General features: G+C 40.2%; 1 protein-coding gene across 3 annotated transcripts; it reads left to right on the top strand.

Moving 5' to 3' along the window:
• The first annotated feature begins 42,630 nt into the window (after window positions 1-42,630).
• Window positions 42,631-119,574, top strand: CHD9 (chromodomain helicase DNA binding protein 9). Of its 3 annotated transcripts, XM_089540649.1 has the most exons (41): window positions 42,631-42,670; window positions 53,737-53,839; window positions 55,614-55,706; window positions 62,492-64,087; window positions 76,728-77,065; window positions 85,469-85,580; window positions 85,699-85,845; window positions 86,308-86,376; window positions 86,473-86,528; window positions 87,309-87,426; window positions 87,730-87,816; window positions 88,692-88,829; window positions 90,575-90,696; window positions 91,538-91,781; window positions 92,197-92,373; window positions 93,018-93,161; window positions 94,732-94,987; window positions 95,895-96,105; window positions 98,073-98,268; window positions 99,514-99,681; window positions 100,273-100,452; window positions 100,715-100,825; window positions 101,240-101,436; window positions 102,128-102,327; window positions 103,172-103,331; window positions 105,169-105,258; window positions 105,493-105,596; window positions 105,691-105,808; window positions 106,446-106,503; window positions 107,062-107,104; window positions 107,236-107,455; window positions 107,751-107,953; window positions 108,211-109,119; window positions 110,913-111,076; window positions 111,374-111,646; window positions 112,343-112,511; window positions 112,953-113,092; window positions 113,309-113,530; window positions 113,886-114,014; window positions 115,629-115,733; window positions 116,125-119,574. In XM_089540649.1, the coding sequence occupies exons 4-41, from the start codon at window positions 62,654-62,656 to the stop codon at window positions 116,983-116,985; spliced, it is 8,673 nt and encodes a 2,890-aa protein (XP_089396775.1). In that variant the 5' UTR covers window positions 42,631-42,670; window positions 53,737-53,839; window positions 55,614-55,706; window positions 62,492-62,653; the 3' UTR covers window positions 116,986-119,574. The 3 variants fall into 3 exon arrangements, with proteins under 3 accessions (XP_089396775.1, XP_089396776.1, XP_089396777.1); XM_089540650.1 differs by lacking the exons at window positions 42,631-42,670; window positions 53,737-53,839; window positions 55,614-55,706; window positions 62,492-64,087 and adding an exon at window positions 73,928-74,271; XM_089540651.1 differs by lacking the exons at window positions 42,631-42,670; window positions 53,737-53,839; window positions 55,614-55,706; window positions 62,492-64,087 and adding an exon at window positions 73,928-74,271 and having other exon boundaries at window positions 111,374-111,598.
• Window positions 119,575-121,896: the final 2,322 nt, after the last annotated feature.

The raw sequence follows: 121,896 nt of genomic DNA on the forward strand, positions 1-121,896 counted from the left end.
CTCCCAATGTGCATTGGAACAACCAATCAGCACCAGCTTGCCAGGGCTCTGATATAGATCTAAAAATTCACTATGAGGGCTCTGTAGTGCGTTTGCTATGGAGCTAAGTCTCATTTAGTGCCCAAAGAGACAGGCCAAAATAAAGCTGCTTCGGGTCACTTTGGAGGCATGCTGTTTAAATAATGCATGTGTCCTAAGAGGCTGGAAACTGCGCCAAAGCCATGCTCCAGTCCTAAGGACTGGAGTGCAGCTCTGATGCAGCTTCTGGCCTCTTAAGATGCATGTGTTATTTAAACAGCATACCTCCAAAGTGACCCGAAGCAGCTTTATTTTGGCCTGTCTGCTCAGGCCCAAAGTTAAGTAACATAGATCATGGCCAGGAGGTAACAGAGCTATTTAAGACAGTGGATCCTGTTCTTCAAATATCTTCTCCACCTTGCCTAGGTCCATTAAAACTGAAAAATCAAAACCTGCAACAGAGTTACTGTCCCACTGCCTTTGAACTACGCTTCCAGTTCCCAATATCTTTTGCTAACTTATTATTATTATTATTATTATTATTATTATTCTTTATTTATAAAGCGCTGTAAATGTACACAGCGCTGTACATACAAACTTGCCCAATAACAGGCTATGATAGGAGCTGCAGTTCATCAACTTCTTGAGGACTAAAGCCTCTGGATCCCTGATATGCCATGAAGAGATCGATGAAACGAAGAACTTGGCAAGGTCCCCATATGGACAGAGATTCTATGTGTTTTAGTCCAAGAAAAATAATGTTTCCAAGCTCTGGCAGGAAAATAATGTTTCTGAGCTCTGATATACCATTTGGCTGTAGTCAGGAGAAATACCCTCATGCTACACAGAGTTGTCCCCTCTTCAGATGTCACTTTTTATATATGGTTTTCCTGTCACATCCTTACATCTGAGTAGACATGTGCAGGATCACGGCATTAAACATGTTTGCCCTGTGATCACACAAAATTTGTTACAAAACACATGGAAAAGACTCTTGGGAATAATCAGATATTAAGAATAATAGTTTAGCCCCTCAAAACATACAATAACATCCAAAATACACACAACAGCAATGCCTTAATGAGTCAAATACACAAAATACATGATGGAAGCTTTTGAAGCCAAACTGGCTTCTTCATCAGGCAAAGGTGTTAAAAATCCTACAGAAGAAAGAAAAATATGAAATGTTAGAATCACAGGCCTTCATTTTGTCAATATGTTGTTGCTGTTATTCTCAGTTAAGATGGTATGGAGGGATATCCATGCAGGCAGAGGTCATTTCTTTTGGCTCTGGGGAAAGAAAAGAATCCTAAAGTCCAGGAAACAAAATGTAAACTCCATTAGAAACACAAAAAGATGCTTCCTTTGATATCTAAATAAATGTGGTGTTCACCTTTCCAAGATGGCAAAATTAATTTACGAGACAGGGAATTTATGAGAGAAGGAAGAAGCCATTCCACAAGCCTTGATTAAATAATTGTGTTCATTTATTAATTTATTTAATGAGCTTCATTAGGCTTTTCTGTCTGGTTGTGATGTGACTTTTTCCTTTCCCCACCCCACATTCATCCCAATTAACTCAAGCGTTCAGATTCATTTCATACGATTAGTCAAAGGGAAGATCAAAGGGAAGATTCACAGCACCTGCGTTTACATAAAACTAGACAGTTGTTGAAATGGATCCATTTAACAGCAGGGATACCAATTCACTTGTGTCAATATTATAACAGGGCTAGCCTGTGTGCCATGTCCAAGAGGATTGTTTTCAAAAGAAATTGGTTTTCTGGATAGCCGTAGTCTGGTCACCATATGTTAACACTTTCTGGTCTTGCAGTATATACCATGGGGGAGAAACTGGAAAACATTTCAACACATGGTCTTCTAGCTCAGTGCTGCTCAAATAGGTGCTACTTGGACCAGTGTCAGTCCCTGAGCCATTACTTGCCAGTGCCTGGCTGATTTCCAGGAAAGAAAAGAAGCAATTTTGCCAATGGGCAAAGATATAGGAGTTTACTGCATTAAAAGAAAAGCAACTTACTCCTTCCGTTTTACAGTTGCTTATAGGATACAACTGGGAATTATCACACAGAAAATGCCACCAATGCCGCTATCCTGCCTAAATCCCAGTACCCAGCCATGCTCAGCTGTCTGATTTGCAAAGTCGGGAGCTTCCCGTTTTTGTAAAGTGGTGAGCTAAGAGTGGCTAGGAGCCGGGATTTAGGTGGGATGCAGTTGGGTGGTGGCATCGGCTGCATAATAATAATAATAGTAATAGTAATAATAATAGATTTATTTGTATCCCACCCAATCACAAGGAATCCGTGCAGGTAACAATGATTACAAATACATTAAAAATACAATAAAATTCAAAATAATCCCTTCCCAACCCCCCATCCCAGTGCTAAAACAAACAATATCAATAAACAATATAAAAAACATTAAAATGGAGTTAGCTAAAAATTGGGTGGGGGGAATGGGCAGACAGAGACAAGGACAGTTAGCAGTTGCATTCATATATTCTTGTTCAGGGAGGGAAAACTAAGTTGAGAAGGCCTGCCAGAAGAGATCCTTCTTAAGGGCCTTCTTGAAGGCTGTAAGAGTGGAAATGTGGCAGATCTCCTCCGGCAGGTCATTCCATAGCCTTGGAGCAGCGATGGAGAAGGCCCTCTGGGTAACTGAAGTTACCTGGATTTTTTTAGGCCGAAATAAATTCTTCCTGGAGGATCTTAATGTGTAGGATGGAGAGTACGGAAGAAGGCATTCCCTTAAGTATTTCAGACCCAGGCCATGTAGGGCTTTAAAGGTAATCACCAACACCTTGTACCTTTTCTGTGGGATAATTCCCGGCACCCATAAGTGATTGTAAAACAATTAGCTTACAGATTGTAAACCGCTTAGGGAGTGCTGAGTTCACTGATAAGTGGTATAGAAATGTACATGTTATCGCTATAGCTATGTTTAGGTGGGAGTCAAAGAGCTGTACAAAAATGGACCTTTCCCACACACCACAATATGCTGATTTGACCCATCCTTTGAATTTAACCCAAGAAGAAACTCAAGAAAAGTCTATCAATTTAAAATAAAACACAAGTTGAATCTGAGAAGTTGTGTGTAGTTGGATAGACTGTTGGTTTATTTTGTTCTGTATAGCTTGCTTTGATATTTTGTTCTGTATAGCTTGCCAAGATTATAGGTAAAGTCTTTTCTAGTCCAAACTTGAAATGCCAGAGATTCAGCCTGGGAATTTTTGAAATGCAAAATATATACTTCATACCACTTAGCTGCACTCCTTCTGCTAATGGCTAACTGTATTTGTCAGCTAAATGCTCTGCTTTCACGTATAGCAGATACACATCTGAAATCTGTTACAATGAAGTCAGATTAGATCTGATCTTTGTGCGAGTTCCTTAAATCAAATAAGCCTCTTTGGCCGAACACAGACACTGACAGACGTCCATATGCATATTTGAGATAAATGTTATGATTGCTTTGGGGACTGCATATTATTCACATATCCAAGCTGTACACCCCTTTTATTCCTTATCTCTTAAAATGAATTATTACCCTTGTGTTCAAATAGGGAGCCACCTGTTGTCAATAGAATAAGTCAAGTGAGTGCTGAAAAATTAAGCTGCTTTTTTCTTTCAAAACATGCTCATCCTTCTCCAATTCACCAAGTTACAGAAGATCCATGCACACACACAAACATACAGTATGCCTCTGGACAGCCTCTGTTCTAGATGGAAGTAGATGGAAGAGGGTTATTGCTTTGTCACATCCATGCTTTGAGCAGTTTATTGCTGGCATCCTGTTAGTGACATATGCAAGCATTATTACAAACTTGCACACATCAAATCCTAGCATTAAAAGGCATGAAGGATCTAATTATCATCTTTAAGTCCAACTGAGAAGAGGAAAATTTCTAGAAAAAGCATTCATGGCCATAGGGTGCATCTGCACTATAGAAATAATGCAGTTTGAAACTACTATGTTTTGTAGCGCCATCCTATGGAATCCTGGGATTGGTAGTTTTACAAAGCCTTTAGCTTTCTGTGCCAAACATTGTTGGTGCCTCACAAAACTACAAATTTCAGGGTTCTGTAGGATGGAGCCATGGCAGATACAGTGGTGTCAAACTGCATTATTTCTGCAATGCACATGCACCCAAAGTCAGCCTAGTATTACGTCTGGTAACTTGCTATCTAAATCTGTGTTCTTGGTTCATTGATAAAATTACATGTGGCCCTTGGTCACTATGGGGTATACAGAAGCTAGCATTGATTTATTTATTTATTATGCATTCATTGAACTTTTTTTATCCCACATACGACGCCCAAGGCAGCTCATGTACAGCTAAAATCTCTATTATGCAAAAAGTTGTGGGGGGGGGGGGGGGGTTCCTTACAAAACACTTAAACAATTATATTCACAGAATCATAGAATCGTAGAATCCTAGAGTTGGAAAAGACTCCAAGGGCCATCCAGTCCAACCCCTGCCATGCAAGAACTCTCAATCAAAGCATCCCCGACAGAAGGCCTCCCAGCCTCTGCTTACAGACCTCCAAGGAAGGAGACTCGACTACACTCCGAGGAAGGACTGTCTTCCACTGTCAAACAGCCCTTACTGTCAGGAAGTTCCTCCTAATGTTGAGGTGGAATCTCTTTTCCTGGAGCTTAAATCCTTTTCTCTGGAGCAGCAGAAAACAAGCTTGCTCCCTCCTCAATATGACATCCCTTCAAATATTAAAATCATGTTGACCATGTTGTTGTTGTTGTTGTTGTTGTTGTTGTTGTTATCCCACTTTTCTCCATAACTGGGATACAAAGCAGCTTACAAATTAAAACAAACAAACAATACAGTTAAAAACTTGTTACTTGGAAAAATGTCTGAAGCTGCAAGACGCAGAAACGCATAAGGTAGGGAGGATGGGAAGAAGACAAGGGGTAGTTATATTGCAACTAGCTTCAGGAAGGAAAAGCCATCAACCTGGATATTCCAGGGGTATTCTGGAAGTCCAGGAACAGTGCCTTCTTGCCTCTGGGTGCAAGAATGCAGCTTGCCTTCCCTGACTGCCAGCTGTCCTCCCCCAGCCACTAAATAGCTATGGGAGAAGCCATCCCTCTGAAGATGGGCAGGTTGAGAACTCTGGGAGAAAAGACATGTATATGTACCTGGGACTCATCCACACAACAGAATTATAACACTATTAATTCACTTAAACTGATGTGGTTCCGTCCTACAGAATCCAGTTATGGAAGGGTTATTTACAGCTCTTAACCAGAGAGTTCATGTCATGTCTGTGTTGTGTACCTTCAAGTCATTTCCAATTTATGGCAACCCTAAGATGATCCTATCACAGAGTTTTCTTGACACATTTCTTCAGAGGGGGTTTGCCATTGCTTTCCTCTGAGGCCAAAAGAGTGTGACTTGCCCAAGGTCACCCAGTGGATTTTCATAGCTGAGCAAGGATTCAAACCCTGATCTCCATAGTCATAGTCCAGCACTCAAATGCTGGGCAAACTATACCATGCTGGGCAAACTACAAACAGCAGGTTTCCATAGGATGCAATGGAATCATAATGCTATAGTTCTGTAGTGTGAATGGGTCCCTGATGGAGCTTTGCTTTCTACCAGTGGGATGCTGGGTTTTCACCATTATATGTGTGTCAGCAGTGGTTGCTTGTGTTTCCATGCCAGAGAGGCAGTGAATCCACTTTGGGGTTTATTTTGAACTTGTCCAAGGTGCTGAACCTTTGTCAGGGATTGTAATAGTTGTATGCCTTCACATTGTTTCTGATTTATGGTAACTCTAAGGTAAACCTACCATGGGGTTTTCTTGACCAGATTTGTGCAAAGAGGGTTTGCCATTGCCTTCCCCTGAGGTTGAGAGCATGTGACTCGTCCAAAGTCACAGTTTACTAAAACCCAGAGCTGATTCACTATGGCCCACTGACATCGGAGTCACCAGCTGAATGTTTATGGGGATTACATTATATTTCTAGAGGAGGGAAAGTAGACATATTCCTCAATTAAACTGCTTTTTTTGAAAAAAGAAACCCCGACAGCCATGATATACTCTTTTTTCTTCCCTTCACCACAATTGTCATGAAGCCTAATAAATCATTATACTGACTGTTATACAGCCACTTGTGTTCCCAAAGCTCGCTGATCTGAAGCACGGCTAAATTAAGCATTCATCTCTGCTCTTTAGAGCACCCAATAAAGGGCATTCTCAAAAAGGAGGGGCAAAGAGGGCAGAAATAGGCAGATGATAAATCATTGTGGAATATGACTGTCCCGTTCTACCATTCAAAAGCTCATCAGGTGCTGTTTTTGAAGCTTGGTGTGACTTTAACCACCACCCACCCTCTGCCAACAAGACTGAAGATCAGTCTTGCTGCTGGTCTCTAGCAGGCTCTAACTAGGCTCCTTTTGTGGCATTAAGCTAGTGTGTCTATGGTTTACAACAACAGAACACTTCTTTCTTTCAAGGTCTGCCTGAAGGAAGAGGCCCCTCCCTCCTCAACTGTCATCTCGGCCTCAGAGGGAGCCAGCAGGCAGACCAGCAACATCACGGACTGCCTGAAGGAAGAGGGCCCTCCCTCCTCAACTGTCATCTCGGCCTCAGAGGGAGCCATCAGGCAGACCAGCAACATCACGGACTGCCTGAAGGAAGAGGGCCCTCCCTCCTCAACTGTCATCTCGGCCTCAGAGGGAGCCATCAGGCAGACCAGCAACATCACGGACTGCCTGAAGGAAGAGGGCCCTCCCTCCTCAACTGTCATCTCGGCCTCAGAGGGAGCCATCAGGCAGACCAGCAACATCACGGACTGCCTGAAGGAAGAGGCCCCTCCCTCCTCAACTGTCATCTCGGCCTCAGAGGGAGCCATCAGGCAGACCAGCAACATCACGGACTGCCTGAAGGAAGAGGGCCCTCCCTCCTCAACTGTCATCTCGGCCTCAGAGGGAGCCATCAGGCAGACCAGCAACATCACGGACTGCCTGAAGGAAGAGGCCCCTCCCTCCTCAACTGTCATCTCGGCCTCAGAGGGAGCCATCAGGCAGACCAGCAACATCACGGACTGCCTGAAGGAAGAGGGCCCTCCCTCCTCAACTGTCATCTCGGCCTCAGAGGGAGCCATCAGGCAGACCAGCAACATCACGGACTGCCTGAAGGAAGAGGCCCCTCCCTCCTCAACTGTCATCTCGGCCTCAGAGGGAGCCATCAGGCAGACCAGCAACATCACGGACTGCCTGAAGGAAGAGGGCCCTCCCTCCTCAACTGTCATCTCGGCCTCAGAGGGAGCCATCAGGCAGACCAGCAACATCTTTGACTGCCTGAAGGAAGAGGCCCCTCCCTCCTCAACTGTCATCTCGGCCTCAGAGGGAGCCATCAGGCAGACCCAGCAACATCAGGGACTGCCTGAAGGAAGAGGCCCCTCCCTCCTCAACTGTCATCTCGGCCTCAGAGGGAGCGATCAGGCAGACCCAGCAACATCAGGGACTGCCTGAAGGAAGAGGCCCCTCCCTCCTCAACTGTCATCTCGGCCTCAGAGGGAGCGATCAGGCAGACCCAGCAACATCAGGGACTGCCTGAAGGAAGAGGCCCCTCCCTCCTCAACTGTCATCTTGGCCTCAGAGGGAGCGATCAGGCAGACCCAGCAACATCTTGGACTGCCTGAAGGATGAGACTTCTCCCTCCTTTAACTGTATTTTTATTGTATTAACGATTTTACTGTACACCGCTATGATCATCGTGGAATAGCGGTCTATAAATAAAACATATTATTATTATTATTATTATTATTATTATTATTATTTCTAGTGTTGTATTGTAGCCAAGGGTCCGTAGGGGAATTTTATTATGTTGTTATTAGCTCAAATATTGCAAGAGGGGGCTGGCTACAAGAGCCCACCAAGATCGCCCTCCCGATATTTATACGGAGTAGACCAGGGCCTCCCAATAACTGAAGCTGAGACGGATTGCAATAACTAAATGTCTACTTTATTGAAAAAAAAGGGGGAACACACACAATGCACACACTCACACACACATTCAAGGCTCAGGAAGGTAGGTTGGAATTATGGAAAAGATGTTTAGGCTGTGCTAAGGGTATACTCACCAAGATGTAGTCTTCCTCCGGGAAGCGAATGGGATGTGGGACAGTGAGACAAGTCTGCTCCGCAACCTGGGTTTGAGCAGAAATGTCGGCTACCAGAACAGAGGTCTGACTGACGTGGAGTAAGTAGACCTTTGGGATGGCGCGCTGAGCAGCCAAAGTTGGGACCTTTTAAGGGCGAAATCTCGCCTGAGGGCAGAGAGTTTTGGTGATTGAAACAAAGGCGTTTAATTGCTTTCTTTCACCTGGATGTCTGGATCTGATAATATCAATGACTTAAGTTGTTCGGACAACAGACTTGAGGAGGGGGTGATAGCTTCAGGAAAGGCAAACATTTTACTCCTTCTGACTCAAGATAATCCCTTCATGCGACTTCCCAGACCTTCTAAGATGTAAATGGGGCTTTTCCCCTCAGGGGAGGGGCACATGTCCTCTCGCTTTGCCAGTAATGGCGGACAGGCTTGGAGTCTGGCCAGGGGTCATCCAAGGGTTATCATTGATTCCAAAATTTATATGAAGCAGCATGGGTAACAGTATAAAGAGGCATCCAGTACTTCCTCATAGCAAGTAGCAATAGCAAGTACATTTCTATACCGCTTATCAGTGAATTAGCACTCTCTAAGTGATTTACAATGTGTAAGCCAATTGCCCACAACAAACTGGGTACTCGTTTTATCGATCTACGAAAGGATGGAAGGTTAAGTGGACCTTGGAGCCCTCCCTGGGATCGAACTCACAACCTTGTGGCTGCAATACTGACATTTAGCCACGGCACCACCAAGGCTCCTGCAATAGAATCACAGAATTGGAAGAGACCCCAAGGGCACCCAGTCTAACCTCTGCCATGCAATCCAAGCAATCCCAACAGATGGCCATCCAAGCTGTGTTTGAAACCCTCCAAAGAAGGAGTCTCCACCACTTCTATTCCACTGTCAAACAGCTCTTACTGTCAGGAACCTCCCACTAATGCTGAGATGGAATCTCTTTTCCTGTAGCTTGCACCCATTGTTCCAGGTCTTACTCTCTGGAGCAGAAGAAAACAAGCTTGCTCCATCCTCAGTATGACACCTCTTTAAATATTTAAACATGGCTATCATATCATCCCTTAACCTTCAGTTCTCCAGGCTAAACATACCCAGTTCCCTAAGCTGCCCCTCATAGGGTATGGTTTCCAGACCCTTCACCATTTTGGTTGCCCTCCTCTGGACATGCTCTGCCCAAAATCTTGCCCAATAAACTTGCTCAAAATCATAGGGTTGTTTTTTTTTTGGGGGGGGGGGGCTGTGTGGCCATGTTCTGGAAGAATTTATTCCTGCCGTTTCACCTGCTTCTGTGGCTGGCATCTTCAGATCTTCATCTCATCTCAAGCGAAACGTCAGGAATGAATTCTTCCAGAACACAGCCACATAGTCTGAATAACCCACAAAAAGCTCTGGATGCCGGTCATGAAAACTGTCAACTTCACATGGCCCAAAATCATCCAACAGATCTTCATAGCTGAGTGTGAATTCAAACCCTGGTCTCCCAGAGTCCTTGTCCAACACTGAGACCATTACACCACTGTGGCTCATTCTCATGCTCTCTCTCTTTATGTTTTTTTAATGTGTGTGTATTGTTGTTGTGTGCCTTCAAGTAACTTCCATCTTATGGAGACCCTAAGGCGAACCTATCACAGGGTTTTCTGGGGCTGAGAGTGTGTGACTTGCCCAAAGTCACACAATGGGATTCCATGGCCAAGCGGGGAATTAAACCCTGATCTCCAGAGTTGTAGTCCAATGCTGAAACCACTTTGTGTGTGTATGTGTGTATATATACCCCTTTGTATTAAGGCTGGGTATTCTGTCATTGTTCAAGGAATTTGCAGATGCACTGAATTCCGAAGTCAAGCAGGATTTTACATGGTTGTTTAAAACCTACAGAGGTTTTAAGCAGAGAAGACTGCTTAAACAGTTGACACTTATTGTCTCTGGAGGTGGTCTCTAAGGAAGGAGGGTGAAACTAATGAGTTTATAGCAAGTCATGTGGGGCAGAGGGAGATGTGCTAATGATTATTTGGCCTCTCTGCAACAGTTTAGCATCTTGAGCCTCACTAGATTAGATAAATGAGATCATTAGAGATGGTGCAAAATTTTTACTAATGACCAAAGCAGAAGCTGGATGAGCTCTTCATTTGCTGCCTTAGCTTCAAACATCGTTGAGCATGCACCATTTCAAGCTTACGTACATATATGCATGCAACCTCCAGTCATTAAAGGCTCATGGTTTCCAATAGGACTGAGTCAAACAATGAGTTAAAACTGGCTTGACTGATGGAACCCCGATCCCTTCTTGTCTGTGTAGCAAATCACACATTCTCCCAGCCAGCCTGGCCATGGCTGGAGCATTCTGGGAGCTATAGCTTTAAAAAAGTAACTTTTTGAAGGTGTGGTTTCTGTATAGTAGACATACAGTACAACAGGGAGAAAGCAACTCTCTACATGATGGGCTGCATTTCTGCTTTCAAGTGGACTTTTGTGTAAGGGAACATTTTAAAGAATTTCTTTTGTATGGCTAAATTTGTTAAAGTCATCAAATTCTGTCTGATCTTGGGAACTAAGAAGGGTCATACCTGGTTAGTACATGGATGGGATGAAGTCAATGAATACCAGATGCTGTAGACTCTGTTTCAGAGGAAGGAACTGGCAAAACCACCTCTGAGTATTCCTTGCCTAAGAAACCCTGTGAAATTCATGGGATCACCATAAGCAGACAAGAGACTTGAAGGCACGTATATATACATTCACACACATACAAACTGATATAGAAACTTTCAATAAAATCCTTGCATATCAATAAAAGGATACACAATCATTCTGAAATCTTCCTGGCTTGCAATGTGAAGGAGGCTAAGTCCAGACTGCCACTTTACAACTTTATGCCTCTTTCTGATCAATTGACCAAAGTACTTAAAATTTTTGTGTTGCTTCTCTCATCATGTGTGTTTTTACTCTTCCCAAAGTTACACATTTTCATGCTATTCTCACCCCCCCCCCCCCCCCATTAACCTCATTTGGACGGGTGAAAGCCAAGTTTTCCTGGACTATTAAGACTTCAATAAAACCATCCATTCATAGTTAACCAAAATTGTACTCACACTTAGACCTGAATATTAATTGTCTGATAATGAGAAGATAAAGCTGCTTTTCTCTGCAGGTGCACCAATCAATTTTAGTAAAAGTAGGGACCATCTGGGAAAGAGGGGGGAAAGAGTGATATTTCCCCCCCTCTTATTGCAGGTGAAATTAAAAAGTGATTTATATTTTCAAATAAAGTGCTTTTCATTGATCCCTTTCTGAAAATGTATGGTTTCATTTGCACTCGTTTAAATTACAGCAGTTTTCGGTTTATATAAAAATGATTTTCCTGTACATTTTTTTTTTTTTTTGGTCCTCCAGTTGATTATGGGCTCTGAACGCGTGCTTTTTTTTTAAGCTCATCAAAAAGTCTTTACATTTAATAAACTTTAAAAGACATGATCGGCAGAATGATTCTGCAGATAAGTAAGAGGTCCAGACAGTTCTTTGAAAGAAAGCATAGTGTTTTACTTTATTATGACTTTTGTTCATGACCAGGGTGGGAATCACCTGAGGCTCTCCGTGTTGCGTTGTGTTGAACTGTAGCTCCCATTAGGCCTAGGAAACATAACCAAAGGAAAGGAATTCTGGAGGTTTCAGTTCAGCAACAAGTGGAGAACCATCAGATTCACACACCAGTTGAAGACAATAAATGAATTACTTGCATTGGAAGAAATGCATTATTGTTGTTACTGCCCTGAAATTGATTTTGAATGAGAGACCTCCAAGAGACCTGGACACAAACATCCATGCTTAAGCCTTGCGAACTGAGGACAGTGGTTTCCTTTATTGGGTTAAAGCATCTGTAATGTGCTCTTCCTCTTTTCCTCCTGCTTTCCATTTTATTATCATCTTTTCCAATGAGATGTTATCTCAAGATATGTCTGGAGTACAACCCTCTCAGTTTAATCTTCTAATGAGAATTCAGGCCTGATTTCCTCTACCATCATGTGCAAACTGATGGGAAAATGTAGTTTATCTTCTGGACTTCCGGATCCTTAAAGAGGACAAGCTGTCCACACAACCAGCACATGGAGAAACATTAACAATAAGTAGGATGTTTCTGATTTCCCCATAGCTTTCATGTTGCCACTTTGAGCCAATCTGCCTAACTTACATCACTGGGTTTTTCTCTGGATAAAAATGCATGCGGGGGGAAATATAGGACAGCTTTATATCCAGAAGACTGGGGAATGAAATCATTCTTTAAAACTATAGTTGAAAAAGTGCAATTGCCATCATGCATTCCAATGGACTTTTGGAAAGTCCCCTGAGGCTACAATCCTATAGGCTATATTTACTTAGGAGTAAGTCGCGCTGAACTTGCTGGTGCTAGCTTCTGAGTAGACAGGAGCACAATTGCCTTGTTAATACACATGAAACATTGCTCTGGAGGAAAGAATCTCAAACCAAACAAAAACAAACAGATACACAGAACGGAAGAGGAGAGAAAACTATCTTCAAATCAGGAATACTTCTCTGCGATATTGATCCCATTGTAGGGTAACAGCGGGGGAATCTGAAATCCATTAAGGAGGAAAGGGAATGTGTGTTTCGACATGATAGAGAGAGATTTGAGAGAGGCTGATTTACAGTGTGTGTGTGTGTGTGTGTGTGTGTGTGTGTGTGTGCGCGCTCTAATTCAAAGGAGATCCCTTCAAGGAAGGCCCCCTTTACAAAACAGAAAACAAAAAATCCACACAATTGTACTCACACAGGCTGAAGTTAATCTGTGATGAGTAACTCGACAATCTCTTCTGGGATGGGAAAGGGCAAGACTCTGTTCCCTTCTCTTTGTCGGTCAGGATGGCAGTAATTAAGTACAAAATAATTAAAATTTTGGTTGTTAAAAACAGGGCAACTGAGGGCCACTTTTTTATTCCAGTCCCCCCCCCCCAGGATACACCCTCTCAGAGCAAACCCGTTTTCTTCTACAGTGCTTCTCAAAATGACAGCAGGAAGTGACACATCACTTCCGGACGCCATTTTGAGAGGTACTGTAAAGGAAAGCAAAAGTATTTGAGGATAGTGTGAGGTTCTGAAGTGCTTTTGGGGATGAGGCAGGGGTATTTTCATTAGGACAGTGTCTTCTTTGACTGAGGAGCCTATCACTTGGCTTATTAATTCGGCTTATCTCTCCCGGTTTAAATTTCAATTTGGGTGGCATGCTAGTGTTATCAGAAGGGTTTTGCTGCCAAATTTGCCACCCGAATACAGCCCAGGTGCATCCCCGCTTCCAGGAGCATTCCATTGGCCATTAAGCCAGAAAACTCCTGGATCTGAAAAGAGCCACGAGGAGCGCTCCTGGAAGCGGGGATGCAGCCAGACTGTATTCAGATGGCAAATACAGCAGCAAAAACCTTCTAAAAACATCAGGATGCTGCCCAAATTAAGCTTTAAGACAGATAGAGGTAAATCAATTTAGTAAGCTAAGCTATAAACTCCCTGGTCTATCCATCTGGCATGTGGTCTTTCTCTCTTCCTACTGCCTTCTACTTTTCCAGCAACTCCTGTTTTCTCGTGGTGTGGCTAAAATACAACAGCTTCAATTTAGTCATCGTAGCTTCTAGCCAGAGTTTAGGTGTGATTTGTTCTAGAACCCATTTCTTTGTCTTTTTAGCCGTTCGCGGTATGCACAGAACTCTTCTCCAGCATCACATCTAAAACGAGTTGAATTTCTTTTTATCTAGTTTCTTCACTGCCCAGTTTTCACACCAATACATAGTGATGGGAAATATAATGGCCTGGGTGATCTGAACTTTCGTGTTCAGTTATATATGTTTGCATTAGGGACATTAGAAACATACGGCCTTGTTTATAGCCAGCAATCCTCTGTTTGAAAGTGCCCTCTTTAAAAGGGGGAAAGCGGAGGGAGGAGAGAGAAACTGGGACACTTTGAAAGCAGCTGAAAAAGTGGGACAGCAGAGTATTAATCGGGACTGTCACTTACAAACTGAGACAGTTGGAAGGTATGATGTTCCCTATTTGAAGGAACATCTAATCAAAGTCCTGTCTGAAATCATAATATAAGAAGCGAAAGCAGGGACTGTTCCTCCTGGCACTAAGAACAGAAATTATGTTTGGGGTCCTCTGCATTAAAACATCCCATTCCACCCATTGAGTTGCAGCCCCTTCCTCAACACTAAACTTCTTTCCTCTCCTTTCCACCTCACCACTTTCTGCTTCTATTTATTAGGCTGAAAACTGTGAAAGATTCTTCTCTTCTGGCCAAAAGATACCTCTACCTTTGAAGGTTAGTGACTTTGAGAGAGATTTCTAACTGTGCTTTAAAATACTTATGAATAAGTCATTGGCACATATATTTTTTTCATCCTCTGTGGCATAAATCTATTTCATATGGGGAATTTTTAGCTTCTTAATGATATAGTCTAGCCATACCATATTATTGCACATTTAGAAGTAATTAGTTTTCCAACTACAGGAGAAGAAAGTAATGCATTTAAATTAAAATTGATTTCTCTCTCTCTCTCTGTCTTTCTTTCTTAAAAAAAAAAACCTTATCCAAAGTCTTTAATGGTGGGAAGGGAATAGAGCATTCTTTCAAAAGCTGAAAAGATAAAAAGTTATCTTTTTCTTTTAAAAAAATTGGGAGAAATAGGTTTTTCGTGCTAGGTTTTCATGTTAGCTATCTTTTTTTTGTTCCTGATTGAAAAGCAGATGCAAATAGATTCATAATCCGTTTGTCTGAATTTAATGACATTTCGATTAAGTAGCCAGTGTACCCATCAGCTCTGACTTTAACTAAATCCAATAGTTCATATATATATATATATATATATATATATATATGAAATTATTGACCAAAATCTTGTTGGGATCTTATGCATGCATAATTTCCCCTAAGAAAGCTGCTTAATCTTTTTATGTGCTATGGAACAGCCATATTTGTTTCAAGTATACAGAAGCAGAGTTGTGAACATGCCGTCATTTGGGCATGGTTGCACACACTGTGCTTGGTTGCACATATTGTGCTTGGTTGTATTAATTAGATGGCATTGTGCAACTGCTACGTAACCTTGCAATTTGTACCCTAGTACGTATGGACATCGCCATCTTTCCGCGGCACCATCTATATGGGGAGTGTGTGCATGACATAAGTGCATCGCCACATCCACACCTCCAGATGCCACGCTTATGTCATGGATGTGCAACAAGCACAGTCATGGCGTGCGGAGCGCGGCACAAAAAGAACTTGCTTTTTGCAGGTACTATTTACTCTGGAGGGACGCCACACGGTTTGGCTACTGCGGTGTCCCTCCAGAGTTAAAACGGGAGCCTCTAGTCCACTGTTTTTGGGCGGTCTGTCTAGCCCCTAAGTCGTCTTCTTCTGGAGCATCGTCATAACTCTCCAAACCTGGAATTCCATCCTAAATTTCTTGCGACTCCATTTCCTTTAGAACCATTGGCCCCAATCTTTCCGCTCCCTTCCATTCCGCTCCGTTCCGTTCCGTTCTGTGCCAATCAATATGTCTTATTTTCAGGGTATGGCTTATATTGCGCAAATGCTTAGAAATCCTGCTATGGCTTATTTTATGGGTATGTCTTATTTTGGGAGAAACAGGGTACAAGTGAAGTGATGACAGGACAACACCTTGCCATACTTACTACATCTGTGGGAAGAAAGGGTCAGGGGACACTCCAAGAGGAGGTGATGTGTAGCAGCTGCTCCCTGCCATTCATTCCACAAGGATTTCCCCGGGAAAGTGTATGGACAGCCTGTGTGATCAGTTAGAGCTCTGGATCTCAGCCTATGAGCTTCCTGAGCCACTTTTACCCTGTATAAGTTTCCCTTTCTTTTTAAACCATTGTCAACACTTCTTTGATGTGCTGTTGCATTAGTAAGACATTATCCGGGCTCAGCTACTGAAACTGTTGCATTGTTAATGAAATTGGTTTTTATTTAAGCTCCTTTAATTCACTGCAGCGCCTCATTTTCACATTTCTGCTTGAAAAGGTGAAAAGAGATGGGCAGGGCAGGAGCTGTGTTTTTAAAAGCTGAAAAGCTTTATTTCAATAATTGCAGGCAAATTTGGATCTAGTTTTTTTTTAATGGTAGTACTGATACACCATATAGTTATTCAATCAGATCCATTAATGAAGAATTAATGAAGAACATTCTCATGAACTGGAAAGCTGCACCCACTCAGTGGGGGAGAGCCAGAGCTTTGAGTATTTTTTGGATTGCAACCCCTAGTATTTCACATTGGTTATGCTGGCTATAAAATTATGGCGGTTGTTGTCCAAAAAGAATACTTTCCTCCAAGCTAACTCACATCTAGGAAAAATATTCAGAGGTAACTGTGTTGCAGCAAAATACAACAAAATCCACAAAACAGTGATATCTTTATGGAGTCGACCAAAATGCCCAAAATACATCATTCAAGCTTTTGAAGCTTCACTGTCTCCTTCATCAGGCAAAGATGTTAAAAATCAGACGGTAGAAGAAAAATAATGATGTTAAACTTTAATTTTGTCTTACTTTTTGTCTCAGATATTACTTCTATTGTCAGTTAAGATGGACTCTAGAGTAATATCAATGTAGGGAGAGGCTACTCCTCTTCTTGGTCATTTGGGGACCAGGGCAGTAAAACACAGGCGATAAAATTTCAAATCCTTTGGCAATAGTAAAGTCTCTTGAGATCCAGATCCAGATAAACTGTCCTGTATGAGGTTAGTTACCTCTTTCTTAGGAAGGGAATTTTGAATTTCTCAGGAAATCTCTGTACTGTTACATTTGGAAGAACTTTTAGGTGCTGTATACGTCTAGGAAATCCATCTGTCTGCCTGAGATTCAGCTGATGACAGTCAGTGTATACGGTAATGGAGTAGACAGAAGAATCAGTGGCCCGGTACCTTTTAAGCCATTTTAACTTGCAAAATTGTTTAATATGTTTTTCCTCTGCTGAAATTATTTTCATTTCATTTGTTCTAAACTATTTGTCACACTGAGATGTCAAAGAGTGGGAAAACACTACTAAAATAATAAATGAAATGATTGGCAACAGGGTGTCATCCTCCACCATGCTGAGGTCAAAAAAAGTGAAATTCATTAATTAATTAATAATAACCTAACAGGGGGAGCACTAGGCAGGCAACCTAACACACAACACACTCCTTCCTGGCACTTTCCAACCATTGTTGACAGAGACTTTGTTTCGTTTAATGTTAAGACCACCATGGGATAAGTCAACGCATCCTAATGGGTTCACTTCTGTCACAGAGAAACAGTGCAAACATTCAGATTACAGAAGAGCCTTGCCGATGTTTTATATTTCAAATATATGAAGGGCTTGGCAAGAGCACATGAAACAGCCCTGCTTTCTAGCTAATAGGCACCATGGACCCTTTCATACTGCTCAGTTATAACACTACAATTCCCCTTTGACGGTCACGGTTCCATTCCAGTAGCATCCCTTCAAGGGGGTGTGTGGACCACACTGGGTGACACCCCAAAAGAGGGAAGTGATACCTGGTCAGTCACTGGGGAGAAGCTGCTCCCGGGCCCCCTCCAGGGCTACGCAGCTTCTCCCCAGCCCTTTCTGGGGCTGTGGGGCTTCTCCTCCACATTCATGCTCCCGCACCCTCTCCAGGGCAGAATAGCTGCTCCCTGGGGCCATGCAGGCACATGTCCGGCCATGCCCACATGCTCCCATGCACCTCAGAAATCCGCCATAAGTCTCGACCCGCCAGATGTCTTGACCCTCCCATAAGTGACCATACTGGGTGACACCAACCCATTGGGTGACACTGTTCTATCCTGTGGAATCCTGGGACTTGCATAGGGACTTTAGGGAGGAGGGTTTAGAATTCCCAAACGGAGAGCTCTAGTGCCTCCCCAAATTCCAGATCCCAAGATTCCATAGGATGCAGCCATGACAATTGAAACACAATCATAGTGTTGTAATTGTGTAATGTGAAAGGGCCCCATGTGGTCAAGTCAAAGTTCCTTGAGCAGCTTGGCTCTGTTAATCAGGATTCTCTTTATATCCATGAGACATCTTTGGAAATCCTTACGTTTTGTATAGTTCATGCCTGGAGGTTTTGAATGTTTTACAGTGGGATCTTGCACATGTTTAATTAGAACTGTGTCCCACTGTGTCCACCAGGATGTATTCCCAAGAAAGACTTTGAATTATAACTGTAATTGTATCTGACTTCAGGAAATGATACTTGTTGTGTGCCTCTGAGGGAAAGGGTATTAGCTAATAGAACAAGGAAAAGAAAGAGAGAAAAGAAGAACACATCTGCCAACTGTCCTGATTTGACAGGGATGGTCCCAATGACTTCTCTGTCACCTTTTTAGCTGCTTTTAAATTGTCCCAGTTTCTATTTCTTACTCCTCCCTTTCCTCTCTGAATTCATCTTACTTCAGTTGCAGCAAACTGAGTTCAAAGTGCAAAAGTAGTTTGCACTCAGTTAACTCAGCAAAAGAGAAGGGAGTGGAAGTGGTAAAACCTTACTCTTCCCAGTAGGCCTAGACAAAAGTAAACTGCTGCAGCCTCTACTAGCTTGTCTGTTCTTCCTTACTAATACTTTTTACCATCTTGACCACATACTTAGGTTGTTTTGCCACATGCGTCCCAGTGGCATGATGTGTGAAATGTTGGGAGGCATGGAATAAAAACCTAAGGTTGGATTTCCACCCTATAAATCTCTTAAAGAATTAATTTTAAGGGATCTAGAAGATGTACATCTGAGAGTGCACCAGCCTTTCAAGAGGCAAGAAGGATGATGGTGGAGTGCTTTCATGCTTTAGCAGAACAAGACACAGAGAGCTGGCTGAGAAGTTTTAATTCCTTTTATTTCGCTGCCATCTAGTGTCTCTGTTCAAAAATGCCAGGAGCTCTGTTCTTGAGCAGAAGGCGCATTGTATTGCTTCAGTGAGTTAGAACATTGCCAATGGAGTTGCATGTTTTTAATAGCTGTGTTGCGTTCGACAGATATTCCATGGTTGGAGGCGAAGGGGGTGGGGGTGTTCAGATGGTTCGCCGCCTGCCCATGACAACCTGTTTACTTGGCAGGTTCGCTAATTATGTTTTAAAATGAAACACATTATTGAGATGTGCCATACTGACTCTGTGACACCATCCATGCATTATTAGATTGATTGATTTTATTCACTCATTGCTTGCCCCCCAGACACATTAAGTCAAACAGGCATTCTTGTTTGGCATTAAATTCCTCTTCCAGATGGAGAGCCTACTTCGGTTTGGTAAATGTGGATTCCCAGCTCCATGTTGGTGGGGAGGCAGAAGCAATATCTAATAAAGAGGTTTCCAGATCTCCAAGAACTGTACGTATGTCAGTACTCATTAGCTGGGACTCCAACTGCACTGTAGAAATAATACAGTTTGACACCGCTTTAACTGCCATGGCACCATTCTATAGAATCCTGGGATCTGTAGTTTGTTATGGCACCAGTGGGAAGATGTGGTGGCTCAGTGGTTAAGATACCAGTTCTGACAATCGGAAGATTAGAAGGTTGGCAGTTCGAGGCCCAAGGGCTGCATGATGGGGTGAGATCCCATCACTAATCCCAGCTTCTGTGAACCTAGCAGTTCGAAAACATGCAAATGCAAGTAAATAAATAGGTACCACTTTGATGGGAAGGTAACAGCATTTGGTGCAGTTATGCTGGTCAAACAACCACTGGATTTGTCTTGGGACAATGCTGGCTCTTTGGCTTAGTAATGAAAATGAGCACCACCCACCCTACAGTCGGTTATGACTAGATATTAATGTCTTTACCAGAGCACTCTGACCAAAAAGGCTATCTCATAAAACTACAAATCCCAGAATTCCATAGCACTAAGCCATGGCAGTTAACGTGGTGTCAAAATGCATTAATCCTGCAGGACAGATGAAACCTAGAATCCTGTTGGAGACATATACTGGCACTTTTATGCTGGCAGTTGGATTTCTCAGGATATAGCACAAGGGCCATATAATAATTATGGTTGTACTATTGTGTAATATGGTGCATAGTGATGGCATCCACTATCCTTGCAATGGTGGCACATATGTGATGATTTATGTATATACTTATTTATTTAATTTCACTTTTATCCTGAATAGGAACCTTAGGCAGCTAACAGAATGAACCAAAATATAAAAATAAAAATGTTTTTTAAAATGATTAAGCTAATATATTTAAAACACAAATATTTTTAAACAATATAAAAGCATTTAAAAGCATGACAAGACCAGTAAACCTATTGCACATCTCCCCATTACTTTCTGCATAGCCATTGTGGTTGTTGTTGCATGCCTTCAAGTCATTTCTGACTTATGGTAACCTAAGGTGAACTTATCATAGGGTTTTCTTGGCAAGGTTCTTCAGAAGGGGTTTGCTGAGTGGGTTTACCTGGCCAAGCTGGGATTTGAACCATGGTCTCCCAGTGCCCTAGTCCAATGCTCAAACCACTATACCACCATTTGGAAAAAAATCTTATGTAAAAATATCTATAATTGAAGTCAGGATAAAATAAATCAAAATTGTAACAACAGATGTTTAAACAAAGTGCAGTTTGCACACAAATGCTGTGTTTCCCCCATGAGAAGAAAGATGCACAGTTAGTTGGGTCTGTTGCTCTGAGCCATATACTTACACTTTCCTCCTGTTTCATTGCTCCACATAGGAGCAACACCCTTGTTTTGGCCTCCTGTTCAGCCACCTTCCATCTGATACCAACCAGGACTTGCTCATTCCATTGATGGACACATCCTTGTCACTGCCAACTTTGTGCACCAGGGATTTTCTGAGTCCTTGCTGTGGTAACCTTTTATTAGGCCAGTCAAAAGGGCACAATAAAAGTGTGCATGAGATCTATAGAACTCTCCATCAGGGAAGCTGTTACCTACCAAACTCAGCCAGAGAAGTAAAACAAGGTGGGATGGAACTTCATCTTGAAGTCAAGCCATCTGCATGTTGTCTTGAGATGCAATTAGGATTGCCAAGTGAAATAAGGAACAGGACTCCTGTCTCTTTAGTGTGGTTGTGTGGCGAAAGGAATTATAACTGGTGTTGTTTTCATGACAAATATTGCCTGCTGAAATTTCCTCTTCACAGCGTAGTGGTTTGAGTATTGAATTACAACTCTGGAGACCAGGGTTCGATTCCCAGCTTGGCTATGAAACCCACTGAGTGACATTGGGCAAGTCACACTCTCTCAGCCTCAGGGGAAGGCAATGGCAAACCACCTCTGAACAAATCATAGCAAGAAAACTCCATGGTAAGTTTGTCTTAGGGTCACCATATGTCAAAAAGGACTTGAAGACACACAATAACAACAGCATACACAACCATTAAAGTGAGAGGAGCCCTGTCCCTTATTTCACCTGGCAACCCTAGATGTAATAGAAAGAAGGCATCTACAAACCTTCAAATATGGCTCATTGAGTAATGAATGATATTAGGTTGGACCCTGAATAGCCCTTAGGCTTGCCACGATGGAGTAGGGAAAGCAAACCAGTTCTCCAATTTGAGAAAGTAGTCATCACCACTCCTGAAGCTTCCTCCCCCGTGTTTAAGACTAAGATTCCATCTTGTATGTGTTGTCATGCCAGGGGTTAATGCTTTCCTATAGACTCTGCATGATTCACCACTCAGTGTTTTGCTAAATCTATGGTGGGTGGATGCAAAATAAAAGCTACAATCGCAAGCATGTTGAAACATGCCCAGCTGGCGCAAGCAAGAGCTGGACAAAAAGGCCAAATTAAAAGCCCAGGGAGTCTCTTCAAATTCCTATGCATTATAATTAACCATATAACCAACCCCCCAGGGAAGCACATTGTTCAAAAGAGAAATGTCCTGGAAAGGCTTAGGGCAGGACTCCACTCCATGAGCTCAGCCTTGTTTGCTTTTTGTGTACAAAGCAGTAATGGGGAAGGATGACCATGGAAGGTGGAAGCTGGGGTGAAGGGGACTGACTCATAGCTCGGTGGAGAGTGCATGCAGATGGTCTGTGGCTGAGTCCTCCTGTTAAACCAAGATTGGAGCCATGTGGGTGATGGAAAGGACTTCTCACTCCCAAAGAGTGTTGCCCATGTCAGGGGTGACAGTGAAATCATTCCAGTCTGTAGTCCAAACTTTAAAGGATATTTCCAAAGTGCTGCACAGGATTGACCTGGGGCAAGGCTCAACATCTTGGATTGTTTTCAAGTTAAGGCTAAAATCCAAAGCAGATTTGCTGGCATGGAAACCGAAAGCGGTCACTGAAAGCTGAGAGAGCAGGGTTGCTTAAATAAATAAGAATGGGCATGGTGACCAGCTAATTCCATTGAGCTTGGTACTATGGCTGCAATTAATTACATTGTTAAAGTAACTTTCTGAGCTCTGAGCCCACCTTCACATAGCCAAAGGTAATGGCAGCCATGCAGGTGTGTGCCTGTGTACCTGGGATGGAGGCACCGTTGTGGGGAATGGGGGTTGAACATAACATAGTGTCAGTAACTGGTTCGCTTGTCAGAGGACCACTCTGGGTTATAGTGTGAACTTTAAAGGAAGCTTTCAAGGTTGTTGTTCATAGAATCATAGAGTTGGAAGAGACCACAAGGGCCACCCAGTACAAACCCATTTTGCCATGCAAGAACACACAATCAAAGCACCCCAAACAGATGGCCATCCAGGCTCTGTTTAAAAATCTCCAAAGAAGGAGACCCCATCACTCTCTAAGACTTGTTCTGTGTCTTCAAGTCATGCCTGACTTATGGCAACCCTAAGGTGAACCTATCACAGGACTTTCTTCACCAGGTTTATTCAGAGGAGGTTTGCCATTGCCTTACTTTGAGGCTGAGAGACCGTGACACTCGTTTTCAAAGTTTCTGCTATAAGAAGACCATTTTTCCATACAATCATATAATTGAAAGTGAACGCAAATTTAATAGAGCCATCTTCCTGCTGATTTAGGGAAAACCATTAGTATAGATGGCTATCCAGATTCTGATGTAAAATGTCTATGAAAGGAGAATTCTATAGATACCATGGGCTGCTTAAAAAGACAAATTAATCCGATACCCAATCTATACTTCTCAGGCACTTTTTGAAAGAACGGGAGTTTCTAGTTCTTTGCAAAGTACAGGAGAAGTAAGGATCGGGTACAGGATGCCTCTGGACTGGACTGGAGGTGTGCGATAATACCCATTTTAAAAATGTTTTCAAAAGTTTCAGCCTGTGCTGAGGCTGAGAGGAAAGGCTATGCAATAATCTCCTAAATTTGAGCTTTTACTAGAAACAAAGATGACTAAACTGAGGCTGTCATACTTTGAACATACCATAAGATGACATAAGTCATTAGAAATGACAGTAATGCTTGGGGAAATGGAGGATAGTCAGAAAAGAGGAGGATTGGACTACACACAGGTAGATTGATTCAGAGCAGGATCACGGAGGTTTCTCATTTATACCATAAGTTGAAGCTGAGTTAACGGCAAATAACAATAGCAACAAAATGAAAGCCCATAACCTTCCAAGACAGTCTATTCCACTGCTCAGCAGCAAATGTATATTGGCCCAAAATAATTTCCAACGTTGCCTGAAATCCCCTTTTGAGTAATTGGGTTTGACTCTGACCCTCTAGAGCAATAAATAACAAATTTATTTTTTTCCATCTGTATGAAAGTCCTTCCAATATTGGAAGATGGTAACTGTATCTCCTTATCTTTTCTGCACCCTAAATGCAACCAACCTCTCCAACTTTTAATCACCATATCTGATACCCACAAACAAGGAGCAGAAAGTCTATGGTCCCCCAGATATTGTTGGAATCCAACCCCTATCAGCCCCTGCCAAAATGTTCAAAGGTTAGAGATTATGGGAGATGAAGCCCAACAATAGCTGGAAGGCCACATTTTCCCCATCTCAGCTATAGAGGAATACCTGTGATATTTACCATGGAATATTTGTGCATACAAGTAGATGTTCTAAAGTGCAATGTAGTTTGCCACCAAAAAAAAAAATCATGGGAAGGCATTTTGATGCCTTCGTGTGTGAATACTGAAGATTTTCACATCAGGATGTACACTGCAGAAGATCAGAAGTGATGAGTTAATTTATTTCAGTGATGGTTGCCCACTATTATTATTGTTCTTGAACTGAATCACAATTAGAGTACACCCATGGAATCAGTCATTGCAGACTGAGTCAACACTTACATAAATTCCACTAATTCAAAATGTCTACTGTAATTGGGACTAGCAATTGTATACTGGCCCTTATTTAAAACAAAACAAAACAAACCCTTAAAATTTCCTGGAGTGGTCTGAAACCCATAGCTTTAATTCAAGATAGGAGGAGCCCTAGACAAGGTTCTTTTACTTGTAGATAACAAATACCGAAGCACTGTTGAAAATGTAGTGCTTATCTCCACCAGTAGTATCTGGTGGTTTCCATGTCAGTGGGATAGTGGATCCACTCCAGCGTTTAATCCAGGGTTTAAACCTGTTCCTAAATAGATTCACCGCCATGGATAAAAGCTAGCCCAAACCTGGATAAAAAGCTAGCCCAAACTAGCACAACTGACATGGGGTTCTCCAGTCACTATTGATCCACACCCAACAGAGGCCACCACATCGACCAGATGTGAGGCCTCAAAGGTGTATAGTTGTCAAGCTTTGTCCATGGGCAAAAGAAGCCAAGCATACACTCAAACCTGTATGGGTCCCATTTAGGTAGACAGCAGCCATGAGAATATAACCATCATGATGTCTGGGGACAGACTTGGCCCATTGTCAGTAACCTCTTCATGCACTTCATTCCCATGAAATCATATAGAAATGTAGTTCTTATTAAATTAGAAAGCATTACAGTACCTGATATTGATGAAATTTTATTAGGGAGAGAAAGAGAGATGAGGTTTCACCTCTTTGATCACATCTCATTTTTTAAAAGCCATTGAACGTTTACCATTTAGATCCATGATCTAGAGCAATAAAACCCAACCGTAATTTGCACATCTATGATTCATGCTGTTCATCTGAATATAGTGTCAGCATTTAACCCACCGCATAACATGATGTTAAAGATTAGTAGAGTTTTCATTAACACTAACACTTCATTAAAAACATAACCGAACCATGACATTGCACTGCTTTAAAGACAAGGAATTCAATCAGACTTTTCAAGAGTTTCTTTAGACACATTAAACTGCAACTTAACCTTCGGCAGTCATGTGCGGCGAAACAGAGTGGAATATCCGAATATTGACTGCTTTGATCAAAGATGATGGTATGTTTCATTTCCTCCTGTTGTTTCAAAACTAACCCAAAAATGTCTGAGAAGGTAACTTTTTGTGGTGAGCAATATGTCCTCCGCTCTTCTGAGGTGTTCACTGGTTTTGGCTTCCATTGAAGTTCTTTGGGTCTTTTGTCCAAAGCTTTTCATTCATGAAACGCTATGGCTACTGAGGCATATCTGGAACCACATAGATATCACAGTTAGGCTTTTTTTTTATTCTTTTGGAAGTCCTGAAATTTTGATTTGAAATTCACTTGGAGTGGCAGGGAGAAGAGTAGGTGACTATTCAGATGAGTTTAGCAATTGAACTAATTCATTTGTGATGGTAGCAGAATCTCCTTTGGATTTTACCATGCAAAGATCCTCAGCTCAATGTTACACATCCAAAAGGGAAACGAAAGTGCCAGTTGCCAAAAAAGATTCCTTGAGTTGAGTGGCATTTGAAGAAAAAGCATTGCTCATACAAGAATTTCTGCCTTCTTCCATGTTTTGGCCAAAAATGAAGACGGATCCATTAGTCATTTCACAAAGAAGTTCATCTGTCCAGTTATGGTTGAGACTATTTTTGAAAGGGGACATCTCCTCCATTTCAGCTTTTACCGGTGCCATCTTTACAAGAGGCATTTTGGTTGGTGTCTGTCTTTGCCTCAGAGTCTCTGCCTTGGTTCTTTTCATCTCCTTGAGGTTGCTCTCCAGGCTTTTCACTTGCTTCTACAACGGTTGTACTCTTGCTGGTGGTGCAGCCCATCTTGGTCTTCTCTGCACTCAAAGCAACCGAAGGCAAGGTTGTCTTCTGCAGACTTGGGACACCCAGAAATGGCAGAATATGTGGGCTGAGGAGCACCTGAGTTATTTTCCTTCTTGTTCAGAGCTAAATAGCCTTTCCAGCTAAGAGCCACAGGAGCGGAGGTCTGTTTGGGTTTCTCTGACAACCAATAGGCGCTGCCAGTCAAATCCTCCTTCAGAAAGGCCAATCCTTCCATGCCTCTCCCACAAAGCAGGTTAGCAAGCTAAGGAAATAAGCTTGCTTTTCTGATGGTATATATGCATATGCGTTCTAGCCCACTGATTCCCAATGTGTGCACCCAAAAGAATTCTGTTTAATTTTAACTTTTCAAAACAAAGCCCTGGAGCCTGGCTACTCTGACAAACACTGTTGGTTACTGTGAAGGAAACCTGGTTGCCAAAGCAACACCTTGTCCAGCTTTGTCAATATTTGCCACACTTTCTCTTGATACAATCTGTGGTGTGGCACAAATATTTGTGGTATAAAAGCACCAGCGTGAGGGTCATCATTTAGCAGGATTAGTGCCTTGCAGTGGGTAAACAATGTGCCACTGTTGCAGTTTGTGCTTATGGATTATTACGTTTCTATCCTTCCATTTCCCCTAAGCAGTCAGGTTGCATATGTGTCTCCTTTGCCAATTTTAACCTGAAAAGAATGGTGGAAGAACAATTACCTTAGACTGAAGAAAAGTTAGGGGCTCTTCCATCCAGGCGTTAATGGTAACTTAACTTGGAGCAGGGCCTTTCACACTACACAATTATTACACTTTTCTCACTATAACTGTCATGGGGGCAGTTTATGAAATCCTGGTGTTTGTAATTTGGTGAAGCTTTCTAACTATTCCAAATTAATGTTTTTAAGTGGATGGCTGCATATACCATCCCAGGAATTGTAGTTTTGGGAGACAGCCTGCTCTGTCAAAGAGCTGTGGTGTCACAACAAACTACAATTCGCAAAAATCCATAGCGTTGACCCATGATAGTTAAAGTGGTGTCAACCTGTATTGTTTCTGCAGTACAGATACAGCCTTATAGTCTTCTTTGCAAAACATGTAAGAGTAGCTTTACTTACAATACTGTACTTGCTTAATATGAGAGAGAGGGAGAAGAAAGAGGTGGGAAATGGCTCTAGGGTAGGATGATGCAAAAGAAAGCAAGTGTATGAAAGCAAACGGGACATTAACACACATGTAGTCCAACAGTATGTAGAGAGATCTTGTAGCACCTTTGAGACTGAAAGAAAGAAGTTAGCCGCCTGAGCTTTTGCATCTGAGGAAGTAGACTTAAGTCTACAAAAGCTCATGTGGCAAACTTCATTATTTCATTTAGTTTCAAAGGAGCTACAAGATCTCTCTACATACTGATTCTACAGACTAACGTGGCTATATCTTTGAATTCAACAATTGGTGAGCACACTCAACCCTCTATATCCAGGGATTTTATTTTTATCCATGGATTCAAACATCCATGGATTGAAAATATTCCAAAAAATATAAATTTTAAAAAGTAAACCTTGATTTTGCCATTTTATATAAAGGGACACCATTTTACTATGCCACTGTATGTAATGGGACTTGAGCATCCACAGATTTTGGTATCAACAGTAGTCCTGGAACCAAACTCCAGTGGATACCAATGGCCCACTGTATAAACATCCAAAGGCTGTGGTTAACTCTAACAGAAGTGCCAGGAATCCACTTCTGATTTTGAAAAACAGGTATTTTTAATGTAAAATAGTGACTTTGCAAGGATTTTAGGTGTGACTATTCACATGTTTGGTTTAAGCCAGAAGAAAGATGATCTGAGGAGCCTGGACGAGTCAAAGGCTGCAAAAACATGGGCTATTTAAGAGGGACTACCAAAATCTTCAAGAGGCAAGTAATTCTAATAATGATGTGTTTGGAAAGGCTTGAAGCCCACAGAGCTTTCATCAGCCATGTCATCTGATCTGTTTACAGCGGAAGTGGATGAATCATCCACTACAAGCTAAATTTCGAGCTTGTAATAAAGCCTTCAAGTGGAAGGAGCTCGGTTAAAAATCACTGACTTTCCTAAATGTTGTATTTTTCAGTCTCTATAGAACAGTGATTAAAAGCATGAAATCCAAGGTCTAGGGTCTAAACCAGGGCTCCTCGATAATGGCATTTGTTCCCTTCTGCATACAGAATGTCCTAATTTCATAGCTAAAACTGCCTCTATCATCTGGTAAAAGGTGTCACCCTCCTCAGGCAGCAGACGCTGGGGGGCAGCAGCAAGGTTTTGTGGGGTGAGAATAGTGGGATAACATGACATCTGCACTGCATAATTTATGCAGTTTGACACCTCTTTAACTGCCATGGCTCAATGCTATTTAATTCTTGGATTTGTAGTTTAACTGCCATGGCAATTAAAGTGATGTCAAACCGCATTACAGTCCTTCCTCCGTTTTCATGGTCTTAGGACACACGTCACATGCTTATGCATGCTTATTTATGTCCATGTATCTTCTGTAGGTGGCTCAAGTGTTTAAGACACTAACTCTGTTGATTGCAAGATTGGCAGGTTGGCAGTTCAAGGCCTGGGTACCGCATGATGGGGTGCGCTCCCATCACTAGTCCCAGCTTCTGCCAAACTAGCACTTCGAAAGCATGCAAATGCAAGTAGATAAATAAGTACCACTTCAGTGGGAAAGTGAACAGTGTTCTGTGCAATCATGCTGGCCACATTATCACAGAGCAGTCTCTGACAATGCTGGCACTTTGGCTTAGTAGTGGACATGAGCATTGCCTCCTATGGTCAGATATGACTTGACAACCTTGTCAATGGGGAATACCTTTACCTTGTATCTTCTGTCAGCTCTTGGTACATAGTTACCAATGGACTTTATCACATGGGCAAAAAAGATAGGGACATAGCAAGATGCTCCTGTCAATGTCATGCAATAATGCAAAGATTATCACTAGACGTTGCACGATATTGCGATTATCCCACGATTATCACATGAATAAAGAGGAATTCTAGCACCGCTTTTTAGTCACGGGAAAATCAGTCATGTGATCATCTTTGCATTATTGCACGATATTGATGGAAGCATCCTGCTATGTTCCCATCTTTTCTGCCCATATGATAAAGTCCAATGTCAGTAACAATCATCTACAAGATAGCATCTCCCCAGCCCACCAGCTCCATTGCCATTCGAGATAGCCCAAAGAATCTGGTTAAATATTTGGGTGCCAGTTTCTTGAGTCTTCTGCCTGCCGCTCCACACTTCACACTACTCTCGCTGTGTGTTATTTATGTTTATACCCAAGAAGCGGTCTTTTGTGTACTGATGTGTTGCAAACTCTTCACCTAGCAACAGCTGGCTCAAATTCGCTCCGGCAAAAACCCTGTTTCCATAGCAATGCAACTCTTTCCCCCTCCCTCCATCCTGCTTTTCCAGTTCTCAAAGGAGAGGTGCATAATAGCCTGACAAATGAGAATGAATATTGGTCAACTTTTGAGAGGAATCAAAAAGAAAAAGAAAGGCAAGGAAAGAGCGAGTTGGGATGGAGCTAATAAGAACAATAAACCCCTTGCAGCTTTGTGTTGGCTTCCAAGATGACACATCATGCCTGTAACATTTACAAATGCCAAGGAAGATTGCAAGTGGCATTGGTGACCTCCAGTAACAATCTTAGGTTTATATTGGAGAATTATTTTTGTTTGTTTGTTTGTTTATTGAAATAATTATATTGTGGATTTCAGGGTGGCATACAGATAAACCAATATGAAATTTTAAACATTGCCAGATTAAAACACTAAATAACTTAAACAGGAATTGTCAGCCGGTTTAAACGTCTTAAAAGGCGACAGCAATTAAAACCATGCACTGAGTGTACACTAAGCCCCAAGCAGTTAAATATGGGGTCGTGTCTTGACCTGGTGCCAGTGAAACCAATGTTGGTACCAATCAGACCTCCAAGGGGAGGGCATTTTATAGATGGGGCGCGGCAGCCAAAAAGGCCCCCTGCCATGCCCACTCATGCCATATCGCCTCCACTCATGGGTGTGAGAAGGAGGTTTTCCAGTAGAGCCAGCCATACCATTGGACATTGGCAGTTGAAGGAGACAAAGAGATTTTAAAACTCACAATTTAGTTAATGTACAGCAGACTGTATGCCTAAATCCCCTGAAGGCACCAGATCCCATCTAATCTTGGAAGCTAAGTAGGGTCAGCCCTGGTTAGTGCTTGGATGGGAAACCATCAAGGAATACCAGGTGCTGTTGGCTATATTTCAGAGGAAGGAAGTGGCAAAATCACCTCGGAGTATTCCTTGCCTAAGAAAACCGTATGAAATTCATGAGGTTGCCATAAGGGTGAAATTTAGGACTATAAGTGAAAGCTAGGGGTTGAACAGACTGCCCCTAAGGGGCGGCCTGCAGCTGCCTCTTTCGTCGCCAAATCGGGGACACAGCAACTACACACAGTGCCCCTGATGTGGCATTTCTACAGCACAAAAAGGAGCCACAAAAAAAACAGCTCCTTTTTGTGCCATGAAAAGAGTGCTCTAGCTGTGGCAGCGGCTTTTCGCTGCTTCTTTGGTGCAGTACATGTAAGCGCTGTGCCAAAGATATGGCATAATGCCATCCACCATCTGGTAAGGCAGGCGGTGTGGGAGTAGCGTCCGGGTGGCCAGCGGCCAGACGCCACGTGCCCACTCCGTCCCGGGGCTGGATCTTTATGCCAGTTTGAGGCTCTTACATAGGGTCACTCAGGATTTATATCTGTTTTATGTTAAATTGTTTTTGCATTATAAGCTTAGGCTTGTGTCTAATGCCACATAAGGTTTATGGGAATGCTTGGGTTCAGACATGCAGTGTCTCTGCTGGCAGCCATTATTGAAGGGTGATAATGACCAGTGATGGTATTAGACAAAGAAAGTCTTGCTCAGGAGCCATGGGGTTATCTAGAAGATCCCCACATTTAATGCCATAGCCGTGGATCAGGAGGAGGCCCTCACATGAGGTAGCCATGGTAGGAAAGGTGGACAGTGCTCACAATTGGTGCTAGAGGTGGGATAAACAGAAGACCCACATGAGGACACCCATAGCTCTCCAGTTCTGACCCTGAAATCTCAAGCCTGGGATGGTCCTGTCCTGACAACCCTATCAATAATATCGGGGGGAATGGAATGGAATCCAGAAAAGTCTTTGCTAAAACAAATCTAATAGCCCTAAAGGTGCCACAAGACTCTTTTTTTGTTTCCAAATCAGTCTAGGCCTTCAGCTGTGCCTTTCTTACTGATGCCACTGACTCATATTGGGCAGCTGCACTTCAAAACGTACCATTAAAACACAAATGATGGGTGTATTTGTTGTTACTTCCCCATAGAGGGAAATATCTACAGATTCATGCTCTTACATCTGCATATTTGGAAACTTCCCAGATCTCAGCAGCCCACCACCAACACACAGCACACCACAACAAAATGATGCATCTTTTGATTGTTGAACAAACTGGATGCTGCAGCCTCTCACTAGATCTTGCGAAGAATTTCATTTCTCTACAGCCTGATTATTGGTGATGCGTGAGATAGCTGGATCTGGCAAGACAATATATCCTGTTTATATTAACTCTCTTCGACTGTGAATACCATATGAAAGCAATCAGACCCCTCCAAAAAGGCCTTATTTGGTTAAACATTGGTGAGTTGGAAGAATAACTAGGAACACATTCCACTTACTGCCTTCTTCTATTCACGGTTGATACACTAATGTGCTTTAAGTATGGACACATCTTTAACTGGCCATTTCCTAGCATGGATTCTGAGATGTTTGAATGATAGAGGCATAAAGGTAGTTTAAATGTGTCTGTTTGAATCTTTCTAGCTCAGGAATGGGAATTATGAGGCCTCCCAGGTGTTGTCAGATGGCAAGTCCCATCAGCCCTAGCCAGCATAGCCAAAGGTGAGCTGGGAGTTGCAGTACAACATCTTGAAGGTTATATGATTCCCATCCCTAATATAGCTAAACTCAGATTCAGTCCTCTGTTGTAGTATAGCAACCTACCTTTGGAATATATTCCCCCAGTGTTATTCCTATAATCTTTTAGGTGAGAGGTAAGGATTTAAAAAAAATATATTTATTGAACCTTTTTAGTTGTTTAGGATGCAGTCCTGTACATACCGACTTGGAAATAAATCCCTTTAAACTTAATGTGCTGGCTTATATGTATAGGTTGCAATACTAGTTTGACAAATGGGTTTACAGGACCTTTAGAATTGCAAAGATATAGCTGTGTTAGTCTGTAGAATCAGTACGTAGAGAGATCTTGTATCACCTTTGAGACTAACTGAAAGAAAGAAATTGGCAGCATGAGCTTTCCTAGACTTCAGCCTACTTCCTCAGATGCATTCAGATTAATGCATCTGAGGAAGTAGACTGAAGCCTACGAATGCTCATGCTGCCAATTTCTTTCTGTCCGTTAGTCTCAAAGGTACTTTAAAAATGCAGTTATTTTGTGTTTTATTGTGTTACATTTACTGATGTTATATTGTTTCTATATTTTCTACTATATTATTTTAGAAATGCTGCAAACTACTTTGGAGGAGATGGTATATCCAAAACAGATGTTTATAAATGTTTGAAATAGATATATATTGTAGATATGATAGATATCCATTGTCCACCTTCTTTACTCTGTTGGATACATAATTTTTCATTATATTCCTTTGTCGTGCCTTTCGATGGCATTAAAATCTCCAGATCAATCTTTGTGCTTCCATTATTAAATAATTATTAAATAATAAACTTTGACTCGTTTTTGTCATAGTTTCTGGATAATCCCCTTTTTCATTATATATGAAATATACTTTTCTTCTTAAAAGCTTTCATAGTGTCCCGTCTTCTTTGGCACGATATGAACTTCATAGAAATCCATTGCACCTTGTCCTGTGAAATATTATTGCATGACATTGACCAATAGAAAACGCTTTAGGAGGTAATGCAAGTGACCCCTCTAGTGGTCAACAGTGGCATGTCTCCTCCACAACAGGGAGACACATGTTTGCAATACATTGCAAATACACTGATTTCGTGTAAACTTGACCAATAATGCAAAAACCACTGATGTAATTGAGTGCAGATGCAAAATCTTTTCAACATCAGAAAGACTAGATGCATTTTTCCCCCTGAAAAATATTCCATATTTGCCCCCCACGATTTCCAATTCCTTTCCTGGGTTGCCCAACTACATTATTTGATTCAAAGGTATAGCCATGTTAGTCTGTAGAATCAGTATGTAGAGAGATCTAGTAGCACCTTTGAGACTAAGTGAAAGAAAGAAGTTGGCAGCATGAAGTCTACAAAAGCTCATGCTGCCAACTTCTTTCTTTCACTTAGTCTCACAGGTGATGTAAGATATCTCTACAAACATCATTTGATCTTCTGCGTATGTTTCTTCAAGTCACCTGTTGACCTATGATGACTCCATGAATCCCATAAGGTTTTCTTAGTCAAGTTAAGTGATATGAAGAGCTGGTTTTGCCACTTCTTTCCCCTGAAATGTAGCCTACAGCACCTAGGTATTTGTCAGTCTCCCATCCAAGTACTAACAAAGGCTGATCCTGCTTAGCTTCCAAGATCAAATGGGATCTGGTGCCTTTATGGTATTTTGGCTGCTATCATTTGATTTTGAAATATCGTAATTAGCTCATAGTGTTATGATGACTTTCCACAAATGTTTTAGCTAAGATCACACTCATTAGATTAGTTGTTATTTCTAGAGCTAGAGCTCAAGGCAGAAGGATGCTACAGACTGTAAAAACAAGAGTATCCCCCCAGCTGTTTACCATACTTATTGGATGCAAGTAAATTTGCTGTGCTAGACGTTATTATGAATCTTTGAAGAATTAACCTGCCATCTTTGATTAATTATCTACAGATATCGGTAATGCAAGCTATGATGGTAGATAGACAGCAGATGATAGATAGATAGATAGATAGATAGATAGATAGATAGATAATTCATTCATTTGATAAACCAAGTGTTTTACTGATCTCATCATCTTCTCACACACCCAACTTTTCATTAGTAGCATGTGTCCAACTGGACAATAACAGATTTCATTCTACAGTGGGTCCTCCACATTTGCTGAGGTTAGGGGCACAGGACCCCATGAAAGTGAGAAAACCAGAAATAAACACACACACACACACACACACACGCGCGCACACGCACACGCACACACGATAACATGTCTCTAGGAATCTCTAAGTCCCCCAGTGCAACTCTATGGTCAACATCGTGGTAACTTGACCATAGAATTGCACTGGAGGGCCTACAAATGCCTAAAGTGTTCTTTCTGAGACTCTCTAGGTCCGCCAACATGACTTCTGGTGGACATTGACCAGCGGTTGCAGTGGACTGCCTTACCCTGCCTTCCTTTCTCCTCCTTACCAGCAACGTTCATCAGGTGGAGGAGGGCAGCTGGGAGTGTGCCAGGCATCTTGGCAGGGATGGGAGGGCGGCAAGGTAGTTGGGAGGATCAGGATCAATGGCAAGTCCCCCTCCGTGCCTGGTACCACTTCATCTTCTGCTACCCTTCTGCTCCCTCCCCATGTTGCTCTCTTCCCAATATATGTTCCTCACCTTGGAGAGCTCTTGTAAAGTTCAGACTAGCACCCCAAGTAGATTCAACACCCCTAATGACATGGAAACTGGCACTAGATCCAGCTCTGTAGTGAGCAACCATTTCTGCTCTTGAATTGTATTATAAGGACTCTGCATAGACTTTTGACTGTTCTAACATGGAGAACAACCATCAAACCTAATGACAAATTGTTTTCAGTGGGGAAAGCAGCTTTATTTTGGCTTGTCTGTTTAGGCTCTAAGTTTACGGAAGTTAATGCTGCAACATTATATACTTAAGGAAGGTCTGACAATGGAATAGCCTGCCGCAAGGGATGATGGACTCTATCTTTGGTAGACTTTAAAAAGAGGTTGGGTAGCCATATCTCATGAATAGTTTAGTTATGAATTTCTCCATGGCAGGGTTTGGACTAACTGGCTTCACAGCGCCTTCCAGCTCTATATGATTCTACAGTTCCATGAATTCCATATTGTGAGCTACTGTGTGACCAAAAGACAGAATGATTTAAGCCAGGTTTTTAAAAACTACACTGTTAACACCACATGAGGGCGTTCAGAACTAAGAGCTGATAGGTTTTGCAACAAACTGGATTTGGTTTCACTCGGAACAGACGTGTTGGCAGGATCACTGCGGTGAAATTGTGGAGCAATTCTGGCCTGTGCTGTAGTAGCCATAGACCTTGTTGGCGAAGGAGAGAGGAATTCCATGTTGTATGCTAGGTGCAGTAAACAGAAACAGAAGCATGATGGGTTTAAGATGGCCTTAATGCAAAGGTGGGGGAACCATTGGCTCTCCTGATACTTTGGACAACCGCTCCCATAATGCCTTATTGTTAGTCACACCTACTGAGGCTTCTGGGAGATGAAGTCCAAAGCATCCAGTGCATTGACATCTGAATAACTATAATTTAGATATCAGCCTAAATACCATATAGGCAGCAGATCTTGCTTGATCTTGGAAGCTAAGCAGGGTTAGCTCCTGTTAATACTTGGATGGCAGACCTCTAACAAATACCAGATGCTGTAGGCTATATTTCAGAGGAAGAAAACTGGCAAAACTACCTCTGAGTAGAACCTGCCTAAGAAAACCCTAAGAAATTCATGAGCTCTCCATACGTCCACATACACATATCATCAAGATATAGGTGGAAGGGCTGACAGAATACACTCGTCCTCCCACATTTCCTGGGGTTAGGGGCACAGGACCCTGGTGAATGTGTAAAAACAACAAATAACAAAAACAGTATGTTTTTACCTGCGAAAACACCTCTCTAGGAATCTCTAGGTCCTCCAGTGCAACTCTGTGGTCAACATCTGTCAGACCATAGAATTGCCCTGGAGGAGCTACACATGTCTAGAGGAGTGTTCTTTCTAAGAATCTATAGGTCCTTCAGTGTGACTTTTGGTTAAAGTTAATCACAGAGTTGCACTGGAGAATCTAGATATTCCTAGAGAGAACATGTTACTAAAATCCATGAATAATAAAATCCGCGAGTCAACGCCGCAAATGTGGAGGGACAAGTGTATACCTTAGGTTGTGGTTGTTATTTTAGATTATTTAAAATTACTTTTAAAATTAGAAATATAGAAAAGGTTCCTATTCGCGGGAATGTAATTTTCAAGTATACAAGCATCAGAAAACAATGTCATTAGATTCTTCTAACACAAAGCAAACATAGGACCCTATCCCACTAGAAGAATCCTGCTCAGAAACAGGATTTTAGAAGTACAAAAACCCCGCAAATGCAGGAGGTTTTTCAGATGACGTTTCTCCCAAACAGAAATAATGTAAAAATAAAGCAAACGCGGGGCTGTAACTAGGTACTACTCAGAATGTACAAGAACTGTTACTTAAACATAGCAGGCAAAGGACTGTTATGACATGATGGAATAATTTGAAATAGATATGACTGCTGAGACTTGAAATTGTACTGATTACTTTGTATTAGTGGACTAAGTCAAGATAATCTCAACAATTCTTTTTACTTATGTATTTTAGTCTTATATAAATGGGTGAAGTTACAAGTGATATATTGGTGAATAGAAAGTCACTAATGGTTATACATGTTATAAACAGTGGGAAAAGGAAAGGAAGTTGTACGAATGTCAGAGTGAATGCAGAAGTGTGAAAGGGGGAAAGTAGGAAGATTAGAAGATTGAAGTTTGGGGGGGGAAGTTTTTTTTAAGAAAGCTTAGAGTTTGTTGAGCATGTTATAATGGTTATGTTCGTATTGCAGTAAGGCAGTTAAGGCATAGATGCTCGATATGTGATAATGTATGTGAACCTGTATTTGTATATTTGTAGTCTATTAATAAAATTTATTTAAAAAAAAAATAAAGCAAACGGAAAGTGGACAAAAACAGCAGCTTTTTACTTTTGGGAACTTTCCAAAAATAAAAAGGTGTCATTTTTGTCCACTTTCCATTGGCTTTATTTTCGTGTTATTTCTGTTTGGCATAAATGCGTCTGAAAATCATCCTGCATTTGCAGGTTTTTTGTACTTCTAAAATCCCATTTCTGAGCAGGATTCTTCTAGTGTGATAAGACTCTTAGTGTATATCTAATTAATATAGTCGATATATTCGTAGAAGAAATGACTTGGGAATCACACAACAAAAATACAGTCACCCCTCCTTACGTGTCGATCTGGGATCTGCAGTCTTGAATACTCACGGAGGGGCAACCCTCGTTGTTACTGCAATGCACGCCTGCACATGCTCACAGGTACACACCCCATTCGAGCCTATGTGGGGCTTGGACATGTATGAGCCTGTTTTCGCGGGGGGTCCGGAACAGATCCCCCACAAAAAAACGGAGGGCCAACTGTACACCAAATATAGAGCACCCACTTCTTCCATCTCATGCGCCAGGCTGAACTCTCAACCTAGCACCTCTTTTCCTGAGCTATTATGTCTTCTCCACCATGCGCTCCTACATATGCTGGAAGTAACTAATAAAAAAGGTGGGATACTGTGGCTCTTTCATGTCTGCCTGCAGCAGGACACCATCCAAAGTTTCCTCTGGTATGAGTAACAACCCAAGAGCTACTGTTTCCTTGCTGTGACTTTTATTTCTCTTCCTATTCTGGAGTCTAGGTGGCTTTGGGGAGTTTACCTTCCAGCACCTTTCCCTTCCTCTAATAAGTTGGTTTAGATCCATAGAGCCTGCTTGGCTGAGGATAAGGACATATTGTTCTCTCTTTCTGAGATTGCAGGAAGCAGAGGTGGTGGTAAGTAGTCTCAATGCTTGGTGCCCTGGGGCAATGCCTATGCAACTCCAATGCGAGGCATACCTTTGAGTGCTTCCCATCTAAAATGGCTCATTGGTTTTAATGGCTCTACCCTAGTTGGGACTGAAATTGAAAGTCTGCCCACAATACAAGCACACTCCAGACTCGGTGATTCAACAAAGGAGGCAATGGATGTAAGTTTGCAAAACCTTAGCAGGGTAAAATCAATCTGAAGGCAAATAACAAGAAGTTGAAGCCTAGCATGTCTGTCTGCAAGTGTGCAGTGCACTCTATGCATGTCAGCCTGGAATTAATTCAAAGATGTAGCTGTGTTAGTATATAGAATCAGTACGTAGAGATATTTCATTGCATCTTTGAGACTAATGGAAAGAAAAAATTGGCAGGATGAGCTTTTGCAGACTTAGGTCTACTTCCTCAGATGCATTTGTAAGCTTGAGGGCAGGGAACCGTCCAATTAAAAAGATTGTATGTACAGCGCTGCGTAAATTTACAGCACTTTATAAATAAAGGTTAATAATAATAATAATAATTTGGAAATAAGTTGCATGGAGATTCCTCTCAAGTACATATGCATACAAGACTCCACCATTAGTCAAGGATTGTTGCCTGAATTAATTGCCTTGGTTTATGCATTCTGTCAGGTGTACAGCTATTTGCATACTGAATTTTAAATAGATTAATAAGGTAACAAGGGAATGATATGCCAAAAAACATTGGCGAGAAGAAAGGTGACACTAGACTCTTGGTTGTTTTTGCTGCAACAGACTATCATTCTGGAAACGTCAACAGTAAAGTGCATTCATTTGGATGCAAATAACCTGATCCTAAATGTTTTTGCTCCAGGCCAGATTCAACAGGGACCTTTTCCTGTTATGTTAGCCTGCAGCTGCAATAATATTATAATCCTAAACCTATGTGCTAAGAAATAAATTCTCTTGAATTTAGCGGGGCTTCAAAGTACACCTGCTTAGGATTTTAGGCATACTTAGAAGAGTCTATCCTTACTACAAAACAATCATGTTCTTTCCCCCCACAAACATCCTGAAAATTGTAGTTCTGATACTGGGGCAATTCTCAACATACCAATACCATCAAATTACAATTCCTGTATTTCTTTGCAGGAACCTAGCCACAATGATGTAGAATTAATATGAAGCCTGTAAAGCAGTCAGATGCTAAAAATTTATCGCATTTTGCTTCCATGGATGAGAGTCCTATTCATTTCCAGCCCCACTCTCTTTTAGAACTGACCTCTTAAAAGAAACACCTTAGGAAGGCGCATTTCTGCTTTATTAAGTTCGTTAACGAAGACGAGACTTTCAGTTTTTAGATAAGCACGCAAAGCGGGGACGAGAGCAATATAATCAAAGGAGCAGTCAGATCATGTTGAAAAAGAGAGAGAAATGGGGAGATTCCACGGACACTTCCTTCCTAACCAGATTGAACACACAACCCATACCTTGCCCCACAGCATCAATGCCTAACAGAGAACCTGGAAAGCGATCTCTTGACTTGCCTCCTGCTCCGCTACCACAGCTGGACATTCATCCTATGAGAAGAAGAACATCCATCACAGTTAATAAGGCAGCAGGAACTGTGGTCGGTGTCAGCGTGAGAAAAAGGAGGAATGCTGTTGTGAGTAGTGGGATGCGGCGGGTGTCAAGCGGGAGACCAGCAAGGAAGCTACCATGTCTTCAGGAAGCATTGGTTGCTCTCTCTTTGGCCCTTCCCTTTGAGCATCAATACATCTTAAGCCATATGATCACCTCCGCTGTACACAAAGGTTATATATACACTATAGTGTGTATATGTGTATATATATATATATATATATATATACATATAATACTATAGTGTATAGTATATACATAGTGTATAGGACCTACTATCTAGGTCCTCCACGTGTCTTTGGGTCCAGTTCTTTTCCCATGGGAAATTTCAAAGTACTGGTCAATATACATTATATATATACATTATATATATACATATATAATGTATATATATAGTTATATATATATTAGAATAAGCAATTGCAAATTATCTCTCTCAGGAGCTTATTACACAGGAAAAGGATATCCTTGTGCCATCCTTCCCGCTCCATCACAGGAAGGACTTTCACACTTATTCCATCTGGGAAGTGCAAGTGAGAGCGCAAAAGACTTTCATATGAACTTGTGCCGATCTTGTCATTGTCCGGTCATTACAGTGGAATTGTCCTGGCATTCTGTATTAATGGCAGTTTGTATTAATACAATCCCACTTTAATGACAGGATCAGCGCTAGGTGTATGAAGGGTTTTCGTGCGATTGCAGTGACGGATGGGATAAGGACGGAAGAGCGATCCCAACGCTGTCCCATCCCCGTATGATAATCTCCCACAGACACAAATAGGGAGGGAGGCTTGAGCTGAACCTGGTGAAGTGAGGTTGGTGGTGGGTACACATAACAGGGCTTTCTCCATGGCAGCACCTTGACTATACACCTCCACACCAAAAGAAGTTAGGCTGGCCTCGTATCTTTTTAAGCTTCCGGGAGGCTGCCCAAAACAGTTTGGTTCTTTACTATCTAGGTCCTCCGCGTGTCTTTGGGTCCAGTTCTTTTCCCACAGGAAACTTCAAACTGCTGGTCATAGAATCGTAGAGTTGGAAGCGACCCCAAAAAGGGCCATCCAGTCCAACCCCATTCTGCCATGCAGGAACTCTCAATCAAGTATCCCCAGCAGATGGCCATCCAGCCTCTGCTTCAAGACCTCCAAGGAGGGAGACTCCACTAGACTCTGAGGAAGGAGTGTCTTCCACTCTCAAGCAGCCCTGACTCTCAGGAGCTTCCTCCTCATGTTGAGCTGGAATCTCTTGTCCTATAGCTTGCTTCCAGGCTATTTGAGAGGCCATATCTCTCCATGGAGAGATTTATGTGGTTCTAGTTATGCTTTTAATTTCTTTGTATATGTTTTATGTGATTTTATGTTGCGCCAGATGACTTTCATTGTTTTGGATTTTATTTATTGAGGTTTTTAATTTAATTTTTTTTAAATTGGTGGATAAACAAAACATTTGCCCACAATACAAACATTGGTGAAAGAAGGGGGTGGCAACTAAAACAGCCTTAACATAGTAAAAGGAAAAGGAGGATAAGGATAAGGAGGGGTGACTATAGTTATGGTAAGCCGCCTTGAGTCCCATTTTGGGAGAAAGGCGGGATACAAATCTATTAAATAGATAATAATAAATAGTATTTCTAGCACAGACACGCCTCCTCCTGAATTAACTGAGTCCAAAAAGCATTTCTACTTTTGCAGCAACTAAAAAAAAGCTCCCCACAACAAACTGGAGCCAGAACAAGAGTTAAAGCGATGCCAAAGTGGGTTATTTCTCCAGTGTGGATGCAGCCTCCCTTCGCCAACGCTGAGACGACCAACCGCCCCTCCTCAACCATCACCCGCATGTCTCTCTAACCAATCAGCGACCGGGTTACAAATATGCAAATATATCCCCTCCCAAATTCACCCGCCTTATAAAGCCCCGCCCTCACTGGCTCCAGGCCGCTGTTGTGCGCGTGCGCGAGACGGAGGGGGAACTCTGCCAAATACCTTTCTCGCCCTCCCGCCCTTTATTGCGCATGCGTGGCGAGGCCACGGGGGAAAGGAGAGAGACGGGAGAAACCCCGCCAGTAGCTTTCTCGCACTCCCTTCGCTTACTGCGCATGCGTAACGAGGAAGAATTGTCAGTATATTTCATGTTCTCCTTACTGCGCATGCGTAAGGAGGAGGCGGGTGTATTCTGCCCCTACCTTTCTCGCCCTCCTGCCCCTTATTGCGCATGCGTGAGAAGGAGGACGCGGAGGAACGGGGAAACTCAATACTGTACCTTCCTCGCCCGCTTCTTACTGCGCGTGCGTGAGGAGGAGGCGGAACTGTCAATATTGTACTAGGCCTTATCCCTTACTGCGCATGCGTAAGGAGAAGGCGGGGTAACTCTGCCGACACCTTCCTCACCCTCCCGCCCCCTTCTGCGCATGCGTGAGAAGAGGCGAACTCTGCCAATACCTTCCTCGCCCTCGGGCTCCTTACTGCGCGTGCGTCAGAAATAGGAGGCGGGGGAAACTGTCACTGCTGTCCTCTCTGCCCTCCCGCCCCTTATTGCGCATGCGTGAGGAGGACGAAGGGAAACTACTTTCTTAGGCCCTCCCGCCCCTTACTGCGCGTGCGTGAAGAGAAGAGGGGCGGAACTGTGCCAGTACCTTCCTCGCCCTCACTTCCTGATCTGCGCATGCGTAGTTGAAGCGGCGAGGGAACTCCTCCAATCGTTTCCTCTACGCAAGCGGCTGGCGCGACGTCGAAGGAAGGAGGGAGTCTGAGGAGAAGGAAGGAAGGAAGGAAGGAGGGGCGGGGTCCGAGGGAGAGTGGCGCCGCGCCCCGCCCCCTTCCTCTCCACCTCTCTCTCTCTCTCTCTCTCTCTCTCTCTGTCCTGAGGCAGGGCCTCCTTGGCTTCCCTTCAGACGCTGCCTCCGTCGCCGGGTAAGCCTTCCCTTCCCTTCCCTCAGGGAGGATAGAGGGACACTGGAGGAAGGAAGGAAGGAAGGAAGGAGGGAAAGGAGGAGTGGAGGGTGGGGGATTCCCTCGAGGGGAGAAGGACGGAGAGAGAGAGGGAGGGGAGTGGCCGCGTTCGCCCTCACCTTCCCTCCCTCCGTCCTCCATCTCTGAACCCGTGTCACCCTTTCCACACGAGCAGAGCACACGCGTGTCAGGTGCCCTGAGTCACGGGGCCGAGCTGTCAAGACACCGCCTCCTCCATTCCCGCTCCTCCTCCTCCTCTCGCTGTCCAGGAGGAACCCCCAAAACGTCCTCCATTTCGCACCCTCCTTTTTGCAGGACCGATCCCAGCCTCGCCTGGGCCTCGGGTCCTCCATTTCCCTCCCTCCCTCCTCTGCCCTACCCTTAGAGGAAAGGTGGGCACCTCCAGGCCTCCTGCTGCTGCTGCTGCTGCTGCCGCTGCCACACCTTCCTCTCTCCATCTTCTTCCCCACCTTCCTCTCTCCGCCTCCCTCTCCCTGTCACTTGGCCCTGAAAGGGTTTCCAAAGGGAGAGGAATGGGAAGAGGTTGCCATCCTTCTCGCCCCAAAAAAGACTCTGGCTGCCATCAGCCTCCCCTCAAAAAAGCAGGCAGGGATTGCTGCCCTTCCTTCCCCCCCCCCCAAAAAAAAGACTCCCCCATCTATTTTAAGATAGATATGATGCTGAAACATAGGAAAATAATAATCTGGGTTTGCTATTTTCCTCCCCCTGCACCCCCCCAATTCTCCTTGTATGTGATGCCATCTATAGACCCCCCCATCTATTCTCTTTTAAAATACCCCCCCCCCAAAAAAAAGACCACAGTTGAAATACAATGGTATAATATGCCAGGTTTGCTATTCTTCCTCCTATACCTCCATTCTCTTTGCATTTGATGCCATCTCCCCCCCCCCCCCGACTCCCCTAACTATTTTAAGATAGATACCCTGAAATACAAGGGAATAATATGCTGGGTTTGCTATTCTCTCCCCATATGCCTCCATTCTTCTTGCATGTCATGCCAGCTGCCCCCTCTCCAATAGACCCCCCCCATCGATGATAACATACTCCCCAAAACAGATGAAATATAGGGAAATAACAAGATGGATTTACTATCCCCCCCCCCCCATACCTCCATTCATCTTGTAGGAGATGCCAGCCCCCTCCCTAATAGATTCCCCCATCTATTATAAGATACTCCCTAAACAGTTGAAATACAGGGGAATAATAAATGGGGTTTGCTATTCTTCCCCCCATACTTCCATTCTCCTTGTATGTGATGCCATGTACCCCCTGGACCAACTTCCTCATCTATTCTTTTAAGATATCCCCCCAAAACACAGTTGAAACATAAGAAGACAATAAAATGGATTTGCTCTTCTTCCCCGCTACTATACCTCCATTTTCATTATATAGGATGCCATCTGCCCTCCAACAGACTTCCCCCTATATATTTTTTAAGATTTTGTTTTTGTTATTGTTGTGTGCCTTCAAGTTGTTTCTAACTTACAGAGACCTAAACGGAGCCTTTCATGGGGTCTGCACACCCCCTAACCATTGAAATATAGGGAAATAGTAGCAATAATAGCAATAGCACCTTCCATTTATACACTGCTTCATGCCACCTAAGCTGTCTCTAAGTGTGAAGTCAAAGGCTTTCATGGCTGGCATCCATAGTTTTTGGTGGGTTTTTCAGGCTACGTGGCCATGTTCTAGAAGAGTTTATTCCTGACGTTTCGCCAGCATCTGTGGCTGGCATCTTCAGAGAAATGAAGAAGATGCCATCTTTTCTGAAGATGCCAGCCACAGATGCTGGCGAAACGTCAGGAATAAACTCTTCTAGAACATGGCCACGTAGCCCGAAAAACCCACAAAAACTATAGTCTCTAAGTGGTCTACAACTGTAAGCTACTTGCCCCCAACAATCTGGGTTACCCCACAATGGTACTCTGCTCCCCAATACTTCCATTCTCCTTGTATATGATGCCATCTGCCCCCCCCCCCCATTCCTCATCTATTTTTAAGACACCGACCCCAGAACATGGGTGGTCTGTCCCTGGCTTACTACTCCACCAAATGCATCTGTAGAAGTAGGCTTAAGTCTACAAAAGCTCATGCTGCCAACCTCTTTCTTTAGTTAGTTTCAAAGGTGCTACAAGATCTCTCTACACCCCCAGAACAGTTGAAACAGAAGGGAACAATAAGGTGGGTTTGCCATTCTTCTCTCACCACTGCCTCCATTGTCCATTCTCCTTGTATATGATGCCATCTGCCCCCCACACTCCCCCATCTATTCTCTTTTAAGATAGCCCTCCCCAGTGGCTGAAACATAGGGGGATAATGGGCTGTATTTGCTATTCCCTCCTTTGATCCCCCATACTTCCAAAGCTAGGATAAATGCAAGATAGGATAAGTTCACCTTGTATATGATGCCATTCTTCCAGCTTCTGTGAGGTGTCACATAAGGTGAGGAGGGGTGTAGGGGACTAAAAAGCAGTGTTTGCCCTTTCTGTCTCCCTCCTACTTCCATTTGCCTCATAGATGGTGTCCTCTCAATCCTAATCTGCCAAAGGACATATCATATAAGGTGTCATAAAATAGTGTTAGATGTGAAAATGGAAGGTTGCTGTAGGTGAGTTGTTGTGCTTCGTTTCAGATTGTATAGTAAAAGGTTCTCTTCTTCCAGTGCTGGTGATTTAAATGCCCTTCTCTTGCCTCCTGGTTCAGAGGCAATATGTTAGCAAATGCTGGTTGTTTCAGGGAAGGAGCTCTATTATGGGGTTTCCTGATGCATCTGATTGGCCGCTGTGAGATACAGAGTACTAGACTAGAGGCACTTCTGATCTGATCCTGCACAATTGCTTTTATGTGTCTGTAGAAATATGTGTGGGAATTGTGGCTAGGATGGTGTGGGGCACCTGTCCCGCTTCCCCATCAGATTTTGGAGGCAAGATGTGTTGCATTTTTAGCAGTGGTGGATATACCCTTGCTGCCTACTATAGTAGGTGGCAAACCTTGTGCTCAGACAGAGCCATCTCTTTTGAGATTGAGAAAGTTGCATATGCCTTTTACACAACTGCTACATTTCTAATAACTGGCAAATTAGCAAGTCCTTCTCTATAAAATCTATTTGTCATCCACTAGATTAGAGGTCTTCACTTGGTCAAAAGCCTGGGACATAGGCTGCCATGTGGCCCGCAATTTCAACTACAGTACTTATACACCTATGGATGGAATTAAATGTTAAGTAAGATGCAGTGTTAAGGCATACTATTTTTCTCTCATGTTCAAACACACTGCCACTAAGCAATCAAACTAATTGATCCCAGCATTACTTCTCTTCTTGTCTGTTTGCCTCACTGACTACTCAGACCTAGGGATTCATGTTTAATGAGGAGATGAACTTGTGAAGTCTGTGCTTGCTAGAGTCCCGACTTGAGTCCCAGTTTTGGTTGGCCACTGTGGTGGACTAATGGGACCTCTGATCTGATCTCACTTTGAGTCCCAATTTTTGGGGAGAAGTGGGGTACAAATAAATATAATAATAAATATAATAATAATTGGTACTGGAGCATTGCACTGCTGCTTCCTTCACCACCGCTGCCTGACTTGGAGCAAAGAGCAGGGATCTGAAGGCAGAACCTTTACTTTTCCAGGCTTTGTTAAGAACTATGTGTAGGAGAGGATTTCTGGACATGAGTAGGTGCCACACTGTCCTGCAGCCAAGGTTTACCTTTGGTAAAAGGAAGAGCAAAGCTGGATGAAGAGTGCAGCTGATGTTCAGCTGTCAAGCAAACACACAAAATTCAGTTTTAATGAAGACATGGACATAGGCTCATGGTTCTCTGCTCTTGAGTGTGCACTGCTTCACCCAATGCCTCCAAGTCAACAGGAGAAGAGAAACAAGTGCACGTGTATACTCAGCATTGAACTTAAATGGGAGGTGGTCTCTCCTATTAAAACCCAGGAAGGAAAAAAAAATAGCAGTGGCAGGACTGCCATGTGCCCCCTGAAATTATGCCATGACAAGCATGGACTCTACAGCCAGTGAAACAGAGCATAGAGTATGGAAATCTCTGTATTGTAATCAGTTGAAGAAAGGGGGAAAACACTACACACTACCTTAATGGAAAGCTAGGATAAATGCAGTGTGCAAAGACAGTATTGCGAAAGTTTTCTGCTACCCAGCAAATAAGATGGGGACTAATTTCAAGTGTGTTGGGGCTTAGTAGCAGAATGGTTTTTGAATTGGGTTCTGGAGAGGTTGGTGCTAACTTTAGAAAAGAGGGTAGCAGGTGTGTGGGATCAACAAAGCGCAATTAGACTTGAGAAACTGTGGTGCAGGAATTCCTTCAGCACTTTAGATGGAAGAAGATAAAGTCTTGCCATTAATTTCTGTATACCTGCCTCTTGTTTCCCAATTGGAACCATCATTATTTGTACAGATACAGAAATGTGTGTGTTGGCAGGGGCCTTCAAATCTCCTGTTGACTTACAGCAGCCCCATAAATCTTTTAGGGTTTTCATAGGCAAGACAGAGGGGGTTTGCTATTGCCTTCCTTTAAATATAGCCTACAGCAGTATTACTTAAAGCGGTGGTCCCTTGTCCCTACTCAAAGTATCAGCTCCTGAGCCAGTGACTACTACCAGCTCTGGGCAAGTTTCCAGGAGAAAAGGGGACAATTGTACTCAATAGGCACAAATTTAGTGCAGGTTCCTGGAAAACAATAACTGTTCGTTCTCCACATCAGTCTGAAAAAAACTGGTCTTCTGGTGCCTATTTCTTGTGTATTTATTTAGAGTATTTATATCCTGTTGTTCTGCCACAAAGCCTCCCGGAGAGGTTTACAAATTGCTAATAAGACAATTCCCTGCCCTCAGTTCCTCATTCAAGTGAACCTGCTTAGCTTCCAAGATAAGGCAGGATCTGGTGCCTTTAAAACACTATATAGCATCCCTGACATGGATCCAGGTCTAGATGAAATATACTAGGTCAGTGTACCACTTAAATAAAAAGGCAAGAGGGTATATGAGCTCATAGCAGGATACAGAAAAGTTGAGAATATGCAATTGGAGGCATTAATATTACTTTCATAACAGGATATGATGAGAGGAAAAAAGAGAATGAAGAGAAGAGAGACACGTATGTACTGCACAGACTGGGAAATATTGAGGAGGCTTATTGTCAGGTTAGTAGGCACACATATACTTCGATGAAGATTTCTTTTATAGGCAGAAAATACTCCTCAGTACATATTTGGAAGTTCATGTGGATGGAGCTGAGTGAATTGGTGTCAGAATGCTAGGCAATCTTCCCATACGCTGGAGACTGCAGAACTTTAAAGCATTTCAATTATACACAGTTTTCCATTGGCAAGCATAAATGAGCTAAAACTTTACTGGAAAAAGGTAAGGTCTAAAAAGGTCTGAAGGTTGGTAACCCTTGGGAAGGCTAGGTGGCTGGCTGTTGTAGAGACTACTGAACACTATGGTTTCAGTATATTTGAAATGTATTCTAGCTACTTCATGGATGCTCATGCTTTATGACCAGATGTATAGATATTGGTAGCCTGGGCACTGAAGAGGAAGCAGATAATGGGGAAGACAACAATATTTATCTGTTCCTCAGGAGGCATGTTATATATCTCCTTCCTAAGTCCATCTGTTGCATTGTGTTTCTTTTCCCTCATTGTTTTAACCTATATTGTTTCACAGGCGGTTGTAAGGACTGGCAAAATATCTTACATATTCTCTTTAAGTGGTTGAAAATTATAGTGCTAGAAATAGTGTCTGTACCAGGTATATCCATGTATTACTGTTGCTGTTGTTGTGTGCCTTCAAGTCATTTCTGACTTATAGGGACCATAAGACAAACCTGTCATGGGGTTTTCTTGGCAAGATTTGTTCAGAGGGGGTTTGCCATTGCCTTCCTCCTGTAATACCACTGACTTCTTTTTGGGTGGCCCTGTTTGCTTCCAGACGAATAGCACTTGGCTATCCGAGTTTGCTGATAGAAGGAAGGATGTATTTCAGAAAGGTATATCACAACTTGCCAATTCTGTACCAACAGAAGTGTCTCTCTTTTCTTTTGCTGCCTTTGTTGCCATTTTAATTAACTGCAAACAAAGCCACTGGCTTGAATTTAAAGATACACATATGTGCTATTAATGTCAAGATCGCTACTGTTTACAATAAATTCATCAGCTTATTGGATGAGAATGATTGGGGGCTGAATTATAGGGGAAAGTGTGTGGTGCAGCAGTGTAAGACAAATGTTACTTGAGCCACCAAGGTTGTGCAAATCTTAAATCTGACGATCATCTGTTACCTTTCTCTAAAACACACAAGTTATTACCTGAAAAATGAGTGTAAGGGGGAAACATGATACAAAGCATGCTGTAATTTTCAGACATACTTAGTCTCAAGTCCTTTTTCTTTCTTTTTACTTCCATTTGTATTCATATGTCTACTTTTGCAACAGGCCAAAAGAAACTGCAGCTGTTATTTTCAGACCTCCGATGCAATCATATGGAAGTCATCTCCCTCTTTGGGGAATTGGATCACTTTCTGTTTCTCCCTCCCAAATCCTTATTTCTTAAGTGGCAAGATATTGAGTATGAAGATTCTGAGTAACTTTCTAGAATCTGTCAGCTGTAGAATAAGCTTTTTAGATACATGATTTTAAGGAACTCAGTGGGCAGAGACTGCTTTTTTAAAATAAAAACTAGGAGAATTAAAACAATCTTATCACTTCCCATAACAGAGACAAGTTTTTTGTGGTGATACAGTAATGCTACTGCACAAGTTAAGTATGTATAAACATGTACTTGGAGAGCTGCATTGTATTTTAATTATTATTATTATTTATATTCTGCTTTTTCTCAAGGAATCAAAGCAGGTTACAATAGTATAAAATAACACAGCATACAGTTAAAATTACAATTAAAAAAGAAAAATGTAAAAACATTTTGAGTTACTGACTATCTTTATGTAGCATCCTTCTTGCGCCCTTTTTTTGCCTGTATTGTACTATATATTACAATTTTAATAAGTGCCTGATTGAGCTTTTAGTTCAGCTTTGCATATTGGATTAACATATCTTTTGAAGAACTAGTACAGGCTTACAGTATAAATTATAAATCATCATATGATGAACAGAACAACAACTGTGAACGCATTTTCTAATCAACTTACTAACATTTGGCTGTACCTTAACTCATCATGTTAATTTTACAGCCGGTATCTTTTCAGTATAGCATGTAATAGTTGCCATAATCATTAAAGAAATCTGTGTTGGAAATATTAGAAACTGAAGGTTTTAAGATTATAAAGGAGCATATGTGGTAGTAGAGGTACCAAGCTGTTGAAATGACATTTGAAGAACATTAGCAGATTTCCTTGTTGATATAGGAAAGGCTGTGAGGTTAGGTTACCTAATTTGTCTTTATCATCCCAATTCTCTAATGATATAATTCAATCATCTTGGAACACTATTTCCTATTCAGTATGAATGTTTATATGTTGTTTTCCCCATCATTTGGGAGGGTAGGTCAGAAAAAAAAAATATACAGACTTCTTTACTGTTTAATTGTCATAGTATCTGCAGTCATGATGGGACATTATTCAATATGCATTTGATTTGTAACAGTCAATAAGAAGTTATGTGTAGAAACTAATCTATATGATTAAATATTTCTGAGAGAGTCTAACTCATGGTCTAGTCCATACTATGCATTCAAAAGTACCAAGCTCCATTCTTGGCATCTCCAAGTAAAAAGGGTGTTTGCTGATAGGGCTGGAAAATAACTCTGACATTTTTGAGATATGCTGACAGTCCAAAGAAAATGTCATGTAGAGCAACAGTTGAAAAAAGTACAGGTCAGCATTGTGCATCATATGATTACTAACATATTTTGGTTAAAGCTGTCTTAAAGTAGTCCTAGAATATTGTGTCTGAACTGGATTTAACCCAGTCTTTCTATGTATATGCCTCCTTTTTAAGTGAATATACTTCTGATAATATTAACATTTGTATGAAGGACTTTAGTTACAAAATAAGGGGAGGGGGGAGTAGAAAGCTGGCTTGTCACATCCTTGAGCATTATATTTCACCAATATTACAGACTTTTCCAGCTCAGTTCTGGTAACTGTAAGAACAATATTCTGTGGAGCAGTAAATAATACAACATATCTTTTCTAATTATCTTGAAGGCAGAGAAACCCAGATTACCTTGGTTTCTGGAGGGCTGGTTTATGTCTGTGGATCAGATTGGTGTCTGGTTTCCTCTTATACTTTTAGGTTAGGTTTCCAGCAGTACAAGTAGAATATTTCTATCTTCTCTGGCTAGCCTTGGCAAACTAATGTTGTGGGATGAGCTACTTCTTACCTATTAAGGATCTTATTTATTTAAAACCTAGATGTAATGCTCTTTAGTAGCGTCACCGTTCAGTTGGTTTATGTTTAGAGGATGGAGAAAACATCTTTATTAACAATTATTGATTTACAAATCTGCCTTATAACAGAGTCAGAGTTGAGGTCCATTTAGCCAGTATGGACAGTCTAAAGCGGGATTGTTTGAAACAGACCTGAATTGACTCGTTACAATTTCTTTGATGGCATGATAAAACATAGTGAATTTTTTTAAAAAAATCCAAATCGTTCTCAGCGCTGGAAGAAGAGGGAAAGGCGGAAGGCACAAGCCCAGACAGATATGAACCTCATTCCGTAACAATAAACTGTGATCAGTTATGGCACCTTTTTTCCTAAGAGATGCATATAGAAACATGTGTTTATGTATTGAGGATGTCCTCGCCCCCCAAATGGGAGAGAGGAATGGCTTTTGAGTGGCCTGGTTTTTGAAACCATGACAAAAATATAAGTTTCACTTGGGGATCTGTTTGTGGCCTGCTTAGGGCTTGGAGGAACAGCAGGAATCACCAGTTTCCAAGGTGTCTGGTTTCTCCTTTCCAGGAACCCTAGCACTGTTTTGGGGGCTCTAATCGGATGGACAGAATTCAAACGGTAGAAGGCAGGCTCTCTAGGTGGATGCAGACTGAGCAATTTCTGGTCAGTTTTGCCTGGAGAGCATTAAAAACATTCTTCCTTCAGGCTTTTACTGTCTTTCCAAACTCAGGCGGGTTACAGACCGCCATAAGGGATGTCCTTAGGACGTCCCATTTTGAAAAAGGGGCGTCTCTTCCAGACGCCCCTTACCCTGTTACGGACAGAGTCTGTTACAAATGGCGGCAGCCATTCCACACGGCCGTCACCATTTTGACGTAACGGATGCTCTGCGTCCACACGTGGCGCCCTGGAAGCGTCCGGGACCTGCGCGGTTTGGCCGCTGCAGCTCCCGGACGCTGTAACCCGCCTCACTCTTGTAGTGTTGACTTTATTTGCTACCTTGTTAACTTAATATTTTCATACATTGCTGGTTCCCATGTTTGGTACTGTTGTGTGTTGCACCCATCTTTGCTATTTCTTTTCACTGCCCCATTTGGGATAATTCAAAGATGTAGCTGTGTTAGTCTGTAGATTCAGTACATAGAGAGATCCTGTAGCACCTTTGAGACTAACTGAAAGAAATAAATTGGCAGTATGAGCTTGCGTAGACTTCAGTCTACTTCCTCAGACGCATTAGGTGGAGTGGAAGCCAGGCACAGACATTTGGGATAGTTTGACATGAGGCTGAACCCAGTTTGTTGGGGAAAACTAGGCTTGTGTGCTTGGCATCCCTTTTTAAGATCTCCTTGAAGGACCTTGGGGATGAGGAGCTTTGGGAACATGTCCAGCTTAAGAGCTATCAGTTCTACCTCACTCCCATGTGGCAGAGAAGCCTTGCAGTACCTAATGTGTGGGGGAGATCCCATTTCTCTCACTTCTTGGTTCAACCCCAGCAAGTAGGCTCAGAGGTGAAGATTTTCACACCAGTCAGTGGGTTGCCTGATACTGGGGTCCAGGTATTTGCTGCCCAAATCTTTGCAACTGTAACCAATAAAGTAGTGGCCTGATTTCTTCCAACAAAATGTTATCTGGCCATGTTCGTCCTCTTCCCGTGTACTGCCAGCAGTAGCCATTGAGGGTGCAAAAATAAGTGTTCAGATCAATCTCACCCCACTCCACCATCAGTCCTTATTTCTAAATCCTTGCTTAGCTGGAGAAGTTTTGCCAAACTATTTAGCCTCATAAATAAAAATGCATACACCTAGATAAATAGATTCCAGTTGAAAGTTTTAGATCTCAGGGGCATCTAAAAGCATAAAAAGAACTATGGTTGATTAGAGCGAAGACCTATCTGGCCCATTGTTCTGTTCCCTCTGCGTCCAGTTGGAAAACTCACAAGCAGGAGATGAATATAATAACACCCACTTGTTTTTGTTCCCCAGCACGCCTGTCATTTCTGTTATTGGAGTAATACTAAATAATCATCTTCCATAGCTCTTGATAACTTTATCCTCCATGTACTCAAGTAATCCCCTTAGGGCTCTCCAAGTTGGTAACCATCACTACCTCTTGTGGTACCAAATTCCACATCTGAATGCTGTGTTCTGTAAAGGAGTATTCTGCTTTATCTGACCTAATCTCTTGCCAAATAGCTTATTGGTATTCAGGATAATGAAGATGTGTATGTGTACATGTGGGCATATACGTGTGTGTGTAGGCCTAAATCCATCTTCTAGCCTCAGGTAGAATAGATTCGTTGAATTGATGGGATTTACATAGATGTTGACATACAATTCAACAATTTTCATTATATGTAGTCTAATTGGAACTATTTAGGCTAGAGAGAGGAAGGGAAAAAAGCCAAAGTTTATATGAGTGAATGTTTTTATACATCAGTGATTTGTTTTTTATATAGAATACAAAATTATCTGGCTAATGTGTTGTATGTTTTACATATGTTGTACTCTTATAAATGTAACTAAAAATAACCTACAAAGCTGTTAATATTCCGTTGTTTGTGTGTTAGAGGCTGGACGCGTGATAGCTCTGTATTAGCTTTAATGATGTTTTCTTTTTTTTCTCCCAGTTTTTCTGCTATACTGACAGTATTGCTATAAGGAAGTATTTTTGATTGGTAACAATGTGACAGAGTGCAACCCGCATGAGGGAACCCATTTTTGCACCACATGGTAAGTTTTTTTGCTAGGCGATTGTTTTGACGATGGAAGGTGTTTCTATCTCAGCCACATACTATTTCATAGAAGAAGATTTTAAAATGAATATTCACATTTGACACATACACGCACCACACACACTATAAAGATTGGCTGAGATTCTGCATCAGAGGCTATAATGCTTAACTTTACAATGATATAATCTTTCTAATGAGTTGCAACATTGTGTTGGGGCACTGGGCACTGTGTCTGTTGTACAGTTGGGGTACCCATTGCTCATTATGACACAATATGTTCTATAGTTTTTTGTGAGTTTTTCGACTTCACAATATGTTCTCTTCTATAGGCACCCCTCTTGCACAATGGGACATAATATGCATCTGTTCTCTTGTGCAGCAGCCACACTGTTGACTCTACTTGTGCAGTGGTCCTAATGATATAGACAAATTTCCAGTGCCCTCCTGAGAGAACAAATACTGTGCAATGGCACAATGAAGTATCTTCCCAATAGGATGACAACCATATTTTATACCTGCTATATACCAAGGCTTATGCATGTGTTTTATTTGTGACTGTTGCATCTGAAAACAGCAGGTCTTACTTGATAGAAGGGAACCAAGGTTACACTCTCAGGTTTCCCTTGTAACTCTTACAGAAACATAAGGTCTGGAGAACTATGCCTACTTTGTAACCCTGCTGCGCAAGGTTAGATTTGCCTTTTAAATGTTTTTATTAAATTCATTGTTATAAAATAAATGGCTCATGGAATGAAGTGCAAGTGGCATGAGAAATGCAAGTGGCATGCTGATCTTGCAATGGAGTTTTTCCTTACAACTGAAAACTGCTACCTGCAACCCCAATAATTTTCACCTGATGATTGGAAGAATCTTTTTAAAACATAGGAGAGAGTGGGGAGGGGATTCTCCAGTACTGAGGTATGTTAGGATCAGGCTCCATGTGTTCAGAGTGAAAGTGGGAAAAGCAGTGCTGTAAAAGAGAGCATTGGGGAAAAGACGTGAAAATAGTCCTCTGGTTCAGGCACCTTAAGGATACTGCTAGCTTTTTTCTACTGTTTCCTTTCCCCTTAGATTGCCATTCCCCATCTATTTTTTGCATTAAATATGTTGTAGTAATGAGGTTAATGTTAACCCATATATACATACAAATTCAGATCCTAGTTTTAAAGCTCTCGTTTGAAAGACACCTAACTCTACAAGCCCAAGGGACAATCAGTATCATATTCTTTCCTGGTTTGCTTGGTTTAAAATTAAAATCATGGTTATGTCTGCACCAGTACTTATATAGTTTTTGCAGGAGGCAACATTTGCTGTGTTTAATTACAATTTACTTTAGGTATTGGGGGTTATTTAAGTTCTGTGGTGATAGCATATGTGTTTGAATGACAGTGAAAGTGTAGGTGTTCCACCAGTGCCTTAGGATAAAACAGTGGTAGCTGCCAACTTCTATCTTTCAGTTAGTTTCAAAGGTGCTACAAGATCTCTCTCTACATTAGAATAAAACATAATGATATAGCAGTACAAGCAGTTTGGATCAGAGTCTCAGTCCACTGTTACTGATAGTTATAGCAGAATGTTAGTTACAAGTTAATTATTTGCAGAAATATGCAGTGTCTGGTTTCGGCATTCAAGTTTGTAACTTCTACACTGAGACATATTTTATATACCATTCTTGAATTAATTTAATGGTATTTGTGAAGCGACCGAAGCTAAATTTTTGCAACTATTTTGAAAATTTGTGGTTGCCACCAATATTGTAATTTGTTTTTCAGATCCCTAATGCTAATGAGCTATCTAGCAGGGACCAAGTATTTTCCAGGATTATATAAAATGCTTGCACCTGAACATGTGCTATATCTTAATGGGTAAGGATGCATTTGTTTTCCTTATTAATCAAATTAAATATAATACAGTTCCAATGTTTCCAAACACTAAATACTTTATGCAACTTAAGTTTAATTTTTTCACTGTATCTGCCAGGTAGCTTTATCGGTAAACTTTTATGGGATTGATTCAGCATGTGATTGGCTTGTCAATGTAAGGTTCCTTGGAAACTAGGTAATCTGTATTCCTGATCTCTGGAAACCTCTTCAGTGAAATTATACTTTTCGTTTTCTGGACCAGCAGTTAATCTTGAATTTGAATCCTTCAAATACAGTGCAGTTTGGCCATTGAGGATTTATCATGGAATGAATGAAGGAACTTGCTCTTTTATCTTGCATCCTTTGCATGGACAACAGTTATGCCAAATCACATAGTTTAAGTAGCATTCAGATCTGACTTTGCCATAGATGTAAATTTATAGTATGAGTGAAGGAGCTAGTGTTCATATAGCTAAATACATTTCCCTAAAATCAAAACATCAGGGAATATGGGCTTTAGTGGGAAGGAACGGCCCCTGAACTCCATTGAAGTTTCAGAAATTTAACCATTGGCATTTCAGATGAAGTAAATACCATTGATTTCAGTGAAATTTCAATTTAATTTTAATTCCTAGGAAATATTCTATAATTGTAAGCCTTTTATAGGCTGAAATGTTAAGCAACATTAAATTCTGAGGTAGGTTATTGGAGTAGATGACACTGATATTTCTTCCAGCGAGTTGGATATTTGTGGATTAGTTTGCTGAACATGATTTAATCTTTTGAGTGGAGTTTTTATTCTGTACCTCTTGTATAAATGCTTGTGACTTGGGAACTTTAATGTCCCTCACTGCTCAACAATGAACTTCTTAGTATTGATCTATATTACTAGAAACACTTTGGTTGCTTTATATTTCTGTGAGCAGAAGTGACAGTACTTTCAAGTAACAATAAGCACATATTGATATTAGTTGTGTACAGCTGCCACAGCATTTCCAATTTCAGGAGTTGAAAAATAACTCCATCCATCTCAAACTGTTTTGGAGACTCTTCAGTTTGATTTAAACGTGAATCAGATTTTTTCTTTAGAAGTCTGGAATTTTGTTCCTCATAAATTGTCATTGGGACACATCAGTAGCTGTATGTTTATTTTTGCTTTTTGACAGAATTTTATACAACTTAAAGTTGTAGTACAGTTGGCCCTTGCCTTAAACGGGGGATCCGTTCCGGACCCCCTCCCCCCCACATAAGGCGAATTCTGCCTATGCTCAAGCCCCATTAGAAACAATGGGACTCGTACGCGGCGGTGTGCGGGGCGCCATGGGTGCACGCACCCATTCATTTGAATGGGACATGACGCCCCTTATGCCCTGCGCGCTCCTCGCGGCTTGAGCGCATATGCTCAAGACCGCGTAATGTGCGCCCGCATATAACACAGGCGCACTGTATCACCTTTTGAAGTGATGAAACCTGTCACTTTTCAGAGAGATAGATTCAGAGATGTTCAGAGTCTTAATAGTAGCCTTTTCAGTTTGGGAATTTTCAAAAAGTATTAGCTTTACCCCGTTGGTTACTTAAGGTGGGGGAGTATGCATAAAAATGGTGTGCATTATAGACATGCTTCAAGATCTGTGATGTCCCAAGGTGAGAGGATTTTATTCTAGATGCCTTTAAAGTTTATTCAGGGTAATGAAAAAGGGATTTGCTTCCCCTCCCTAGTTTTATGACCAATTTATATGCATGCAACATACAGTTGCAACTAAGAAACTTACAGGATTTCACAAGGACGCATGCAGAGGTCAGGGAGATAAGCTGAATGAAAAACAGTTTTAGGGTTTAATTTGTGTTTCCTGCTTCCTTGTGGCGGCACCAAGATTTCAGAAACTTCATTTCATTCCTCATGAAATGGGTAGAGGACACTTTGTTTCAATGATGAGCAGCTGTGCCTCTTCTGTTGAATTTTGGCCTACAACTGCCATCAACTTTAGCCAACATATCCAATGATAATAGATTGTAGGAATTGTCATTCAAAATCATCCACAGGCCCACATTTATCCATTGCTGATTTTTTTTGAGAAAACATATGAAAGTGCACTGTAGATAAGTACTTTCATGTATTTTTTCAGTGTTAGAGGAGCTGTTATAGTTTGAGTGTTAGACTAGGACCCTGGAAGGTCGAGTTTGAATCCCTGCTCAGTCATAGAAGCCCACTGAGTGATCTTATGCAAGTCACATACTCTCAGCTTTAGAGGATGACAATAGCAGACATCAGAATAAATCTTGCAAAGAAAACCCTAGGGAGGGGTTACCATGGGAATCGGAGTAAATGCAAGAGCTTATAACAGCAAACTCTAAAAATGCTACAGTGTAGAGGTTGAATTCACTGTGTAGTGTGGGATACGCAGTAATACTATGGAACAGTTTAAAAGGCATTGAGAATATGAGTCCAGTCTGACAAAGTTACTTCTGAATTTCGCCAAAAAGCACTGTGATTGAAAATATAAAAGGAGAACTTTAGTGTAAAATAATAATAATAATAAATCTTGGGTTTGAAGATAGAACATTGAATAATGGGACTATACTACATCTCGCCGCCTTATCTTTTTCCTTACATGAAGAGCCTCAGAGAAAATTGGTTACTTTGGACAGGGATATGGCTGTCTCCATATCCCTCTGAAACCCTGAAAATCCAGGAGAACCTAGATTCCTTTTGGAGAGATTTGGTGATTCTTGGCTTCAGGCAAATCACCAGATCTACCCAATTTGGCTTGAGATTCATCCCAAAGCAGTGTACATTTCTAACTGATAAGTATGAGATGTTGCAGTCAGCCAGCTTGAGATATGTTAAGGAACACATGCTTTCATTTGAACAGTTCCCAGACCTCTTAATCCACTGCAGTAAAACTATAATTGTAGTACCTTAAAAATGAAAACATAGACCATGGAGTTTTTTTGTTGTTTTCTACAGCAGACTGATACAGCTGCTTCTTTTAAAAAGAACATCCTTTCTGTAGGATAAGCTTTTATAGATTAGAACCTGTTTCGTTTGGTGTAGAATGAAAACTGTAAACATTGGTAGGGAAATGTTTTTTTAAAATGTGAGACAGTTACGTTACAGCTTAAATGTATGTAAAATCCGAACTAGCTTCCATAGTTTTACTGAACCTATCGATCTGGTCAAAACTGAATATACAGTGGACCCTTGTTATATGCTGGAGTTTGGTTCTAAGATCCCCCGTGTATAACAAAATCCATATATGCTCAAGTCCCATTAAATATAATGACATAGCAAAATGGTGTCCCTTATAAAAATGGAAAATCAAGGTTTGATATTTGAAATGTATACTTTTTTGGAACATTTTCAAACCGTGTATGCTTGAATCCATGTATAAAAAAATCTGTGTATAAGAAGGCCCGACTGTATATTTTTACATATAGTTGCCATGTATACTCGACTGTAAGTAGTCCTCGTGTATAACTCGAGGGCAAGTTTTGGGACCAAAATTATGGATTTTGATATGACTCATGGATAAGTTGAGGATAAAACTTAGGGGCATGTAATAAAGGATGAACTTTACTGTCTTCATACAGTTGCTTCTAAGCCCGATTTCTCTTGGCACTCCTTTGAAGAAAAGCACCAAAGGAGTGCCATCACTGCCATTTTTCCACCTAAGCCATTAAAAAGGCATCATGGTGGGAAAAAATAGAGGGGTTTGTTGATTCTTTGGGTGCTCCTGGGATGAACTAAACTCTTACCTTTCACCACTCTTCAGAGATGAGGAAGAGTCAAAATATAGTATACATGAGTATATATACAGTAACTGAAATGTCTTTAAAGATAGGATTTTTATGTCGGGAGGAGGACTGTTCTACGTGGCTTGATACTTGAGAGTGCAAGGCACTTAGGGGTCCTCATACAGCTTATAAATTTGTGAAGAAGTAGTGAAATCTATCAGGTGCAGCTTGTCATGCACCTTTGTGGTGATGTATCTGAGGAGCTCTCAAGGATAGCTGATGGGATTGATGTGGTCACCTTTGTCTCGCCGAAACAAGAAGGTTACTGCAGTAATGTTGGGTAAAGTATATTGTGCCTCTCTTGAAGGGAAAGACTCTATTGAGTACATTGAAAGCTATTTTTGGACATTGCTATATATGGAATATGAGTGGATGAGCATGATTTTGTTCAGATTTTTGCATGAACCTGTTTGAAACTTTAGCACTTTGAGAGATACAAAACCATAGCTTTATACACGTGTGTGTGTGTCATACTAAAGTCCTAAGTCATAACATTGACATCATTGATAAGCATAACAGAAGTGCTGTAAAAGGAAAAGATTGATCCACATTATCTTGAAGTTTTGTTCCTTATAAATAAATTGGTTTTCCGGAAGGTTGTAATACAGGTTAGCAAAATTTCTGACAAAGGAGGGTCATTTTATGAAGTCTTTTTACACCCACCCAGGACCCCCTTTCCATCTCATCTTCTGCCTAGTTGCAGGGTGTTGTTGTTTTTAGTAGCTTCAGCACTGGGAAAGAAGGCCGAGAAACACAGACTTTCACTGTCAGGTGGCAGCGACATGTCTGCAGTAAATAGTATGACATGTCTTGAGTTGGGAATGAATAGGCTCTAGTCAGTCTTACTGTGTGTGTGTGTGTGTGTTTACTTGCAAGAGGCAATGTAAACCAGAGCTGCCTCTAGTGAGCATGCATGAAAAGCAAAATAGAAAAGGGCCTCAGCAACTTCCTCCTAGCTTTTACCTTTTTTTAAATACAACTCATACGTCTATATGTTTTGCAAAAAAAAGAAAAAGGCAATTATAAGGAAAGTGGAGTCTGGTAAAAGAAAAAGGGCAACACTGGATGCATTTTAGGAGACCCTTTCAAGTGGTCTCTAGAAGGTTCAACAATTTTTATTTACTTATGCAAGGCTTACCTGACTTGTTTGTTTTCATTTCATGTGTACATATTGTTAGTTTTGAACAAAAGGTTTGCTGAAACATGGTAAAATTGCTGTATGGTGTTTACATGTTTATCATATCAATGTATGTATCGTACCAACCTATTAACTTGTGGCATTTGTGTATTTGTGTAAATTTCACGTGAAGGCTGCTGAATTTGCAGCTAAACTTAGCAGCAAACTTTTAAACTGTAAAACAGTGGAAGCCTTTTGCAGTTGTTTTGTTAGAGACAGCATTTAAAAAAAATCTTTTACCTATTGCAGTGTAGCACTGTAGCTTTCCAAGAAACGACAGTGAATAAAAGCCCAAGAAAGCCTATTTTTTGCATATTGTCACTTTGAAATATATAAATATGTTATAGTTCAGAATACTAGATTCTGCATTCATCTTCTCCTGCAAGTTCTGTCAAATACTCTGCACATTCCTCCACCACAATAGACCAGGAGTCCACAGGAATCTCTCTTGTCATGAGCAAGCAATGTGCTGATGCTCCTGCTTGCAAAAGGGGTGGCTAAACCAGAGGAGAAGAGAGTGTGGCCCATGAGTGCTTGGGACTTCCAGTCTTACTTTGAGCCTCCCGAGCCCTAGACACCAATTTATAGTACATTTAATTTTGCGCGGCAATTTTGGGTTTATTTTGTGCCTGAAAATGGTTCCAAATGCCCTAGAACCGAGTGAAAATGCAGTCATTTGCTGCTTTTATTCCTCCCCAAGCCCACAAGGGTGGGGAGTCAGCCCAAACAGGAATCAGAAGTGATGCGACATCAGTTCTGATTGGCTAACTGCATTAGAATGGTGTGCTGTGCGTATGCATGGTGAAAATGACAGGAATCCACCTGCTGCCCTATAACAGCAAAACTCTGATTTCAGCAATGCTTCCATTTGAACATCATTTCAGGGGCTCTTTCGGGCTGAAAAGTGTTAAACAAGCAAGCAAACAAAATAAAATAATTTAGCTTGTGCCCGTTGCAAGCAGGAAGGTTCAAGTGGTATATACCATAAGCTGCTTATGCATAAAACCATGATTTCTACAGGTCCCTGGTTTGTTCTGTTGTGGGTTAGACGGTTTCTCTATGTAAAATAATAAATCAGGGCAAAACATTGAGAAGCAGTGTTATAAACATGACACAATTGGTTATTAATTTTCAGTATCACAGGGCTTGAATATTAATACAGTTTCAGTCACTGGTGTAGACGTAAATTTCAATTCATTATCTTTATGTAATGAAGAACCATTGTGCTGTAAAACTGCTGCCAACTCTTCTGAAAAATTTTGGGATTTCATCTTCAAATGTATGGTTTTACTTAGAGAATTATATAGAATTATATAATTTTACAGTTTCTCTGTTAAGCAGAAATAGATTGTGCAATGCATCAGGCAGGTAGGAAACATGACTGGAAATTATGGATTCTGTTCCTTAATTGTAAAAGGATGTGCACACACAGATATATACTCATTTTTGTAGCTGTTTATTAGCATGCGTTCATGTTCAGAAAATGGATCAACTGGGAAGTCGCAATCTTGATTTAAATCAGGGGTAGGCAAAATGTTGCCTTCCAGATACTGTTGGTCTGCATCTCCTACCTAGTAGCATAAGTCATCATAGTCAATGATAAGCAGTGATGAGAGCTACTGTTCAGCAACATGTAGAGAGCCATATGATTCCAACCCTTGATTTGTACAGTTCTGCTTTGAAGAACCTTTCCATATTTGATTGTCACATGATGGCTGAGTAAAATGGGATATGGGTGGTGACACAATTATAAACAAATTTCATGCATTCTTACTATAAAGTAACTAGTTAATTGCTTTTTTTCCTTCTTGCCTAGGATATTTTAAATACTTCAAGATATTATTTGCCCAAAAGCCCTAAAGGATGTCAACATGGCTTAGTTAAGTTTCTGACCACTACAAATTATCTGTTGCTGTACGCTGACAAGAGGCAACTAACTCCATTTGGAGTAGTGTCAAATTAGCACAGATATATCAAGATGACAGATCCTATGATGGACTTTTTTGATGATGCCAACCTATTTAGTGATACTTTAGAAGGTTTGTCAGATGATGCCTTTGTACAAACTGGACCCGTTTCACTTGTTGATGAATTGAACCTGGGTGCAGAATTCGAGCCTTTACACATTGACTCATTAAACCATATTCAGGAAACACAAACACAGCAAAAGATGAATGAATTTGAACAACTAAATCAGTATGATTCACTGAAACTACAAGTGAATCAGACCTTCAATAGTCCAGCTGAAAATGTTCTGTCACCTCATTCTGAGTTTAATTGTTCACCCATTCATTCTCAAAGCCAAACCAATGGATTGTTTCCCGATGTGGAGGATGGGAGCCCAATGTGGGGACACCAAACTTCTAGCAGTGCTTCTAATCAAAATGGCTCCCCTTTTCACCAAGGACATTCACAGTCTATGCAGCAAAACAAAAGCTTTGTAGCACATCCCGATTTTGCCTTATATCAGGCCAGCGAACAGCACCATCCGTGTGCCTCACTGCAGTCACAGCAAAACAGAAATGGCATTAATACGGGAGATGACACTCAGAATCAAACAGAAAACTTTATGGAAATTAATGTGTCTGTTTCACATAGAACCAGCATCCCCCATCCACCTCAAGCTGCCAGTCTGTCAAACTCACAACAGTCTAGCTCTGTTCAGTCGTTTTCTGAGACTGTGAATGACTCTTCCCAATTCTGTGGGAACCAAGAAGGAAGCTTTGATGGACACTCTCCAACCATAACACCATGCTCTGTTGTTAATACACAGTTTTCTCCACCTTTTTCTTACTCTGGTAACCGCATCTCTCCTACCAGTCTTCTGCAGTCTTCTACAGCTCTTTCTGCTAGTCAGAAAACACGTCCTCTTGCTGATTTTCCTGGGAATGATGCCTTTGCACCTCAAAGAGGGACCAAGCAAGGAAATACAGATAGTGTCCTTAACTCAAGTACATCATTGAATTCAAATAATTACCAGGTGTTGCATTCAGCACATTCTCAGGGCAACTTCAGTAATTCAAAACTATCTGTTGTGAACATTAACTTTTCTACCACTTCTGGCGCTGGTCTTCAGCTGAGGCATTTTAATGATCCTGTAGAAGGCAATGGCTTTTCATCTTTAGATGAGAACTTGCTTCAACAAGTTGAGTCTCAAGCTGAATCATTTACGGAACTTGACCCAGAAGCTCTCCTTCAGGAAGAACTTCTTCCTCCGTTTGATGCATCTACATTTGTTCAGGACAGCTCCGGTAATGAGAGGAAACATCCCCTGGAACATCATGTTGTCCCACATGTAACACCGCCCTCCCACTCTACTCGGAACAAGTCTCAAAATCGCAAGCGTCCTTCGTATTCTCCTGGTTCTAATCAACATCTTCAAGAACGAAAGCGTGTAAATGCTCAAGGCCAGGTATGTAATCCTTTTGGGATAGGATTTTGCTATAGTGTGATTAGCTCAATTTTTAGTTTGCTGTTGGTCAGAAGTAATCAAAATAGCTCCGTCATCACAGTGGGGCAAAACCGTCTTCCTACAGTAAGGAGCCTCCACCTCCAAGGTGTGCATAGGAAGGTAATAATAGAATTGTGGGGTTTTTTTATAAAGGTATCAAGGATTTTTGATACATTTTTGTAATGTTTGTGACAGCATAAGCCAGTGATGGCGAACCTATGGCACACATGCCAGAGGTGGCACTCAGAGCCCTCTCTGTGGGCACACATGCTGTCACCCTAGCACAGAGTTTCTTACTAGAAAGCCAGAGGGACGTGGCACTTTGCAATAAATAAGTGTGGTCTGGGTTGCAGTTTGGGCACTCGGTCTGTGAAAGGTTCACTATCACTGGCATAAGCTCTTTGTAATGGAATGGAATATTGGCTGAGATCCAACTATAATGCTGGTAGAGCGTAAAGTTCTACCAGAATACTAAATTGGGCTTCCATGTTGTGTTCCTCAGCTGTATGCATTACACTGGAAGTCTCGGAAGGTGCTGACTCTTTTTGTTGCCTAAATTTTTCATCTGCACACATTGAATCCTGCATTCCTATTAATGTGACGACTAAAAAGTAAACAAATGCCAGTTATTCTAGTTTATCAAACTTTCATGGTACTTGGGACATGGATCCCTTTCAAAGCAATGTTATCTTGCCAATCAGCCATTACATAGTCATTGCACTGCAGGAGTGTTGATATGCATTTTTATTAACGTCGTGCTTCTAAAATCCCAAGTTAGTCCCTGGTGGTGGTTCATTGTCTGTCTTGTCAGTTCTTTGTTAGCAAAAAAGTCTCTGTGTCCTGGATTTTACACAGAATGGCCGCTACCAGTGAAATTTGATCCTAGCTATTACTTGGTGTACTGTACTGCAGAGTCTGCCTAGCATTTTGCCAGGAAACTAAATAACAGAAAGCAGAGTTGTTAACAGTAGCTTTTGCGCAGTTGGCCTTCTGTGTGCTTACTTGAAGCAAAGGATAAACAGGAAGTGGACTTCAGGAAGCAGTGGGTGAGGGGAGATAGTGTGGAATTCATTGGTCATTGCAGCATCTAAGGATTGGGTTAGGGAATCAAAATCAGACTTAATAGAACTGAAATTTGCTAAATAACTCTACAGAACCCGTACAGACAGGCCAAAATAAAGCTGCTTCGGGTCACTTTGGAGGTATGCTGTTTAAATGATGCATGCATCCTTAGAGGCCGGAAGCTGTGCCAAATCCACACTCCAGTCCTAAGGACTGGAGCACAGCTTTGGTGCAGTTCTGGCCTCTTAAGATGCATGCATCATTTAAACAGCATACCTCCAAAGTAACCCAAAACAACTTTATTTTGGCCTGTCTGTACAGGCCCTACAGATACGTTTTCCAAAATTAAAAACTGAACTGTGCATTGACCTGAAGTGGTAGTATCTAAACTTGACAGACTACGGTTTGTCATGATGAAAGTAAGTCTTCATCTCCAATGCTCCTTCTCCCACTTCAGTGCAGCCACAGTAAGAAGACTGGAAGTTTTCACTTCTGTTTCTGCTTGACTCCTCTTTTGCATTTCTTTTGAATCTTGAACTTCGATTATTTTTAACCATGGCTTGTTGAAACATAAACTTCATAAACTCTGGTTTCGTGTTACCTTGTTTAACAAACCATACAGTTTGTCAGGTTCGGATGAAACAACAAGCTGTGATTTTGCTGGAGGAGGAGAGAACATGGGTCATTCTCATAACAGTAAAGCATGGTTTATTGTAACTTTAAACCATGATTTATTGTGACATCTTAAGCAGCTGGTAATTGTTATAACAAACTATCCCTGAGTCTTGACTGCCTAGCGTATTAATATTAATCTGAACTGATTTTTTGAATTTGCATTTTCTGAGTGCCATATATATATATCAGTCTATATGTAATTTATTCCTATTTATACCTAGTTCATCAGAGCCAGAAAGAGAACCTTAAAGCTTTTCTAATTAAGTTTAAAGGGTAAACCCCCTTAAGTTCAGTAAATGTTACTTGGAATAAATTCATGGTTGTGTTGTGTGTTATAGTAGAAGTGTATTGAGAAAACTGTGACATTATAGAAAATCTTTATATTTGGAATAGAGTAGGTTAATCTGTAGTTATATAACTATAACCACACAGACACACACACACACACACACACACACACACACACACACAGAGTTATATATTTAGATGTAAACGTATATTTGTTCAATTTGCAATTGTAAATTAAAAATAACATTTTTCTCAAGTTTTATTTAAATGCCATATGAATTTTTGCCTAATTGGTCAGTTCAAGTCAAGTTAAGTGAACTCTTGCAAAGAACACTCAGTGTTGTGTAGACAATTTATTATTCTAATATTGCTGTTAAAATCCCAAGCGACTTTGTTTCTGAAGTCTGTTGGTAGAAATGCACTGTGACTTCAGTAATTCTATTGGATTAATAAACTATCTGAACATTTGTTTAATATGAAGTTTAATAATAAACTTCATTCACATCAGTTGGATCCCTTTTTGGTATGCTCTTCTTTGTAGCCCAAGTAGAGCTACAGCTCTTTCTCCAGTGTTCTTCATGTACCACTTTCCAGGTTTTTTATTTAACACAAATGATTTTGCTGTTGGAAAATATTGTGGAGATGCTTTTTTAAAATGAGAAAAGTGGCTAAGTGGGTTTTATTTTCTTCTGCATGCCTAAAGACACCAGGCAATGAAGAAACCCACTTAATGTTGTGAGCAAGGACATGCTTACCCTAGAATGAGTTTGGAAGCACCTTGATGGCCACTGTTTTGTGTTGTTGAAGACTTTCCTTTTCACTTCAATATTCTAGTAATGCTCTGTGTGGATAATCCGTATTTGTGGAGAGCAGCCTCTAATTGTAAAACACATGATGAAATTCTTGCTTTCATTAAGCTGCATGTGGATAATGAAGTAGTATTCCTCATGTGTTTTAGAATGAAACTACATGTTCATCTCTTTCTGGTATTACTGTTCTATAACAATATTAAAATACAGCTCAGCATGTTTAACTGAAATTGTTGTTCTTTATCTTCAATTTATTAAAACAGAATTGTTCTTTTAATCACTGTAGAATTATTTGAAGAAGTAGAATTCAGTAGACGAACCTATGCTGACAATATTACTACTAGTCCACTAACAGGTTACTGGTTAGTTTGTTTTTATACATCCATATTGATCCCAAGAATTGTAAAATTGTAAGTGTATTCTGAGTAATTCTGGCAACTGTTTGGTAATTTTGAGTCCTTTTGATCTATTACATGAAAGTAGGTGGAGCGTAAGATTGACTACCACTTAAAGAGGAAAAAAGTTAAATGAAGGTTAAGGCAAGTAGTAAATGGAGATACAGAATAAAATGATTAAGAAGTAAGCTGAGTGAACAAAATGGAGAAAATCACTTGAGTCTGCTTATTTAATTAAAAGAAACCACTCATCTTGAAATGAGAGTATCTTCCAACAATTAACAATGGAAATAGAAATATTGCATTGAAAAAATAATGAAGTTACACAATTAACCTTCCTTCAGTTAAATCCTACAAGAACAAAAAGGGTTCAGCTTATTTCATAAAAGAATTCAATAACAAGTAATGACTGCTTTCTAAGAGCCGATTCCCAGGAAATAAGAGCAAACTCTTTAAAGAAAACATCTTCATTGCTGTCAGTGATACCTGATGCAGAATTCAAAGATATAGCCATGTTAGTCTGTGGAATCAGTATGTAGAGAGATCTTGTAGCACATTTGAGATTAACTGAAAGAGTTTGTCTTTCATGCTCTAAAAAGCAGGTGGGCTTATATGGGAGAGGGTCTTGTGAAGCTGTTCAAAGTCTATAACCATTTTCCAAAAAGTAATTAGTACCCCTAAACAGGTTCTGTTTCTGTGACATCCTACCCCAGTTGAAAAATAGGAAGCTGTAGATCTGCACACTGTGTGTGTGGCTTCAAGTTGATTGTTGACTTATGGTGCCCCCATGAATTTTGTAGTATTTTCTTATACAAGGAAAACTGAGAGGTGGTTTTGCCAGCTCCTTCCTCTGAAATACAGTCTACGCCACCTGGTATTTGTTGGCAGTCTCTGATCCAAGTACTAATCAGGACTGACCTTGTTTAGTTTCCAAGATCAGATGGGATCTGGTGCATTTAGGGTGTTTAGGTGCTAGCCTCTCATAAAACTGCATTATGCTAGTCTGTGATAGTGATTATAAAAGCATTTATTCTTTGGATATGGATACAACATACTGTTAGGAAAAGAGAATACCATGTGCTTTTTGCTTTAACTACCACTTGAAAATGAATGAGTGGCTCTGAATCCAAGAGAACCTAATTCACCATTAGGAATAATAAGCCCAGAGAATGTGGGTGGATGGATAATAGCCTGTAAGACTGTCTTCTTGTTCTAGATTTAGTTGTTTTTCCTTGTTGTACAGCCGTGAGATTTTTATCCAGAGCAGAGGCCTGGAAAATATGAGAGAAAGGAATGAGCTTGGGTGTATTTCACCATGGTTCTTATGGTAATCCTTTCTTGTAGATTCATTGTATCATGAATGTTCTGCTGCATCAAATAACCATGTTGTCCAGCATCCCATCTCCAGTAGCGTCCAGATTGGTGCCTCTGAAGTAACAGTCCTCCTGCATTAGTTCCATGTCAGTGTGCATGTGCCAGCATTGAATAATATGATGCATGATAATGTGCAGGCAAAAAATCCACAGATTGCTATCCTATCAATATGAAGCATCTACTATATTTAATTATTTGTATTTGACGTGATTGTGATTTATTTGATTAGGATTTGTGTTGCCTTGAGCTTAATTCTATGCTTAATATTAGTATAGAAAGCTGAGGCTTAAAGTCAGGATCATATAGGGGCAAACCACTGTCAGAACAGATTGTTCTGTAAGCAGTTTGACTTTCTTACCATTCATGTAAGGATATCTACCTCTCTACATAAATGAAACCATTGGCTTAGAGGTTAAAATGTCACTTTTGACTGTCTGAAGGTTGGAAGGTTGGCAGTCCGAGGCCCAGGTGCCGCATGCTGGGGTGCCCAGCTTCTGCCAACCTAGGAGTTGGAAAGCATGCAAATGCAAGTAGATAAATAGGTACCATTTTGGTGGGAAGGTAACAGTGTTTGGTGCAGTTATGCTGGCCACATGACCACCGGAGTCACCTTTGGACAACGCTGGCTCTTCAGCTTAGTAACGGAGGTGAGCACTGCTCCTTTATGATTAGTTACGACTAGACATTCATATCGAGGGGAGACCTTTACCTTTACATAAATGGAAGAGCAGCAATGAATGACATGAGAATGCATGGTGGTAGGCAACTCCTGTCACTCCACTCATGCTACCATCTTAACACAGGCCACCTGTAACCAGCATGCTTCTTTCCTCAACATTTAGCTATGTGGGATCTTCAGAGCCTAGAGGGTGTGAGAGTGGTAAGTCAAGAAATCATTCGTCAAAAAGTCACAGGCAGTCTCCCAAGCCATCTCGCTCATATTGCCTTGATTCTAAAGAAGCCACAGAGCCAGACATTGAGGAAAGAAGCAGTTGTAATTACAACCATCCTGTATCAAGAGGCATGTGTGGGCTGATTTGGTTGATTAATGCATGCTGCTGCACTAAAACTGAATGGGATATCAATCCAGATGTCCACATAAGTAACGGAGCTATCCATAAATAAACAAAGGTGTACTGGTTTTGAACATTTTGTTTCAATATAGCTATAATGTTACTTTTATTGTTACTATCATCATCACTATCACAAGTATGATTATATCTCACTTTTCCACTAGAAAAAAATGTTCAGGGTGACTGTCAAACAATATTATTTCAAGTTCATAGAATCATAGCATTGGAAGAGACCCCAAGGGCCATCCAGTGCAACTCCCCTGCCATGCAGGAACTCACAATCAAAGCATCCTCGACATATGGCCATCCAGCCTCTGTGGTCCCCAAACTGTGCTCTTTAAGGGATTTTGGACTTCAGCTCCCAGAATCCCACATTATTGGCCAACATGGCTGAGGCTTCTGGGGGTTGAAGTCCAACATCTCTTAAAGGATACAGTTTGGGGACCACTGGTTAAGTTGAAAAGAAGGAAGGCAATTTGTTGTTGTATGCCTTCAAGTAATTTCTGACTTATGGCGACCCAAAGACTTATCCTATCATGGGGTTTTCTTGGCCATATTTATTCAGAGAGGATTTGTCTTTACCATCTTCTGAGGCTGAGAGTGTATGACTTGCCCAGGGTCACCCAGATGGTTTCCATGGCTGAGCAAGGATTTGAGCCCTGATTGCCATAGGCACAGTCCAACACGTAAACCACTACACCACACTGGCTCCAATTTAGATTATAAAACCTTTAAAACATTAAACGTACTTAAAGCCATTAAAATTATCATAACCAGTAAACAACAAAACAGTTTAAAAGACCAAAGCATCTTGACATCACTCTTAAAAGAAATGGAAATGGGAACTGATCATAGCTCTGAAGGTCATGTAGTTCACAATGTGGAAACAGTAGAGGAGAAAGGCTTCAGCCTTGTGTTCATCAAGTGAATCCCCAGAGGTGATTTTATTCCCTAGAGGACCTTTCCTAAAGACCAAGTCACATTCATAACAAGAAAGAGATTTCCTTAGATATCCCGGCCCCAAACCATTTTGGCAATATGAAGTCAACACCTGGAAATGGGACCTGAAAGCAATTGGCTGCCAGTGCACACTGTTCTTATTAGGGAGATATGATCTTAATACCTTGATTCATTAAGTCCCTAAAGCAGTTTACAATCCAAGAAGCGCACACACGCACACACACACAGAGAGTATATATAAATCTTGCCTTGCCACTTTGATCAAAATTGGAAAAGCAAGATATAAATAAACTATTTATTATTATTATTATTATTATTATTTAATTTACACTCAGAGAGAACATTAAAAACAATAGATAATAGCAACATCTAATTTCTTAAAATAGATGTGAAATAGTAACAAAACAATATGGAGTACCTCCAATTACTGTCTAACCTAGTTGCTGAATTTACAAGTATCAAAAACTACTGATAGCCGTAGAACAAGGTTGTATGAGGTGTGGCCCCTAAGGCTATTTTTATAGCCCTTGGGTGCTCTTGGAAACACAATGGAAAAAGTCAAGACCAAAAAGTGCTTTCTTTCTGCTCCTGAAAGCCTCCAGTAGCAATTGTTTTGCACACTGGAGACAGATTATTGTCTGCCCTGAAACTAACATCCAACCAGCCAACCAAAATGAAACAACAAACATAACAAAACTGGAAGCGGGGTTTTTATTTTTATTTTAAACCTTGTTTTTTTAATGTTCTGAAAGATAGACACTACAAATTTGCCCACTATTTGTCTGGAAAAATTTCGGGGGGGAGTTGTTGACCTCTAAATAAAGATCATCGGCAGGCACTGCTAAAGCGCACTCTGCCCCATGACTGCAATGGAATCTTTTTTCAAAAAAAAGAAGTTGCATCCGCTAAAAATGCTTAAGGCTGCATTGCACCTCTTTTTAATTGGAGATGGAAACCAGCCAGGTTTGTAGCAGAATGAATGTTATGGTGAGGGGGCTAAGTGGTCAGGGAATCACTGCAGAACAGCCAGAAATTAGCGGTCAGATGCCTTAGCATTTAAATAATTTAATGTTAAATAAACAAAATATCTGCACATAAATACATAAATAAATTGTACTCAATAGTATAGGGTCTAAATCCAAAGGCTAGTCCCAGTTAAAGTAGACCCATTGAATCAGTTGCTGACTGGTAAGTCAGTATTTACTGTAAATTCCATTGATTCGGTGGGTTGGCTCTAATTGGGACTAGTTTAGAATATATGGCCCGCTGCTTTGTCAGTTTTCGTAGTACTTTTGATAGAATGGCAAAAAGTGGGAGAAAGTATCCTTAGACTGTATCCGCACTGCACAACTAATCCAGTTTGACATGACTTTAACTGTCATGACTCAAAGCTATAGAATTGTGGGGATGGTAGTTTTGTGAGATGTTTAGCCTTCTCTGTCAGAGAGCCCTGGTGCTAAAACAAACTACAGTTCGCTCACTTCTATAGCATTGAGCCATGACAGTTAAAGTGGTGTCAAACTGGATTATTTCTGCAGTGCAGATGCAGTCTTAGTGAACAGTTGAATAGAACCCTCCCTGCCTGTGTGCTTTTATTTGTGCATTTGCAAGTGAGAGTTCTGGACACTTACTTTCATAGAAATAAAAAAGGTTTTAAAATTGCAAGTACATTAGATAATGTATAGGCCCATCCAGATCTATTGAGGCTGTTGACCTGGGCTGGAAGCAAATAAAAATGAGCAAGGCAACTGCAGCATGTGTCTACCTGAGACAACATTAGCATGAAAAAGACTCTCTCAGTGCATCCAAATGCCATTGAATCCTTAGGCTATATTCCTAAAGCTACAAAGAGTAAGTTCCATTGATTTTAGTTCAACTTGTATGTGTAGGACTACATTGCTAGTAACCTTGTCCACAGACTGCCTTGCAAGTTTGTATTAGTTTTTAAATGCTCTGTGCCTCATTGATTTACTAAGCAATTTCATTGTACTCATAGAATCATAATGACTTCAGATTTGTCACATATGTTATCCACCTCTTGTTGTCTCATCTTCTTTCTCCCAAGTCAAGGAAAACAGCCCTTGACAGAACTTTGGAAAACATAGGTCTCTGTGTGTATATGTGCCTTCAAATTGTCTATGGATATCATAGGGTTTTCTTAGGCAAGGAATACTAAGAGGGAGTTTTGCTAGTTCCGAAATACAACCTATAGCACCTGGTATTTGTTGATGGTCTCCCATCAAAATACTAACCAGGGTTGACCTTGCTTAGCTTCCAAGATCAAACAGGATGTTTAGGGTATTTAGGCCACTACCTAACTGGTTTTCCACCAGTTCTCCACAAATTCTAGCAAAGTTGTACTTATTTGCTACAAGTCAGCAATGCAGTCCAGTCCTATGCTATCATATCGATTTCCAAAACAGATTTAAATTTCATTGGAATGAATGAACCAATGTATTAAAAACTTGAGCTTTATTTAGGTTACTACATTTTTAAAAGTAACTTTTAAGTTGTGGCTCCTTTTCTGACATCTGTCTGATTCCCTCCCCCCTTTATAAGCATTAAAGTTGATCTTGTTTGTATTATATAAATATAGCATTTAACATTTTCTGATGAAGATAATATGGATTTTTGGTGAAGAAGGTCTTAGGCAGAACAATAGGTCAAGGGTGAAGGAAAAAATAATACAGTTTTAAAACATATGACAAACATTAAAAATATATTGGTGCAAAATAGCTTCTGAACAAAGCTATGGCAGTCCTAACCTAAAATGCTGGTTGTACTGTATTCCCTTTCTGAAAAAGGAAAGCTATACTGTACTTTGTGAAACCATATATCTAAGCATCGAACCGTACACAGTCTTTGAGTTTTTGAGTCTCAAGAGAGTCTTGTTTTATGTGTCTAGCAGTAGTGCGGAAAAGTATTTTAAATGAACATTTGTTGGAGTTTGGCATGTAAACTCCAGCATTCTGTGCATGGAAGTATTATTCCAGCTGCTGGAGATGGAAGCGTAAGAGTTAAGTCCTGTACCACATATAGGAGAAGAGCAGTCCATTGAGGGTTAAATTGCAGAGTCTAATGGAATAATAACTGGTAGCACCATCTGCTGGCCTACTTCCGCAGAAGGAGTCAGTATTTTTAACGACATCTCTAATATTCATGCTGATGCATTTTGATGCTTTGTGCATTCATTTCTTTCTGTGTTTCGCCGGAATCTGGCTATCTGCTTACAGCCGTTGTTGCAATTTTTACCTTTTGGTGGAGGTTGACACTGTTTTTCTCCCGTGCAGTAGATAAACAGGAGGCTCATGCTTGCCAAGGGAGGAATATGTTGGTAAATCACAATGTGTACTTGTGTCTACCCTGGCTTTTTGGCTTGCTAAACAGGCCATTTAGCAACCTTCTTTCAATGGTTTCCTCTTGAGCACTACCTCGGCTGGTGAAAAAACCAGAGGGCGAGCCTTTGTCTGATGCCAAAAATGTCTTCAGTGAAGAGGCCAAGAGGAAGGGTAAGTGAAAGCTTGAATGAGTGGGAGGAGGAGGGGTTCTTTGGGCTAAAAGGCTAATGGGATTGAATAACCTTCCTTATTACTGGCTGCTGCTACGGGTGCTGTATCGCCATCTTGAGCTTGTTGCTGTTTTCTCGAGTCTTGGTGATTTGGTTGTAGCCCGCAGGCCTTGAGGTGGCATTTTCCTTGGCTATCACAAGCACTGCTTTCTTCTTGGTGCTGCAGCCTTTGCTGTTAAGCTTTGATGAGGCACATATAGAAAAATGTATCTAGGGAAGCGAACTGGATTTGGCCTGAAAATGGGTTTGGAAATTCCTGGCTCTCCCCCATGCTGTAGTCAGAGGCACATTTATGGGTGAGAACATTACAGAATTGTTATCTGTTCCCCCCCCCCTCCCCTTTCTTTCTTTTTCTGGTCTGTTTGGATAGGAAATTCTTTCCATTCCTTACATTGTGTGTGTGTTTGTAAAAAAAAGACTGTTCTCCATGAGATCTGAGAGAGGCTGCTAGAATTGCTTGTGTTCGAATCAAGAATTTCAGTCTGCCTTTGGGAAAAAACAACCAAACAAAGGAACTGTTTAACCGTTTCCTGTGATCTAAACAGAAATTCTAAACAGAAGAATTTTTTGGTAACTAATTGAGATTATTTTTAGCATTGCAGGCTTTCCTTTTCCTCTGAAAGCCCATTCTACTTACATATCTTGCGTCCAACATTAAAACAATGCTTTATGCGCAGATTATGTTATGACGTTAACTTTTATGTTATGTAAGTTGGTATAATTTGCTGTTCAGCACATAGGTTCGGTGTCTTTGCTTTTCAAGGTTGATAAATGAATGTGGATCTGTCTTTCCAATGTTCATAGAGATGGTTATTTATAAGGATTGTGTTTTCCCTTGGCATTTAAAAAAAAAGAATACATTTGAGCCATAGCATTTTGAAACAAGAGAGATGCGATCATGAGACTAGTCTTAAGAAATTGTATATTTTTAAAAAAAACACGCATATTTTTATGTAACGCGATAAAGGGTGAGTCGGCCTGAGAGTATAAAACCATTTATAAGAGGAGCAAAATAGAACAGAAAATACAAGCTTGAGTAAGGCTAAAAGTAAAATGGAGAATGTGGTTAAATGCAGATGGAGTAGGAGTAATGTTGTGGCCCACCCACATCAGTGCTTGAAGCCTAGAAACAAGACCCTCCCCAGACACAGCTGCTAAGTTAATGGGCGATATATATCTATCCTCCCCTTTATACAGGGCTTCAGACATTTCAAACCATGAAAATCATACAGCAGAGGATCTTTATAATAAACAGTTTTCAAACGTACAATTTTCTTCAGCGTTAAGATTATATGTATAACTTCAAATTACACATTTTTTTTGCTATCGCTACTTTACAAATACAAAAGTGAACTGCTGCCTCTTAATGTAAGTTAGATTTTTTAAAAAAGAAAGGGGAGGGGGGGAAATCCCATTTAGATGTCTGTTTCCCTTCCCATCTTTTCATTACACAAGCAAGGACTCAGCCTAACGTAAAATAATTTTGGTTATGTAAAAGGTATTATAGCTATCCATCAATTTTTTCTAAATATTTGCTGTCAAGAAAAATTCATAGAAAAGTTTGACGTGTTATTTTGTGTTACAGTGTTACACAGTATTTTTATATTACTTTCTGTATAAATTTGGGATAGTATGTCAACATTTTATTTTACTGCATTTGTATATATGCATTTACTATCAGTCTGTGTGACCAAGTAATCCTAATACCCAGATCTGGTAACTGGAGTGGATCAGGATGGGATGCAGATGCCTTTCTCTAGTGGAGCTGTGATAGCAGGCAAACATATCTGTCTTGGTGGCCCCAGTATATCAATAGAAAGCTGTGTGGATGTAGTTCTGTTGTGACTGGTGTCTCCACCAGTAACAGGCCCTAAAATGGGACATTCCAAGGGAAGGGCTTGCAGCAGATTAGATCTGCTGGATCAAGTTCCCCTTCACTTCTCCAAGAGATCCCAAGTTTATTCCTCCCTTTGCTAGTATCAGCCTGAAGCTGGAACACATATTTTTCTTCTTGTTAAAAGTGAAATCAAGGGTGTGAGAGAGAGCAGGAAAAGAAATATGGAAAGATAACCTCCCCCATCTACTGGCTGATAGGAGTCTGCAGGGCTTTGGAAATGGCAGATGATTCACCAATCTTCTGCATCTTTCCTCCCTAACTGCAGTGTTAAACACATAGGTAGGTGTAAGGCCCATAGAATACAGTTGGGCTACTAACATCAGAGTGAATATGCATAGGATTGTGTTGCATGGGTGAAGTCATATTTGTGCATATTTGAGAGTAATTGCCAATGAATATATTGGAACCTAGGTCTTGGTAAACCCTGTATAGCTGTACACTATAAATATTCAGTATACGGTTGTGTTCTGGTCTAAGACAATTAATCTGTTCTCTTGCAGCCTCCTTCCACCAAGAAAACAGATGGCTCTGGGACATATACTAAGTTACAGAATACCCAGGTGAAAGCTGTGTCTGAGAAGAAACAGAAAAAAAAAGTGGAATCTGAAAGTAAGCAGGAGAAAGCCAATCGCATAATATCCGAGGCAATAGCAAAAGCAAAAGAGAGAGGGGAAAGAAACATTCCACGAGTAATGAGTCCAGAAAACTTCCCAAGTGTGTCAGCAGAAGGAAGAGAAGAAAAGAAGGGCAGAAAAGTTAAATCCAAACCAAAAGACAAAGAAAGCAAAAAGCCCAAAACTAGCTCATCTTCCAAAACTAAAGAACGAGCAAAAATTGGGTAAGTAGGCTAACATGGTATTTTATGGTAGTTTAACACTCAGACCATAACCATACGTATATGGGAATAACTCCCATTGATTTCATTGTGCTTTACATCCAAGAAAACATGCTTAAGATTGCATTCAAAGAGCAATTGGAAGAGTTACCAAGAGTAAGGAATTAGTTTGTAAAGGATCAGAAAGTTATTAAACTGTAAAAATGTTGTGTTGCTTTTATCTGCAGCCCAACCTTTGCTGTGCTGTTATTTGGCATTAATGAATGCAGAAAGTCATAGGAACAATTAAATTACCATAAACCATGTTTGAATCACTAAAATAACAACATCTTTGTTTTTGAAATTTCAGTACGAATCAAGTTAACAATAATATTTAACATTTTGAATCTTAATTCCAGGATGCAGTATGGATAAAACAAAAATTCCAGGCTTTATGATATTTTAAGTCAATAAGTTGTTGGAGGATTGCAGCTAAAATGGGGCCAATGAGAAATGAGACAACATGCTTGTGGGAATCCTGAAGTTTGCAAAAGTATTAAGAGGGTGAATAAAAAACCCACCCGGGAGGACTTCCCTCTGCAGTGGGCTGAGCCTCTTCAGTAATCATGGGATGTGTGTGTGTGTGTGTGTGTATAATCCATCAGTGATGCCTTTATTGGCCAGCCAAAATGCACTTACAAGCTTTCGAAGCTCCATGGGCTTCTCCATCAGGCAAGATGTTACAAACCAAACAGGAGAGGGGGAAAAGAGTCCTGTGACTTCACTGGAATGGAGACATATTGGATTGCAAAAGAGGGGTCCCTGTTGAGCTGCAAATGGACTTTAAATTTGAAGTCGAAGGCTTTCATGGCCGGCATCCATAGTTTTTTGTGTTTTTTTCAGGCTATGTGACCATGTTCTAGAAGATTTTCTTCCTGACGTTTCGCCAGCATCTGTGGAGATGCATCTCTGAAGATGCCAGCCACAGATGCTGGTGAAACGTCAGGAAGAAAATCTTCTAGAACATGGCCACATAGCCTGAAAACCCACAAAAAACTACAGACTTTAAATTTCCTATACTTTGAAAATCTCCTTATTGCCACACGGCCAGTTAATGGCAACTTTTTTCACTAAACCCAGTTTAGTGAAAACCAGTTAGAGGCTGGCTTAAGTCATATATAAGATAGAATGCTGTGTTGGTCGATGAATGAAGTTTAACTTCTTAAACCGAGATGTAATGATGGTATATTGACATAAGCAGTAAAGCTTTGTTCAATGTAATATTTTTGCTAATGCATAATTTTCAAGCATTTTTAATAGCTTCTGCTTGCTTCTTTTTGTATTATTTTTCATTGTAGCAATACTGCTTTTTGATTTAAGCTGTGCCTTTATGATCAGGGATTCTTAACCAGGATACCTTGGAATCATAGAGTTCTGTGAAAAGTTGTTAGAGGTTCCATGGGAAACTAATTGGTGGGTGGTAATTTGAGCCATAGATAGAATAAATTGTATTCGTGTCCCTGAGACTTGAAAATTATTTCAAGATTTCCTCCAGGGTAAAAACACTGAGGAAGGTTGTTCTATCTAGACCATTCGAATGTATAACAGATACATACTGTCTTTTATGGCTCATTTTGTATTGCTGTTGCAAATTTCTAAACAGTTTGTTATTTCTTTGGTTTACTGCTTATTGCCATTTTGAGGGTATATATTTTTTCTGGAGTGACTGCAGGTACATAGCCTTTTAAGAACCAAATGGTGGGGTGCTTTTGACATCTCTCTCGAACGTCTTAGCAGTGCTTCAGAGGGAAATGAGGCTTCTACATAAATCCGTGGAATGAGTAGTTACAGTGCCATTAGGGAGCTTTATCCAAGCAGAAACTCATTTCTAGGGAGGTTAGCAGTGCTGAAAAGGGATACAAGAGTAAGATGTATGAGGAAGCCAGTGGGAATCCAAGTTGGATGAGAAGCAGGACAGTACACAAACAGAAGTAGGTCTTTGAAGTAACACAATGTAAGTGTTCTATAGACCATACAAAATGGATGTTTAAACAGAGCAAGAATGAACCTGCTAAATAAGAATAGAAGGTAGCCAAGGCCTGGGCTCTGAATTAAGGCTTCTTGGGTGATGCAGGTAATAGGCAAATCTGTTTTTCTGAGAAAAAACCCAAGTCGTAACCTTACTTGCCAGAGATCTTAACAGAAATGAGAACTGGTCTTCCAAATCTTTTTTTTTTTTTTTTTGGGGGGGGGGGTAACACTGATATTATATTAATCCCTCCATAATTTTTTGCCCATAGTTTTCATAATAGTTGATATTGTGGAGGAATATATGCCACAATTACTCCCCCATAGTTTCTTTATGTATCACAATCAGTTTTTGAACTCAGTAGTAGTGTGACCATTGCATGTGTTCAGAAACTGACTTGGATATGTAAAGAATTTGGATATGTAAAGATTTGGATACCCAGAGTTGAGTAAGCCTCTTGAAATCAGTGGCTGGCATTGAATTGAGCTCTAAGGCACTTTGATTTCAACATTCCTAAAAACAGACTAAATGCATCTGAGGAAGTAGGCTGAAATCTATGTAAGCTCATGCTGCCAACTTCTTTCTTTCAGTTAGTCTCAAAAGTGCTACAAGATCTCTCTACATACTAATTCTTAATAGCACTGTAAGATAGTCATAGAATCATAGAATCGTAGAGTTGGAAGAGACCACAAGGGCTATCCAGTCCAACCCCATTCTGCCATGCAGGAACTCTCAATCAAAGCATCCCCGACAGATGGCCAGCCAGCCTCTGTTTAAAGACCTCCAGGGAAGGAGACTCCGAGGGAGGAGTCTGTTTCACTGTCGAACAGCCCTTACTGTCAGGAAGTTCCTCCTAATGTCCTAGACTCTGGAGTAGCAGAAAACAAGCTTGCTCCATCCTTAATATGACATCCCTTCAAATATTTAAACAGGGATATCATATCACCAGTGTTATCTCCATTACTGGCTTGTCTGTGGCCACATAGTGAATCCATGTAATAAGTTAGATTTTAACACTTACACTTTTAACCTCTACAATGCACATGCAGGGTTTTTTTAAAAAACCTCTCTGATGACTTATAGCATCATTAGCATCCTCTTTTTCATCTTCGCCTCAGAAAAAGGCTTTGCTGTCGTGTGGCTAAAGCAGACTGACTGAGCAGAGAGATGGTAACACAGTGGGCTTGTCATGCACAACATCCTGTGCACACTTGCGCTTTTATGTTGCCACGTAGGGACAGCCTATTTGAAGCATTCATAGTTTTCGACTACATGACCTTCAGGTGCATTTCAGAATTATGAGTCATAGAGTTGGCAAGATGAATCATATGCAATATGGAGGCCTGCCAGAGCCGTCTGGCTGCAGCAGCTGTAGTGTGATGAATAAGGGGCAATTCCCTTCCTTCCTTCCTTTCTTTCTTTCTTTCTTGTAAAAGAGAAGAAGGTACAGAAGATCTAGGGATATCAGTTGCTCAAATGTATCTTGAGATGAGTGTCAATGCGTTCACTTTGTCAGTTGATGCATTTCATGGAATTTATATTAATGTGAATTGCTTTCTGCTGTTGGATTATACACTTGTAGCAGAAGGAATGTTGTATATGTGTGTTTGAAACATATGTATGTATGTGAATAGTTTTGTGAATCAGTACTTGGAAGCAATGGTGTACAAAGTTTTGCTTGTTTTTGAGAGACCTTGCCTGGTTATGGATAAATGTTTGGATGTAGCTCTTGCCAAACTTCATTGGAGGTTAAACAGAAATGTAAAACTTGTTTGAGGATACAGTCATTATGCTGTTTGGATGTTTCCCTCATAACAGCTAGTTCTTTAAAAATCTCTACACACAATACTGATTTAATCTGCAGAATGTGGTGGCAGTATCCTGGAATTCTTTGGTAATATCTCAATGTCTCTTTTTCCCAGAATGGGAGGATTCTTTCACTGTCATATTACATGAGTTTACTCTTTCATCTGATGACACAGCAGGAAAGTATATCAGTTTGTTTAGGATTTCCCCCTGATTTGACATTTGTTTGCATATGTGCAAAGTTAGCCATTGTGTGTTTGAAGGAAGCCAAAATTCATTTGGTTAACTTGCTACACCTGGTATCTAGGACCTAAATCTTGATGGCTACAAAAGCACCTTAATTTTGCTAATATTGAGGGAAAGCTCTGATTTTACAGTAGTAAGTTGGTAGCATTAAAAAACAATTTTCTTCAAGACATTTGTGATGGTGCTCATCAGGGATCTAATTAAATTTCCTGTTGCTTTTGCTCAGAGCTGGCAACTGTGTACTTTGCCATGGGTTTCATTGACTAATAATATATAGAACAAATATTTTACTATAGTAAGCCTTAAAGTTCACTGATAACAAAGACTAGGCATCTAAAGCTATTGTAGTGGGTTTCCTGGCTTGTCATTTATTTTTTAAAATGAGTTGACATTCAAAAGTGATGATTCTTTATTACAGCCACCCACAGATGACTCTGTTTAGTATAGAGATGCATTGAAAAGCAGCATTTCGGTGGTGTTGCTCTGGTGATGCAAATAGGAAAAGGGAGCCATCACACAGAACAGACACCCACCTTATTGATACTTGGGCACCTGTTAAAAACTTAACTTGTATAATCAAGCATTAGCAGATCTTAATACTTAATAAGATTCTTGGTTTTACTGTTGATTATTGTATTTGCAATTTAGTCGTAACTAGATTTAGCCTTTGACAAGGTCCATCATGATATTCTTGCAAAAAAGCTAGTAAAATTTGGGTTAGACAATACAACTGTTACATGGATTTGTAATTGGTTACCTGACTGAACCCAAAGGGTGCTCACTGATGGCTCCTCTTCATCCTGGAGAGAAGTGACTAGTAAGTTGCCACAGGGTTCTGCTCTGGGCCCAGTGCTATTCAAAATCTTTATCAATGACTTGGATGACAGAATTGGGGGCATACTTATGAAATCTGCAGATGGCATCAAGTTAGGAAGGGGTAGCCAATACCCCAGAAGACAGTATCAGAATTCAATATGAATTTAACAGATTAAAAATCTGGGCCACAACTAATAAAATGAATTCTGACAGGGAGAAATGTAGGTTACTACACTTGGGCCGTAAAAATGAAATGCACAGATATAAAATGGGTGACACCTGGCTAGACAGCAGTGCATGTGAAAGAGATCTAGGAGTCTTAGTGGACCACAAACTGAACATGAGTCTGCAATGTGATGTGGCAGCTAGAAAAGCTAATACAATTCTAGGCTGTATCAATAGAAGTATAGTGTCCAGATCGAGGGAAGCAATAGTGCCGTTTTATTCAGCTTTGATCAGACTTCACCTGGAATACTGTGTCCAGTACTGGGCACCACAATTCAAGATGTTGACAAGCGGAGGTGTGTCTAGAGGAGGGCAGCCAAAATGGTGAAAGGTCTGGAAATCATATCCTATGAATAATGTTTTAGGGAACTGTGGAAGAGAAGGTTAAGAGGTGGCATGATGGCCATGTTTAAATATCTGAAGGGATGCCATACTGAAGATAGAGCAAGTTTGTTTTCTCCTGCTCCAGAGACTGGGACACAGAGCAATTGATTCAAAGTAGAGGGGGGAAATCTATCTGAACATTAAGGGGACTTTCCTTATGGTGAGAGCTTTTCCACAGTGGAATACACTGCCTCGAAGTGTTGTGGAATCTCCTTTGGTGGTTCTTAAGCAGAGGCTGGATGACCATCTGTAAGGGGGGTGCTTTGATTGTGTATTCCTGAATGGCAGGAGGATTGATTAGATAGTCCCTGGGGTCTCTTTCAACTCTATGATTCTAGATTCCTAAATACATTTAAGTGTAATTAATTCCATGTATCACTTTGAAGTTTGTTAATGAAGGGCAAAGTATAAACATCTTCAATAAATATTGAACTGATGTTTTCAAAAGATCCTGAACTTTTACAGGGATTCTTGCTAATAAAGAGAAAACTAGACATGTTTGTTTGTTAGTTTCTTCCTAATGTTTAGGTGGAATCTATTTTCCTGTAGCTTGCATCCATTGCTTCATGTTCTATTCTCTGGAGCAGCAGAAAACAAGTTTGCTCCAGCCTCCATATGACATCCCTTCATATACTTAAACAGGGCTATCATATCACCTCTTAACCTTCTCTTCTCCAGGCTAAATATTCCCAACTCCCTGAGTCTCTTCCAGACCTTCACAATTTTAATTGCCTTCCTTTAGACATGCTCCAGCTTGTCAACATCCTTTTTGAATTGAGATGCCCAGAACTGGACACAAGGGTTGTTGACAAACTGGAAGCATGTCCAGAGGAGGGCAACCAGAATGGTGAAGGGTCTGGAAACCATGCCTTATGAGGAGAGACTTGAGGAGCTTTTCTCTCAATTAGTTTCAAAGGTGCTACAAGATCGCTTTGCATCTGGGCCTTTGCCATTGAATCAAATGTCCATAGGTTGTCACTAAAGCTTCATGGGCTTTGGGTGAAAATATGTGCACATAAGTTTGGCTTGTGCCTTATACATATAGAACAAAGTAACTGAAGTGTAAAATTCTACTGTGAAACAATACCTTCAACTATGATGTTGCCTCTGTGCTTGAAACAACAAGGATCACTTTATATTTACTGACCCCTGTGAAACTTATCATATATATTTTTATCATATATTTTTTTATATAGCTGCAGTCCCACATAGTAATTTTCCAAGATATAGCTGTGATAGTCTGTGGAATCAGTATGTAGAGAAATCTTTTCACACCTTTGAGACTAACTGAAAGAAGTTGGCAGCTTCAGCTTTCGTAGACTTCAGTCTCCTTCCTCAGATGCTTTTAAAGCTGCCAACTTCTTTCTTTCAGTTAGTCTGTAAGGTGCTACAAGCTGTCTCTACAATATAATGGTAATGTTTCAGGAAATGAAAACATTTAGAAATTGGAGATCACCAGCCCACTTGTATGTAGCATCTCAGTGCCAGTATTGCATTTTCATCACAGCACCTGCATGAAAAATTGGGTGCTCTCCTTCTTCCGCATTTGCTGTGACGTTTTCTTTGAGGAGAACAAACAAGTAGTGTCATTTTGTATTAGCAAACATAAGGATCTGTCTTTAAACCTTCCATGATCAGAACTTGTACAAAAATGGTACTGTTCTGTAACTTTTACATGTTACATCTACAAATAAGATTTGATATTTGCTGCTAAATTTTGCAAGCTCAATAAATTGCTGCTTAATTGTAGTATTACGCATTATTTGTACATAGTTGAATGGGTACATCACCTATATTAGAAATTTACCTAGTCATTTCTTTAAGTATGATACAGCTAAAATGGGTTCAGTCAGCCCCCATCACTACTCATAATTATCTTCCAGGGGCCAGTCACATTTACTGTTTTTTGACATGTAATAATTGCATATGAACAAGGCCAGAGCTTCAGGGAAGGGAGTTGTGAAGTGACAGCAAATTCAGCTCGAAAGCAATTCTCTCACTGCTGCATAGTATATAATTATCAAATCTACATTATGTAAAGTGTTCATCTAAGGACATCTCTGTCTGAATTTAGGTTTGATTGTAATCGCATTGTGATTATTTTGAGATTGCATTGAAACCAGCACTTGTCAGATTCTAAATATGGAAAATTATATGTATTTGCAGCCCTCTGATTAAAACCAGATGGAATGATATTAATATTTCTCCTTTTTCTGTAACCCTTTGAACATAAACTCAGAAATAATTAGCAGTGTTGCATTAAAAATATAATTTCCCTTATAATTCTGTAGTCATTATTAGTGGTTACTGATGAAATGGTTTCTGTATTTCTTGATTTGAATTTCCAGACTGTCAACTTGAAAATTGTATGGGCATGCTTGATGGGGCCATGTCTAAAAACTGAGAGCATACAGTGTGTATATAACAATTTTATATATCTATAAGTGGTACAGTGTGCCCGTGCCATATGTGGGCGCACCATACGCAGCTTCAAGCTTACGCTGAAGCCATGCAGCAATTAACCATATGATGTGCGCGTGCCTGTGGCATGCGTGTCACACCATTTCCATGAGCACACAGCCCATTGTTTGCAGTGGGGCACAAGCATACATGGAATTCCCCTTACATGGGGGATACGGATCGGATTCCCTACGTAAGAGAAGGGCCCACTGTATTTCACGTGTCAGATTCTTCCAGGCACATCTGTAGATATTGTCCTATAGTTGTCTGTTATTTAATAAAGCATAATAAAAATAAACCATATTCCCGGAGCAGGAACTGTAACCTTAGTTTTTTGTCCAACACCACAGCAAGATTAGGAGGAAATGTTGAAATACTTTACCTTTTAATATTACAATAGTGGAGAGAAGAAACCTCAGCTTTTATGCACAGGCTTAACGTTGTGTTTTGTTTCCAAACAGCAAGCTTATAATTACTCTGGGTAAAAAGCAAAAGAGAAAAAACGAGTCTTCAGATGAAATGTCTGATGTTAAGCAGCCTACTCAGCAGTCATTCAAAGATGAGACCTCTCAGGTATTTAAAACTTTCATTTTTAGAAAACTTGCTAAAGGCATTGGTTCTTCACAGTGTATTCCTGTCACACAGCAAAGCTTTGCAGATGCAGAGTCAGTTATATGCCCTTCCATTTTAGAAAAGAAGATCCAATCGACAAATTAAAAGGAAGAAGTATGCAGAAGAAGGTGAAGGAAAACAATTTGAAGAAGAAGCCAAAGTATCTGCAAAATTTAAAAAGAGTTCTGCTCCTTTGCCTGCTGAACAGCCTTTACAGTTATTTGTGGTAAGCAAAGTTGTTTTTAAAGACTTTATCTCTTGCAGTTTTGTGTTCTCTGCAGCCAGCCTAAGAAAAGGCAATTACAGGTGCACAGTTGCAGACCATTTCCCGTTAAATGGCCATCTGTGTTGTGTGGTGGTGTTACTTTGCACTACATTGCCGACTTTCTGAAGCATCATTTCTAGTACTGAACCTATGTGGCCAGTACATGACTTCTATACCTAGAATCAGTGATCTAGCCTACTGATATGTCATCATCCAAGTGTCAAAAATTGAGAGATCTAAGGGCTGACATCCATCAAATCTATGTTCCCCATAAACCTCACTGAAACAGAATTCATAAATATGATGGGCAGTTATTCTTTTTTATACTTGTCTCCTTATTCATTTATCTGATAGCCCATTATCAAGCAAACTCTATTTAAGACTACCTTTATGGGATTTACTTTGTTTCCCCTTCTTCTACAGGAAAATCCAAGTGAAGAAGATGCAGCCATTGTAGATAAAATTTTATCTTCCAGAATTGTAAAGAAAGAAGTGAGTAAATACAAAAATTAAGGTATTTGGTTCAAAATTGTAAATAAATAAATAAATAAATCTTCTAATGGGATTCTGTGCCCTCATTCTTTTCAGATTTCTGGGGGAGTGACAGTGGAAGCAGAGGAATTTTTTGTTAAATACAAAAACTAGTAAGTATTGCAGTTGAGTTTCTATTTAAATTGCAGAACATTTTCTAGTCTGATGTTTCTTCAGGCTTAAGCCCAGTTCCAAGGGCTGCATGGGAGTGATCTGTTTATGCTGTTGAGCTTTTATTGAAATCTTTCAGCAGTACCAGCAAGGTTTCATTACTAACATTGCCAAGTGAATAGGCAGCTTTTAATACAACATAGCATTGTTTCTGGATATCTTCTGGAGAGATATGATAATACAGCACGTGTGATTAGCAAATGGAAATAAGTTGGGCTTCTGCTTGTTCAGTCAGGGCCGTAGTTGTGTGTTTTTTTGCATATATGTGTTTGCTGAAGCATTCAGTTCTAAAATGAGAGTGTGCTGCTTTTATTTTGGCATCATGACATTTTGATTTAATTCTAAGATTAATTCTAAGGTTCCAAATGAAACTCAGCATATATCAAACATTCACCTGCAATTGTATTTGAAGGTTTCATTGTCCCTCCCTCCATCACAAGAAGCCACTACTATGGCCTCAGAGGAGGAAAAGCACAGGCAACATGTACTGGACTTAGTCTTCTTCCTGACTTCCACTCTTATTTCCTTGTGCATTTCATTTAGATTGTAAGTCGGAGGGCAGGGAGATGTCAGGTTTAGAATGTGTAAACTTTTTGGTTGAAGATTGGGATAGAAATACTCTAAAGAAGCATTTAATGATTTTCACATTTAATACATGAAAAAATACTTATAACAAACTTACGCTAGATACAGTATGCTAACATATTGTTCTGCACTTATAGCTCCTACCTCCACTGTGAATGGGCTACGGAACAACAGCTTCTAAAGGATAAAAGAATCCAGCAGAAAATCAAACGTTTCAAGCTGAGACAAGCACAGAGAGCCCATTTTTTTGCAGATGTGAGTATGTGTAAGAAACAAAACAAAACTTTACTTATGTTATTCTATATTTTGTTTATATATATATATATATATATATATATATATATATATATTTCAGCATGCTGTCTTGTTCTGGGTGTGCCTCTCTTTGTGCGTTTTCTACTTATTTTAGCTGTCAAATTGTATCAACGAATTGTTAGACTTTAAAAATAGTAAAATACAAAAAAAAATTCTCAGCAGTTTTATCCCTGCCACAGTGGTGGCTCGTTCAGTTAAATAATTATAAACATACTATAAAAGAATATTCAATTTCAATTTCAGATGGAGGAAGAACCATTCAATCCTGATTATATTGAAGTAGATCGGGTGTTAGAAGTCTCCTTTTGTGAAGATAAGGACACTGGAGAGGTATGGATTTGACTAAAAAAAGTAATTCACAAAGTACTGCATGGTCCTGCCTGTGTCTGTCAGTCTGTTCAAACTATAGGCTTCCCTGAAGTGCAAAAAATAGAGCAGAATGTTGCAAAATGTAGATAAATAATTAAAATCTTTAATATATGTTTTGATAAAGAGCTAAATGTTAAAAGGTTTAAAGGCAAATGTAAAATGAGGGAGAAGGGGAAAGGACAGCCACAGATGACTCTGAAAGTAAATGCAATGGGCCCTCGACATTAGCTGGTTTTAGGAGTGGAGGACCCCTGTGAAAGTGGGAAAGTGGCAAATAATAAACCACTCTTTTTCATCTGAGAGAACACCTCTCTAGGAATCTGTGTCCTACAGCACAACTGTATGCCAACATCTGCCAGATGTTGACCATAGAATTATGCTGGAAGACCTATAAATGCCTAGAGAACTGTTTTCTCTAGAAAGCTCAGTCTAAGTCCTCCAGCACAACTCTATAGCCAACATGTGGAGGAGTCACACTTGAGAACCTAGAGATTTCTAGAGAGAACACATTAATCAAATCTGCAAATAATCAAAGCCATAAAAGTCACAGCCGCAGATGTTGGAGGGCTGACTGTGAGTATAGAAAAAATTTGAGAATTAGAAGTTCAAAACAGTGCAGTTGAAATTTATTTAAAGAAGGCATAGGTGTTTAGAAGGCACTGTTTATATGTTTGATTTCAAACTGGAACACAAGGATAAACTGTTCTTATTAATTTTAGCCATTACAAAAATAATCCAAGGAGTGGAGAACGTGTGGCTCATCAGTTCAACATAATGACATCTTAGAATTCTTTAAGTTAAATGGAAGTCTGATAACGTATCTTTTCCCACTGCAGCCTGTTACTTACTACTTGGTAAAGTGGTGCTCACTGCCATATGAAGACAGCACTTGGGAGCTAAAAGAAGATGTAGATCAAGGAAAAATAGAAGAGTTTGAACAACTGCAAGCTTTAAGGCCTGATTCAAGGCGATTGGTAAAGATAAATACACATAATTAATGACATATTTGAAAGAAATAGTCAGGAAAGATGTCTTCTTCCCTCCCGTTGTATGTTTTGACTCATCTGAAACACAGAGTGATAACTCACACCAACTCCTCAATTCAGTGTAAGATAGAAACACAATGTGTTTGTCTTATTTGTTAAAATAATTATATCATGCCTCATATGCAAAGATTTCATGCAGAGGTACGTGGTATTAGACAATTTTTAAAAATTGAATTTTAAAAAAAATCAATTAGAATAAATTTGAACAAAAATAATGTAAAACCATATACTGAAACAGAAATCCATGTGGGTCTACAATCACCAGAGACCTACAGTTTTTATTTTAACTTGGTACTGAAATGATACCAATGTTAGTAGCAAGTAGGGGAGAGAGTGGCATTATGCAGCTAGGGTGCCAGGTCAGATAAGGCCATCACCTGTGTTTACACATAATGTGTTGCTTCCACTGGTGGGACATAAATAGACAGTGATATCTCAGTATTTGATCAGATATATATAGGTAAAGACTCTCTTTCAAACATCCAATTCACACTCTGGTTAAGGTTTTATATATGGTCACTCACACCTTAATGCAGACCAGAAAATGCATTGACACCCAGTGCAGCTGGTTTAAATCTTTTATGGTGTAACTTCTACATGGTGTTTCTCCTAACAATCTAGATCACACACTTTGCACTAGTTGCAGCTTCTCTGTCAACTTCAAGATCAGTTTCATGTGCATTACCTTAAACTGAACAAGAAGTTGCTAGTGCATGAACTACGGTATTCTGGTCAGGTTACCCTTCTACTGGAAACACTGTAGCTGATAAACTAACTGATGCTGGCAGCAGGCACTCTGGGTCACAGAACATACTTGAGCCTCCTGTGACAGAGAGGGATCAAAGAGCCTCCCAATTTAGGCAGAAGAAGTGTATACTCATCCAAGTCAGGACACTTACCCAGTTCCTCAACTTAGGAACCACATAGTCACTATCTTTTGTGGGATTCCACTTCAGGGTTTTTTAGAACTTATCCCACACATTACAAGTCCGATATTTCCAGTATGCAGACTTTAAAACTTGTGTTGACCTCACTTACCAACTTCATATGAATGTTAAACAGCATGGGGAATCAGCACTGAACTGAAGTCCCCCAGCGTCACTCTCTAAAACTATATACCTATTTCCTGAAAGAGTATGCACTATAGTTATAGAATCGGTGGCTGTGAATTAGTGAGGGAAAATGAAAGTAAAAACAAAATCTCTCTTTTTAAATATAGAATAGAATAGAATTCTATTCTATATATATCTGATATATATATATATATATATATATATATATATATATATCTGTATGCTGCAGTTACTTTATTTTACAATTGCCCAGTTATCCAAGATTATATAGTGTATAAAAAAGCAGCTAAATATCATTCTGGAAAACACCAGAAGCAAAAACAGATGAAGAGGCACAATAGAGAGTTTTGTTTTGTCCTAACATAAATTGAATACATTTTATATACTAATCAGTTAGTCCATTCATGGTGAGATTTTGTACATAACTAATTTATTTAGCATTTGTATACTTATTTTTGTAAGTGAAAAACTAAGGTACAGTTTCTCTGACATCTATCAACTCTTCTAACTCCTCCTTCCAGCCACCCCCCAATCCCACATCTCTTTCTTTCTTTGAATGGAAAAAGTGGCAGGTTTCTCATTTTTTATTTTATGTTTAAGGAACGACCACCCCATAATTCATGGAAGAAAATAGAACAATCCAGGGAATATAAAAATGGCAATCAACTCAGGGAATACCAGCTGGAAGGGCTCAACTGGCTCCTCTTCAATTGGTATAATAGGTATGTGCTCTGCTTTGAGAAGATGGAGCTGTCCACAATTGTTAGTCATGATGAATATTTATTTCCTCCTGTATGAGAGGCAATGTGCCTCTGTATATCAGTATTGGGCATAATGAGCAGTGTGGGAAGATTGCACTATTGTTTGTGGGCCATCCCAAGGTATCTGGTTGGCCGGTGTGTGAACAGAGTATTGGACTAGATAGACTTTTGATTTGTTCCACCATGACTTTTCTTATGTTCGTAGCAGATCAAAATAGTTTTGATGCTACAATTGCCTAGTGTGATAGAAAAAGAAATGAATAAACCAATTAATGTAATAACATATTACATCATGTGTATAAATGCACTGTCTAATATTAGCTCTTTGGTGTTATTTTTTAAAAAGCAGATCTGTATTATATGTGAGTGGTTCTTAACATTTGGCTAGCCAGATGTTTCGGACTTCATGTATGAGAATCCTTGATCATAGGATATACTGGTTGGGGCTTCTGGGATCTGTTCAAAACATCTAAAGGTTAAGACTAAATGTGATATGTAATGAAGGAAGAAGGATTACAAGGAAATAGTTTTTTCAGAGAAAACAGGCCTCTTCTGTTGGATGCCCAATAAAAAATCATAGTGGCAGGGGAGGATTTCTTGTGCCCTAGAAAAACAAAGCAAGAGGTATTTTGTAATTGTTTTCATTTTAGCTCTTCATCAGCTTCAGTGAGGGCTAGAGGTAAGTTCCTGCAACACAGACAATGGATAAATCTTCACATCTTTCTTCTGCTTCACAATTGAAAGCCATCATGAATTTATATCTCTTTGTAGACCTACTAACAAATGGTTTCTGTGTTTCCAGGCAAAACTGCATTTTAGCAGATGAAATGGGTCTTGGCAAAACCATCCAATCAATAACATTCCTCTATGAAATTCTTCTGACTGGTATAAGAGGGCCCTTCCTGATCATAGCTCCACTTTCCACTATAGCCAACTGGGAAAGAGAGTTTCGCACATGGACTGATCTTAATGTTGTAGTATATCATGGGAGCATGATTAGTAGGCAGATGATACAGCAATATGAGATGTATTTCAGGGACTCACAGGTAACTTTCTATACTGGATTTTAAGTAATAAATTATTACAAACAGGATAAATTGATTTGTATGCATGATGTTAGCCATTCTTTTTGTGGCATGTTTTTTATCTGAATTCTTTATCTGAAAACCTGTATATTGATATGGAGATAGTTACGTGTCTGTGTTTTGTTCTTGATAATTTTTTTTGTTTCCACTTTGTTATTCATTATATGTTGTTCCAGTGTGTGTGGTGTAATGTTACAGCTTTTAAATATTACTTTTCAAGAGCTGATCTATGTGTTGACTATATCCATGTCATGCTCACACACCCAAAGGAGCTTTCCAGTTATGTGAGATAACTGTCACCTACAGAAACTAATCAAGAAGTGATAGTTTTTCATTATTGTGACAAATAGTGTTATGTTCATTCACTCTCTTCTAGGGCCGAATCATTAGAGGTACATACAAGTTCAAGGCTATAATTACCACTTTTGAAATGATTCTTGGTGGCTGTCCAGAACTCAATGCAATTGAATGGCGGTGTATTATTATTGATGAAGCACATCGATTGAAGAACAAAAACTGCAAACTTTTAGAGGGCCTGAAGCTTATGAACCTTGTGAGTGTCTGTTCAGTTTCCTGAAGTAATGAGATATGACTCCTTTTCTTGGGATGTGATTTCATGTGGTATTAAAGGAAATTAGATGGTTGAAGTGATAATATAGAGAAAACATTTCCCAAAACTATAGATTTGATCTGCATGCTGAGTGGCTTGTTCTTCCCTTCCACAGGAATCTGTATGGTGGGTTATGAGGTGTGACTGTGATTTTTTTTAATAGCTTACAAACCAAGGTGAGGGATTGGCTGCCAACTTTATAATGATGCCTTGGATGAAACCATGGCTTGCACAATGGCCTAGCCTGTTCTGAAATGCAAATCTCTTAAACTGTCTACCTTGTATGCATAGCATATCATTTATTTTGTTGCTTGCATTCCAAACATGTCTTGTAATAATTCTCTCTCTTAACTTTAGATTAAGGTTCAAATCAAATTGCTTAGATTTGCAGTGGCAAAATTTTTAATTCTAATAAAATGTAATTTTTAAAGGCATAAAAAGTAATTAAAATACCTTATTTGTTGATGGTATTTGTCTCTTAGTATATGTTTGCTGTCTCTGCACATCCTGTGAAGGTTCCAAGACTAAGTATAACTTTTTACCATCTGTACGCTAACAATATAAAATAAAATGTGTATTTTTCATAGGAGCACAAAGTACTGTTGACAGGCACACCATTGCAAAATACAGTTGAAGAACTTTTCAGCCTTCTTCACTTCCTTGAACCATTACGTTTCCCGGCAGAATCTACATTCATGCAGGAATTTGGAGACCTTAAAACAGAGGAGCAGGTATGTAAACTTTTCTAAATATGTTACAGGATTCACATCCCCATTCCCCACACATTCAAAAACTAGAACTCAGTGAGTTTTATAATAGTAAATTAAGTATCCTCATTTCAAAAAATGCCATGGCAACCTGCCTATTTTTCCCATGCTTTTACCTGTCAATAGTAAAAATAAATAAATAGTGCTACAGTTCACAGTGATTTCAGTAGAAAACTGCAGAACATTCTTTGGAGGAAAAAATGTAAATTTTATACACAAGATGCATTTGTACTTCTGAAGAATCATAGCTAGTTCGTGAAGTATATATAACATTGTTGGCCATAGTCCAGCAAGCTACTTAAAGCGCACCAAAGAATTTTGGCAAGATATGAAGGGGTGCTGGGGATGGAGGGTATTTTAAAACAGCAGCAACAACAACAACAACTGTGCTTTGTATGATATTTTCTCATTACTCAACAACAACTGTGCTTTGTATGATGAACCTCCATAACATCAGGTTATGTCCAATAACCTGCATTGCATATTTTGGGTTTAATGCTCTGCACACACAACTCAAATAGGATGCATAGGATGCCTTCCAGTCCTACAGAAGGTAGCATCCCTAGTGGAAGTGCACCCCTCCCATATCCATATAGTGCCATCTGCAGTTGAGTAATAAGAAAATATGCATTTTTCAGATCCCCACCAAGTGTATCTGTAGTTGTTGACTACCTTCAAGTTGATTTTGAATTATGGTGACCCTATGAATGTGAAACTTCCAAGTCACCCATGGCTTCCCTGATTAAGTTTATCTGCAGTACTGTTTTCCTCTTTTCCTATTTTCTTCGATCTTACAAAGCTTTATCATATTTTCTAGTGAGTCATGTCTTCTTATGATGTGACCAAAGTACAACAGCTTCAGTTTTGTCATCGTAGCTTCTAGGAAGAGTTCAGGCCTTATTTGCTCTAGGACCTAGTCATTTGTCTTTCTCAAATGAGTTGACCGTCCTCCTGTCCTTTTTTCACTGTCCAGCTTTCACATCCATACATAGTAATGGAAAATTCAGTTGTGTGGACTATCCTAAGGTTCATGATATAGCTACACTTGAATGCATTTGTGGTGACAATTTGGAAATATGGATCTCTTTCATTATCTAGCTGTAAAGCTGCAGCATACCCTCTAGGGACCTGGGAAACTGATGTCTCTTGGCATCACTAGTCTCTAAAACAGCATCTTGTCACTGCTCAGGGACTTTCCTTCCCTCCCCAAATGAGTAAATGGCCATGGTGTACTCTCTCTACTAGGGATACTGCTTTGTGGGGGTGGGCAAGTTTTGAAAGAAAGTAGTTGATACCTCTTCCTCCTCCATAAAATGACATATGGCATGTTATGTCACTGTATATTACCAAAATGTTTCTCATGAAATACTGTGCTGAATTTTAAAATCTTTTAAAGCTTTCATATACACAACAGTTTAAATAGTTCAGTCTCTTTGTGTCATTCAGAGAAGCTAACTCGAGTTCAGTCATACTGAAGCATTGGAATAACTTGTGGACAGTTACGGATTCTAGCTATGTTTTTAATTCCATATAGGTGCAAAAGCTGCAAGCTATCCTGAAACCAATGATGCTGAGAAGACTAAAGGAAGATGTAGAGAAGAAGTTGGCTCCGAAAGAAGAAACTATTATTGAAGTGGAGTTAACAAACATCCAGAAAAAATATTATCGAGCTATTTTAGAGAAAAACTTTGCATTTTTGTCAAAAGGAGCAGGGCAAGCCAATGTACCCAATTTAGTTAACACTATGATGGAACTCAGGAAATGTTGCAATCATCCATATCTTATCAAAGGTAAAAACATCTGGGTAAATTAGATTTTATTCTTACCTAGACTAAACCCCTTGAAATGAATGGGACTAGTCACTTATGAAAATTTTGTCCATTTCAATAGATTATTCTAGTTAGGATTAAAATTGGGTTAAGTCTGTGATATGATAGGCCTTTACAGACCGCCCAAAAGGGGCGGTCTTGGGCCGCTGCCGGTTGCAGCGCGGAGGAGCCGCAGCAGCCATATCGCGCGACTCCTCCGCGCTGCAAAAAAGGAGTGCAGAAATCGCACTCCTTCCGGCAACCCGGAAGAGCCGCCGCAAGTGCCAAAGCGCGCACTCGCAACGGCTCTTCCGGGTTTAGACGTCCGGACGTTGTGCGTCTGTTATGTCAAGATGGCACCACCCGTCTGTATAGGGTGCCGCCATCTTGCCGTACGGAATACGCGCGAGCGGCAAGGCACGTCCGGAAGCACCGCCCCTCGTGCGTATTCCTGGCGCAATGACAGCGCCGCTTAGGCCCGTCTGTAAGGCGCCTTAGTTACTTCATGCCTTCTTAATATGTTGTAAAACACTTCTGATATTGGCAGCTATAATTAGGATTAATTCAATCAGAATAGCTATTTTAAAAGGCAGCTACAGTAATCCAGCACTTAATGTGTTACATTATATTTTAGGGGAAAAAACCACTCTTTCTACTAAATGTTTCATGAATTGAGCTGCTATTCTACTCAGTAGTAGCTAGTATGGGAAGCACTGGAATGAAAACTCAGTGGATAACAGCCAAAAGTATAGGAGAATCTGACCATAAATACATTATAATGCAGTTTGTGGGGCAGGCAGACATACTATAAAGCTGTACAGTTTAAAATATGGCTGTGTTTCAAAAGAAGAAGCAAAGTACATTTTATACTACATGTCTTGTCTGTCAGGTGCTGAGGAAAAAATCTTAGGAGAGTTTAGGGAGACCTACAATCAATCTGCTCCTGATTTTCATCTGCAAGCAATGATCCAGTCTGCTGGGAAACTGGTCCTCATTGATAAACTTCTTCCAAAAATGAAAGCAGGAGGCCATAAGGTGCTTATATTCTCCCAGATGGTTCGTTGTCTAGATATCCTTGAAGATTATCTTATACATAAAAGGTAAGATTCTATTTATATTGCAAAAAGCAGCGTTAATGGCATATTTAGCACATTCCATTGCCCTTGATTCATGTATTGGCCTATGACTAACTAAGCACTGAGAAATCAAGCATGTGTGAACTGGCCTTTAATAATCAGTTGTACACTTTACTGCAGCACAGTTGGTATTTCATTCCTTCCACAGCAGAGGCTTAAGCTCAAGTTTTACTTAGCAATACTGAATAAATTTTTAATTAGTTAATCTAGTGGAATGTAAGAATACAATTACCTTCATATGCCAGGTAAATGAAAAACACAAATATTTCCAAACTCTCAAACATATATTCTGGAACATTAATGTCGGGCATGGCTGAAAGATGTGCGTTGCTATGTTTTGATAAGGTATTAGATACTAGAATACCTTTTTATATAACTAAGAGTTTGGAGATTTAGTGAGTCTTAGACTTATATATACAGTACTATCGTCAGGGTTGTTGCCTTTAATCATCATGACTACTTGAGGTGTTCTAATACTTTAATAAAAGTTGTGCTGAAGAACATAGCACTTACTAACCTCAGTCTAATGTAACACAGGTACAGATGCAGATTCCTTCTTAGGAGGCCTGAAAGTGAGCTTGCTTAGCACTGCCCTTTGATTGGAATTGTCAGAGCTGTTAAATTGTGATATGTTACAAAAGGCATAATTCCAGGCGCATGGCTGTCTGCCAAATGCCTCTGTGCTATTGAATTACGTACTGTGCATTGTTATGGCTGACTAGTGGTAAAGAAAATGTATGGCAGTTCTAACTAGTGAATGAATGGAAACACTATTGCAACCTGCTTATCACACACACACACATACAGCTATTACTATACTAGGAGAGGTATTTCCATGTGTGTGTCCATATGCATACATATACATACGTGTGTGTATGTGCCTTCAAGTTGCCTGTCAACTTATGGTGACCCCATGAATTTCATAGTTACATGCTCGTATATGTGTAGATAGATCAATAGGTTAAAAAATCAGGAGTGATATAGGACTTGTAGCACTTTTCACACTTAAAATTAACACTTAATTCTGATACACCTGGAACAATGTGTGTGCACATTCTGGAAGAAACTGAGCTTATTACGATGTGCATATTTTTGCAGTGCAGTCATGTGCATCATTACTCAGAAGGACGTCCCCTTTGTGTTCAGTGGGGCTTCCTTCCAGACATATAAGGTTACAGCTTGAGTAATTATGATTTATTTCATAATTAAAATTATAATTTAAAGGAAGATACATCTCTTCCTAAAAGAGACTCTGGTTACCATGCAATGGCTTCCATGGGTACAGAGGGTTCACTCTCATAAAGCTAAGGTAGCCTTGGTGAAATGTCGAGATTTCTTGATCAGACAAGGAACAGCTCCTTGCTCTTCCCTGTGTGTAACACATTATCTGAACATTGAAAACTGAGAGCATAATGCTTTGTGTTCATGTTCATTTATTTTCTTTCCATTTCCAAAAATTATTCTGGAATCCATTATTTGTAGTTGTCTTCCTGTGACAAATGATACTTTGTAAAATTAGCAGTTACTTGAGCCTATGAATCTCTTAGGTGCAAGGACAAAATGGAAGCTTTGAATGCTTGCATGTTTCTGTTGGAAGAATTTAAATTTCTCCCGTTAACAATATTAATATATGATTCTTCAGGTATCCATGCCAAATAGTTAACATCCAAGAAAACTGTTCTGAAATGCTTGAGGAGAGGGCAAAAGGGGAGGTTTCACATACTTACTGCCATCAGTTAATACGATTAGACTTAGAGAGCTTTATATATATTTGCCTGAAGGTTGACTGGCAATATTTAACTCACTTTGGTGAGGGTGTGTGAATGGTCTTTGAAAACTGACAGTAACATTATGGCATCTGGTTGCCTATAGATTGCTTTGAATAATATATTAAGAATCAAAAAATAATACTTTCCTTTTGTAATTCAAAGGTACCTGTATGAGCGCATTGATGGAAGAGTACGAGGAAACCTGAGGCAGGCTGCTATTGACCGATTTAGCAAGCCAGACTCTGATCGGTTTGTTTTCCTTCTCTGTACCAGAGCTGGTGGATTGGGCATTAATTTGACTGCAGCTGATACTTGTATAATTTTTGATTCTGACTGGAATCCTCAGAATGATTTGCAGGTACGTTTATTTGCTCAAGTAAGTGTTCTGCTTATGAAAGACCTATAGATGAGCATGTTAAATCTACAGGGAACAGGTATGAACAAGTAGGATTGCATGAAAGTACTTGTGAGCTAAGTGGGTCATGTGAGGATAGACACGCTCAAGCTGCAGTGCGGGATAGGCCGTTTCAAGCTTTATGAACAGCAGTTACGGCAGATGTAACTAAAATCAGGGCTGGCAACTATCAAGCTTTTTGGGGGGGGGGGCTTACTGGTTAGCCAGGAAACATTGGAGGGACGGACACACAATGTTTTGTTTTTTAAACCCCCCCCCCCCCCATTTCCCACACACACCATCTAGGAGGAATGGGGACAATTTTGCCATGTGAGGTCTAAACTTTAAGGTCAGGAAAGGCCTTTAAAAATATGATATAAAATTGAGGGGGGGCTCTAGGGCCCTAAAATGATTTGGGGACACATATTAGCATTATATTTATACGTATCCCAGCTTTTCCCCAGTCTGGGACTCAAGTTGGCTTACAGTTGTCAAAGCAAACATAGCTAAATATATATATCACAGATGTTAAAAATATCCTTATACTATTCATCAAATATACCCCACCCCTCAAATAAATTAGCTAGTTCAGTAGGCTCTACTAATTTTAGTTGCCTTCGGTGGCCAACCAAAATGTGTGGTTGTCCATTCCTCAAAGAGAAGTGGGGTTTTGACCCTGTCCTCACAATACGTCTCTGAAATTCAGTTAATCCCTTGCAATCTTATATCTGTAGGTATAGATTTATTCCTTTGCAGCAACTGGGTTGGGAAGAAGCCTGAAGCTTTTAAAACTTGCTTGAAGCTTGCTGAGCACTTGTCATGGCAAGCAAAAGTATGGATTTGAAGTCTGTGGACAAGTGTTTAAACTGCACATAGTTAAGAGTCTCAAGCTGCGTAGATAGATTTTAATTTTAGCTTCTGTTATATTCTGTTTTTCAGCAAAAGCTTAACATATTCAAAATACTTTCCTTTCTAGCTTAATTCTAGTTATTAGGAGCTGTCGAACATTAGTCTTACTAGGTATAGAATCAGTGAAACTAATTCCCACTCATTTCAATAGGTTTACTCTAGGTAGAACAGATGTTGGATTTAACTCATTTTGTTTTTAAAATGTCAGTTTAAGAGTGAAGCAGGAGGTTTTAAGAATGTATCTACAATTGTGACATTTTTACCTGATGTAGCTGATTAATTTGTATACCTTTCTCTTAGGCCCAAGCTCGATGCCATAGGATTGGTCAAAACAAAGCAGTAAAAGTCTACAGATTGATTACTCGGAACTCTTACGAAAGAGAAATGTTTGACAGAGCAAGTTTGAAGCTTGGCTTGGATAAGGCTGTCTTACAGAGCATGAGTGGAAGAGAAAATAGTGTTGGTGGAGTATGTATTCTTCCTTTCCTGCTTCCTCCACAATTTCTTTCAAGAAATAAGTCTGGGGGAAAAGAGGCCCATATGGTTATTACTATTTTTGCAGACACCGTTCCAGAGAAAAAAGGCAACATCTTAAAAACTTAGCTTGAATCAAATCCCAGGGTTTTACCCAATCCTCTTTTTTTTCCATCACACCCCCAGAGTCTTGTTCTTCTTGAAGCCAGCTTACTTAAGGACTAATACTGGTTGCATTAGAAATAGAATATGTCTCTTTGGGAAACTGATTTCTGCTGCTTGGTGCATAACCTGAAGGCAAGTCTTTAGAGTACAGCTTAGGAAACCTTGATTACATAATATAAACAGTATCTGACTACTGCAAAGAAGTACAGAGATGCCAGTACATAAGGAACTGCAAATTAACAAATTCTGTATTTTAAAAAAGGAATAATGAAATTATAGTGTTATTTGAATACTTCTGTTAAATAATTTCAGTATTTAAATAGTGAATACGATTGTTCAGTAAACTGTAGCCCTTACATAACTAATACAAAGTACACAACTACTCCATGAGCCTCCTTTTTCAAACTCTTATGTTTGCAGATCCAGCAACTTTCCAAAAAGGAAATAGAGGATTTGCTTCGAAGAGGTGCATATGGTGCCATAATGGATGAAGAAGATGAGGGCTCTAAATTCTGTGAAGAAGATATTGATCAGATTTTACAACGTCGCACAAAAACTATCACAATTGAATCTGAGGGAAGGGGTTCCACGTTTGCTAAGGTACTTACTGTTGGTGATCAACTTGTAATTTATTTGTACAACATTAATACTGAGTATATCACAGAACGTTTTGTTTATGTTTGTGTCACTTGTTCCAACTTCTTCACCATGACTACCACCACTGAAATAAATGCTTGATTGGTATAGTTACCTTGAATATGTCTGGTGTTTTTTTATTACTCACGTTGGGACAGGATGCTGCATAACATACAGTACCTTAAACTGATTTCATGTATTAGTGACACTTTATCTGTTGTTGCAGGCTAGTTTTGTTGCATCTGGAAACAGGACAGACATTTCTTTAGACGACCCCAACTTCTGGCAGAAATGGGCCAAAAAAGCAGAAATAGACATTGATGCCATCAGTGGTAGAGTAAGTATGTGTGTGCACATGTAGAATTGTGTAGCATTGAAGTTGCAAGTTGAACGTTTATCCCTTTAATGCTCTTAGCTTTTTACAAAGTTAAGGTTTATCACTGCAGCTTTTATGATCAAATTTTCACTACTGTAAAGCTCACTTTCTGACTTGCCTTTCTGGAGGCATAGCGAAACTGCTAGAAATCATACATTGTTCTAATTTTTCAATGAACAAACCAGGCGATATAAGTTATAGGCCCTGTAACTCCATTCTTGCTGTCTTAACAGACCTTGATTGCCTTTACAGCTAATCAAGATCTCTAATCAAACAAACAAGAAAAGCAAAACTTGTTATCCCTCCCTGGCTCCCACCGAGAATACTTTGCAGATATTTAATTTTGTTGTCCTAAACATTGGTTATCTTTTACAGAACAGCCTGGTTATTGACACTCCCAGAATTAGAAAACAGACAAGACCGTTTAGTGCCACAAAGGATGAACTTGCTGAGTTATCTGACATTGAAAGTGAAGGGGATGAAAAGCCAAAACTTCGGAGGCCTTGTGACCGTTCCAATGGATATGGGAGAACAGAATGCTTTAGAGTGGAGAAAAACCTACTGGTTTATGGGTAAGGATGTTTTTAGCTTCTTAAGTTAGCTCAGTTACAAAAAATGTACCTTTTCTGTAAGGTTGGTGACTCATTTTGTACTTGTTAGTGTATCTGATACTGAGTTATTGTTAAAACATATTGTTTTGTGGTGTTAGACAAAATGACCAAACAACTTGCTTTACAATGGGAAGTCGAAGGCTTTCATGGCCAGCATCCATAGTTTTTTGTGGGTTTTTCAGGCTATGTGACCATATTCTAGAACATTGCTTTACAGATTAGCAAATTTTAATATTAGGTTATATATAAGACTATGGATTTGTTGAGATAAACTGCAGTCTATATAATACACATATTTTAAATATTACTTTGTAACAAGAGTTGTAGTTATAAAGTGCTGCAAAATATGTTGTAATATGTATTTGTAATTGAAACAACAAAGTCAGAATCAGACTTTGGCAGTGCTTAGATTATTTATTGTTACAGAAACTTGTGAGATACCAATGTCCCGGAGTATTTCTGTTTGCATGAACTGATGGTTTTTACCTCTGATCTTTAGGTGTGAAACCTGGAATCCTGCCTAGTTGCTGGTTGAAGCAAACTAGCTACTTTGCTTATCTTAGTGGGATAAGCAACAAAGCCAGTGTACCAGCCTTTGTAGGGATGATGGCATTTTTGTTCAAACTGTTGTGGCATGTTCACTTCTAACCAGGTGGGGTCGTTGGAGAGAGATTTTGTCGCACGGACGCTTCAAGAGACAACTGAATGAGCAAGATGTGGAAATAATTTGCCGCGCACTCCTAGCATATTGCCTCGTTCACTACAGAGGAGATGAAAAAATTAAAAGTTTTATTTGGGACCTCATTACACCAACTGAGGATGGACAAACACGAGAGCTACAGAATCACCTAGGTAGGCATCTAAGTAAATAATGTTAGGTAAAGTTTATTTAGAGTATGTTAATGTTAGGCTGTTTTGATGAAACAAAGGCACTCTTCAAAAGTACTGAAACTATTTACGCTTTATGAAATGTACTGGGGCCAAGATCATAACATATGTATTACTTTTGTGACTCACACGTTTGGGTCATACTCATCTGCATAGTACAGCCTCAGAAACTTCTGTAGCTGAGTGATATTTTAGTTGGAAATCTCACGGACCACAACTACATGTTTTAGCATGGTTCCCACTCATTCCTTGAGTTCCTTTTCATCCACTACAACAGTCGTAGCATTAGGAGATTTTTCTTTTGAGTTGTGAGTTTCATAAGATAAATTATCTTCTTGGCTTTATGAACTGTAGCATGGCTAAAATCCTAATTCTGTGTATTTTCCATTCTTATTTCCGGTTTAGTGACTTTATTTTAACCAAAAATTTTATGCCTTGACAAAGGAAATTAGCAAGAGATCTCGAGTTGATCAGTGACAAAATAAGAAAAGGTTAAATAGATCCATCTACTCTGTTTGAAGCTGCATCTGGTTTTCTTTCAGATAGGAAGATAATTATGGAACTAGTAGTTTAATATTATTAACTGAATTCTTTGAACTTTTGTAATACTTTTGTAATACTTTGAATTCTAACGGGAAGCAGTCTCCCTGGTTTTCTTTAAATGCCAGAATCATATTTTGAAAGGAGTTTTATTAAATATAGAATTGAAGCTAGAAAAGCATGCATATATATATATTAATAATGATAAATGCTATGGCAAGCATCATTTTGCCATACAATCACTGTGCTATGTATTTATTTTACATAGGCTTGTCAGCTCCTGTCCCCCGTGGTCGAAAAGGAAAGAAAGTTAAGACTCAGGCCAGCACTTTTGACATACATAAAGCAGAATGGCTTCGAAAATACAACCCAGAGCATTTGTTGCAAGATGATGGCTATAAAAAACACATAAAACACCACTGCAATAAGTAAGTGGTAGTATAAATAACTTGGACTAATAGAAGCTTGTGAAAAACCTAGTGGGTGTGTGGTTTCAAAATATGCCTGCTAGAAGTACAAATAAATTAGCTTACTAAAAGCTACTAGGCTTCAGTAATGTTGACCTAAATAAGATATAGTGCACTACAAATCTAATTGTAGTGGCTGTATTCTAAACTTGTCCTGGTATTTATACAGTCGTTATACAGGGAGTGAGAGGAGAGCAGAATGGCTCTGCCTGTTTTTTTAATAATCCTCTGTTCCATCAGGAAGGTGCGACAGGAGACTCAAAATAGTATTCCCATCTGCCTTTTTCAAAGTCTCAAAGGTGGTGTGAAGTGACATATGTGCTTGTGTATGTCTCATTCTTGCAAGAGATACTGGCAATGCTTAAACACAAGTCCTTAGCAGGCTAGGGGTTAAAGTTCAGCTGAAAGAATGTGGTAGATTAATTGCAGAAGTACAGTATATGTATTTTAAGAGGACTACGTTAAGGTCCCTCACACTTACCAGGTTGAGGAGCTGGCCAGAAAGAAGGCACTCATAAGGAAACTTGGGCCTAATATTAACCATTTATAGCTGTGCTACCTTGTTTTCATTTGTCTTTACTTTCTAAAATGGGATATATTTATCCATGTGAATGGAAAAGAATAGTAAAGCCTGAGTAAATGTATTATTGGAGCCACTGGCAATAATCTTTGAGAACTCCTGGAGAACAGGAGTAGTCCCAGCAGACTGGTGTTAGTCTGACATCTATACCAGGAAAGATTCTAGAGCAGATCATTAAACAGAGAGTCTGTGAACATCTAGAAGGCAATGCCATAATCACAAAAAGTCAACATGGGTTTCAGAGAAACAAGTCATGCCAGACAAATCTGATCTCTTTTTTTGATAAAATTACCAGCTTGGCTGCATCAATAGATGTATAGTGTCTAGATCAAGGGAAGTAATAGTGCCACTCTATTCTGCCTTGGTCAGGTCTCACCTAGAATAATACTGTGTCCAGTTCTGAGCACCACAATTAAAAAAGGATGTTGAGAAACTGGAGCGTGTCCAAAGGAGGGCGACTAAAATGGTGAAAGGTCTTGAAGAAAGGTTTAGGGAGCTGGGTATGTTTAACCTGGAGAAGAGAAGGTTATTGGAAGGGATGTCATACTGAGGAGGCAGCAAGCTTGTTTTATGCTGCTCCAGAGAACAGGATCCAAAACAATGGATGCAAGCTATAGGAAAAGAGATTCCACCTAGACATTAGGAGGAACTTCCTGACTGTAAGGGCTGTTCGACAGTGGAACACACCCCCTCAGAGTGTAGTGGTGTCTCCTGCCTTAGAGATCTTTAAACAGAGGCTGGATGGCCATCTGTCAGGGATGCTTTGCTTGAGAGTTCATGCATGGCAGGGGATTGGACTAGATGGCCCTTGTGGTCTCTTCCAACTCTAAGATTGTATGATTCTGTGACTGTTCCAAGAGGTTCTTGGGCTAATTTTGCTGCACAAATAATATATGCCGTGGTCCAAAGTACTGCCTGGCTAGTTCCAGGTGCCAAAAGAGGTTTTAGGTGCATTCTACTAACAGCAGCTGCTTCCTTTCCCCTTCTCCACTCTGTGCCATGTGAATACAGCAACAGTTAAGATTGATAGTCTTAAAATCCATTAAAGTCAACACAACCTAACTTTGTACAAGATGCCACCTTGTGTTTCATTTAAAATTTGTTGATAAATTGTGTCAAAATAATGCAAAGCATTCTTCCTATGTATGCTGAACTGCAATGCAATCTGAATACATATTTGATTGAAGAATTAATCCCCTTCTATGTGTTCATGTTTAGAGTCTTACTTCGAGTTAGAATGCTGTATTACCTGAAACAAGAAGTCATTGGTAGTGAGTGCCAGAAGGTTTTTGAAGGAGTTGATGCCAGGTAAACCATACTAAGGTTCTTTCCTTGCTGTTGACTGTTAAATAAAGCTGTACTTCAGAATTCTTACAGTGAATTCATTTTTAATTGGATTTGTGACAGTTTAAATTGGGGAGTAATTTTCTGTTCAATGAGGCTACATTTTCCCCATTCTTTCAATGTGAATGGGAAATCAAAATGACAAATTGACCCTGTAATGGGTAGCTTTAACATCTGCTCTCTGGGTAAACATTTCAGTGAAATTGATATTTGGGTCCCTGAGCCAGACCATTCTGAAGTGCCAGCAGAGTGGTGGGATACAGAAGCAGACAAGTCTCTACTAATTGGAGTTTTTAAACATGGTAAGTAGTATAAGTATACAACTTGCTTTTCAAGTGCAAGTTATGAGATGATAGTCTTACAAGATAATAGTAAAAGTATTTTGGTCTTTTCCAGGTTATGAAAAGTACAACACAATCAGAGCAGATGCAGCTCTCTGCTTTTTGGAAAGAGTAGGAAAACCTGATGATAAAGCAGTTGCTGCTGAACAAAGAGCAAATGATTACATTGATGGGTATGTTTGTGGTTGTTTTCTAAATCACTGCTTAAATTGTGTTTCTTAAAGGGAGCATCCACATAAGATAAATAGTGTGAATCAGCTAAATGAAGTTAATCTCTTCTAATAATTCTCATTATTTTAAATCATTTGTTTAAATTTCCTTGATTCAATTCAGTTTAAGGTTGGCACTACTATGCTAAAGAGCTTTCTACATTTTGCCATCAAATCATATTAATTTTTGGATAGAGAATTTTTTATATCGGGAATGGACAATGTCTGGCTCTCCAGATACTGTTAGACTGCATATGAAGACTCCATTCAATTCTGGATAGCATAGACAGTGATGAGGGGTGATGGGAGTTTCAGTCGAATTATATCTGGGGAGTCACAAGTTCATTTGGATTTCCACCTGCTTTTACCTCATGCATCATCTAAACACCTCACCTTCGAGGTGACTGGAAGCTGCTTTATTTTGCCTGTGTATTTCACCCCTCAGTTCTTTTTTGTCCATCACGGCAGTAGCATCTTAAGAACACTGCAGAGTTTAATTTTCCTGTCAGAAATGAAATCATTTTATTATTTTTCATTGGAAATGCATTACATTTAAAACTAAACATACTTGACCTGCATGTGCTTGATGTGTGTTTTTCAGTGATGTAGAAGACCCTGAGTACAAACCAGCTCCAGCATTGTTTAAAGATGATACAGAGGTAATGAGGTGTTTTTTTTAACATTGTCATTAATTTGTTTCTCTGTATTTAACAGCAGACTTTACAGATTTTATGAGACTATTATACAGTCTGCCCTCCACATACTCAGGGATCCATTCTGAACCCCCCACCCCCCACAACGTATGGGGAACAGAACGTATGCTCAAGCCCCATAGAAAATAATGGGGCGCCTGCTTGTGGCAGCATGGGTACATGCCCCATTACTTCTGCCGGAACTTACCTTCTACATAAGCTCAAAGCTGCAGAAGGCAAGCCTGCCTATAGGGAGGGCCAACTGTACTTGTCTTTGGCGCTAAACATCTTTATGGTTAACACAATAACATTTGGTGTCATTTCTTAGAAACCCTACTTCTTGACTGTCATATTTTATTTTAAGAGACTTTGAGTCTCTTAAATTAAAAAGGAAGTTGACAGTAATCCATATTTAGGGTAAATTCTTGCTATTTTTAGATTGCATACTCATCTGCAAGATGTGTGGCCTGTGCTACTTCTGAATCATGTCTTGGTTCATTCTAGTGTTCTTTTTCTTTTTCTTAGGATGATGTGTCATCACCAGGAGATCTTGTAATAGCAGATGGAGGTAAAACCCCATGATTAAGTTGTGGCTGTGTGAATATCATTCTAGAATAGAGCAAGCTTGCATTTTGTATGGATCAAAACTGAACAAATCCATACTAATTATTGCTCTTTCATCTTTTTTTAAAATTATAGATGGTCAGATGATAGAAGGGGACAAGCTTTACTGGCCAACTCAGTCTGCCTTGACAACACGCTTGCGTCGCTTAATAACTGCATATCAGCGTACTAGTAAGAACAGGCAAATCCAGCAGATCCAACCAGCATTTCCAGTTCAACCCTGTGTAATGCAGACTCCATGTGAAGATTCTGCTTTGAATCCAAAAATTGTTGCCAAAATTGAAAGACAGCAAAGGTCTGTTTAGGCTATAATTATCAGGTTAAATACTTATCATAGTCCACATTACCATAAATCTTTTTTTACTGCTTTCTAGTCCAGTGATCCCCAAACCTGGGTCTTCCAGGTATTTTGGACTTCAACTCCCAGAAGCCCCTGTCAGCTTGGCCAACAGTGAGGAATTCTGGGAGATGGAGTCCAAAGCAACTGGAGGACCAAAGTTTGGGAACCACTGTTCTAGTCAATAATAGTTTTGTAGAGTTTGGAGAAGTTAATTAATTATGTCTACCTGCCTTCTTCGTTTGCAATTTAGGTGGACAAGAAGAGAAGAAGCTGATTTCTACAGAGTTGTTTCAACTTTTGGTGTAGTGTTTGATCCTGACAGAGCCCAGTTTGACTGGACAAAGTTTAGAGCCATGGCTAGGCTGCATAAGAAAACAGATGAGAGTTTAGAGAAGTACCTATATGCATTTATGGCCATGTGCAGGAGAGTTTGTCGCCTACCTTCAAAAGATGGTAGGTTGCTTGTGCTAATTTCCTTTTTTAAAACTTATGAAAAAGAAAGAAAATTTAGAGACAACAGAAGTTAAAATACATTTATAATTGTAAAGTACTTCATAAAATTGTTTTTGGAATTTGGTAGAAGCCATAATAAAAATGATGATGATGATGCCCCCAATTGGGGTGTTTTACATAATACCTTTCCTAAGCCAATTAGCTTAGAAATTTATGCTCTGGAGGTTAATTATGTCTTTTTGTGTTTTACTTCACAGAACTTGTGGATCCAAATATTTTTATTCAACCAATAACTGAAGAGCGTGCATCTCGAACTTTGTATCGTATTGAACTTCTCAGGAAGGTACGAGAACAAGCTGTACGTCATCCACAGGTATTTGAGCGATTAAAACTTTGTCAGCCAAATCCAGACTTGCCTGTTTGGTGGGAATGTGGGACTCATGACTGGGATTTACTCATCGGAGCTGCAAAACATGGGGTTAGCAGGACTGACTACCACATCCTTCGTGATCCTGAACTTTCATTTATGTCAGCCCAGAGGAACTACAGTCACAATAAAGTAGCACTTTCAAGGACTCCAACCCCACTTCTGCATCAGTATCAAATGGCACTGTCTGCATCTCCTCTTGCCCCTCAGGCAAGGCTGCTAGATGTTAAAGGGAGTACACTTGAGGAAACAAAAGCTAAGAATGAAAACCATAAAGAAGAAACCCATTCTTCAGGAGAGGAGTCTATGTCTACTGATGATATGCGAACAGGAGTAAAGACTGAACCTTTGAGCCCAAAGAATAGCACAACAGTACATGCTGTAGACCATAAATCTGCTGTGAAGGCAGATAATGACAGGCGCATGGTTGCAGCAAGAACAGAGCCTTTAACTCCAAATGCTGCTTCCAAAAAACAGAGACCCAGCAAGAGAGGATCAGAATCCAGCTCCGATTCAGACTCTGATTCAGACAGATCATCTTGTTCTTCCAGGTCATCATCCTCTTCCTCTTCTTCTTCATCCTCTTGTTCACGTTCCAGGTCAGGCTCTAGTTCTTCATCCTCTTCGTCTTGTTCTTCAGCATCATCCTCATCCTCGTCCTCCTCTTCATCGTCGTCGTCATCATCATCTTCGTCATCAGAAGAGAGTGACAGTGAGGAAGAGGAGGCACAAAAGAGGCGTAAGTACAGTTATAAGATTAAAAATCCTTGTTTGGTTTAAAAGAAAAGGTTAAAGGGGGAAAGTCTTTGGCTTACATGAGTTCAGTAACAGAAAGCACTGTATGGACTAGAGATACTCAAGAATTTAACTTGGTCCACTTTTCTAAGCTAAGTGAGTTTATACTTTCTGAACTAATGTGTAGACTGGAAAGACAGTACAAATATTCTTTCAATTCCATACTTCTCCAAATTTCTCGTTATTACCATTAAAAATATCTCAAATTGTATAACTTTAAGCATTTTGAGACATGCATGCTTCTCACCTCTTCAATACAGGTTGTTCATCTAGTTTGTCCATATTTCTTGTAAAGAGATTAAAGATTCTGAATAGTTCTAACTGCATTTGCCATAATCTGGAGCAGGATTCTCTACAAACACAGTGTATGTACTATTGTTTCCTAATACAGTGGGCCCTTGTTATCTGCTGGGGTTTGGTTCCAAGATCCCCCGTGGATAACAAAATCCGTGGATGCTCAAGTCCCATTGAATACAATGGCATAGCAAAATGGTGTCCCTTTTATAAAATGGCAAAATCAAGGTTGGCTAGTTGAAATTTATACTTTTTTTAAAGTATCGTCAAGCCACGAATGCTTGAATCCATGGATAAAAAATCCATGGATAAGGAGGGCTGACTGTATAGTGCTGACAGTGAACAAAAGGAAGTCAGAGATATTCTTCAGAGACTTGTAGGCCTATTCAGACTTTATTTCTTCCTGTGATTGCCTCCCATGAAGAGATTTGATTTGGAGGTTCAGACGAGACAGTTGTAACAATGAGAATGTGTTTTGTGGTCTAGAAGGAAGCCTCTACTGATAGAATTTGATTTCCTTTGGCTCCTTGGGTTTACGGCTTTTCATTGTTCCTTCGATCATTGCTAAATGCTTGGTTTATCTAGTTCTTGGGCTTGGGTAATTTTTGACCAGCTTTCTAGTTTTTCTGCTTTGTGCTTAAAATACGCCTGTCATTGTTTGTGTCATCGTGACCTCAGGGATTCACTGTTGGAGTGGAATTACACTTGGAGACTGTTTTGGAATTAGTGTCATAGCATTTTGTGGCATTCTAGACTCCCTAGAGTGAAAAATGATGGTCTGTAGCACAGCTTGTTTACAATCCTGCTCTATCTTATGGACAATTGTCCTACTGTGACCCCCTAATCAGTTGTTTGTAAAAAACATAAATTGTGACAGCAGTGCAGAAGGTGGTGCTAAGTAATTTAGCTAGTTTTGTGAGTTCTATTAGGGAAAAAGGTTTTCCAGACTTAGGTCTAGAATATTTAGTTGTTTTTGTTTAAGATACACTACAGTCGCCCCTCCTTTTTCACGTGGGATCCATTCCAGACCTCCTCACGAAAATGGAGTTTCACTTATATTCAAACCCCATTGGCTTCAATATAAGCATCGGGGCACACTGCAGGCATGCGTCCCATTCATTCTCCCTCTGTTCGTCTTTCGCACATAAGCAAGGGATGCAAGTCCGAAGACCATGAAAACGAAGGGAGGACTATATATTTGTTTTTTAAAAAATATTTTAGATTTTTTCCCATTTGCATATTGAGGTTTAAAACAATAACATATTTCAGTTTTCCCCATGTCTTGCCAACCGGTGATCCTGGTGACAATGATTTTTTTCTAATCCAGAAAATTCAGACTTCTATGAGAGATAAGCTTTATACATCATATCTCTAATATTGTAGAAATAGATTACATAGTACAGTGGTTTCTAAATTCTAATTGCCTAAAATTGTTTCTTTCAGCAGAAGGAACTCCTCACTTGAAAGCATATGATGAAGAGAGTGTAGCTTCCATAAGCACTGTACAGGATGAAACACAGGACAGTTTCCAGATGAATAATGGAACGCCAAATTCTAACTGTATCTTACATGGTGGATACATGTTGGCTGCTTCCTACTGGCCCAAGGTAAGTTGGGATGTCAAATGCATACATCTTTAGGTTAGAATCCTTATTGTCATGTTCATTTTGTCATACCTGTAAATCCAAGTAGTATATAGACCCAAGAAATAGCAACAGACAGCCCACAAAAAGAAAGGAGATGACAATAACAAACAAGTCAGCAAAGCCAAGGAGCTATATTAGAAGAACTCACACTTCTGTGGATCAATCTGGAAGAATCCTTCTTTAGTGATGACTGATCTGTGCAATTAGTTTTAGTGCCAAGGCAGGAGAGATTTCTGAACTGCATTTTGTTTATTCTAGGATCGGGTTATGATTAACCGTCTGGATAGTATTTGTCAAACAGTCTTGAAAGGTAAATGGCCTTCTGCAAGGAGAGGTTACGACGGCAATACTGTAGCTTCCTTCTATACCACCAAACTTCTAGACAGTCCCGGTGCCGCTGTGGACTACAGTGAACCTAGTGTACCAACTCCCCCAAATGCAGATGGGAAAGAAGAAAATGATCAGTCATCACAGTTGTCAAAGGTGAAGACGCATGTACGGGAAAAGGAGTTTACAGTGAAAATCAATGACGTATGTTTATTTTTATTGCCCTAGGACCTGATTGTGATTGCGGTGTGCAGCATGTTTTACCTACAAGTGGCTGCCTGCTCTCAATCTTACTTCCTTTGCACACACGTATGGGTGTTTTTGGAACATTTTCACCCCCATTTTAAATGCTTGTTTTTAGGAACCACAAACAAAATAGTATATTTCCTTGGGTCTTGCTGGTGAGATGCTTTCTCAAGTGGAGTTTGCTATGCTAGTTCTCGTGTTGTTACTTTCCAGGGTGTGTGATTTGAATGATCATAGAGTTGAAGCTCAATGTCTGCAAACAGGAACTTTCAAATGACTAGAATTTCAAATGCTCCTCATGAGCAATAGAATAATTATCTCTCCCCATTTCCAGAATTCTTTAGAACTGTACATTTGAAGATACATGGTAATGCATACTAATGAATACAAGATGTTCCCTAATAAATAAAGGTGTTATCTTGACACCTTCATGTTTATTTTTAAACACACACATTTATGTATTTACTTATATTTATAAAAGTATTAAAATACAGTTGATGCCGATACCAGATAAACACAGTTGAAATATCCTTGATTGGGAGAAAGTGAGAGTAAGGTATACCTGAACAAAATCACATATGAAAAGCATGAAATTATGAAATTAGTTTATTCTTCCCTGAAAATATGCTAACCCTCATCATGTTTGTTTAACAGGAAGGTGGTTTGAAATTAATTTTTCAGAAGCAAGGACTTCCTCAGAAAAGGCCATTTGAAAGTGAAGATGGCACATTAGGACAGCAGCAGTACCTTGCCAGGCTACATGAACTTCAGAGTGCTTCGGAAACCAGCCTTGTCAATTTTCCAAAGTCTTTGCCAGAGTCAAGTAAGCATTTTAGGCTATTGATACTGGCTGTTCAGTGCTAAAAGACTTGCTGCATAGGAATTTTATTCATGATTTATGGGTTGCCATTCCAGTTTATCTCTGGCCTGAGTAAGTTAAGCGTATGTTCATATTGTTGTCTGTGTACATTAATATATTGTTATGTATGTCACATTTTTCTTTTCTAAGAACAGTGGTTTCCAATCTTTGGTCTCCCATGTATTTGTGACTTCAACTTCCAGAAGCTCTTGGCCAGCAGTCAGGAATTCTGGGAGCTGAAGTCCAAAACATCTTGAGGACCACAGTTTGGGAACCACTGTTTTAGAATCTCTGTCCAGCAGTTTTACTTACTTTGTGATATTGTTTCTTTTTGAGTTTAACATATTCATTAATCCAGGGCAAGGACTCGCTTGCTAATTTTTACAGAACTGTTCATTTGATTAGGAACTGCAAGCCAATCAACTGCTAGTGCAAACGGTGTAATAACTGATGACCAACCTGTATTGAAAAAGAGGAGAGGAAGGAGAAGGAATATAGAAGGAGCTGATGTCCTCTTTATAAACAAAATCAAAGCACCTAACCATGTGAGTCAGTATGAATCAATACTCAAAACAGATGTGCTGTTGTGATCTAAATGTTTATAATGTTGAGGGATTTAGTTCCTTAAGCTGCCATGTGTTGCTTTCATGCATAATTCAATATTGATTGCAGAATAGGGATCAATTGTAGTCTTCATTTAATTATAATAACCACTTTCCCTTAAATGTTTTTGGAGCTTTAAACACTTCATATTTTTGCAGGTTTGTCATGGCATTAATGCCCACCAGATTACTCCAGGAATAAACCCAGTACTTCCTTATGTACAATCCCAAGGCCTTTGTGATGCAGAAAGCCCAGTTCCAGTTATTAACTTGAAAGATGGAACAAGGCTTGCGGGTGATGATGCCCCCAAGAGAAAAGATTTGGAGAAATGGCTTAATGAACATCCCGGCTATGTTGAAGACTTAGGAGCTTTCATTCCAGTGAGTATTTTGTTGACTATAATAGAGCAGAAAACTTCATTTTACCTGTGCTATGATAGTTGAATTTGCTGTTGTTGTGTGCCTTCAAGTTGTTTCCAACTTATGGCGACCCTAAGGTAAACCTATCATGGGGTTTTCTTGTCTGTCTTAGCTGACAGGCATACAGAAGTTGACAATTTTAGTGTGTCTTAAAGCTGTTTAAAATATTATGGGATAACATGTAAACTAATTTATTTCACTGGCTATTTACTCAGAAACAAGTTCCACTGAATTCTGCGAACATCTGATTTTTAAGCAGTTTTAATAGTGTTATAAGGCACTGTGTTTTGTTTTGTTTTTAATTCTGCAAAAATAGAAAATGCAGCTTCATGAGGGGAGACCCAAACAAAAAAGGCACCGTTGTCGCAATCCTAATAAGTTGGATGTTAATAGCCTTACTGGGGAAGAACGTGTTCAGCTGATCAATAGAAGGAACGCTAGAAAGGTAATGTTTTGCTTTTGTTGTTTTGAACAATGCTTCTCAAACTGCATGATGTGAAATCTTGACATTTTTTCCCTCACTGTGCCAGGGAACAGCACAATTTGCATTTCATATTCATATCAATATTAATTTATACCACAAACAATAAATATAATAAAATCTAGAACAACAGAATATTTATTTTATGTTTGGTTTGCAAACAATACAATTTGGAATTCCATGGCTGGAGAAAAGGTGGGTAATAAATAATATAACTATACCTTACTGAGGTAGGAGTTTTCCAAAATGTCCTTTGCAACTAATTAAAATTGAGCCTTTGTGTTTAGGTTTTAAGCGACTACAGTGAGAGAGTCAGGGGACCGCAAGAAAAGCTTGAACTGTTGTCAGGATTTCCTATGAGGAGCCTTCCTTATTTATATCCATGCCTTTCTGCAGTCCATCCCCTCTTCATAATAAACAAAAATGTGAGGGAAGCAAACAAAGAGTCAATACAGCATCTCTTCGATAAGAGTATAGAGTTACCATAATTGTGATTTTTTTCAAATAAAAAAAGTATAGGGACTTCAGGACTGCCTCACCAAAAGAAACTTTTAGTGTGCATCTTAGGCAAGGCAACAGAGGCATGCCTACAGACCAAGAAGATGCAGTCGGAGGGATGCATGCACACACTTCCAGCAGGCTTATCAATTGTAATCTTATTGAAGAGTAGCAATAAAGTAGCTGCTCTGTGTATGTGTATGTAGGGAGAGAAAGAGAGAAGGATCTGATTCTAAGCTGCATCAACGGAAGTATAGTATCTAGATCAAGGGAAGTAATAGTGCCACTCTAGTCTGCTTTGGTCAGGCCTCACCTGGAATACTGTGTCCAGTTCTGGGCACCAGAATTCAGAAAGGATGTTGACAAGCTGGAATGTGTCCAGAGGAAGATGGTCAAAATGGTGAAAGGATTGGAAACCATGCCCTATGAAGCGAGACTTAGGGAACTGCGTATGTTTAGCCTGGAGAAGAGAAGGTTAAGAGCTGATATGATAGCCCTGTTTAGGTATTTGAAGGGGTGTCATATTGAGGATGGAGAAAGTTTGTTTTCTGGTGCTCCAGAGAACAGGACCCAGAACAATGGATGCAAGCTCCAGGAACAGAGATTCCACCTCAACATTAGGAGGAACTTCTTAACAGTAAGGGCTGTTTGACAATGGAACACACTCCCTTGTAGTGGAGTCTCCTTCCTTAGAAGTCTTTAAACAGAGGCTGGATGGCTATCTGTCAGGGATGCTTTGAGTGAAAGTTCCTGCATGGCAGGGGGTTGGACTTGAGGGCCCTTGTGGTCTCTTCCAACTCTGTGGTTCTGTGATCTTGATTTCTCTCTTCCAGTGAACCCTCAGCTCAGAGTGGGCAACACTGGTGTTCCTTTCACACATGTAACAAGATGTAAGCAGGTGCTTTTGAGGTTCATTTTGAGAAGCACTGGTTTATAGCTTTCCAGTTAGGTGCCTTAGCTTGTCATCATAACTATTTCACCTCATACTAAAATCAGCTTGTTTATTAAATTATGTATGTACACTGAATGTTGCATCTATGAAACAGGCTGAGAAGTGTTTGCTTATACCTCACATTTCAGGTAGGAGGTGCTTTTGCTCCCCCATTGAAAGATTTGTGTCGATTCCTCAAGGAGAATTCTGAATATGGAGTAGCTCCTGAATGGGGTGATGTTGTGAAACAGTCGGTGAGTATATTTAACCCAGCAAGAGCAAGTGTTTGTGGAAGAAAGAGAATGAATAGATGCTCCACTTTACAAAGAAGGAAGACTGGCTTGAAATTTGAAAAAAAAATGGCATAACAAATACTAAAAGATGACATCTAGTGTTCAGTACTCTTGTGTACTGAGCTAGTCTGGTGCACTGGTATTCTGTCATCTTGTGTAGCTGAGCCTACTTCCTCAGATGCAGGATGTAGGCTCTTATACGAAAGCTCATGTTCCCAACTTCTCTCTTTTGGTTAGTCTCAAAGGTGCTGCAAGATCCCTTTGCATACTGATATTCCAGGATAACACAACTATGTCTTTCAATTAAAATAAAAGGTGAGAGAGTACTGATGTTATTTTTCTTCCTTTCCAGGGATTTCTTCCTGAAAGCATGTTTGACCGTATCCTCACAGGGCCTGTTGTACGAGAAGAAGTGAGCAGGAGAGGGAGAAGGCCGAAAAGCGAGATTGCCAAGGCCACTGCTGTCGCAACAGCAACAAACATACAGGTCAACCCTTTGCTAGCCAATGGGCTCCTCCCAGGAGTGGATCTCTCTACTCTCCAGGCCTTACAGCAAAACCTGCAGAATTTTCAGTCATTGCAAGTGACGGCGGGTTTAATGGGAATGCCTGCTGGTCTAAACACTGCTGGAGAGGCAAAAAACATGGCGACAGTGTTCCCCATGCTGCTGTCAGGAGTGCCGGGCTTACCAAATTTGCTAGGAATGGGAGGACTCCTCACGAAGTCTGCAGAATCTGTTTCTGAGGGGGAAAAGGGAAGCGATTCCAGAGAGCCTGATGGAAAGAAAGAGAGGACAGAGAGCCCAAATGCACATAATGGTGGGGAAAACTCTGTATCTGGTTCTCCTTCTACATCGTCATCTGCTGTTGCTGCAGCTGCAAGTCCCTTAGCTCTTAACCCCTTACTGTTGTCCAATATACTTTATCCAGGGATGCTTCTCACTCCAGGCCTTAATCTTCATATCCCAGCTTTGTCCCAGTCAAACATTTTTGATGTACAGAACAGTGAAAACAACGGCACTGGCTTGACTAAGCCTGCGGAAGAAAAGGAAGAAAACTCTAGGGTTCAAGACCAAGACGTCAAAAGGGGAGCAGAGGCTAGTTCTCGCAATGAAAATAGCACAGATGAGGGTTCAGATAAAGCAGATGCTTCCTCCGGGACAGACAGTACATCATCCTCTTCTGAGGATTCAGATTCTAGTGATGAAGACTGACCCCAGACTCTTGCACTTAAATTATAAACTGATTTTGAATTTATTCTTTCATTACTTTGTTGTAAATAACCTGATGTTGAGTGAGTGCATCGATAATTTACTGACCGAACATTTCAGTATTTGTTTAGAAGTTCAACCTGCTTTCAGAAACGTTTTGCATGTAATATTTCCTGGGGTACATAACTTTCTCGACTTGTATGTACTCTCAGATACACAACGGTGTAAAAGGAATTACAGCAAAAAGGCATTATGGTTTTTGGTTGAGGGGTTAATTTTTAAGAAAGCTTAGTAAGAGCTGTATATTTAATATATTTGCAGTGAACACGATTCTTTATGCGCATTGTTGATTTAATCTGAATATAATTTTTACAGCCTCCTTGACACTTATAATTTACAGATCAAAACTCAGCAATAATTTGGGCAGCTAATGAATGTCATGAAAGCTGTAGAACCTCCATCACCATCCATTGCTTTAATTACATGAGAATGCTCTAGTGTTGCGATGCACTGCTGACGTTTCCAATTCAGGTACAACTGTGTTTAAAAGAAAAAAAGGTTTTCCCATTTGGCCAATTAATTTGGCTACTTGTTACCTCAGCTGAGTTAGTTTAGGAAAGTTTACATTAGCTTCTCTACTTGTTTTCATATTCTGCTTTGCTTTTAAAAGGCGTCCTATGTATGCTAACCTGGCAAGGGAAATTATCATTACCAGTTGCACTCTTTACTAGCAAAGGGACATTTTGATAGACGTTTAAAATAAAATCCCTTTCCTACCTATCTTCAACACCACGGATACCTGTTTTGTTTTAAAATTGCTCCATCTACAGCCTTCATGTTGTCGAGGAGCTGTGTCCACAGGTTGAAATAATTCAAAGTGCCACTTTCAACACTGCATACTTCATGTATAAGGATTAAATCCTCGTGAGAATGGCTTGTTTGCTCTGTTTGTTTAGGTTCCTATTTTATGTTCGTTTCTTCATGTAGCCTCCTGTAGTTACCAGTTAATAATGGTAAGGGGAAATGCAGACATGTTTAAAAACTCTCATATTTCTCTACAGGTTTGACTCTTGACTATATAGAAAAACGTTACCCAGAATCAAGGTTTAGGGTATCGTCAGTTAAGTATAATAATGCTGAGTTGCCCAGTAACTTAAAGCACTTTCAACAATGATGTGAGAAATGCGTACCGCGAAACCATGATCGTAACAGATGCTTAAAAAGCACCTGTTCAAATACAGATCCTGAGAACCTTACTACGTAAAATCAGTCTTAATGTTTGCTGTGTGATAGACGATTCCTTGTTCTGCTTCAAAGCTGCTATTACTCTGACATGGTGGAATCACAGATCCACGCCGCGTGGCGGAGCTGACAGAGATTAGGCCCGAGACTGTATTAATCTCGCCCGCGGACCCCGAAATGGATAAAAGTATTGAAGGTAGTCAACGACAAACCTTTTCAAAAAGGGAATAGTTTAATAAAATCTGTATTTTGATATGGTTCTGTTGCTTGCTTGTACAGTGAACAAGACTGTGTTGTTTTTTTTACCAAGATCTTTACCAATTAAAAAATAATAAAGTTTGTACATGCAAAATAATTAACCCCCTCGACTAGAAAGCAGTATTACATGTAATTACACAGTTATGAACAGTATCATTTGGATCGTGCTGGTTATTGTATTTATCCCCCCCCCCCTTTCCCTTCCCTTTCATCCCCAAGAACAGTAGGACTTTGTTTGGCCCCATCATCATACAGCGTCTTTAGCAATAGTCAAAACATGCCACAGGGGAAAAGGGGTAGCAATTCTTCATCATGAAAGGATGTACCGACGCATTTAACATTTCGCCCTTTTGTAATATAGCACTTTTGTTTCTCTCGTAAGTCTGTGCATCCATGATATAGCCAAAGTTTTTCCAAACACGGTTGTTGACTTAGTCAATGGAGTATTTCAACAATATCATCACTTTGCACCCCCCCACATGCCTCCCCCTCCCCAAAAAAGTAAAACAAAATAAATCCTAAGCATAATTTTTAATAAATTTATGAAAAAATAAAGTATTTTCCTAATTATGGTCAAGTGGATTTGCTTACCGTTCTAGTGGATCTTCTTTCTCTGTAAGAATAAAGGCAATTTTACAGTGGGTTAGTACGGATTTTGAATATCAAGTAAAGGTTTTATCCGTATCGGTCGAAATGTAGCTCTCAGCAAGGCTGCATAAAAAGACAAGGAGCCTTCATTAGAAACGCATTCGATAACTGCAATTTCAGTGCAAAAGATATCCAGAATGGTGGAGAAGAAGTGTGTGTTTGGTAGTGACTAAAGGACTCTTAGCTGTTATTGCCTTGTATTTCTATCCCTCGTTTCAGGCTTCATGATCTATCTGTCTTAGTCCTGTTTTTATTTCTTTGCGACGTTTTTTGCAATATTTGCCAGTTGTGTTCTGTGTAGTCTGGAATTTTTTCTTTTGCTTTCTTGTAGTTGAACGGGCGTCTTAAAAGTCATTTGTAATTTATTGAATTACTTTCTATGATGTTCTATAGAGCAAATGGAAGTTTAATTATTTTTTATTAAACATATTCTTTGACAACCCACGATGTTGGACTCAGTACGTTCAAACAGTGAAGCGCGGTTTGCGTGGCGGTGGCGGCTTTGAAATTGGGGACGCGAGGTTGCGACGGTATTTGTAAAGCAATGGCACTCCTGAAGGCATTCAGTGGGCTTCGCAAAGGGAGGCTCTTTCCCAATGTCCCTCCGTCCTCCATTGAGGGCAATGCTGCTAGAAAGCCTTACAGCTGGACAGAGGAGGAGGAAAGAAAGGGCCCTTGGCTTTGCCAAGCGAGGGATGGCTCTGCGCCTGGCACTTCCATGTGTGTATATACATAGATATAGATCAGAAGTGTGTGTGTATTGTGTGTATATATATACACACACACACAGATACACACACAGAGAGACTTTTAATATTATATACACAGTTATATATCACTTTATTGGTGACTTGAATCATGTCAGCGTTAGGGGCCTTGGAGGACAGTTCCCATCATCCCCAGGCGATGCAGGAGGCAGGGAGACGCCTCAAAGCCAGCCTCCCTCAAAACGCTTTGGAATGAAATCCCCATCATCCTCTGTCCCTCAGGGGCGGTGGCAGCCATGTGTTCCCGGGGGATGATGGGAATTGTAGTGCAAAAGGGGGGCACTACGGCTGCTGCCTTGCTCTCGGCCGCCCTCTGGAGGCGCCCTTTGCGCACTGCAAGCTCCATGACTCATGGCTGCGAGGCTTCTCTCGGGCGCCCTCCAGTGGAGACCGTCGGCCAGTGAGGATCGCATCGGCGCCCAATTCTTCTCGCAATTTCGCTTTTGCGCTCTCATTGTCTCACAATGCCTTCAGGCGCTTTTGCGGTCTCCCTCCCGGCTCTCTCTCTCTCGAGCGCCCTCGTGTGGCTCAAGTGGCGCACTTCGGCCCCTTGACGCTTAGGATGATGATTATCCTTCCCTGTCCTGGGGCGCCCTCTGGTGGCGGAAAGGGAGCGTTGCTGGCCATTCCCAGGCTTCAAGGGGCTGCTATTATTATTATTATTATTATTATTATTATTATTATTATTATTATTATTATTATTATTATGGTGACAGCTGCGGTGTGGGTTCATGACCTTCCTTGGATAGAAACATCTATAGATGTTCCAGTCCCATCCCATGCAATGGGGAATTACTATTGCAATCATTGTCATTGTTCTTATTCCAGTGGGCCTTTGGGATCCTCTGAAGATCGGGTCCAGGACCCTCCTGGATCCCAAAATCAGTGGAGGCTCAAGTCCCATTATATGCAATGAGGAATCATCATCATCATCATGGGCCCTTAGTATCCACTGTGGATTGGTTCCAGGAGTTTCCTTGAAGGCTCTTTTGAAAGAGAGGTTGGATGACCATCTGTTTTTGGGGTGCTTTGATGGAGAGTTCCTGCATGGTAGAAAGGGGCTTGGACCAGATCCTTCTTGGGGTCCCTTCCAACTTCTATAATAATAATAATAATAATAATAGTTTATTTATATACCGCTTTTCCAAATTAGATCAAAGCGGTGTACAACAGGAAGTACAATACAAAGTAAAACAAACAAACAAACAAACATAACAGGCCTCTCTCCCCCTCAAGATGGTGGTCGGAAGAGGGCTCTTAGTCTTTCAGGCAGGCAGTTGGAGCTAGCCTGCCTCTCTCCCCCCAAGATGGTGGCTGAAGGGAGGGCTTTTCTTCTTCTTCTATGGTTCTAAGAGGAAGGAACATACAAAGTTATAATTATATATATGTGTGTGTGTGTGTGTGTGTGTGTGTATAAGTATATATATATATATATATATGTGTGTGTGTGTCTTTTTAATAGGTTTTGCTGCAGAATGGGCCTTTCAGGGGAGCCCTAGGAAGGGAGGGATCTGTCCCTCTGGCTCGATCTCTGGATCTCTCTCTCTGGATCGATCTAGGGGCTGCATTGCTCTGAGAATCCACAAGAGGGCGCCCTTGTATCAGGAATGTTCTTTATCAGCCACATCTTCATAAAACCGAAGTCTATGGGGACTCATGTGATTTCCCCATTGGCTCCCCATCCCTCCCTGAGGGGGCGTGGCCTCCATCCCTTGACCTGGATCTCCCTCCGCTCCCATTGGCTGCCTATTCCCGAGGGGCGTGGCCTCCTTTGCACGTGGAGCATCCTCATAATAATAACTTGTTATTATTATTATTATTATTATTATTTATGGTATTTATGCCCCGCCCTTCAGCCCTAAAGGCTATCAGAGTGGCTTGCAATTATTATCTTTCATTAGATGGTTCCCTGCCCTCAGGCTCACAATCTAAAAGCTTAAGCATTTAAAGGTGAATGGTTTATTGTTGTTATTGTTATTCGGGGAACGTTCAAGAGCAA

This window comes from Sceloporus occidentalis, unplaced genomic scaffold (genome assembly GCF_023333645.1).
Source record: "Sceloporus occidentalis isolate IW3139 unplaced genomic scaffold, rSceOcc1.0.p SCAF_10, whole genome shotgun sequence".
In the NCBI taxonomy this organism is placed as follows: domain Eukaryota; kingdom Metazoa; phylum Chordata; class Lepidosauria; order Squamata; family Phrynosomatidae; genus Sceloporus; species Sceloporus occidentalis.

Bases quoted from the DNA above. Each gene is read 5' to 3' on its own strand.
- CHD9 (XM_089540649.1), top strand. From the start codon at position 62,654: ATGACAGATCCTATGATGGACTTTTTTGATGATGCCAACCTATTTAGT. The intron at 87,817-88,691 runs GTATGGATTTGA...TTCCCACTGCAG, and splicing joins AAGATAAGGACACTGGAGAG to CCTGTTACTTACTACTTGGT. The intron at 101,437-102,127 runs GTAAGGATGTTT...ACTTCTAACCAG, and splicing joins AAAAACCTACTGGTTTATGG to GTGGGGTCGTTGGAGAGAGA.